At 38.3% G+C, this 144,179-nt stretch overlaps 2 protein-coding genes and 1 pseudogene across 2 annotated transcripts; 2 read left to right on the top strand and 1 right to left on the bottom strand.

Annotated features, from left to right (window-relative positions):
- The first annotated feature begins 5,902 nt into the window (after positions 1 to 5,902).
- On the top strand, positions 5,903 to 26,998 carry BIRC2 (baculoviral IAP repeat containing 2). Its single transcript, XM_036860632.1, has 9 exons — positions 5,903 to 6,760; positions 8,002 to 10,161; positions 10,257 to 10,356; positions 15,182 to 15,260; positions 15,838 to 15,886; positions 22,129 to 22,371; positions 25,163 to 25,417; positions 26,164 to 26,205; positions 26,286 to 26,998. The coding sequence occupies exons 2-9, from the start codon at positions 9,261 to 9,263 to the stop codon at positions 26,477 to 26,479; spliced, it is 1,863 nt and encodes a 620-aa protein (XP_036716527.1). The 5' UTR covers positions 5,903 to 6,760; positions 8,002 to 9,260; the 3' UTR covers positions 26,480 to 26,998.
- A 25,132-nt stretch (positions 26,999 to 52,130) lies between these two features.
- TMEM123 (transmembrane protein 123) lies at positions 52,131 to 130,006 on the bottom strand. The gene is made up of 5 exons (XM_036859863.1): positions 129,559 to 130,006; positions 125,306 to 125,362; positions 58,560 to 58,910; positions 57,249 to 57,402; positions 52,131 to 54,709 (listed from the first exon to the last, which is right to left on the bottom strand). The coding sequence occupies exons 1-5, from the start codon at positions 129,989 to 129,991 to the stop codon at positions 54,685 to 54,687; spliced, it is 1,020 nt and encodes a 339-aa protein (XP_036715758.1). The 5' UTR covers positions 129,992 to 130,006; the 3' UTR covers positions 52,131 to 54,684.
- Positions 79,696 to 80,459, top strand: LOC118898986 (annotated as a pseudogene).
- Positions 130,007 to 144,179: the final 14,173 nt, after the last annotated feature.

Below are 144,179 nucleotides of genomic sequence, written 5' to 3'. Positions count from 1 at the left end.
ACTACAGATTCACCTTCTCAGTTTCTCTCACATGATTATTTTCAGGAAAACCACAGGAAAAACTTTCCCTAGATCTGCATCAGCTTTCTGGATCTTAGAAGTCTTTTATCTTCTCCTCCCTTGACAGGAAATACGCATAGAAAGAACAAGGTCCTCTATGCCTTGTGTTTGCCAACATGACTTCTTGTGACTATTTTTTCTCCAATCGTTAAGGCTTTTCCTTTTGTTATGAGTTCGAGGATTTCGGGACTTTAATTAAAGAAAAGACCACCAGGTGGCAGTAGCACACAACAAGCTTTATTTTGGTGTGCTTGGCAGGTTCAGGCAAGGGGAAATCCCTCACAGCAGGCGACCTTCCAGAGTCAGGTGGGGGCCCACCACCAGAAGGGGAAGAGGACAAGGGAACTCCCAGGCAAGAGGGGAACCAGAGAGGAGGCTTACATAGCTAGGTGATGTTGCAGACAGCTTAGTCATGGATCTCGGAAGGGTAGCAGTGACTTGGGTTCTTAGGCTGAGGTTTGTCTTGCGGATGCTGGGCATACAAAACAGGCAGGCTCTAAATGGCTTAAAATATGGTTATTTAGGATATAGTCAAAGCAATTCGATGTGTAAAAATTTGAGTTTGGCAGAGGCAAGCTTTTGAGCTAGTGGTCCCAATCTGCTATGAAGTAAACAATATAGGGCCAATGTGCAGGGGCCATTTTTAATCCATTTATGTAAACCTTTATCATCCTAACTTTTAACTCATTGATTCTTTGCAATTAGAGCTGCTGAGATTCTACTTTATATTAAATAAAGTTCACTAATTAAGCTTTTAAATATTTCTGATATTTAAAAATTTTGACTTTTGCTACAGACAACAAAATTTTAAAGCTGTCATGATTAAGACAGATATATAGTGATTTTTTTTCAACAGATAGAAAGGTAATGCTTGGGATGTTTTAAGTAACTAGACGTTGGGGAAGAAAATTGTGATGTGGCCAAAATTTCCAAGTTCTTTATGTGTTGGGTTTTGTTTATTGAATTTTTTAAATAAAATACTTCAAAAATTCAGGAAAGTATACATTTCATTCATGTACTGAGGGGTAACAGAGTATGCCACCCCAAAATGTACTTTTGGCAAATGGATTATTTTGAGCTAAAGGGTATTGAGATCTATCATGAAAAGCTCTAAAGTAAATTTTCATTTGTAGAGGTGTCTCCCTCTTCAGTATCTGGAAGAGAAGTACTATTAAAACTCTTATCAAAGGAGAAGGCAAGGACTCAAATCTGCATAACAAACCTTACTAAACAGCTCCTTTACCATGCTTTTCTTGGTCACCTTCCTATAACTTGCTTCGCTCACCCAGAAGCTCCAAACCTCTTTTCCTTTGTTGGTATTAAAACCCAAGTTCTAACCCTCTCTTTAAGGTTACTCATCACTGAGGGTTCTTATTCATACATGTGCAATGCACATGTTAATTAGCTTGTTTTTCTCTTGCTAATCTATTTTTGGCCAGTCTAGTTTACAGGACCCCAGCTGGAGAACCTAAGTTGGGCATAGGAAGAGATTTTTCCTTTCCTACGGTATATACTAATGTAGGGGAGAAAAAAATAATTTTCCTTCTACCTTTCTGAGTTCTTGGCTGACACCCCTGTAATAAAAGACTGATTAACAAGAGAAACAAACAGAAGTTTCATGTATATACCTCATGTATACATGGGAGATACCCAGGGAAAAATGAGTAACTCCCTGAGGTGGACTAAGCCACAGGCTTAAATACCATTTTCAGCTCAAGACAAAAGAGAGAAAGAAGGGTGTGAGGAAGCCAGTTATGCGGAAGTTACCAGGAAAGGCATGGTAAACCAGGGTAAAGTTTGTTATGTAGATTTAAGTCAGTGCCGTCTCCATTTGTCACCCCCCACCCCATCTTTGGCCTGTCTAGCCCAGTCTTAGCAAGAATCCTGCTAAGTCAGGTTAGTGAGAATGCTCCCACCCTTGATATCTGACTAAATTCTTTATCTTCCACTTTTGATGTATCAGCCCTTGGCCAATCTTCAGCAAGAATCCACCTGCCCTGATGTCTCCACTAAGTAATTTTTCTTCCACTGACCCCTTCATTCCATTGTTTGGCTACAAATCCTCAGCTATCTTTGCTGTATTCAGAGTTGAGCCTGATTTCTCTCCCCCATTGCAATGCTCTTATTGCAATAGTCTTGAATAAAGTCTTCCTTACTTGTAGTTCCTTACTTGTTAATGTTTTAACAAGTGTCAGAATAATTTTTCTTTAATAATACCACATAATCAATCCTAACATTCCTTTATACTTTTAAAAAGATAAACCATTACATATGCAATTGATACACTAAAAAGATTATCGATCTTATTCATAACACAGCAATGAAATTAAAACCACACTGAGATTCTATTTAACAGACTGGCAAAAATCCAAAAGTTTGACAACATATTCCCCTGATGAAGCTGTGTAGAAAAAAGGAATTTACATACATTGCTGACTGGGTTGCAAAATGCCAACAGTTCAATGGAGGGGGAGGGGTATTTGATCATACTTAGCAAAATTACGTATGAATTTGCTATTTGACCTAAGAACCCAACTTCTGGAACATATCCTAAAACAAGATATCCATAACTATTCATTACAGCATTATTTGTAATAGCAAAAGATTGGAAACCACCCAGATGTCCATCAATAGGGAAGTAGTTGAATACATTATGGTATACGAAATAAAATTACATTTTATGGCAAGACAAGAAAAATTTAAACATAAAAAAATTTTCTCTGCTCTTTTGTCCCCTCTTCCCACCTCTACTGTGCATTGTGTATCTGCATTATGCATCGACCAAACCTCTCCATAGGCAGGAATACCTGCTCAACAATAAAGAGCAACATTCTCCTAGCACCAAGCCAACTCCTTACAAGATAACAGTCCTTCTTAATCTTGTATGGGGCCACAATGACCCATGACCCACTACACGCTAGATTACATTAACTGTCAATAATACATCATTTAACATACAGCCCTCTGTCTCAAAAACATATAACTGTGCTTTGACCTGTAAAAGGCAGAACCGTTCTTGGAGCTTTCTGAGAGACTGTTCCTGGGTTATAACCCTCAATTTGGCACAAGTGGGCTTCCCTGGTGGCGCAGTGGTTAAGAGTCTGCCTGCCAATGCAGGGGACACGGGCTCGAGCCCTGGTCTGGGAAGATCCCACATTCCACGGAGCAACTAAGCCCGTGCACCGCAACTACTGAGCCTGTGCTCTAGTGTCCACGTGCCAAAACTACTGAAGCCCGCGTGCCCAGAGCCCGTGTTCCGCAACGAGAAGCCACCGCAATGAGAAGCCCGTGCACCGCAACGAAGAGTAGCCCCCCCACCACTCACCACAACCAGAGAAAGCCTGCACGCAGCAATGTAGACCCAGTGCAGCCAAAAATAAATAAATAAATTTATTAAAAAAAAATTTGGCTCAAGTAAAATTTCCATTTCTTTCTTCCATCAACTGATCTTTTCATCAACAGGGACTAGTTGAATATATTGTGCTACATCTACACTGTGCAGAGTAGCACTGTGCTACACTGGAGTACTGTGCAGAAATGAGGAATCTCTCTCTATATATACTAGTATTGAGTGATCTCCATAATTTATTAGTAAGTAAAAAAAAGATGGAAAAAAGTATGCTACCAGTTATCTAAGAAAAAGGGAGATATGGATAAATGTACATAAACTATATTTTTAGAATAAAAAAAATTAACAAAATGTTTAAATCATTGCCTACAGGGCAGGAAGGGAGTACAGGTGACAATAAGGATTTTTCAGTGTGAAGAAAGGGAGTTGTACAATCAATGAGGATAAATAAAACCTTGAATTCCTGAATTTGAATTGGAAGTTAGAGTTCATGATGCTTTTTATTAAAAAAACCAGAAGGCCGTATTTACCCAACTGTGTCCACGGAACAGGTTATAAAAACAATACAACTTAATAACAATTAGTACCACAAACATTCAGATTATGGTCTTTAAATACCATTTCCCACTAAAGGAACCAGAGCACTTTGAATAAATGGCTAATTATAGGTATTGGGTAAGAAATGTACAAAGCCAGCCTCCAAAGCAATCAAAGACTACTATGGCCACGTCAAAAGGACTCAGGAGCCAACATGAATAAGCTCCCATTGGCCTACTGACAATAACTGCAATGGATTATAATTCAAAAAATATGTTTAAAACCCTGGATTCTCAATCATAGCTGTTCACTTTTAGGGTTTTTATCCATCAGGAATTTTTTTTAACAGTTAGGTGATTATCTAATTTTATTTTTCATTAGAATAACCATTCATTCAGTATTACTTATTGACCAGTTAATCCTTTTCTCACTGATATGTAATACCAATGTCATGTATCAAATTCACATATACATATATATCTTTTCTGGGCTATTTATCTTGTTCCTTTATTTGTCCATCCTTGTGTTAATACAATACTATCTGAATTACTATGACTTTACTATATAACTCAGTATCTAGTGGACAAGCCCCTTCAGTCTTATATTCCTCCTCAAATTGTCTTGGATCCTGTAAATATTTTTCTACATAAATGTGAAAAATATTAGTATAGCAACCTCAGCAGAAAAACACAACTTATTTTTAAAAATCACCAGCAATTCTACACTGGAAATATGAAAAAGATTAACTGAATAAGTGGGTAACTGAATAAATTTAACACTCAACTACAAGGTTATATAGGATTAAAAGTTATAAAGTAGTATTTATTACACCTGAATGTTATTACGTGGGTTCTTGGGGAAAATATATAAGGACTTTGAGTTTTTTGTTTTTTGTTTTTAAATTCATTTATTTATTTTACTTATTTTTGGCTGTGTTGAGTCTTCGTTTCTGTGCGAGGGCTTTCTCTAGTTGTGGCAAGTGGGGGCCACTCTTCATCGCGGTGCGCGGGCCTCTCACTGTCCTGGCCTCTCTTGTTGCGGAGCACAGGCTCCAGACGCGCAGGCTCAGTAGTTGTGGCTCACGGGCCTAGTTGCTCCGCGGCATGTGGGATCTTCCCAGACCAGGGCTCGAACCCGTGTCCCCTGCATTGGCAGGCAGATTCTCAACCACTGCGCCACCAGGGAAGCCCCGGACTTTGGGTTTTTGAAATATGAATTTTCCCCTATACTTTTTTGGTCACACAAGAACTGAAAAAGAGAAATAATCTTGAATAATCTTGAATCCAGAATGAACAATTCTTGCTAATGTATATTTTCCCGCACATAAAAAGAAAGTCCTGTAACTTTCCCAGAAATTGTAACTTGAACTACATACTGAACTACTATCAAAATTCATGTGCATATTTGGAAGTTTTTAGTCATTGGGAGCCATGGCATTTCGTTTCTCTGTATCACAAACTGTTACAAATACTTTCTTTTTACTATTAACACTGGAACAGAAGCCCTCCTATTCTGTGACTGATTGGCAAGCAGAAATGACAGGGACAGGAAATGGGAAATGGTTCAGGGTCTTGGAATTCCCCCGGCTGCCTAATTAAGTGGCTTGTTATTTGGAAGTTTTTGAAATATTTGCCCCCTGGAGTTCCCCTGAAAGAAGAAAACATCTGATTTCATTGACAAAGAGTGTCTTCACAGAACATAAACTAAAAAAAATTCTCTCGCTGCAATGCAGCAAATATTTACTGTGTTCACCGCACTGCTAGAGAGGGGGGAGAAAAACGTCCCTGACTAGGAAAACCAAGATTTTGTATTTACAATTTTTCTATCAGTTAACTATTTAAACATGTCATTGATACAGGGCTCCTCTGTGGTTCACGTATGATTTATATATACACACGTATATGAATGTATACACTCCATCCTAGTCACATTCAGGGAAAAAAACGGGGAGCGAAGCCTGGCCTGAAGCACCGTTCCCGTTGCTAGTGATGAGCTTCTGAAATTAGGACACGTTCGTCAGTGCATTCGCCTCCAGAACAGAAAAACAAAAGTTTAAAAATAAAAGATACAGTGGTTGATTATAAAATAGATATACTCCCCAAAAGACTATAAAATCAAAGCTTCAAAATTAATCCTCTGATGCTGTTCTGCTTTCCAACACTCGTCTTTTTTCATTTACACGGCCAGCTGTTGAAGGTTGACATCACAGAGCTGCTGAGGAAAACGGTTACAACTGTACACTTAATCGAAGCCGAAACGCCGCCGGATTGACTCCACCCCCGGACGCGGTCACCCACGCCGAGGGGAGGCCCCACTAGAGGAATCCGGCTGGGGCTAGACCCCAGCCGGGTGACGCGGGGGAGACGCTCACCGCCCGCGCTGGGGCGTTTCCGCAGGGCTTCCCGCGATTCAAAATCTACGGCTCACGCTTCGCCACGTCCCCCTCAGGAGAATGTCAGGGACGGCGAGGGAAGGAAACGTCAAAAGTGCTCACGCGGCGAAATTAAAGGTTGGAACGCCGAGGGGACGCCCAGCCCCGCCGCCCCCGCGGGCTGACCGACTGCGCACGGCCTAGCGCGCGCTTCGGGCCGCTCTCCGCCTGCAGACTCCCCGGCGCCCTCGCGCGGCGTGACGTGATCCCGGCCGGCGCGCTGTCGTCACTGTGCGTCGGCGTGGGCCCTGCGCGGGCGGGGGGGCTTTGGGAGCACAGGAGCCCAGCCGCCCGGCTCCCTATTCTGTCGGCGTAGCAGCTCTCGGGGCTGTGGAGGATCCAGACTACCGCGCCGTTTCCGCGTTTGCTCCACCGGCCCAGCGGTGAGTGCAGCTCCTTCCGGGCCCCGGCCGCGCGAGGCGGGTAGGGGCGCGCGGGCCGCGGGGGCCCACTTCCCTGAGGCTGAAGCTGGGTGAGGGAAGACAGGGCCGGGGGCCGAGGCTGGGGGTCGCAGTGAGCTCTCTGCTCTCTACTCTTCACTCTCGCCGAGGCTGTTTAATTCGGAAGCTCCAGCTCCAAGACTTGCGGTCGAAAATAATTTTTTTTCAATTGATCTGTTTGCAAGTCATCTTTGGGCGCCGCCCACTTCTCCGGCCCTTGGACTCTGACCAAGATGTTGGTCAAGTTTTTGCAGGGTTTTAAACTTAACCCTCGGTGTTCCTTTGTTTAGTATGTTCAAACAGAGACAGTTGTGTGGCGGCGAGATTTCCTATATCAGATAGTTCCAACCGCGCTCTGCCACTTTAGTGGTCTGTTGTGTATTGTGAGAAATAGCTCCGGGAAATTAATGGGTAAATTCCATAGTTTCTCTTATCTTCCCTTGCAGTCTGTCTCCCGCCTTCAACCCCCAAAGCCACAGTTTGCCTAAAGAGGGCAAATCCACCGTACGGTGCTTGTAGGTAAAAATCTGTAAAGATAGGACACCAAGTTCTGGTGTAACGAAAGTATTCATGCAAGTCGTCACATTCCCAAGGCCAGTGTTTCACAAGCCATTGTACTGTATATTGTTTTAAAGTTGCTTTCTGTGGTTGTCGCTTTGGAATTGTGAGGGCATTGTAGAGTTGTAGGGTTTTTTTGGTGGGTTCCTGATGCATTTACTCTCACTGGTCAGTTTGCCTAGTCCTGGAGAGACTTGACATTAAAAAATAACGTTACAGTCTATTATGCCATCTAAATAACTGCTGCACTGTTGCTGATGGGTTCAGTCTCTTTTTCACCACTAGTCCCCCTTTGCCTCCAGCGAACTGCCAGAGATACTATCCTTAAACTATTAAAAGTTGTCACCAGAAGAGGGGAGGAGACCAAGGCCAAAATATGTTTCTATGTCCATCTGTCTTCAAAGTTGTGCATTAAAAAAAGTATTCTTAGTGCTACGGGGAGTATATTGTATTTATTTTGATTAAAAGCTTTTCTAATTAGTTTTGTTGACAAATAGCTGGAATGAAGATGTATTATCTAAAGAGTAAATCACTTTTAGAATTTACTGAATAAATTGAAAAGAATATAAATTGTATTCATCGTGAAAATACAGTTTTCTAAAATAGCGTTTGTTTTTTCTTTTCAGATTTACAGCCCTGAAGAGTCTACTTTTTCCCCCTCATTTTCCCCCCTGCAGTAATAAATCCCATTATGGAGACTCAGAAACTTTATAAAGGGATATAGTTTGAATTCTGTGGAGTGTAACTTTGTGTATGAATTATACTTTTAAGATACGAAGGGTTTTCAGAAAGAAGGCTAGTAGAGTTAATTACTGGTTTATTATGCATGAGTAGTAATTTTGTTGGTAATACAGTACCTTAGGCATTTGTGATAACACTAGAAAGGACAAGCTGTATCTTGATAAATTGATTTACCTTTAATTACAAAATGAATGATATTATAGATGCATGATTCTTAAATGAAAGACAAGTTATTTAATATTTTTGTAAGAAGTTTCAGCTGTGGAAATTTTATGGTTAACTAGTTTTTGAAGAAGATACCTTCATTTGATCAAGTATACTAAAGTAGTATACAAAGTTAGGAAGAAGGACAACATAATAATGATGCTGCAGGAAATGGAAACAAATACAGACAATATTTAACAAAGGCAGAAGAGTTAGCAGTTTGTGAGTTTTAAGCAAAATTCATTTCATTTGACATTGTACACAGTATAACAGGTTTAGGTTCAACAACGCTTGTAGGTGTTGACATCTCCAAAAGTTGTTAGCTGAAGCTAGTTTAACCTTCTTAAGTAAATACTATGATGATAAACTTTGTGAAATTGGCCTTTAGATAATGTGACCATATGAAGACTTTAATTCTTTTTGTTTACTAGAATAAAAGATTTTAAAAAAATATGTTAAAGTGCTCATAGGGAAAGAAGCCTGCATATAGTTTTTTCCTCTTGTAGCATAGTCGTTAATTGACTTGATATCCCGGCTTTGTAGCTTGTAACTGAAAGCAAATTAAAGGCATAATTTAGGTATTCTATCCTTGTTTAGAATTTTTGGAATATAAACCTCCTTGAAAAGTCAAGGAGTCTTAGCATATTTTTGGAAGTGTGTCAACTTCTTTCAGGCTATTAGGTCAGTATTACACCAAATAACGAACAAATAGCATTTGAGTTAATATAATCCCGGAGAGTATTAAATAGTATCTTGGTAATTTAGGAGAGATATTCATCCTACCTGAGTATCAACTCAGGTATAAATCCAGTAAAGAAGGTGTAGTGAATTTTACATAAGTAGGGGCCTATCATTTGATTCTTTTTTATGGCAAAAATCTAATGTGAAAGGAAGAGAAGTGCCTTGTGAAGGATTTTAGAGTCAAAAAGTAAAATGACTCATGCACAAAACTACCTCCCAAAGACTTTTCCCAGATCTCTCGTATCAAAAAATTAAGAGTACGATGGAAGATAGCACGATCTTGTCAAATTGGACAATCGTCAACAAACAAAAAATGAAATATGACTTTTCATGTGAACTCTACAGAATGTCTACATATTCAACTTTCCCCGTTGGTGTTCCTGTCTCAGAAAGGAGTCTTGCTCGTGCTGGTTTTTATTACACTGGTGTGAATGACAAGGTCAAATGCTTTTGTTGTGGCCTGATGCTGGATAACTGGAAACAAGGAGACAATCCTATTGAAAAGCATAAACAACTATATCCTAGCTGTAGCTTTATTCAGAATCTAGTTTCTGTTACTAGTCTGGAATCCACCTCTAAGAATGTTTCTTCTCCAGTGAGAAACAGTTTTACACATTCATTATTACCTACTTTGGAACATAGTAGCTCGTTCAGTGGTTCTTATTCCAACCTTTCACCAAACCCTGTTAATTCTAGAGCAGTTGAAGACTTTTCCCCAATGAGGACTAACCCCTACAGTTATGCCATGAGTACTGAAGAAGCGAGATTTCTTACTTACCAGATGTGGCCATTAACCTTTTTGTCACCATCAGAATTGGCAAGAGCTGGCTTTTATTATATAGGACCTGGAGATAGAGTAGCCTGCTTTGCCTGTGGTGGGACTCTAAGTAACTGGGAACCAAAGGATGATGCTATGTCAGAACACCGGAGACATTTCCCCAACTGTCCATTTTTGGAAAATTCTCTGGAAACGCTGAGGTTTAACATTTCAAATTTGAGCATGCAGACACATGCAGCTCGACTGAGAACATTTATGTACTGGCCTTCAACTGTACCAGTTCAGCCTGAGCAGCTTGCAAGTGCTGGTTTCTATTATGTGGGTAAGAAAATGTATAGCTATACATTTTATCTAGTTCATTTTGATTTATATATTAGGACACGTATGTATTCAGTTTTATTATTGTGTTTACTTTAGGTCGCAGTGATGATGTCAAATGCTTTTGTTGTGATGGTGGCTTAAGGTGTTGGGAATCTGGAGATGACCCATGGGTTGAACACGCCAAGTGGTTTCCAAGGTAATTGTTTTGAAAGGTATTTCTACACAAATTCTGTGGTTAAAAGAAGTAGGCATGCTTGCATGATTAAGTTTACATTTCAATATAACAAAGCTTCTTTATACCATTAGGGAATTAGCCTTTTAAAAACACCAAATTGTAACATTAATTGTTTTGGTACAAAATGTTGTAGAATGTTGTATGATTTCTTCTTTTGTAAGCCATGTGTTCAGGATGTAATTTAACTTATTCTTGATGACTCACTTACAATTATGGCCATATGTTTCATTTATGTTTTCCACTTTGCTTTAAAGAAAACTTAAGTATTATAAAAATATGTAAAATAGAACAAAAAGGAGATAAGTAAGAAAAAGATAAAAAGGAAAAAGGAAAATAAGAAGGGACGTGAAATGATCTAGGAATAGGACAAATACAAAAATGCATATAATAAAAGCTGATTGTACAATCAGTATTAAGTCTGATTATAATTGTAAATTATTTTTTCTCTGTACAATTTTATCTTGTCACGATATGTCAAATATCTCCCTTTAGTCACTGTTTCTACCACTATGTCCTGTTTTTTACTATAGCCTAGAAAGAATTTAGAGGCAGTGCTGTTGATGGAAATAGAATTAGAAATTAATTCTGTCTTTGTTACTGAGTAGCTGTGTGAACTTGGACAAGTCATGTGACACATTTGAGCCTTTCCTCATCTGTAAAATGAGGGAGTTGAAATAGATAATAAGGTCTTTTAAAAAAATTGTAAAATGTACCTAACATAAAATTTGCCATTTTAACCATTTTTAAGTATACAGTTCTGTGACATTAAGTACATTCACATTATTCCTCATTCATTACCACCATCCATTTCCAGAATTTTTTTTTAATCTTCCCAGACTGAATCTTGTACTCATTTCATTAATTCCTCATCCCTCCCTCCCCGCAGCCCCTAGCAACCACCATTCTGCTTTCTGTCTCTATGAATTCGACTATTCTAGGTACTTTATATAAAAGTGTAATCATATCATGTAGGTAATGTTTTGACTGGTGAGTGCCTTTCACAATAATGAGGAATCTCTTGAACCTCTTTAATATTCATAATGTATCAGATAAATTGTTACTTTTTAATTCTCAAAAGTGATACATATTTTGTTTACTTTAAATTATTTTTGTAGGAAAAAAGCATGTTCCATTGTCAGAATTGTATTTTATTTTATAAAATACACCACACGGCTTGCGGGATCTTAGTTCCCCGACCAGGGTTGGAACCCAGGCCACAGCAGTGAAAGGGCCGAGTCCTAACCATTGGACCACCAGGGAATTCCTGATTTTCAGAATTTTAAATGATTTGATTGTGCTTGGCTCTCTGAGAGTATGTACATATAATTTGAAATTTAATACTGTATTAAAAAGACAGAAAGTTTTCCAATTACAGTGTTTCAGTTGCTGCATTTTGTCCTTTATAAAACAAAACCAAACAAAATCTTGGTTTACTTATGTAATTTATGTTTTGTTTTCGATGGTTAAGTAAGGGAAAAGGCCAGCGGTGCTTTTTGTAAGCAACAAATTTCAATTGTGGATAATCTTTAATCTCAGAAAATGAAAAACCAAAGTGGATAATCATTATCACTGTATTTTTTTTTTTTTAGTATCACTGTATTTTAACACAGTTTATTTATTCATTTATTAAATATTTGTATGCCTACTGGATACTGTTTTATTTTATTTTTTCCCTCTTAACATTTTTAGTAATAATCATTCAAAAGAAGAGATAATAGGGTTTACATTTCTATATACAAAAGGAATTTCCTATTTTCATCAGTATTGGTATTTACATGACAGTGTGGAATCAAATAAAAAATCAAGCCAAAGCAAAAGAAAGAAGAACCAAATTAAAGTGAAAGGCAAAAATTGTGGTACCATTACGTATGAGGTTGAAAATGAAATTAATAGGCAGACAAATGCAGATTTTGCAGCACACCAGGAAGAATACTGGGATTCATTTCGATTGAGCATGATAATTCATGACAGTAACAGCATTGTCTGAAGGCAAGAGTCCTAGAAATAAGTAGTTGTAAGTAGTGATGGGAAATCAAACGTCATCATGAGGATCTTTTTTTCCCTTCTAATATCTTTTTTTTTAATTGAAATATGTGACATACAATATTATGTTAGTTTCAGGTGTACTACATGGTGATTTGATATTTGCATACATTATGAAATTGTTACCATGATAAGCCTAGTAACCATCTGTCCCCATACAGAGTTATTGCAATGTTATGACCATATTCTTTATGCTGTATATTACATCCCCATGGCTTATTTATTTTATAACTCAAGTGTGTACCTGTTAATCCCTTTCACCTATTTCCCTATATCCCCCTGATAACTATTTTATTTATCTGTCCTCATAGAATTTATTGGAGAAGGGGGAAATACGGGGCAGCCAATGTTCATTATACCTCCTGTCTTTAGTCGTTATGAATATAAGTTAGTCCCAGAATAAAAATAATTTAGAACTATATTAAGATCATGAACAATGACAAGCTGTGTTCTCTGCATGATGAACATGAGTCTTGAGCATGCTTACATGATCTCTACTAAATCTACCCATTTACCTGTTGAAGGACATTTGGGTTGTTTCCAGTTTGGAGCAATAATGAATAAAGCCACTCTAAACATTAATAAACCTTTGTGAACATATGTTTTTGTTTTGCTTAGGTAAATGTTATACTTAGGAGTGGGATTAGTGGGTTGGATGGCAAGTTTTGTTTACTATTGTGACTTCAGAAGAAGCTGCCAAATCGTTTTCTGAAGTGGCTGTACCATTTTAAATTCCCACCAGGAATGTATGATACCTCTAAGAGTTCCAGATTCTTAATGACACATGGTATTGTCAGTCTTTTTGATTTTAACCTTTCTAATAGATGTGTAGTGGTATTTCACTGTGATTTTAATTAGCATTTCCTTAATGATTAATGATGGTGAGCTTCTTATTTGCCATCTGTATACAGTTGTCCCTCAGTATCAGTGGGGGATTGGTTCTAGGACACTCCCAGGGATTCCCCTCAAGAAGCCAAAATTCGGGCTTCCCTGGTGGCACAGTGGTTGAGAATCTGCCTGCCAACGCAGGGGACACGGGTTCGAGCCCTGGTCTGGGAAGATCCCACATGCCGTGGAGCAACGAGTCCCATGAGCCGCAACTACTGAGCCTGCGCATCTGGAGCCTGTGCTCCGCAACAAGAGAGGCTGCGATAGTGAAGAGGCCCGCGCACCGTGATGAAGAGTGGCCCCCGCTTGCCACAACTGGAGAAAGCCCTCGCACAGAAACGAAGACCCAGCACAGCCAAAAATAAAATATATAAATAAATAAATAAATAAAAGATTACTATAAAAATAAGCAGAAATTAAAAAAAAAAAAAAGAAACCAAAATTCATGGATGCTCAAGTCCCTCATATGACATAGTACAGTCAGCCCTCTGTATCTGTGGGTTCTTCATCCTCGGAACTGTATTTTCTTTGATGAAGTGTCTGTTTTAAATTTTTTTTTTTTTGATTACTAAGTTCCGAGACTTCTCAATATATTCTGGATACAAGTCCTGTATTAGATGTGTTTTGCAGCATTTCAGTCTATGGCTTGTCTTTCCTTTTTTTTATTAGTGTATTTGATGAGCAGAAGTTTTTAATTTTGATGATGTCAGTTTATCAATTTTATCTTTTATTGATTGTGCTGTTGGTCTCTTAGCTAAGAAATCTTTACCTAAGCTAAGGACAAAAAGATTTTCTCCTAGGGTTTCCCTGGTGGTGCAGTGGATAAGAATCTGCCTGCCAGTGCAGGGAACATAGGTTCAACCCCTGGTCCGGGAAGATCCCACATGCACGAGCAGCTAAGCCCGTGCGCCACAGCTACTGAGCCTGTGCTCTAGAGCCCGTGAGCCACAACTACTGAAGCCCTGTGCCTAGAGCCCGTGCTCCGCAACAAGAGAAGCCACCGCAATGAGAAGCTCGTGCACCGCAATGAAGAGGAGCCCCTGCTCACTGCAACTAGAGAAAGCCCGTGTGCAGCAGCGAAGACCCAGCACAGCGAAAAATAAATAAAAATTTAAAAAATTAAAAAAAAAAGATTTTCTCCTGTGTCTCCTTCTAGAAGTTACATTGACAGGTTTTGTATTTAGGCATATGATTCATTTTTAGTTTGTTTTTGTGTATACTATGGACATAGATCAAGGCTTGTTTTTTGCATATTATATCGAGTTGTCTAGCACCGTTTGTTGAAAAAACAAAAGGGAAGAAACAGAAACGTTATATGAACTTCCTGGAACACCGTTGAGAAATTCTAGTAGTTTGAAAACAGGTATTTGGGAAACACTGTCACATTATGTATAGATGAAAATACTTGATTCTCTATTTTTTGGAGGGAGGGTTTGTGCTTTAAGTATAATGGTAGAGTGGACAATGGAGAAAGATTAGCAGATATTTTGTGAAAGGTCACATTTTAGGAATAGCAAATTACAGTTTCTGAAACTATGTTAAGTCCCCAAAGTAAATTGTCTAGAATAGCATTTTTCAAGCCTTAGCTTGTGCTCCTTTGAGGTCCAGACCTTTTTATTGTTGTGGTTATATTAATGTAATCAAACAAAATATCACAGTGCATCAGTGCATAGTAAGAATTTGTAATATTGTATGAGAATTTTTGTTCCTGTTAGATGTGTATGTGTACTAGGTTGTGATGTAAAATGTTTGTACTCTGGGGTACAATCAAAGAATTTGAAAGCCACTTTTCTAGAATAATCAGATTATATTTTTGGTATAAAAGAATTTTAAAAATTTTCCTCTTATGTTTTAGGTGTGAGTTCTTGATACGCATGAAAGGGCAGGAGTTTGTTGATGAGATTCAAGCTAGGTATCCTCATCTTCTTGAACAGGTAAATATGTTTTTATAATTGGCAACATTGAATTCTCCTAAATAATAATTACAAAGTATGATTAGAAGTGACAATTACATCTGTTTTCTCATTAATTATAGTTACATGTTTTGTGTCCATCTTAATGGACATGTTTGTTCAGGGGCTTTTAAAAAAAGAATGTTTTTTCCTTTTATTTGAAAAATCACTCAACCTGCCACTGTACAAATTTGTGGTGGAGTTGGAGAAGAGTCTTTAGTGTCTCCTCCATCTTTTTGAGAAAAACAAACAAAATAACTTGTTAGCAGTTTGGAATCTCTGAGAGTGATTCAGCTGAAATATGACTTTTTAAGTGGAATGAGAAACCATTAATACTTTTTCCTGTTTTCTTGAAACTAGAGAAATACTTGAATTCTAATTTGGAATTGGGTGATGTTTAAGGAAATGTTTTATGATGATTAAAGTAAAACATAGCAAATTGAAGTATGTTTTCAAAAGTGTGTGTACAGTGCTTAAGATAAACTTATCTTAATGTTGCTATGTTCAGGTTGTTTGAGATTTCTGATTTTACCTATTATTTTTTTCTCCTGTTTCATAGCTATTGTCAACTTCAGATACTCCTGGAGATGAAAATGCTGATCCACCAAGTATGTATGAAAATATTCCAAATATAGAATAGGATTTTTTTGTAAGAATATTAAGAATGAAAGTATGTAAACAAAGGATTTCTGACATCATAGAAAAAAGTGCTAGAAAGTTAATAAATATTATGTATCTACTAAGATTCATGACATTTTTAGAGGATTCTTGGAAGTATTCTAGTTTTTGTTCCTAAAGTGCTGACATTCTCACTGGAGAGACAAGACAAGTGCAAAAGAAAAGCAACTTCAAGGAATACCAAATGAGAAGAGCAAATAATAAGCCCTCCAAAGAGGAGATGTTTGTATAAGCTAGCATGTTTGGAAAGGCCCAGTTCACATGATTTGAAAATTGGGCTAGATATTAGGTATTTGCCAGGTACGTAGTAGTTTAGTGCAAGGATAGGAAATATATCTTCTGGTTATAATTTAATTTTAGCCACATCTGGCATTTAGCGTATACTGTTATTCAGGTCTCCTTTTTCCTTATTAACTTTATGTCTGGATGATCTAGCCAGTGTTGAAAGTGGGATATTGAAGTCCCCTACTATTATTGTATTGCTCTCTATTTCTTCCTTTAGTTATGTTAATATTTGCTTTAAATATTTAGATGCTTCAGTGTTTGTTGCATATAAATTTATAATTGTTTTATGTACGCTTAATGAGTTGACCCCTTCATCACTACATACAGTGATCTTCTTTGTCTCTTGTCACTGATTTTGACTGAAAGTCTATTTTATTTTATGTAAGTATAACCACTCCTCATTACTTTTGATTACCATTTGCAAAGAACACCTTTTATATCTTTTCATTTTCAACCTTTCTGTGTCCTTAAAGCTGAAGTGATTCTTTTGTAGGCAGCATACTGTTGGATCTTGTGGGGGTTTTTTAATCCATTCAGCCATTCTGTGTCTTTTGATTGGAGAATTTAGTCCATTTACATTTAAAATAATTATTGGTATTGTAATTATTGATATATAAGGACTTTTTATTATGATTTAATTGATTGTTTTCTGACTGTTTTTTTAGTTCCTTCATTCATTTCTTCCTCTTTTGCTCTCTTCCTTTCTGATTTATTTCCTGTAGTAGTGTGCTTTAATTTCTCTATTGTATTTTCTGTATGCACTATAGGTTTTTTCTTTGTGTTTACCATGAAGTTTATGTAAAATATCTTAGATACAGTAGTCTGTTTTAAGCTGATCACAACTTACCTTCAATCATTTACAAAAACTCTACAGTTTTACTTCTCCTCACCCCATGTTTTACACTATTGATGTCATACTTTTTATCTTTTTATATTCTGCAGCCAGTAACAAGTTATTATAGTTAATAATATTGTTTTATATTTTGTATTTTTATGTTTTCTTCTATAAATATTTCTTTTTTCTTTTAACTTTTATTGGAGTATAGTTGGTTTACAATGTTGTGTTAGTTTCAGGTGTACAGCATAGTGATTTAGTTATACATATACATATATTCATTCTTTTTCAGATTCTTTTCCCATATAGTTTATTGTAGAATATTGAGTAGAGTTCCCTCTGTAAGTCCTTGTTGGTTATCTATTTTATATATAGTAATGTGTGTATGTTAATCCCAAGTTCATAATTTACCCCTCCCCCCCCACATTTCCCTTTTGGTAATAACCATGTTTGTTTCTGAAATCTGTGAGTCTGTTTCCATTTTGTAAATAAGTTCATTAAATCATTTTTAAAAAAATTAGATTCCATATATGAGTGATACCATATGATATTTGTCTTTCTCTGACTTCTCTTAGTATGATAATCTCGAGGTCTATCCATGTTGCTGCAAATGGCATTATTTCATTCTTTTTTATGGCTAATACTTCATTGTATATATGTACCACATCTTCTTTATCCATTCCTCTATCAGTGGACGTTTGGGTTGCTTCCATGTCTTGGCTATTGTAAACAGCGCTGCAGTGAACATTGGGGTGCATGTTTCTTTTCAAATTATGCTTTTCTCCAGATATATGCCCCCGAGTGGGATTGCTGGATCATATGGTAGTTCTGTTTTCTAGTTTTTTTTTTTTTTTTTTTTCCACACACACACACTGTATTTTATTTTTACAAGAGATAAATAGACTGACACCAAGCATTGTACATGGATGACCACAACAAAAGCAACAATGATTGCAATTACCAAACATGAAACACACTCATACTATGTCATAATATTGACATTCAGTCCAGTAATCCTCCACTGTAACAGCTCCTTTACTTTGCAGTGAAAATTGATTTATATATTCTTTGCCTCTGAGTCCTTGTGGGATTTTTTTTTTTTTTAAATTCAGACAGAAAGTCACAAAAATTATACTCATCCTCATCAGTTCACTCAGTCCCATGTAATTAATTTTTTTTTCATCTTGATCTTTTGTTAGCACTTTTATGAGTTCATCAGTTTTTCATTAGAGTTCTGAAAATGCTTATTCATTCAGTTCAGCAGTACAGTCAGTTACCAGAAACCTGAACTTGTCAGAGTCTTTTTCATGAATTTCTTGAAGATGAAACCCTTTTATAGGAACATATTTGCAAAATCATCAGAGTACACCCAGAACTGTCTGTAAATGACAAAAGACTTAAAAATGACCACGGTTAAAGATCTGATGAAAGTTCATAATAGTGCAGTTGACAAGAAAATTAGTTATTGTTTTGTTTTTTGTTTTTTTTTGTTTTCTAATTTTTTAAGGAACCTCCATACTGTTCTCCATAGTGGTTATACCAATGTACATTCCCACCAACAGTGTAGGAGGGTCCCCTTTTCTCTGCACCCTCTCCAGCGTTTATTGTTTGTAGACTTTGATAATGGCCATTCTGACTGGTGTGAGGCGATACCTCACTGTAGTTTTTATTTACATTTCTCTGATAATTAGTGATGATGAGCATCTTTTTATGTGCTTTTTGGCCATCTGTATGTCGTCTTTGGAGAAATGTCTATTTAGATCTTCTGCACATTTTTTGATTGAGTTGTTTGTTTTTTTGACATAGAGCTGCATGTGCTGTTTGTATATTTTGGGGATTAAGCTCTTATCGGTCGCATCATTTGCAAATATTTTCTCCCATTCTGTGGGTTGTCTTTTCATTTAGTTTATGGTTTCTTTTGCTGTGCAAAATATATTGTTGTTTTTTAACTTATGCTAGAGATACAGTATAGGGTGTTATGAATTTGACTACATATTTACCTTTACCAGTAAGTTTTATTTCATGTTGTTACTTAGCGTCTCTTCATTTTAACTTGAAGAAATGACTTTAGCATTTCTTGTAAGGCAGGTTTAGTGTTGATGAACTCCCTCAACTTTTGTTTGTCTGGAATGTTTTTATCTCTCCTTCGTTTCTGAAGGACAGTTTTGCCAGTGTTGTTGGTTGGCATTTTTTTTTTTCTCTTAACACTTTGATATATTAAGTCATTGTCTCCTGGCCTTCAAGGTTTCTGCAGAGAAATGTGCTGATAGCCTTAGGGGGTTCCTTTGTATGTGAGGAGTCATTTTTTCCTTGCTGCTTTCAAAATGCTTTCTTTGTCTTTTCGCTTTTAATATTTTGACTGTAATGCGTCTTGGAGTAATCTTTGGGCTGATCTTGCTTGAGGTTCTTTGAGCTTACTGTTTGTGGATATCCATATCTCTCCCAAGATTTGGGAGCTGAAGTTTTCAGCTATTATTTCTTTAAGCTTTCTTCCCTTTTTTCTGTCTTCTGGGATTCCCATGATTTGACTGTTCATTCGTTTGGTGGTGTTCTATAATTCATGTAGGCTTCCTTCACTCTTTCATTCTCTTTTCTTTTTGTTCCTATAACTGGCTAATTTCAAATCATCTCCATTTGAGTTCTCTGATTCTTTCTTCTGCATGAGCAAGTCTGTTGTTGAAGTTCTCTATTGATTTTTTTCAGTTCTGTCCTTGTATTCTTCAGCTCCAGGTTTTCTGTTTGATTCTTTTTTGTGGTTTCTATTTGTTGATTAAACTTCTGATTTTGTTCATGCATTGTTATCTTCATTTCATTTAGTTGTTTATCTTTGTTCTCTTGAGTTTTGTTGAGTTTTTTTAAGGTGACTCTATTGAGTTCATTGTCAGGCAAATCATAGATCTCCATTTCTTTGGGGTCAGTTCTGGATCTTTATTGGTTTCTTGTGATGGTGTCACATGTGCCTGATTTGTGTGATATTCTTATGTAGCCTTGCCTTGGTGTCTGTGCATTTGAGGGAGCAAACACTGCTTGCAGTCTTTATTGACTGGTTTTGGCAGGTAAAGACCTTCTCCTTTCAGTCTTGATGGATACGGAGCTGTTTTTGGGTTTGTAGCTGGGACCATGGTCAGGGATTCAGGTGCCTGGTACAGGCCAGTCTTCTCAAAATGGCTCTCCTTGGTCTTGGAATACACTGGGGTTTCATAATCTTATACCTAAATCCCAAAGCCTCCCACAAAGGCACTTCTGTCCTTGGATGGATTCCAAAATGTTGTTGAGTGGGGATACAAGTTGGGGGCATCTTAACCGGCAATCTTGCTATCATTAGTTTCCTGCATCCTTCTTAAGGTATGTTCCTCACTTGGCTTCCTGGACACCACATTCTTGGTTTTCCCCTATTTCCCTGGTTGATCATGAACAATTTCCTTTGGTGGTTACTCCTTTTTCAAACCTCTAAATGATGGAGTACCTCTCAACATTCAACCCAAATGTATTTCTCCATTTCCTGAGCTGCAGACTAGCATGTTCAACTACCTGTTTAAATTTCTACTTGGTTTTACAGGGTGTTTCAGAGTTAATATAACCAAAGCAAACATTTTCTCCCCATCCTTCATCCCTCAAATTTGCTCTTTCTCTGGTCTTCCCAACTCAGTTAATGGCACTCACTTCCTAAGGTCAAAAGTTGACTTAAGTTAGACATCATCCCTGATTCCTCCTTTTACTTTGTATATTTAATCTGTTAGAAGTCATTTCATCTCTGCCTTTATAATATGTCCCAAATCTTATCACTTCTCTCCATCTCTACCACTATTAACCCGACTCAAGCTGCCATGAATGCCATAAAGTCATTTTATGACTTTTTGTCATAAAATCCTAACAGGTCTTCCTGATTCCATTTTACCTCATTAAAGTTTATCACAGAGCTGCCAGAATCATCTTTTGAAAAAACAAATCAGGTTTTATCAGTACCCTACTTAAAACCCTCCTAGAATATTGTAGCAAACTTAGAATAAAATATAAACTCCTCAAAAGGCTCTACATGATCTAGGTATCACCCTCGTCTCTGACTTTCTGTGACCTTTCTGTTTCTTGAATATGTCAAGCTTTTCTCTTGACTTGAGGCTTTTATACTTGCTGTTCTCTTTGCCTGAAAGACTTCTTTCAGATATTCCCATAGCTCCTTATCTTTCAGGTGTTTGTTCTGGCGTGTTCTCTTTTCAGACAGTGTTTCCACATATGTTCAAGCAAGGGAGCACATACACATTGTGTATTTATTTTTATTATAAAACAGTTTTCCAGCAGATGGCAGTAAAGTGTCTTGAAGAATGATGTCATTTTGTAATTTTCACTGAAGTGCCATATTGGCTAGCATTGACCCTGTTCTCAGAAAATGCTTCTCTCATCACCCTATCCTAATTGTCCTTCTGCTTCCTAGTTTGTTTTAATCACCTTATACTGCTTTATTTTTTTCAGAACATCTGTCACTATCTGAAATCATATTACTTCTTTAATCACATTTGTTACCCATTTTTAGATGTATTTTGTGTGAATTTAGTCTTCCACTTTACTGTTCTTCCCATCTTTATTTTATTCTCTGTTTCATCTGTCCACCTCTCTAGGTCTTGTCCATCCTGTAAGTTCAAACTCTAATGCCATCTTTTCCATGAAGTTTTTGTTGATTTCCCCCACTTTTCTAGCTGAGTTGAGATAATTTTTCACTTTTAAATTTGTGTAGCATCTCAGTTTCCAAAATTGACTGTACATCAGAATCATTTGAGGAATATTTAGAATATTCCTATGCCCCATCCCTGAGAGTCTCTAATTAAGTAGGTCTAGGATGTGGGAAGTGGTATTTTTTAAAAGTACAGCCTATTACTACACTCTCATTTGATGCTTATCAGGTTCAAACGTTTGTTGGAGTTATAGGTAATTGGTGCATATAGCTCATCTCCCTTACCAGGATATAATCCGCACTAAAGACTGTATCATAGTCATTATTGTTCTCTGTATTTTTATATTTATGGAATTTATACAAATACATGTCTTTTAAACTAGTTGTTCATTTTGGACCTGGAGAAAGTTCTTCAGATGATGCAGTCATGATGAATACACCTGTGGTTAAAGCTGCCTTGGAAATGGGCTTTAGTAGAAGCCTGGTAAAGCAGACAATTCAGAGTAAAATCCTAACAACTGGAGAGAATTACAGAACAGTTAATGATATTGTGTCAGCACTTCTTAATGCTGAAGATGAAAATAGAGAAGAAGAGAAGGAAAGACAAACTGAAGAAACAGCATCAGGTATTTGGGAATGTTAGTCACCTGCATTACTTCCTTTGAGGGCTCATAGGACTGTCTCACATGTTGCAGGACAGTGAGCATCCCCCCGTGTCCACTAACTGCTGGTGGCAGCCACCAGTCATTTCCAACCTCACATCCCCTTCTCCACTGTGGGCAATGTATCACCCTAGTCGAGAAGCACTGACTACAGTTTTTTTTTTGAATGTTTATTTTCCAAGAAGATTGCGATTTATGCTAATCAGAGGATTTTAGCATAATTCCTTTCTTGAGTTATATTGTATTTCTTCCTCATACATTAACAAACTCAAACTATTTTGAAAAAGCAAGATTTTATAGTTGGGTACCTGTCTTATTTCTACTTTTTTTTTTTTTTTTTATGTTCCTTCAAATCATATCCTTAACGTGGTATTTGACTGTCTAATCCTTGCTTAGTGATCCTTATACAAAAAATAGAACCCATGATGAAATCCTAGGCTTTGATGAGAAGCACCTGCCCAGTCCAAAGATAGTAGAGAACTGATTTTGGTATTCATCCAGATTATGTTAAGCCTCAGACTCCCAAAACAAATCTTTTGAGTAATCATTCCTTTAATAAATGTTAATTGAGGATGAGCACCTGTGCCAAATACTGTGCCATTCATGGTGCTTACTTTCAAGGAGCTTATAGACTAGCTGTGGAAACTAGTTTGCAGAAGATAGGGTTAAAGGGCCAGCAGACGTGAAGGTTGCATTTATAGTGTAAATTAGGGCATTTGGGTTGGAAGACACTTTCTCGGTTTAAGCTTTTAAGTAATGATAGGAATAGTTTGAGAACCTCATTGTTTGGTCATGTAGCAGTGTTTGAAGTCTGATTTCTAGTTGAGACACGTTTGTGTTTAAACCCTGGCTCTGTCAGTTACCAGGTTGGCAATTAATTTAACCAGACCTCAGTTTTTCTCCTCTGTAAAATGGGGATGATAACAGTACAAATTGCATGGGGCAGCTGTAGGAATTAAATGAGATGTTACAAGTAAAACAGTTTAGCACAATGCCTAGGACATCAAAAAAAATTTTTAAGTAGATTTATTTGGGAAATGGGAAGGGCTTCGTGAAAGAAAGGGCCTGAGGAGAGTGAAAAGATTTAAACATTGTTAACCAGTAATAAAACACGGGTTAAATGAAATCACTCTAATAAAACTGGTCACCATAGTTTTGTGACTTTCTTGTTCTTTGTAAGGTTCAATGAATAGTCTTGAATTATGGATTTTTTGTCGTTGTTTGCTTTGTTTTGTTTTTGGCCGAGTGGCATGTGGGATCTTAGTTTCCTGACCAGGGATCGAACCACTCACCCTGCAGTGGAACTGCAGAATCTTAACCACTGGACTGCCAGCGAAGTCCCTTGAATTACGGATTTGAAATTGTTTCTTAATAAGCAAACAAGTCAGAAAAGGAATAGGGAGGAAGAATTTAGGATGCTAATAAGAGAAGATCATTGAGACACCTGACTACATCTAGACTAGAATGGGAAGTAAGCAAAGCCAGGAGACAACTCTTGTGTTAGTAGTTGGGAATGACATGGAGATTGAAGAACAAATGTTAGTAGTGAGGTGAATTATTAAGGTAGAAGGATCTAAGTTGTGGTCAGAGAAGGGAATTTCATAATTTTGAGACGAATAGAGCATTTGACTTCTAGAAAGAAGTAAAAGGGGAAGGAAATGGTCTTTTTTTCCCCCCACAACTCAACAATAGACTTCTTTTTTATTTCTCATTAAACTTGTAAATATAGAAATGTACTTTTTTTTTTTTAAGGTTGAAAGCAGGCAATTAAATATTATGGTGATTGCGGGCATTGGAAGAGGAACTTTTTGAAAAATACTTTAGGAATTTTTGCCCATATTCCATAAATGTAGGAAATTTAACAATGGATTTTGTGCTTTTTAAAAAAGATTAGGCTTGATTCATATGCAGTCTTTTTAAATTGCTATAAACCTAGACCTTTGTAAGACAATATTGGTAGCTAATTATGTGCCAGATATTGTGATAAATACTTCACATGTATCTCATTTAATCCTTACAACTCTTTGATCTACATTTTACAGATGAGGAAACTGAGGTGTATGGAGGTAAGGGCACATAGCTAGTAAGTGGCTAAGCCAGTGTGGGGCTCTAGGTCTGTCCTAACTCTACAGCTCAAACTCTTCAACACTGCTTTTACTGCTTCTTAAGCATGGAGTTGAAGACACTAATCTAGGAGACCTGATTCTATAACTGATTCTTTCTGTGACCTTGGATAGGTCACAGTTAATGATATTGTGAGTCTTTCTCTCCCTATCTGAAAATGAGAAGCAGTCATACCTGCCTTGTTTAATTGATAGGATCTTTTTATCAAAGGAGACAATTCATATGAAAATGCTTATAAAAGTAAAGTGATATAATGCAAAGAGAAGTCAGTATTAATTCCATGGGGGCAAAGTACAGAGGTGGCAAATTTATACTGCCCTCTAAAATTCTCTGCTTACTTTCATCAGGATAAAGCAGGGTTCTAAGACAGGTAAACATATAGACTTTAATAAGTTACAAAAAACAGAGACCACGTGTGTACTTATATATAATATGCCTTAGCTAAATCTTCTGAAAGTTTTCCAAGTGACAGACATTAAACTGCAGAGCAGTAATTTTGTTCTTCTTTTTCCAGCTCCTATTTATTTAGTGTCTGAATTGTTCATAGGGTTGGTTGTTAGTATATGAGTGTAGTTGGAACAGTTTATAATCTAATGGATTTCTTTCTTTCTTTCTTTTTTTTAACATGAAGATGATTTGTCCTTGATTCGGAGGAATAGAATGGCTCTCTTTCAACAGTTGACGTGTGTGCTTCCTATCCTGGATAATCTTTTAAAGGCCAATGTAATTAATAAACAAGAACATGATATTATTAAACAAAAAACACAGATACCTTTGCAAGCAAGAGAACTGATTGATACCGTTTTAGTTAAAGGAAATGGTGCTGCCAACATCTTCAAGAACTGTCTTAAAGAAATTGACTCTACATTATATAAGAACTTATTTGGTGAGTTTGTTGGTAAAGTTATTTTAGAAATTCTTGGGATTATGTTCATCTTTGTGTTTGATAAACAAAACGAATCCAATTAGCAAACTATATACATTTAGCTTGTTCTAAAAAAGTGAAGTCTTTTATTACCCAAGTAGCATGGCTAAATAATTTCTGATGATATATAGCTAGAATCTCTGTTGTTCAGGATATAGTACATGAAAAATAATAGGTAGTAGACGAAGCAGTCTTGTATTTGGTAGAGTGATGCCTTAAAAAAATTTTTTTTTAATTGAGGTGTAGTTGATTTACAATATTATATTAGTTCCAGGTGTACAGCACAGTGATTCAAAATTTTTGTAGATTTTACTCTGTTTGTAGTCATTATAAAATATTGGCTATATTCCCTGTGCTGTACCATAAATCCTTGTAGCTTGTTTATTTTATACATAGTAGTTTGTACTCCTTAGTCCCCCTATCCTTGTCTTCCCCTCAACTTCCCTCTCCCCACTTGTAACCACTAGTTTGTTCTTTATATCTTTGTCTTTATCTTTTTTGTTATATTCACTAGTTTTATTTTTTAGATTCCACATACAAGTGATAAAATAGAGTATGTGTCTTTCTCTGACTTATTTCACTAAACACAATACACTCCAGGTCCATCCGTGTTGTTGCACATGACAAAATTTCATTTTTTTATGAAAAAAAATTTTTTTTTAATGAGTTATTAGAGTGATGTTTTTTGTATGTTTTTCTTTCCTCAGTGGAAAAGAATATGAAGTATATTCCAACAGAAGATGTTTCAGGTAAAACAAAATTAAGACTTAGGACCAACATGAAATATTACCCTTTCATTTTTTTTAATGGAAGTTTCTGTTGTTACTAGGTCTGTCACTGGAAGAACAACTGAGAAGGTTGCAAGAAGAAAGAACTTGTAAAGTGTGTATGGACAAAGAAGTTTCTATTGTATTCATTCCTTGTGGTCACCTGGTAGTATGCCAGGAATGTGCCCCTTCTTTAAGAAAATGCCCTATTTGCAGGGGTATAATTAAGGGTACTGTTCGTACATTTCTCTCATAAAAGAAAAATAGTCTATATGTTGCCTATATATAAAAATTTTAAAATATTATTTGAACATTTGAAGCTATCTGAAGTAAAAAAGGAATTATTGATTCTTTAATTAGTAACATTTTTGTTCTACTCTGCTTTCTTTGGTACTAGTAATCTTGTTTCCAAAAGAATATCATTTATAATATTTAATCTTAACCTCTGTTTATATGAAAGGTAAGATTTATGTTTGAGCTATATTAGTGTACATGTATGAACACAGGAGGAATTAAAGGAGCAATGTTAATGCTATTATGTATCATTTTAGGAGTAACTAGGTTTGGTATTCTTTCTGAAAGCTTTGAGTACTACTTTAGAGTGTAGTTGAAAGAAATGGAAACCAGGAGCTCTGGAGTTTATCATAGTTATATTGCCAAATTCTCATTGGTGTTTTTTCAGTTGTGTTGTAAAATAAGGATTTTTCTCTTACAGGTAAAAAAGCTTTTCCCTAATTTGTGAGAAACATCTTAATAAAGGTCTTTGAAAAGACTACATCATCGATTTTTTTCTTCTGATTTAAAAAGTAATTTCCGTAAGCCTTCACAGGGTTATATAAGGATGAGATAATGTACGTAAGCATAGTATCTGTCATATTGTAAGCACTTCAGATGCTAGTTATTAAATTAAAAAATTGAATTCATGAAACAAATTACCAAGAAGTGTTTTTTTTAATAGTAATGGGATTTATGAGAATTTCCTTTAGATGGTAATATCTGTCTAGTTGCTTTGTATATTATAGATATTATTTGAATTAAAAATCCATATCAAAAATTATTAACAAATAGAATTATGTAAATCTCCATTGGAATTTTAAAAAATAGTTGAATCATTTTGTTGTTGAATAGGTGTTGGTGGGATGAGGAGGTAGAATATAGGCAAAGGTAAGTATCTTTTTTTGGGTCCAGTCATATTTGACCTTTCCCAGGTCTGGGTCTATGGCAGACTTCTGAGGCCAGGTGGAAAGGAGGTCTAATATTAAAAACTCTTCTTATCCCAAAACTCCTTTAGATCCCTTTAAATAGAGAATATAGTAGGAAGAAGGAAAATTTCTCTATCCTTTTTTTTTTTTTTTTGCCACAGAGCGTAGGTGCTCTTTAATGATGGTTAAATAAAAATAGGCAGGAGTTCTGTAGAAAACAGTGTCCACAAGGCCCTGGCGTGCATCCCGAGGGCCATGGGGGTGGGTCCTGTGCCACCCTGGCCGCAGCATGGCCCCTTTCTTCGGTGACTTGTGGGACGCTCACCACTTTTGGCCTGGGCCTGGGTCCCCAGAAAGCCTGAGTCCTCTGCTGGGCAGAGAGCTGCCCTGCAGGCTCCACGAAACTTCCATGGGCCCAGGCCTGGCCCTATAAGAAGTTTGAGGCTCTGTGTCTGTCAGGGAGCTGCAGCAGGTTTTTCATGATGCAGGAGAGGTCCTGACTGATGGTGTGTGTGTGGCAAAGCCAGGAGCAGGTGTGCTTGTGAGAGTCTGGGGCCCACCCGCCGGGCTCTTGCCTTTGTTTCCATCCTGATGTGTTGATGCATTTATTTAAGTCCAAATGCATATGTCTCAGTGCAAGACCTTATGTCAGTGAGAGAAAGTTTCTCCCTGCCGTTATAGAGGGAATTAAATCATTTTTGACACTGGTCTTTAATAAAACTTATATATTGAGGATTCACCATGTACCAGGCACAGGGCTACTAGATTCTTTTAATAATTAAGATGTGTTGTGAGCTGAATTGTGTCCCCCAAATTTGTATGTTAAAGTCCTAATCCCAAGTATCCCAAAATGTGACTGTATTTCAAGATTGGGCATTTAAAGAGGTTAATTAAGGTAAAATGAGACCATGTGAGCCCTAATCCAGTACTTTATGACTGGTATCCTTATAAGAAGAGATTAGGGCACAGACACACCCAGGCAGTGGACCATGTGAAGATACCTGAGGAAGACCGTCATCAGCAAGCCAAGGTAAGGACTTCCCTGGTGGCGCAGTGGTTAAGAATCCGCCTGCCAATGCAGGGGATATGGGTTCGATCCCTGGTCTGGGAAGATCCCACATGCTGCAGAGCAGGCAAGCCTGTGCACCACAACTACTGAGCCTGCAAGCCAGAACTACTGAAGCCCGCGCACCTGGAGCCGTCTGTGCTCTGCAACGAGAAGCCACCACAATGAGAAGCCCACGCACTGCATTGAAGAGTAGCCCCCGTTCACGGCAACTAGAGAAAGCCTGCATGCAGCAACGAAGACCCAACATAGCCAAAAATAAAAATAAATAATTGATTAATTTTTAAAAAAATCCTGGGAAAAAAAAAAAGCCAAGGTAAAAAAGCTTCAAAAGAAACCACATCTTCCAACATCTTGATTTCGGACTTACAGCCACCAGAACTGTGAAAAAATGAATTTCTGTCGTTTAAGCTACCCAGACTTGGTACTTTGTATGGCAGCCCTAGCAAACTAATACAAGGTGCTAAATAATTCAAAGCACGTTAGCTGTAATCCTTTTGTTTGGCTGTACCCTGCAGGCCTGCAAGCCCTGTAGTTGCCCCACCTGGAGACCAAGACTGAAGAAAGAGCCCAAAGTCAGTGACAGAGACATCAACGGTTTAATGCAGGGGTCCCCAACCCCCAGGTCACAGACTGGTACTGCTCTGTGGTCCGTTAGGAACTGGGCCACACAGCAGGAGGTGAGCGGTGGGCAAGTGACTGAAGCTTCATCTGTATTTACAGCCACTCCCCATCACTCACATTACCGCCTGAGCTCCACCTCCTGTCAGACCAGTGGCAGCACTAGATTCTCAGGAGCACGAACCCTACTGTGAACTGCGCATGCGAGGGATCTAGGTTGTGCGCTCCACATGAGAATCTAATGCCTGATGATCTGAGATGGAGCTGAGGCGGTGATGCTAGCGCTGGGGAGTGGCTGCAGATACAGATTATCATAAGCAGAGGGGTTTGCACACAGACCATAATAAATCAGTTGCTTGCAGACTCATATCAAAACCTTATCAGTGAGTGGCAAGTGAGAACAAGCTCAGGGATCCCACTGATTCTGCATTATGGTGAGTTGTATAATTATTTCATTATATATTACAATATAATAATAATAGAAATAAAGTACACAATGTAATGTGCTTGAATCATCCTGAAACTGTCCCTCCCCCCACCCCCTGGTCCATGGAAAAATTGTCTTCCATGAAACGGGTCCCTGGTGCCAAAAAGTTTGGGGATCGCTGGTTTAATGGATAGGGGGATTTTACATGTCTGAAGTAAGGTCCCCCTGGAGTGACATTTCACTGTCTGGTAGAAGGGGGCAGGACATGGCATCAGGTACCAGTTTTAAGGGGAATTGATGTCAGATTGGCTCTTCAGTTACCAGGGAAACCAGCAGAGGGCCATGCCCCTCACTGCCCCTTTGATAAACTATCTTAGTGGAGATGTTCTGATCTAAAGTTAGAACAATCATTAGCTGGGGCATAGTGCAAAGAGGTAAGGTCAGTAAGGTGAGTAGGGTGTAGGTGAAGCAGGCACTGTTTGAGCAGGGGATGTACAGAGAGCAAGAGAACAGCCACCTTGAGGGCCGGACCATACACCTTTCAACAACTGCAAAGTAAAGTTTGATCACAGGTCTACTTGACTCCTTAGCTTGTGTTTTTTAGGCAAATTGTCCAACTAAGCTGTATTAATATTTTTGAAAATTTCATGTGCTACCATCCAGCATAAAAATTAACTTTCTATTTGAGTTGTGTTTGAGAGTTTATCTCGTTTGGCTTTATTCAGCTAGTCAGTTTTAATGTATAAAAACATATTTTCGCATTCAGTAAAAATACTGCATAAAGTATAAGTAAATGGTAATGTAATTAATATGTTATCCACTTGCCGAATCCTCATATGTACCTAGATCAGAGAGTAGGATTTAACCTCTTGCTGGATAAGTCCCTTTTTGACCTTCTAATGATAATAATCAGTGTCATAATAGGATTCATTATGTTGAACAAATAGATGAAATGTCAGATCTTTGTTAGGTTTATTTATTGCCTTATTTAATCCTTAATACCTTAAGAGACTCGTTATCCCTTTTTTTATAAATGTGGAAATTTAGGCTCAGTGAAATGATGCAGGTTGCCAGAGATATGTGTCTCAGCATGTTCCTCCTTGGGTTTATCTGTCTGGGACTCTCTATGCTTCCTGGACTTGGGTAGCTATTTTCTTTCCCATGTTAGGGAAATTTTCGACTACAGTCTCTTCAAATATTTTTCTCAGGCCCTTTCTCTTTCTCTTCTTCTTCGGGGACCTCTATAATATGAATGTTGGTGTGTTTAATGCTGTCCTAGAGGTCTCTGAGACTGTCCTCATTTCATTCTTTTTTCTTTATTCTGTTCTGTGGCAGTGATTTCCACCACCCTGTTTTCCAGCTCACTTATTCATTCTTCTGCCTCAGTTATTCTGCTATTGATTCCTTCTAGTGTATTTTGTTTCAGTTATTGTGTTGTTCATCTCTGTTTGTTCTTTAAATCTTCTATCCCTTTGTTAAACATTTCTCATATCTTCTTGGTCCATGCCTCCATTTTTTCCCCAAGATTTTGAATCATCTTTACTATCATTACTCTGAATTCTTTTTCAGGTAGGTTGCTTATCTCCTCTTCATTTAGTTGTTCTTGTAAGTTTTTATCTTGCTCCTTCTCTGTTGTCTCATTTTGTCTAACTTACTGTGTTTGTGGTCTCCTTTCTGCAGGCTGCAGGATTGTAGTTCCTCTTGCTTCTGATGTCTGTCCCCTGGTGGGTGGGATTGGTCCAGGGGCATGTGCAGGCTTCCTGGTGGGAGGGACTGGTGCCTGCCCTCTGGTGGGTGGAGCTGGATCTTGTCCCTCTGGTGGACAGGGCTGTGTCAAGGAGTGTGTTTTGGGGTGGCTGTGAGCTTAGTACAACTTTAGGCAGCCTGTCTGCTGATGGGTGGGGCTGTGTTTCTGTCTTGCTGGTTGTTTGGCTTGAGGTGTTCCAGCACTGGAGCTTGTAGGCTGTTGGGTGGGGCTGGGTCTTGGTGCTGAAATGGGGACCTCTGGGAGAGCTCATGCCAATTAATATTCCCTGGGGCCTCTGCTACCAGTGTTCTTGACCCCACAGTGAGCTACAACCAACCCCCACCTCCCCAGGAGACCCTCCAAGACCTGTTGGTAGGTCTAGCCCAGGTTCCTATGGAGGACTGCTTTGTGCTGGGTCCCAGCGCATGTGAGACCTCGTGTGTGCCCTCCAAGAGTGGAGTCTCTGTTTCTCGCAGCCCTGTGGGGTTCCTGCACTCAAGTCCTACTGGCCTTCAAGGCTAGATGCTCTGGGGGTTCTTCCTCCCAATGCCAGACCCTCAGACTGTCTTGGAGGGCTATTTTTATGTGGAAATGCCCCTGTGTAGCCTGTGTGGGCGTTTTTTTTTTTTTAATTTAATTTAATTTAATTTTACTTTACTTTTTACTTCACTTCACTTCACTTTTTTACCCTCCTTCCTCAGTGTATGCTGGCCATTACCCCTTTGATAGGGGGTGTAAGTGATGTTGTGGTGACCAGAGCCTGCACTGGTTGTTGAGTGAGGCCTTCCCTTTGCTCTGTGGTTGTCACTGCCCTGTTTGGGGCGGGGCCTGCTCCCTAGTTGTTGGAGTAGAAGTCCCCAGATCTGTTCCTTAGCTGAGCTGTGCAGGCAGCTCAGACTCTGGACTGGCCCAACCCCTGCATGTACATGCCCACAAAGCCCACAGCTGCTAAAGCCACACCCATCTCAGCTACGGGAGCACTTGTTGTCTGGGTGTTCTGCAGGCACTGAATTTATGAAGCCGTCAGCGGAGGTGTAACTCCTCAGTTTGCTCATCTGCGAGGAGAGATTTCAGCTCTTCTTCCTTAGTCACACAGACCCTGGGACTCAGCTGTGGTTTCAACCCCACCTCTGCAGCTGCTCCCAAGGCTGCCAGAGCATGCAAGTCCATCAGGTGGGAGGGTGCTGGGACAGCAATCGGAGGACGTGGGCAGCCCAGGTGGGGAGGGGGTAGAGGAGGTGATGGCCAGTGGTGTGTGAGCCTACTCCAGCAGGAGCCCTCCCTAGTGCCTGTGGAGGCAGGGGCTGGTGCATGGGGAGAAAGGCTGCAATGGCGGCCTCACCCTTTGCGCGTCACTCAACAATGGCACTTTGTTTCTGTGGTGCTCTGGGCTTCCTTCCATGAGCATTCCTGGTTGCGGAGCTCCTCACTCCCATTGTTACTGGGCCCAAGCTCGTTCTGCTCGCCACACGGCAGGCCAATAAATCAGGAGACAAGTTGTTGGAACAAGGAATAACGATTTTGATCGGAAAGCTAGCAGACTGAGAAGATGGCAGACTAGCATCTTCAAAAAACCATCTTACCTCAGGCTGAATTAGGGCTCCTTTAATACAGAAGAGGGGGAAGGGGAGAGCCCACTGTGGCATTGACCAATGGCTGAGCAGGACCACTAGCGGTTGCTCGTTGACAGTTGCTTGCTTGGGGGAGGGGCCCACTGTGGTGCCTATCAATGGCTGAGTGGGACCACTACCGGTGGCTCATTGATGGTCGCTCACTTTGGGGAGAGGCCCACCATGGCACTAACCAATGGCTGAACAGGGCTGCTACAGCTCATGCCTGCCCCGCCAGTATTACTATTACCCACTGTCAATGTCCATTCCACAATCTTGTGGGAAAGGAGGCAATGAACTTTCTGGCTACTTCCTGCTGAACAGGGGCAATGAGGGAGTGATCGTGAAATGGCATTGATCAGCTTTGGGTCGGGAATACTCCTTAAAATTTTTAGTAACCAATATAATTCTCTTTATCTACAACTATTTGAATCTGATGAAATTACTTCTACAATGAAATTTTCACCTCAATACTTATTCTTTTTGAAGAACAACCTTAACCCTTCTAAGGGTTCACAAACCCATTGCTCTCTAGGCCTCTCAGGAGTTATGTCATTTTCTGATGACAGTGGTGCTGCTTTAACCCAAGTGTGATGAATCCGTGGCTTTACTCCAGCTAACTTGACAGATGAGTGTGTGGTAAGTAATGTCACATGTGGTCCTGTCCACCTTGCAGTCAGCTGGTGTTCAGGCCCTTGCTCTCTCCAGGTTTTAAGGAGAACTCAGTCTCTAGGCCAGAAAGGATATAAGGCTACCTTAGTTGGATAGCCAGACCTGCTGGAAGCAAACTCACGAACAAAGGTTAGTATAGTGCCCAGAGTTTTAACATAATTGGCAACTGCTAGATCTTTCAGAGCATTTATATCAATAGATTCTCCCACCTGGGCAGACACCTGGAATGGCCCACCATACAATATTTCACAGGGGCTAAATTTAAGCCTCTTCTGGGAGCCACTCTGATCCATAGCAGGGCAACTGGCAAGGCCTTATCCCAAGTTAAATTAGACTCGACTTATTTTAGCAATGCTCCTTTTTAATGTATAATTCATTTTCTCAGCTTTTCCCATGGATTGTGGTCTCCAGGATGAATGTAGCTTCCAATTAATTTGCAGTGCTTTAGACACTTGTTAGGTTATGCTAGAGACAAAAGCAGGCCCATTATCACTTTGAAGGGAGTTAGGCAGTCCAAATCGGGGGATAATTTCCTTAAGGAGGACTCAACTACTTCAGATGCTTTTTCTATCCTGGTGGGATATGCCTCTACCCATCCTGAAAGTGTCCACAAATACTAGCAGGTGTCTGAAATTTCCTGTGGCTCGAGGCATTTGAGTAAAGTCTATTTGCCAGTCCTGAGTGAGGTAGGATCCTCTGTGTTGAGTCCCCATCTGGGGAAGTCTGATAGCAGTCTTTGGGTTATTTTTAGCACAGAGCATGCAATTTTGAGTGACTCACTGGATGGCCCTTTGTAAGTTAGGACCTATTATATATTTTTGAATCCATTATAAGGTGGCATCTCTCCCGTAATGGATACTATTATGAATGTGCTGCAGCACAGTGTCCAAGGGTGCCTCAGGAATCAAAACAACTCCTTGTGCACTACATTTCCAGCCAGATGAGTTGTGATCAAGAGGGAATCCCTACTCTTTGGCCCTCTCCATGTCCTTTCCTGAAAACACTGGCTGGTATTTTGACAAGTCAATCTGCGGGAGAAGTGACCCTATCCTGACTTGATAATCCCTTTCCTTTGCTGCTTTCTTTGCAGCTTCGTTAGCTAACCAGTTGCCCTTTATTATATGAGTTTAGCCCTTTTGGTGGCCTGGGCAGTGCATTACGTCCACTTGTGAGGGCTTATAGACTGCTTCTAATAGTGATAGGTTTTCAGAAGCATGTTTTATGTCTTTATGGTTTGAAGTGAGGAGTCCCCTTTCTTTCCAGATTGCCCTGTGAGCATGCACCATGGAGAATACATAGTGAGAGTCTGTGTATATGTTTACTCACTTGCCTTCAGTGAGTAGTAAGGCTCTTGTCAGAGCAATGATTTCTGCCTTCTGAGCTGAACTCCCTGGGGGCAGAGCTTTTGCTTCAACAATCTTTCTAAGGGTTACCACCACATACCCAGCACGTCACCTACCTTGGTCCATGAAGCTGCTTTCATCAGTAAACAGTTCCATATCTGGCTCAGCCAAGGGTTGGTCCATTAAATCCGGTCTGCTAGAGTACACTAGCTCGATGACATGTAGGCAGTTGTGCTCTGGGGATTGTGCAGCATCAATTGGAAGCAATGTGGCTGGATTTAGGGTTGAAGAGACCTGGAGTCTTGCATTGGGATTGTCTAAGAGAATGGCTTGGTACTTTCCCATTCTCCCAGAAGTTAGCCAAATAACCCCCTTTTTATTCCAGTAAAGAAAGGACATGGTGAGGGACATACACCGTGGTGGGTTGCCCCAAGGTAAACTTACCAGCTTCCAGAAGTATGTCACAATTAGCTGCTACAGCTCGAAGGCAAGTTGGCCATCCCTAGCAGTCTGTTCTAGTTATTTTTGAGAAGTAGGCAAAGGGTCAAGGGATATTTCCCAGAGTTTGAAATTACACCCCAAGACTTATGCCTTGTCTCTCATAGACATACAGTTTGAAAGGTTTTTGTAAGTCTGGTAGTCCTAAAGCCAGGGCTGAGACTAACTTTGTTTTTATTGTTTCAAAGGCTGCTGTGCATTCCATAGTCCAAGTAAGGGGCTCAAAATCATGTCCCTTTAAAGCCTCATAGAGGGGCTTTACTATGAGCCCATAGTTTGGGATCCAGATCCGACAGAACCCTGCCATTCCCAGAAACCCCCTCAGTTGTCTGCAAGCCTTGGGTGTTCCAAAGCCTGCAATTGCCTGTTTTCTATCAGACAAAAGACCTCACTCTCCTTGGGAAATGACAAAACCCAGATACGTGACTTGTTGCTTACATACTTGGGCCTTTTTCTGGGAGACCTTATATCCACAATTGACCAAATAGTTCAGGGTTCTTATGGTATTTTGTAGACACTTATCATATGTAGGGCTTGCGATGAGCAAATTGTCCACATATTGGAGTAAGACTCTTTCATCCAATATTAAGTTTCTAAGGTCCCTAGCCAACATTTCCCCAAACAAGGTAGGGGAATTCTTAAATCCTTGAGGTAGGACTGTCCAATAATAACTGTTGGATTACCTGTGTTTCTGGGTCCTGCCATTCAAAAGCAAACAGCTGCTGTGATTCTTCTGCAATAGGAATGCAGAAAAAGCATCCTTCAAGTCCAAAACTGAGAGCCAGCTGTATTCTACTGGAATAGTTGTAAGCAGAGTGTATGGATTAGGTACCACAGGGTGCAAATCTTGGATTATTTCATTAATGGCCCTCAAGTCTTGGACAAAACGATACTCTGTTGAGTTTGGCTTTTTGACCAGGAGGATAGGGGTGTTATATGGGAACCTGCAAGGTTTAATCAGTCCTGTTTTCAAAAACTTTTCAAGAATTGGCTGAATTCCTTTTGGGCCTCTTGCCTCAGAGGGTATTGTTCTAGATTAGGTGTCCCAGCGTCCCCTTTTTAATGGGATTAGTATTGGCTTTCCCTGGGGTGCCATCAGCCCAACACTTCTGTCTTACCTTTTCATAGACCTCGGAGGGGAAAGGGCGGTGTCTCCTTTTCTGGGGTGTCCATGAGTGCCATCTGTAGGCTTACAGCATGCTCTGGCGGGACCCTGATGTCAAGCTGTCCTGGCTTAAAAGTTACTTGAGCATTTAATATACAAAGGAGATCTCAACCCAAAAGAGGGATTGGACACGCTGGAACATATAAGAAACTGTGTTTCAGGGTGAGGTCCCCTAATTGGCATTTTAGAGATTGTAAGAAAGAACGATTTTGTACTTCTCCAGAAACTCCCGTGACCGGGTTGGATTGAGATGTTTTCTGTGCCACCTTGGTGTTTACCACAGAATATGTTGCACCTGTATCTATCAGAAAGTCAATCAACTTGTTCCCCACTGTCAGAGTTACCTGGGGCTCCTGGGGAAATTGGAATTGGACGCCTCAAGTCGAAGGGAGCACCGGGCCTCTTCATCATCAGAGTGTTCCTCTCTTTCTACCATATGAGAGGCTCCCGTCTCTTTTATTGTCTTCTTTCTTATTCTTTAGCCCAGGGCAATCTTTTTTCCAATGCCCTTCCTCTTTACAGTAAGCACATTGTTCTCTCCCCAATGGTGGCTTACCTCGTTTCGGGTTACTTGTCTTCCGAGACTCCATTGCTGCTCTCAGAAAAGCTGTGTTCCGTCTTGCATTCTCTTCTGTCTCTGTTTCCTGTTGTTGAACGCTTTAAAAGCAACATCTACCAATTGAGAGGTGTTCATTCCAAATGCACTGTCTAACTTTTGTAATTTTCTTCTATTTGGGGTAATTTGCCCAGTGAAGGTCATGTTTACCATTCTCATATTTTTGGGGACCTCAGGGTCTGCATCAGTTTACCACCTATAAGTTTGATAAATTCTTTCTAGAAACTCTGATGGGTTTTTGGTGTATCTCCTGAATTTTGGTTAAGCTCTTTTGCCTGGGTACTCCCTTTCGAAGACCCGCTAAGATAAACTTCCTATAATGTTTCCTATCATACACTTCCTATACTGGAGCAGCATACCTCCATTATTATGATCCCAGTCAGGCTCAGCCATAGGAACTGCCCTAAAATCTCTGTGCTCCATCTATTCATCCCTCCCTCTGCGCTAACCCTGGCAACCACTAATCTTTTTAATGTTCAGTAGTCTTTTTGTTTTCTCTTATATAAGATCCATTGGTGACTCTTGCATTTTGAATGGATCTTTTTCCATCATGTACCATCTTGTATTCATCATTTGGAAAATATTTGTTTACTGAATTATGTAGATCCCCAAATGTTGACACATTTCATTATTCAGTATTCAAATCACGTTTGAATTAGTCTCACCAGTACCACCAATATCAGGGCAAATCTAAGTATTGGGAAGCTCTCAAGCTCACAGAGGTAGATACAAATTTTCTAAAATTTTAATTTTTGCTTAAAAGCTTGATTTTTATCATTTAGCTACAACACTATCAGCTGTTTTCTCAGATTCACTTCAAGAGAATGACTGTCAAATACTTAAGACTGTCAGTATTTTTTCAGTCATTCTTTTAAGTAAAAATGCTATTCCATGAAAAAAGCAACTAGTTCAGCTTGCAATTCAACCACACAAGTGCTTTTCCTTGAGACAATTGTACTTTTGTATGTAGCATGAGGACTTTGTGTTTTTCCATTTTGTCAGTATTGAAATGATGTCTGCTCGAGTCATACTTAACAAAAATAATTTTACTGCTTCATCGAAAATATTCTTACATGCAAGTTGGCAATTTTTTATACTGTGAATATGTGGCAGTAATAGACATGGCTGCTACTACCTCGATTCATGCCAAGGTCAACAGTTTTACCACCATTGTATTTGTACCATCAGTGAAAATGGGAAATAACATCTTAGTATTGTTTTTGATTTTCCAGAGCCGCAAAGAGTTTCAGGAACCCTCAGGGATCCATGAACCACCCTTTAAGAACCAGTGGTGTGTGGTAACCATAAAGTCTTATTCTCTACAAAAATTAATCCAGAAAGAACTGTATTAACTGTATTAAGGGAGAGCATTTAGTCTTCTTCTTTGAGGTTTCCTTTGGCATAGAAGGAGCTCTCTCTGCCCCTGCAATTACCTTCTTGGTGCCTTTTGGAGGGAAACTTGGGTATGCCTGGTGGCTCAATCTCATCTTCCCTCTTTTTTCTCTTTGGGAGCCAGCCAGACTGCCTGCAGATTTTGTGATTTTTGGCATCACAGCGGCCTGCTTTGGTTTTTCGGTATTTCCAGTAACTGAGCAGTAAAATTTCATTTGGGGATTCAGTATTAGGAAATCTAAACCTAAGTGTTGTCCTCAAAGTCTTTGTCAGTAATAAAGATGCCATTTTAATCTATGTGTGATCATTTCTTTTTTCTAAATATTTATTTACTTATTTTTGGTTGCATTGGGTCTTCATTGCTGCGTGCGGGCTTTCTCTAGTTGCGTCAAGCGGGGGCTACTCTTCGTTGTGGTGCACGGGCTTCTCATTGTGGTGGCTTCTCTTGTTGTGGAGTACGGGCTTTAGGCATGTGGGCTTCAGTAGATGTGGCACTAGGCTCAGTAGTTGTGGCTCGTGGGCTCTGGAGCGCAGGCTCAGTGGTTTTGGCACACGGGCTTAGTTGCTCCATGGCACGTGGGATCTTCCCAGACCAGGGATCAAACCCACATCCCCTTTTGTTGTGGTCATCCATTTACAATGCTTGGTGTCAGTCTATTTATCTCTTGTAAAAATAAAATACAGTGTGTGTGTGTGTGTGTGTGTGTGAAAAAAAGAAAAAAAAAAGGAGAACGTTAGAATAGTAGTGAAAATTACCTGTGTTTTGTCAAATCTTGTTCTATTTGCATATTTAAAATAAATGTAAACTAGTAAATATTTGTACTTAAAAAAAAAAACAGAACAAAAAACCCGCGTCCCCTGCAATGGCAGTTGGATTCTTAACCACTGAGCCACCAGGGAAGTACCATGTGTGTGATCATTTCTTTTACCCTTTATTGGTTCTGCACTCAGGTAAAAGAGGGGTGTATTATTTATTGGGCCCCACAAGCCCAAAACAGATTGTATTGCCTGGTTGATCTGTTGGGATATACGTGATTAGCTTAGTGGAAGCAGAAAAACCATGATAATATTTGATAATTATGCGAGTTCCTGTTACATTTCTGGTATAATTGTGTCCAGACAGGTTTTAACCAGTGAATTCTTGGCACTTTTTATCCCTTGCAGCTCTGGCAATAAAAGGTAGTGGATAATTATCTTGTAAGCCAAGTGACTGTGTATTGTGGTATTGTGAAAAGAGTCCAGAATTTCAAATCCAAAGACTTTGTCTCTAAGCTCAGTTCTACCATTTAATAAGGCTTTTAGCAAGCCCTTTATAAACCTCTTTGATCCTCGGCTTTTCTTTGCGGATCAATTTCTGCCTTACTTATTCCTCATAAGGTTATAGTGGGGTCTAATGTGGGACTGCACATAAGAATTTCTGTGTTCTCTGTTAGCGGGCAGTGCTGATGACAGTGTCATTGGTCTCATCCCCAAGTAGCAAGCATCTTCTTCGATGTCAGAACTGGATAAACTGAGTCACAGCATTGTGTTCCACTCAGTGTCTTTTTAGTTGTGCTTTGTTTTTTAAAGGCCAGGTAAAACTTGAATAGATACTTGTTGTAAACGATTCGAAGTATTGATATATAAAGTAAACTGTTTAAGTCCTCCTTAATTTCTCCCCACTGCTACTTTCAGTCTCCTTCCCAGGGCTTAATCACCCAGGGCTAATCATTAAATTTGCTATGTATTTAATGTGTGTGATTGTGTATACATACATGTGCATAGAAAATATGAATGTTCTTGGGACTTCCCTGGTGGTGCAGTGATTAAGACTCCGCACCCAATGCAGGGGGCCCGGGTTCAATCCCTGGTCAGAGAACTAGATCCCACATGCATGCCACAACTAAGAGTTCGCATGCCACAACTAAGGAGTTGGCAAGCTGCAACTAAGCAGCCCGCCTGCCAAAACTAAGACCCAGTGCAACCAAATAAATAAATAAATATTAAAAGAAAATATGAATGTTCTTTAGGTTGCTTTTTCACTCAACAGTATGCCTTGAAGAACTTTACTTTTCCATGTCAGTAGGTAAATACCCCATGATTTTTCTATGAAAATAGAAATCATAATCTTGGTTTCAAAGTTACAAGGAAACTAAAAATTTTTCTCTGTCCTTATCTGGTATATATAATCTCTATAGCATTTCAGATGATTACATTTCAGATGATTACATTTCAGATGATTGCATGTACAGTCTCCGTTTCCACCAGAATTCACTGTCTTTTGAGGAAGCGTATCCATTTTGAAGCTATTGTCATTGCTAAAGTAATTCATAGAACAATGTAATTTGGAATAATGAGGATATGCTTTACACATATCAAAGGTGAAAAAGCATGGGGGCAGGTATAGAGACTGGTGATAGGTTTGGCATGTGTAAAGGCACAGAGGTGCAAAAGAATAAGATAGGTGTACTGAGGCTCTGAGAGACATATTTTAATTCAAAGTAGAAAATAATTGCTGTAAGAGAGGTCCAGATAAAGTCCTATGGGGATTTTTAAAAAGAATTTTAACTAAGGTAGTAATCAACTGGTTATTGAGGATTAAATAGGATTAGAGTATACAAAGTTGGAGAACAGAAGTATTGGGAAGTATTTTCCAGGCAGAGGGGAAAATATGGAGAAAGAGAAAAATGCATGAAGTACTTTTTGGAAAAAGTGAGTAGTTGTAGGGTCAATGAAAGTATTTAGGGAAACAAGGTTAGAAAGTTAGGATGGGAACCAGATTTAAAAGGACTACAGATTATGGGCTTTGCTGTCTAGACATCATTCTAAAGGTAAAGAAGAACTATTGGTTTTTTCAGTAGATGAGTTATATGATTGTGGCTGTTATACAGAATAATGTAGTGGCAGAATTGAATTTCTATATAAAAGGAGTTTGGGAAGGCTAGTTGGTTGGACTTGAAGTTCAATTCATAAACAAACACCATAAATAATACTGAAAAACATCATTTGTGCCAAAAAATGGAGAAAGGGATGTAGATTATGTGGATGACTAAAGCCAAAAGAGAATCCTGTACCCTTTAAGCAGTCAGTCCCCATGCCCTCTTCCCCATTGCCCCTGGCAAACAATTTGCTTTTTGTCTGTGGGTTTGTTTAATTTGGATATTTTATATAAATGGAGTCAAACAATATGTGGCTTTTTGTGTCTGGCTTTTTTCACTTAGCATAATGTTTCTGAGGTTCATCACATTGTAGCATGTATAAGTACTTCATTCCTTTTTATGGATGAGTAATATTCCATTGAATGTGTATACCATTTTATTTATCCATTCATCCATTGGTGGACTTGTGTAGTTTCCACCTTTTGGCTACTGTGATTAGTGCTGCTATGAATGGTCTTCTACAAGTATTTGTTTGGGTACCTATTTTCAGTTCTTTTGGTTATATACCTGGAATGGGGTTATTTAGGAACTGCCAGACTGTTTTCAACAACAGCTGCACCATTCATTTTACATTCCCACCAGCAATCCACAAGGGATCCCATTTCTCCACATTCCCTGCAATACTTTGTATTTTCTTTTTTCTTGCTCTCTCTTTTTTATAGATGTCCTAGTGGATATGAAATTGTTTCTCATTATCATTTTCATTTGCATTTCCCTAATGGCTAATGATGTTGAGCATCTTTTCATGTGCTTTTTGACCATTTGCTTATTTTTGGAGAAATGTCTATTCCAGCTCTTTGTCCACTTTTCAATTGGGTTGCTTGTCTTTTTGTTGTTGAGTTGTAGTAGTTCTTTATATATGCTGTATACTAGAACCTTTTTAGAAATATGATTGCAAATATTTTCTTGCATTCTATAGGTTATCTTTTTACTTTCTTGATAATGTCCTTGATGCAAAAGTTTGGTTTTTAATTTTGATGAAGTTTGATTTATCTAGTTTTTTTTGGTTGCTCATGATTTTGGTGTTATATTTAAGAATCCACTGCCAAATTCAGGGTCATGAAGATTTACCCCTGTTTTAAGAGTTTTATAGTTTGGCTTTTATATTTAAATTGTTGATCCATTTTGAATTAATTTTTCTACATAGTGTGAGGTGAGGGTCCAATTCCATTCTTTTGCATTTTTGAACAGGGACAACAGGATATTTGTTGAAGAGACTATTCTTTCCCCATTGAATGGCCTTGGAACCCTTGTCAAAAATCAATTGAACATTGAAGGAAAAACTTAAAGAAAAAAATAAATGAAAATATACCTTGTATACATGAATTGGAAGAATTAATATTGTTAAAATGTCCATACCACCAAAAACAATATATAGATTCAATGCATCCCTATCAAAATTCCAGTGGCATTTTTCACAGAAATAGAAAAAAATTCTAAAATTTGTATGGAACTACATACACACACACAAAACCCCCAAACCTCTGACTTGCTAGAGCCATCTTGAGAAAGAAGAATAGAGTTGGGGGCATCACATTTCCTGATTTCAAATTATATTTCAAAGCTATAGTAATCAAAAGAGTATGATACTGGCATTAAAACAGACACATAGACAAATGGAACAGAATAGAGGGCCTAGAAATAAACCCAAGCATATATGGTCAGCTAATTTTTGACAAGGGTGTGATGAATACACAATGGGAAAAGGATAGTCTCTTCAATAAAAGGTATAGGGAAAACGATATCCACATGCAAAAGAATAAAATTGGACCCATATCATACACCATACACAAAAATAACTCAAAATGGATCAAAGACTTAAACATAATACCTGAAACTACAAAACTTCTGAAGGAAAGAAAATAGGGGAAAAGCTCCTTGACATTAGTCTTGGCTATAATTTTTTGTATATGACATCTAAAATTGAGACAACAAAAGCAAAAATAAACAAGTGGGACTGCATCAAACTAAAATGCTTCTGCACAGCAAAGGAAACAATCAACAAAATTAAAAGGGAAAAATATTTGCAAACCATATATCTGATAATGTCCAAAATATGTAAGCAACTTGTACAACTCAATAGCAGAAAAACAACTCAATTTAAAAAGTGGACAGAGGAACTGAATAGACATTTTTCCAAAGAAGACATACAAGTGGCCAATAGGTAAATGAAAAGGTTCTAATGTGACTAATCATCAGGGAAATGCAAATCAAAGCCACAATAAGATAGCAACAAACACCTGTTAGGATGGCTACTATCAAAAAGATGAGATAAGTGCTTGTGAGAAAGTGGAGAAAAGGGAACCTTGTACACACTTGGCGGGATTGTAAATTGTATACTCACTATGGAGTTTCCTCAAAAAACTACAAATAAAACTATCATGACCCTGCAATACCTCTTCTGGGCATATAAACAAAGAAAATGAAATCAGTACCTTGAAGAGATATCTGCTCTCTCATGTTTATTGCGGCATTATTCACAACAGGCAAGATGTGGAAACAACCTAAGTGTCCATTCAACAAAGAATGGATTAAAAAATTGAGAGATTTTTATATACATAATATATATATTTCAGCCTTGAAAAAGAAAGAGATCCTGCCATTTGCAACAACATGAATTAACCTGGGTGACATTAGACTAAGTGAAATAAGCCAGACACAGAAAGAAATAAATGCATGATCTCACTTGTACGTGGAATCTAAAAAAGTCAAATTTAGAAGTAGAGAGTAGAACTGTGGATGCTGGGAAGAAGGAAGTGGGGGAAATGGGGAGATATTGGTCAAAGAGCACAAAATTGCAGTTATGTTGGATGAATAAATATAGAGATCTAATGTACAGCATAATGACTATAGTTATTATAGTTAATAATATTGTGCTGAATAATGTAAATTTGTTATGAGAATAGAATAATGTGTTCTCATCACAAAAAAATCACATGGTAAATATATTTCTTATTTAAAATATAAAATTTAAAAAAATGGGCACTTGCTCTCAAGTGTACAGCACACACACACATCTTAATTGGCCATAGATTATGGGTTTATTCCTGATGTTCAATTCAATTCCATTGGTCTATATGTCTATCCTGTGCTAGTACCACACTGTTTTAATTACTGTAGACTTGTAGTAAGTTTTTAAATTGGGAAGTGTGATCCTCCAACATAGTTCTTATTTTTCAAGATTATTTCGGCTATTTGGGGGCCCCTTGTAATTCCATAAAAATCTGAGGAAAAAGCTGATGGAATTTCAATAGGGACTGCATTGAATCTGTGGATTGTCTTGGGTAGTAGTGCCATCTTTACAATATTAAATCTTCCCATCCATGAACATGGGGATTTTTTCCATTATTTAAGTCTTTAATATCAGCAATGTTTTGTAGTTTTCAGTGTACAACACTTGCACTTTCTTGGTTAAATTTCCTCCTAGGTGTTTTATTCTTTTGAATGTTGTTTTCTTAATGTCCTTTTGGACTGTTCATTGCTAGTGTATAGAGACACAACTGATTTTTGTGTGTTGATCTTGTACCCTGAAACTTTGTGAATTTATTAGCTCTATATTCCTTGCTGTTTTATTGGGAATTTTTATGTCTAGAATCATGCCATCTACAAATAGAGATAGTTTTACTTCTTTTCCAGTTTTGAAGATTTTTCTCTCACCTAATTGCTTTGGCTAGAATTTTCAGCACAATATTGAACATCAGTGATGTAAGTGGGCTTCCTTAGTGGGAAAGTTTTTAGTCTTTTACCATTGAGTACGTTAGCTGTTTTTGTTTTGTTTTTTAATAAATGCCATTTGTCAGGTTGATGAAGTCACTTCCATTTCTAGTTTTCTGAGCGTTATCATGAAAAATGTTGGCTATTGTCAAATACTTTTTCTCCATTGAAATGATCACATGATTCCCCTCCACGATTGTTTATTAATGTGGTATATTGCATTGATTGATTTTGTTGTGTTGAAACACCCTGCATTCCTGGGATAAATCTCATTTGATCAGGGTGTATAATCTTTTTAATATGTTGTTGGATTCAGTTTGCTAATATTTTGTTGAGGATTTTTGCATTTATATTCATAAGGGATATTGGTTTGTAGTTATCTTGTGGTGTGTTTGTCTGGCTTTGGTATCAGGGTAATGCTAGCTAGCTTCACAGAATGAGTTAGGAAGTGTTCCATCTCAGCTGATTTTTTTTTTTTTTTTTTTAATATCCTTTGGTGCAGAGCATTTGAAGTTCCTAGAAACTTCCTTCCTGATCCCACAGCAAAAGCAGCAGGACAGGACATGTTTTGAGAATCCTTTTGCTACATGCCCTCCTGTCAACACTTTGAAGCAGCAGCAATAGCAGAAAACACAGAACAGAAGAAAAAGAGCAGGCTTGGGGGCATGGGAAAAGTTATACATAAAAGAGGTGGCACTTTAACTGGTTCTTAAGAAATTATTAAATAATGATTATAGTATTTTATTAATAAAACTAAGCAAGGCTTTTGAGTAGTCGGGAGGTGGTAAAACTAGATATTTTGGGGCAGAAATCTATCTCTTCCTGAAATGGAATGGAAGAGGGTTAGGATGGATGGATGTGTGTAGGGGGAAGGTAGGTGTAGTGGTGCTGCTGCAGGAAAAGGGCAGGAAGCTGAGTACTATCCACAGTAGAAATTTTCTAGGACTTAATTACAGATCTCCAACTAGTTTTCTTCTTAGTTATCAGCTATTTATATCCAGAGATATGTATTAAATTGTGTTCTCCCCTTTACTACAAACTCACTAATGAATCTGTGAATCTGCAATCACACAACAGCAGAGTAGATATAAAATGTTCATACTTATCAAATGTTTCTTTTTATTATGCATTACTTCTTAGGAAATTGTCAGTCACTGCACTCTTACACAGAATACTTGCAGGGATAATAACAAACATTTCTTTTGCCAGAAACATATTTAATGAAAATATACCATATGCTATATAAATTACACTCTTAGTTCCTTGCATAGAACAAAAATTTAATTTTCCTATATTTATTAAATGTAAGCTATGGATTTGGAGAGATATATTTGTACACATATTACTGATGAAAACTTACATCAAGGATATATGGAAAATTACAAATCAACAAAAAGACAGAAAACCTATCAGAAAAATGGGCAAGAGATTCAAACAGGCACTTCCCAAGAGTATAGCCAAATGGCCAACAAACAAATGAAAAAGTGTGTAACCTTGTATCAAGAGTTATCAGAGAAATGCAAAGTACACCCACAGTGGGATACCACCACACATCTGCCAGAATGACTAAAATTCAGGACAGATAAATCAAGTGCAGATTAGGATATGAGACAACTAGAACTCTCAGGCTACCATGGGGGTGCAAACTGATTGAATCACTTTGAAAAACTGTTTAGCTTTTTTTTTTATGTTCTTTTTAAAAAATTTTTTAATTTAATTTTATTTTTTATACAGCAGGTTCTTATTGTTCAGCATTATCTCTGCAGCTATACTCACAAATTCTCTGACCCAGCAATTCCTGTGCTAGGTATATACCCAAAAGAAATGCTTACAGATTTGCATCAATGGCCATGTACAATTAGTTCATATGCATGTTATTTGTGTAAACCAAATTCTGGAGACCCAAATGTGCAGGAGATGAACAAATCGATATGCTCACAGTGGAATACTAAACAGCAATGAATATAAATTAGTGACTGCTTACAATAATGTGAATGAATCTCCAGACGTTGACTGAAAAAACCTAGATGCAAAAGTAGCATGATTCCATCACATGAAATTCTAAAACAGGCAATACTAATCTATGACCTTAAAAGTCAAGCAGTTGTTAACCTCAGAGGAGAAGGAGAGAAGTGTGGTTGGGAGGGGTCATGAGAGGGACTTCTAATGTGTTGGTTAGTCTTTGACCTGGGTGGGGGTTAAAGAGGTTTGTTCACTTTGTGATAATTCATTGTGCTGTATATTTATGATTTATGCATTTTTAATTTTATTGACATATAATTGACATTTGACACTGTATAAGTTTAAGGTTTACAGCACAATGATTTGACTTACATACACTGTGAAATGATTACCACAATAACTTAACATCCATCATCTCATATAGATACAAAAGAAAAAATTTTTTTCCTTATAATGAGAATTCTTAGGATTTACTCTCTTAACTTTCTTACATATCATACAGCAGTGTTAACTGTTAGTCATCATGTTGTACGTTATATCCCCAGTATATATTTATCTTATAACTGGAGGTTTGTACATTTTGACCCCCTTTATCCAATTGCCCCCTCCCCCTACACCCCACTTCTGGGAAACAAATCTGCTCTCTATGAGTTTAGATTTTTGTTTGTTTTTTAGATTCTACATATAAGTGAGATATTCACTATTTGTCTTTCTCTGTCCACTTATTTCACTTAGCATAATGTCCTCAAAGTCCAGCTATGCTGTTAAAAATGGCAGGATTTCCTTTTTATGGCTGAATAATATTCCATTGTATATATATGCACCACAACTTTTTTATCCATTCACCCACTAGTGGTCACTTAGGTTATTTCCATGTCTTGGCTACTGTAAGTAATGCTGCTAATGAACATGGGGGTGCAGATATCTCTTCAACATAGTGTTTTTGTTTCCTTTCGTTACATTCCCAGAAGTGAAATTCCTCGGTCATATGATAGTTCTATTTTTAATTTTTTGAGGAACCTCTATACTGTTTTCCATAGTGGTTGTACCAGTCTACAATCCCACCAACAGTGCACAAGTGTTCCTTTTTCTCTACATCCTCACCAGCATCTGTTATATCTTGTTTTTTTTGATGATAGCCATTCTAACAGATGTGAGCTAATATTTCATTGTGGTTTTGATTTGCATTTCCTAATAATGAGTGATGTTGAGCATCTTTTCATATGCCTGTTTGCCATTTGTATATCTTCTTTGGAAAAATGTCTAAATGTCTATTCAGTTCCTTTCCCCCTTAATTTTTTTTTTTTTTTTTTTGCTACTGTTGCATGAGTTCATTATACACTTTGGATATTAACCCCTTATTAGATATATGGTTTGCAAATATTTTTACTCTTTCCATAGGTTGTCTTTTCATTTTGTTGATCATTTCTTTTGCTATGCAGAAGATTTTTAGTTTGATGTAGTCCCACTTGTTTATTTTTGATTTTGTTGCTTTTGCTTTGTGCCATATCCAAAAAACCATTGCCAAGACCCATGTCAAGGAGCCTTGTTCCTATGTTTTCTTCTAGGAGTTTTATGGTTGTTACATGTAAGTCTTTAATCCATTTGAGTTAATTTTTGTGAGGAGTGTAAGATAGGGGTCTAATTTCACTCTTTTACATGTGAATATCCAAATTTCCTAGCACCACTTATCAAAAAGACTTTTTCTCCATTGAGAATTTTTGGCTCCCTTGTCAAATATTACTTGACCATATATGCAGGGGTTTATTTTTGGGACCTGGATTCTGCTCCATTGTTCTATGTGTCTGTTTTTATGTGCCAGTAGCATACTGCCCTGATTACTATAGCTTTATAATATAGCTTGAAATCAGGAAGTATGATGCCTCCTGCTTTGTTCTTCTCTCTCAGGATTGCTTTGGCTCTTTGGGGTCTTTGTGGTTCCATATAAATTTTTGGATTTTTTTTCTACTTCTGTAAAAAAATGCCATTTGAATCTTGGTAGGGATTACATTGAATCTCTAGATGGCTTTCGGTAGTGTTGATATTTTAACAATATTAACTCTTCCAATCCAGGAATACAGGATACATTTCCATTTATTTGTGTCTTCTTCAATTTCTTTCATCAGTGTTTTATAATTTCAGAGTAGAGATCTTTCATCTCCTTGGTTAAGTAAGTTTATTCCTAAGTATTTTATTGTTTTTGATGCTATTGTAAATGGGACCATTTTCTTTATTTCTTTTTCAGATAATTCATTGTTAGTGTATAGAAATGCTACTGTTTTTGAATGTTAATTTTGTATACTGCAACCTTACTGAATTTGTTGAATAGATCTAAAGTTTTTTGGTGGTGTCTTTAGGATTTCTTTATATATAAAATCATGTCATCTGAAAATAGGGACGATTTTACTTCTTCCTTTCCAATTCTGATGCCTTTTCTTTTTCTTGCCTGATTGCTCTGGCTAGGACTTCCAGGACTATGTTGAATAGGAGTGTTGACTAGGAGTGGTGAGAGTGAACTCTTGTCTTGTTCTTGATCTTGCAGGATAAACTTTCAACCCTTTCACTAATGACTATGTTAGCTGTGGGCTTGTCATATATGACTTTTATTATGTTGAGGTACATTCCTTAATACCTAAAATGTTGTTTTTATCATGAATGGATGTTGAATTTTTCAAATGCTTTTTGTGTCATTGAGATGATATTTCTTTCATTCATGCTATTAATGTGATGTATCACACTGACTTATTTGCATATGTTAAATCATCCTTGCATCACCGAGATAAAAATCCCAGTTGATCACGGCGAATGATCCTTTTTGTGTGCTGCTAAATTCAGTTTGCTAATGTTCTATTGAGAATTTTTGCCTCTATATTCATCAGGGATATTGGCCTCTGGTTTTCTTTTCTGGTAGTGTCCTTTTCTGGCTTTGGTATTAGGGTAATGCTGGCCTCATAAAATGAGTTTGGGAGTGTTCCTTCCTCTTTGATTTTTTGGAAGCGTTTGAGAAGGATTGCCATTAATTCTTCTTTCAATGTTTTGTATAATTCTCCAGTGATGCTATCTGGTTCTGGTCTTTTTGTGTTCGAAAATTTTTGATTACTGATTCAGTCTCCTTATTAATAATTGGTCTGTGCAGATTTCTATTTCTTCTGAATTCAGTTAGGCAGTTTGTATGTTTCTATTTTTTCCATTTCAGCAGTGGACCAGGGTATGACTCAGCTTTCTGGGATGGGGGTAGACCAGGTTCCAGGGCTGCTAAGTCTCTTTGTTTGAGGACCCAAATCAGGCAGACCTGCACCCCACTGAGTTCCCTGGTTAGACTGTGCCACCAACTTGATTCTGCAGGTGAGCCAAGCTGCTGGCTGGGACTACACCTGCATGCTGCAGGTTGGAACTCAGTCTGCCACATTCTGAGTGTTGGTTATTGCAAGCCCTTCCCCTCTTCTCTGTCACAGATTCCTGGTGGTCAAGCCCCACAGACTTCCCTGCAATTCCCATGGGGTGAGACTGGAGTGGGGGCTCCCAAGAAGTGACCCACAATGCTGGGGGAGCTAGATGTCCACTCTGGGCTCTTTTCCAAATGGGGTAAGCAGAGGCTCAAGGGAGACCTCTTGGCATGGTGTTGTGCCAGCCTGGGGGAAGTGGCAGTGCAGTCACCATGTAGCCACTCCTCTTACCTTTTTAATGTGGTCTCTCTTGGTTTCTGTGGTGCAAGGGGGTGTGCTTCACCCTCACTCCTGCATTCCAGGATTCTCTCAGTGCATGAATAGTTATTAGCTGTGCTTCTGTTGCCATCTTGGTGAAGACAATCTGCATTTTTTTTGGTATGTATAACATACTTCAATAATTAGCTGAAACTTAAAAAGGTATTTTTTTCTGGACAGATGTGATGTTTATTATAGCTACACTCATACCATTGTTGACCCAAACAAGACACACATCCAAGCCTGAAGTTGCTGGGGGAGTAACTTTGCCCAGAGTAAAGCCAAAGTAATGATGGGGAGGGAGGAAGAATTGTGTACAAATATTGCTGTAGGAGTTACTTTTTATTATATAAATTTTCTGAAGACTGCACCTTTTCCCCTTGGTTATCTTATAATAACATATAAGTCATCCTTAGATATAGTTAAATTATTTCCAGTTGTAAAGGAAAAGAAGTGTTGAAAATACCATACTATACGTTAATGCATTTGCAGCTGATTTACATAAGGAATGGTAATTTTTAAATTTCTACCACGAATATACCTGGTTTTTTAAAAAATAAATTTATTTATTTTATTTTATTTTTGGCTGCATTGGGTCTTCGTTGCTGTGCGCAGGCTTTCTCTAGTTGTGGCAAACAAGGGCTACTCTTCATTGTGGTGCGTGGGCTTCTCATTGCTGTGGCTTCTCTTGTTGCAGAGCACGGGCTCTAGGCACACAGGCTTCAGTAGTTGTGGCATGCGGGCTCAGTAGTTGTGGCTTGCGGGTTCTAGAGTGCAGGCTCAGTAGTTGTGACACACAGGCTTAGTTGTTCCACCAGCGTGTGGGATCTTCCCGGACCAGGGCATGAACATGTGTCCCCTGCATTGGCAAGCGGATTCTTAACCACTGTGCCACCAGGGAAGTCCTGAATATACCTGTGTTAAAAGTTCTACCCAGAAGAACAAATAAATGGCTTTAAATGAAAATCCTTTGAGTAGTGCCTCTCACACTCTGGTGTTCATCAGGATAACCTGATAGGATTGTTAAAACACTGCTGGGCTCCACCCCAGAGTTTGTGATTCAGTAGGTTTGGGATGGGACTCAAGAATTTGCACTTTTAACAAGTTTCCAGGTGATGTTCCCGCTGCTGCTGAACCAGGCAACCACACTTACAGTGTCAGTTTAGCCCCCACAGTCTGCCTTTTTACTCTGGGCATTTTCTATTTGTTAATTTCTCTTGAGTTTGATAAAATGAAGCAAAACCACATACTACTCTTAAAGAACAAAATTTTATTCTAAAAATAGATCTCAGTAACAACAAAATGCCAAAAGTTGGTCATTGTAATAAAAAGAAAAAAAAGTAACAGAAATTTGCTTTACATTTTTTTTCCTGAAAAATACAAAATTATCACTGTAATATACTGCCAGCTCTCATTATCTGTATTTGAATTATTCATTCTATGGATTATCCAAGGAAATTTTAAAATCACAGGTTGAATTCTACCTAATATTTATACATACATCTGAATTGCTTTTATCTTCAAGTAAATACATTCTCAAAGAATGCAAATAAAACTGAACATTTGCTGAAGTAAACATAATGAGGAAGATAAATTTACGCTTAGGAAATGTGCTCCAAAGGGAAATACTGGTTTATATAGCTGTTTCCCTCAATTTCTGCAGATAACCAAAAAACAAAATCAAAACAAAAAACCAAAAACCCCCAACACCTGATTGCATTGAAGTACTGATATTTGAAAGTAACAAATTATACAACTTATATACAGAAAAAAGACATAACTAAAATATTTCGAACCTAAAGCACAGGAAACTTTAAAGGCAAATAATGACATTTAGTACTTAAAAAGTGGTTTTATATTTTTCAAAGTGCTAAGAAACAAGTATTCAAGAAAAGTTCAGTCCTGTCTACAAAGTTCTGACTGACTTAAAGTACTGAAATATCAAGAATGCAGGAGACAAATTAAGTTTAGAAAGCCCCCATTACTATAAAACGTATCTTTAGTATATTTTGCAAAGAAATGAAGCAGTGTTTAAAAGACCAGTTATGGCTAAGTTAGTAACATACAACTTATCAGCCCACATCTTTTTTCAAACTAATGCAAACACATGTGTTTCCTAATATTTCTTCCACATTCCACGTGTCACATCCATCCATCCTGTCATATCCATATTCTGGATAATTTTTATTATTCATTTTCATCACATCAATTGGCCATAATGCACAGTGAGTAGAAATGATCCTTTTATATCAGAATTCTTGATTCTCTGCAAACCAAAAGCTGATCACAAAAGTTACATTTAATTCCTATTAAATGTAGGGACATATTTTTTAGGACTTCTTAGCTCATTTTTGGACTGTCAGACATTGGTGTGATTTACTGTGACCATCTAAGATAGAAGAAGCAATATTTTAGTACACAGTATGACTAAATACCTCTTTTGTCAAAACTTGACCCTGAGTTTTGAGTGCTGGAATATAAACTGTAAAGCTGAAAACACTCCAAAATATGCTGGCTGATAATGGTGTCCCTCAGTATTGCCTGCTTCCTCTCCATTAACATGGTACATCTGACGTGCCTCCCCTCATCAGCACGGGAGGAAGAGGACCCAAATAAGGAAGCAGGAACTTTTCTGTCTTAAAAACTCCGCACGAATTTATTCCAAAGTACATTGGTGTCTTAGTATAAAAATGCTGTTTCCCCAAATCTTTGAGTAACATTGACAGTGCAAGAAAATGTGGCAATCTCATCCTATAGGTTTAGTAGCCTGAGGGGAGCCCCACAATCCCTGGCCTGATAAACAGCATTCATCTATCGTTTGGACTAAAGAGAGTTCTAAATGTTGCTTTGGAAATCATATGAGTCTTTTTTTTTTAAGGCTAGGTGTGTTTACATTACGTTAACCATTTCTAGACATTGAAAGCAGTTCTACATCTGTTAAAAATATTCACTAAATATAAGATTAACAGCTGAACATGAAGTAAAGCAATTTCCAGTGGTGACAGTATTCTCACAGTAGCAAATAATCTAACATCATTTAACACTAATAACTAAGTCTTTAAAACATTATTATGTTAAACATTGCAATTTACTGAAATTACAGAGGGAAAAAAAGGCAATTACATCAACTGCCGTTGAAAGCGCAAAAGAAGTTATTAAAAATACAGGCTCTCCAATGGCTCTCTAACAGTGATAAGCCCACGTATTGTTTCTAGTTTTATTTGACTTTTTTTTTTTTTGGTGGGGGAGGGCACGCGTTTTGTTTCTAAATCAAATAAGTGTCTGAAGAGACACTTTAACTAAAATTATGCTTAAGACTTGGCTTATTCATATAATTTCTGCTATGTGGCAGTGGTAATTAGGATATATCCAGCTCTTAATAGCACTGAGGTTCTTTGTGTGACCAACAAAGACATCAAAATCCTGAGTGCCGAGACAAGCTCCTTATTTGTATGACCACATGGCATCATACCCTTCACTGATGATACTTTCCAATTACTGGCCCTATGCGACCAATGCCACAAAAAAATGGGACAAGACTTGTGTTACTATATATTTTCTAAAAGTGAATATTATAACCATTGCATTAACTGTATGCTACGTATGTTCATTAAAAAACCCAAATCAAACCCTTTTTACCTTTAGCAATCATGAGGAATCTTTACATATTTATATAATACATTGTATATTATATTCATGGCCTGTTTATGCTATTTTCAAGAAAATACTGTTCTAAAGTAATAATAAATCAAAATTAATTGATAGGGTTGTATCAATCTTCTTTCCATTGATCCTTGGAGTCCCTTAAATGATGGCATCATGTTCATCGCTGTAATATATCAAAAGTTAAAATTACTTTATGTTTTGTATTTGTATCAAACTACTTATAGTTCATATTTTTAAGTAATAAATTTCAAGCTTCAGAATCAAAACTGTCATTGCTTTGTGTAAAGTTTCTTAAGAAAAAATACCTGGTATACTGTATTGGTTAAGGATTCAAGCAGTGTATTCAGGTTGCGAAATGGACTTACGCTCAAATCTCTGCAGTGGTTGTGTGACTTTTCATCAATTAGCTATTATAACCCTCTTTAAAAAAGAAAACAACCAAAACAACGATCATTTCTTGAGCATCTTCTATGTGCCAGGTGTTATGCTACAGACTTTACATCCATATCTCATTTAATCATCACGGTAGCCCTAAGCAGAGAGAGGGCACTTAAAATATATATATAAAATGTTATTTATTTAATCAATCAATTCCATTTCACAGAAGATCAGAAGCTAAGCAAGCATGTGACCTCTCGTCTTGACCACTGTACACTGTGCTACATCATTTATATAAACATGGGTAGGCACCCTGCTAGTCAACAGTAGAACCAGAATCAAAATTAAGTCTGTCTGCCCCAAACCCCATCTCTTACCACTTCACTCCACTGTCTCTCCATGCAACTCTAAGAAACACAGGAGCTAACACTATAATCAGTGTTATTATCCAATAAATGAAAACTAGAAATGCTAATAATTACTAGATATAGAAGGTCTCAGGTTCCTTAATGGGACAAATATTAAGTCCTTACTTATGGAATGTCATTATTTATAACTTCAAAGGAACTACTGGCTTTAAAAGGCACTCTCTAAAAAATGTAGCACTAAGAAAAACATGGCCTATTAAACTACAACACAATGCTTTCTCATCCCATAGACTGTAAGATACATCCATTTCAGAGGTGTTAAAATGTGGAAATACACAAAAACAAAAATGTGTACTTAGACTCAACTAAATATGGTGTTTTCACCATCTACTGGTTCTGATATGAATAAGACTCCTGTTAGAGTCACACTGCCTTCCTTACATGCCACACAGATCTGTCCTTACACTTATGGGGATTCTGGACTCTGATGTCCTCCACAGGGCATGCAGCATTATGTGGTCATGTACACGTGAGGAAAAAGTCCATAAAGCTAAAATTATATACTTCGTAGTTAAGGCACTTTAAAATGAAAACAGCACATTTAAATTTAATTCCTTCAATATTTTATAGCCTCAAGTATATCAATAAATATTGATATTATAAAAAAGGAGTTACATTAAATTTACTATAATCAAAATGTGCCTTCTGTTTAACTGGTGAAATTTACCAAGAAAACAGATGAAAGTATTTCTAGAAACACAGTGGTTTTAAAAAATATTTCAAATTTTAAAGCATTTTTAGAGTCAACTCTGTTTAGTCAGTTTCCTTCATGTATTTTTTTCTTTTACGGGTTGATCTAAAAGAGAAAAGAATGAATGTTTCTGAATGTGCTTGTAATCTGACAAAACACCACCTGGATGTGCTTTTAAAGTAAGTTCGATATGATGGATACTGTATGTGGAAGGTAACTTCCAATTCAAATATACTTTTTTAATGTCTGGTTTTCTTAGTTCAATGAAAAATTTGAGACATATTTTCATACTATATTCTCCTCCTAAAAATTCATAATGTACATCAACATATCAAAGGCTTACAGTATTCTTATAGTAAAGTAACCTATTCTATTTTATTTTGCTCAATTAGTATTTCCCAAGTGTTTCTGACATGGAAACTCTGTGTGGGACACATATGCATACGACAACTTAAACAAATTTTGGAAAATGGTCGTCTATTCTATGGTATTTATTTTATATATACATTAACAATCAAAAGAATGGATTCACTCTTGTACATATAAGGCTCAAAAGAAAAAACCAAAAGGACTTTGTTGGAATAACAAAAATTGGGAGATGATACCTCCAAAAACCATCAGACCTATAGAATGACATAGTTTGTTGTTGGGGACTTGTTGATAAAGCTCACCTGAAAAGACAGTTTTACTACAGATTAACTGATAATGTATATTATACTAACAACTCAGTATCAGGGAAAATGAGGCTGTCAGAATAATTTCTTTATTTTCTTTGTCACAGAAAGCAAAAATCACGTTTTTATCGAGGATGTTATTTTAGTGTGTCTTGTGTTTGTCAGTAACACTAGGTCAACAGCCTCAGGAGAACTGATAATGGTATTTCTTGCAATTAGAGGTATAAGCAAATGAAAAGGACTGACTAAACTTGGGTCTCTGGTAAAAAAAAAAAAAAAAGTATGACACTAATAAAATACAATCATGTTTATAGGTATATCCATTTGCATTTGCAAATAATTATAATCACAAGCTCGTACATAAACAATTTGCTTTGGGCATAGAGGATTAATGGAAATATAACTCATAAATCTATAAATTATTAATCCCTGAGATGAACATTGGCTCTACTCTGATATTTTGTCATGATATTTAAATACAGAAATACAGAATTAATAATAATAAAAAAGTCCTGGCCAATCAAAACTTACATGGTTCTATACCGAATGCCTCGTCTCGAATAATACATTTTGCATCCAATATAAAGAAAAGATAAAACTCCCAGTGTTAATACAATACCACCAACAAAGCTGCCAGTATCAAATTTTGATCCTTTATTTTCCTTAGAAATAATAGTTGCTGTGACTAGAAGAAAACAAAAAAATAAGGCTTTAGTGCTTTTTAAACATATTGTAATAAGCTAAAACATTCTGAATTTCTATGTAAGAATGCTGATCTGGGGACAAGGGGGAATCTTAAGCACATCAAGGTGCTCTCCAGCTGATTTTGTGTCTAGTGTCCGCCTGATTCTAGTTTTCTTCACTTGATCCAACACATCCCTTAAACCCCCAGTGCCTATAACCCCAAGATCTTAAGGTGAGACTGGGCTTGGATAGTCTACCAAAACCTCAGAGGCAGCAAGATTTGGTTAATTCTTTTATGAATTTTCTTAAGAGTTCATGCCTTAAACAAAACAGGTCTGGGTAACAGCTGAAATCTTGAAACTGGATCCAATTTGAGTAAATGTTTCTAATTGAAATTTCTCCTTTTGAATAAATTGGGAATTTTAACTACTTTAATTTTATGGAGTCAAGAGCCCCTGAGACATTAAAGTTGATTTCAATACATACATTATAGTAATAAAGAAAATAAACTATTTGGAATAGAAGTATATAAAAACACACAAAAGAAACCATGAAGTCTGCTATTTGTTCTGACAAATGTAATCACTAGCTTTTAAACAGAACTTCAACTTTGGATAACTTAAAATAGAATCTTAAGGTTTTTGAATTCATGGTTTCACAGGCACTATATTTTAAACAAATGCAAAAAAATAAAGAGTGCTGAGACTAATACTACATATGTGACTATATCTAATACCATTAAAAAATATCTTTATGGCACAAGTAAATTAAAACCAAAGTTCTACATGATTTAGGTTTAGAAATCATGGAGACTGAGCCTGCCTAATTCCTTTCTAGAATGAGGTTCAAAGAGTTAAAGGTATGACAAGTTTTCAAACCATGCAAAATAAAATCCCATGTTAGGATAAATTATTTATTTACAGATGGATCTCATACAGTCATTATTTGGCATGGTTAAGTTGGAAGCTAATTTTTTTAAAGGGACAAGATAGTTACTAAGTCAACTGACTCTTTTCCTGATCTCTACAACTAATTTATTTAGGAAATGAGAAATAATTGTCTAAATTTCTACATTTTTGCAGAATGGAATGATATAAATGTGGCATTTTAACAACTATTTTTTCAGCATAGGAAAAATAGGTCCATTTTTATACATACTTGTTACTGATGAAGAAACAGACGTCACTGAACTATTGTGGGTTGTGGTCATTGTGGATGTTGATATCTGGGATGTATTTTGTGAAACACTTGTTATTTTGGGTGTAGACCTTAAGGTGGTGGAAGTCATATTTGTTGAGACCTCTGGTGTTATCATTTTAGACGTTGCTATGGATTTTGAGGTGGCGGCTGTCCCACTATTTGAGACTGAGGCAACTGCAGTTGTTGATGGTTCTGCTATGGGTTTCGAGGTGGTAGCTGTCATCTTTGAGACTGGGGAAACTGGAGTTTTTGATGATTTCACACTGAAGTTGGAAGATTCACTTGTCTGGTTGAAAAGCACCTGTGAGGCTGCAAGAATATGAAGAAACATTAAAGCCAGAGCTATGACTTAGATAATTAAGCTGCCACTTCACTGACTTTCGTGGTCATACACAAAGAAAAAGGTCTAACAAACACAGCATCATGAAAGATACTTAGTTTATTAATGCTTTGCACTACAGAGCAAGAAGCCATAAAATGTCTCAAAATAGTAAAATATTCAACAGGAACCAAGCCTGGATTTACGTAAAGTAAGAAATTTTTGTGAACGTATGGGAAAAAAAGAAACTCAACCCAGAAGACTGAGCTCTTTTGATACAGGGACAGTGTCTTAACCATCTCTGTGTCTGAATATTCCATGCTTCATGTCACAAATATTAGCTGAATGGATTATTAAACCAATGGATATAAAAAGGGTTTTTAAAGTTTAAGGTTTCTCTGCCACATTCTTCCAAAAAGCTTTGAGGACAAACAGTAGCTGCATGCTTCTAACCCCCGAGTAGGATGTGAGCATGAGTGAGATACTCTTCATAAGAGTAAAACCAGCTTCCCGTGGTGCATTAGGAAGTGAAACAGCATCACAGAACGTGGCTAGTTGGAAATCTCATACTGGTGATAATTTTCTGTCATTGGGAAGGTATTTCTAAAATTATTTCTGAAAGTTTTAAAAATGCAAAAGCCAATTTTGTAAAGGAGAATCACTGGTATTAATTTAAAACAAATAATTGGAAATAAATAAATAAATAAGTGCTATGACCCAAGATAAATACTAAATATCTATATATGTACAAAATGCCCTATGACCAAAAGCAAACCTTTCTGTCTTAACAATATTCTTTCATACTCTATCTTCATTGTAACACCACAACCCAACTGATGTTTACAACTAAAGATACTTTAGTTATTATAATTTAGTATATACTATCTAAGGAATGAAAAATCTCTCTTTGCCCTATTAATAGGATGTAATTTATTTCTGTGTTTGTTTCCTAGTCTCAAAGTTTACATGCAGGTTTAGTGGTTTGTTATGTTGCCTATATACTCCCATTTTACTCTTTATGGCCAAGAACTAAAGTGGAAAGAATTACCCACCGGGCTTGTCTTCTCCTTTCCCCCAGTGACAGCAGCACAAGGCCTTCAGGTTCTCTGTCCCACTGCTGCTGTCACACACCAAAAGTGATTACTTCATGTATTATCACCCTTTCACAATTATTCTGGACTTTTTATTCAAAGAATTCAAATATTTATTTTCAATTTTACAGGCTGGTTTTAATAGTGCTTATCTGTCCGTCTGCTTTTACTCTTTAAATTCCTATCACATTTTGTGAACTTTGGGTCTTTATTGTGTGATCTCTTCCACTGAGTATTACCTAATTTTTTAAAAAGACCAAAGGAATCAGTACTTTTGTATTATATAGGTGAATAAATCATAATTATTCAAGTAGAATGCTATGAACTTGAACTAATCTTTTATTATTCAATTCTGAATGCTCTATAGACATATAATATACTTTAGCATTGAAATAATCACCTATTATTTTAATGTAGAGAATGAATTCTATTATAATGAAATTAAATACAGCAAAGAACCATCATTTATATCATATCTTTAGAACAGAATGATCTTTGCAGAGTAAAACAATGAACACAATGCTGCTTTTGGATTCCACACACACACACAGCCTACTCTCTTCTCCCTGCCATAAATAAGATATTCTTCAGAGATACTGTATGAAGTCACATGGGCAAAAACAGGGAGCTGTGACAGGTTGGTTCTTCACTAAGAAAATCCAAATGTGTTACAGAAACCCCTAAGCAGCTAAAGTTTTCTATAAATTGACAAAACAGGCCAATAAGTTTTATGTTAAGGTGTGTTTCATGATGTTTAATTGTGATAACTGCAATGCAAGGATGCTCTCTTCAAGGTCAGAACTCACATTCCGTGACTCAAACCCCTTGTCTGTATATAAGTATATATATAAGTAAACGGTCATTTGTGCTCCTCTGCAAATGAGACCATCCCACCATGGACGTCTGGGTGTCTTCCTTCTCCCTTAACTGTTCAGCTACTGACCAGTGCCCTCCAGGGCGTGGCTCAGTGAATGCCTGCAGAGATGTCAGAAGAACAGAGCCTCCATGCAGGGTTTGGAAAGGGTTTAGACCTATCTGACTTTGCTGTTTTAGCCAGTCAGTCTCCCCCTGCCTCTGAGAAGCAGAAGTTCTAAAGGCGTGGAGGGTAGGTGACATGAGTGAAGGTGGTCAAAAGGTACAAACTTCTAGTTATAAAATAAATAAGTCATGGGGAGGTAATGTACAGCACATGGTGACTACAGTTAATAACACTGTATTGTATATTTGAAAGTTTTTCAGAGAATAGAGCTTGAAAGTTCTCATCATAAGAAATAAAATTTTGTAACTAAATATGACAAAATAGATGTTCTATGTTATATACATTATTATATATTATGATAGATGTTACTTATTGTGGTGATCATTTTGCAATATATAAATCATTATGTTGTACACCTAAAACTAATATAATGTTATATGTCAATTATATCTCAATCAAAAACAGTACAAAAACATCAAATCAAAACAAAACAAGTTATAAAGGCCCAAAGAGGGTATGTTGCTGGAGAGTGTCAAGTGTGCTCTGTGTCCCCCGCCACCTCTGCCCACAGAGGAAAAGAGGAGAACGCAACCCCTCACCTCAAACTAAGTGGAGAGAATCACCTGAAGAAGCAGGCCCAGAATCTCCTGGACTTGAAGCGACAAAGACCAAGATTTGACTCAAGCCTGAAAAGTAACTTTAAAGGCGACAGGCTATGGCTGAGCTGTCTCTACCTGTCAGCAGAGTTTAAAAGGCTGCGCTGGGGGCTTCCCTGGTGGCGCAGTGGTTGAGAATCTGCCTGCCAATGCAGGGCACACAGGTTCGAGCCCTGGTCTGGGAAGATCCCACATGCCGCGGAGCAACGAGTCCCGTGAGCCACAACTACTGAGCCTGCACGTCTGGAGCCTGTGCTCCGCAACAAGAGAGGCCGCGACAGTGAGAGGCCAGCGCACCACGATGAAGAGTGGCCCACGCTCGCCGCAACTGGAGAAAGCCCTCGCACAGAAACGAAGACCCAACACAGCCAAAAATAAATAAATTAATAAATAAATTAATTAATTAAAAAAAAAAAAAAGGCTGCGCTGGGAGTAGACTCTTATTTCCACTGACAGCAAAGGTGCGTGTTTCCCAAGGACCAAACCAGGCCCCATGGAACATAGCCAGCATGGAGCTGGCTGCCTTAAAAGATAGCCTCCCCAGAGGGTTCTGCGCAGAGGGATGAAGATAACCAGCAGAGAAGTGGAACACCAAAAGCTAGGGGCCAAGGGTGTGTAGTGAGAGGGTCAGCTGGAGGGGAGGCCCTACTGCATCAGGGGAGCTGAAGGGGGAAGCCCCAGCTGTAGGGTCTCCCTGGAATCTACCAAAGAGAACCACATCCGCCACCCAGGGGGCGCCTTCGCCAGATGCAAACATCCCAGCTGGCTTTTCCCCTTAAGCCCCTTCAGGCCTGATCCTGGAAGGGTAAAAACCAGGAGAAGCGAGGGGGAGAAAGGCAGTGCAAGGAAGGAAGCCGACAGTGTCAAATTCCCCACTGTCGGTTCCAAACCCAAAGCAGTCCCAGGCTGGCAGAGGGAGAAATTCCAATCATTGTAGAGTTTTATTTATTTTGGTATTATTCTGAAAAGGAGAGACACCTTACTAACTACAACTCACTCAATAAACTGGACCTACGTACTATCGATAACACCTCAGCTAATGCAAGTGGAGCTGCGGGAAGGGGTGTATGTGGCACACAGTTGTTAACACTTATTTAGTGTTATGTGTCCCCCTAAAATTCATATGTTGAAGCCCTAACCCCCAGTAGTTTAGGCTGTGACCTTATTTGGAGACAGGATCTTTACAGAGGATTATAATGAAGTTAAAATGAGGTTATGAAGATGAGCCTTAAATACCTGGTGTCCTTATAAAATGGGAAATTTGGAGGCAGACAGACATATGGGAGGAGCACCATGTGAAGATGAAGGCAGAGATCACGGTGAGGCTTCCAACAGGCCAAGGAAAGCCAAAGATTGCCAGCAAAACAGCAGAAACGAGGCAAGAGGCACGGGACAGATCCTCTCTCAGGGGGCAGTAACCCTGTCGACAATCTGACGATACATCTCTGCTGTTTACACTACCTAGTTAGTGGTCCTTTGTGTGGCAGCCCTAGCAAACTAATGCACTCAGGACCACAGGTCTTTCACTGCTAACAAAACGTGTCTTCAGGCAGCTGTGCCACGGCACTCGCCAGTGGCTGTGCTGAGCTTGTTCCTTTCACAGATCCTTGAAACTAATCACTGTGAGATGCATTAAATCATTCGGTAATTGTCAAACCACTCTCAAAACTTCTTAAATGAAACCTAAGATCACCTACAGATTTCAGAGCTATAAAAATTTCTTGACCCTAACTCTTGGTTTCAACTAACATAATCACAGGAAGACAAAGTGAAGGGCTGTAGTAAGAGTACCCGTGCACCCTCCGTCCCAGCAACTGCCATGTTCAGGCACAAAAGGGACAAGACAGAGAAAGTACAAATGGGGATGAATTGATGTTTTGTCACTGCTGCAAAAATACTCAAGACAGTCCAATCAGCACTCCGTTCCTGTTCTGTAATAAGAGAACTATCCCTGGAGCACAATTTTTCTATGACAGAATTCGCACTTCCATGTACTGAGCTCTTCTCTTTACCAAGTGCTGGTGATATTTTTCAGGCATGGTGGGAACGAGCTCAAGCTCTGGATCAGCTCAGCCATTTACTTGCTGGGTTACCTTAGACAAGTTACTTAACCTCTCTGAGATTCAGTCTCCTTCCTCATCTATAAAAAGGGATATCACAAGGGTTTGGGAGAAATAACTGACATAATTTGTATTGAGCACTTAGCACAGTGCCTCCTATGGAGGACCTGCTCAATGAATGGTTACTCTGTATCTCAGCATTTGTTTTACAGAATATACCTCTCCTACGGAGCTGCACTACACAGTTCCCTTATAGGAGGCTGAGGAGTAGTCAGTCAGATCTACTTCCATGATTATCACCACTGCCATCTGAATAACAGCACATCGAAGAGGATGCTCTTAAAGGTATTTTCAGTTCATTGATATAAATATCCAAGAAGAAAAAAGTGATGTTCCAGGCCTTTTTCTATTAACACCAGCCGGCCACCTTCTTATTACAGCAAGACCAAGGACACTATGAAGCAGCCTGTTTTTTCCTAGTACCAAGTAAAAGTACTCATCCTCTTCAAAGTCTGGATTTATTCCAAGTATCTTTGTATAACTATGTTGTGTTGACATAACTTTCTTTACTCCTGTAACCTTGAGCCCCAAACTAAGTGCCATTTTTGTCCTTTAACCTAAATATTTCAAAGTTAAGGGTGACGATTTGTTTTCTTTGGGGTATCAGATACACACTTAAACCAGAGTTGAAAATTCACATTCATTTAAAAAAAAATCTCAGTTATTTAAAAATGGGATAGTAGTAGCTTTTCATTTCCTATTATAGTTGTCAAAAATACAGAGCTATTTAAGATCATGGATCATAAATTTCTGGTGCCACAGACTCATTTTGAGGGTTCTATGATTCTAAGTACAGTCTGCAGCTAGTACTAGTCTTGTGTGTGTCTCTTGGAATATTTTTAAACACTGAGAACCTTGAGAACCTCTTTCCCATAGAGCAGTGATCCCCAACCTTTTTGACACCAGGGACCGGTTTCATGGAAGACAACTTTTCCACGGATGGGGGTGGGGATGGTTTCGGGATGATTCAAGCACATTTTATTTATTGTGCACTTTATTTCTATTATTACGTTATAATATATAATGAAATAATTATACAACTCACCATAACGCAGAATCTGTGGGAGCCCTGAGCTTGTTTTCACTTGCCACTCACTGATAGGGCTTTTAAAAATTTTATTTATTTATTTATTTATTTATTTATTGGCTGCATTGGGTCTTCATTGCTGTGCGTGGGCTTTCTCTAGCTGCGGCAAGCGGGGGCTACTTTTCGTTGTGGTACGTGGGCTTCTCATTGTGGTAGCTTCTCTTTGTTGCGGAGCACGGGCTCTACGTGCGCGGGCTTCAGTAGTTGTGGTGCATGGGCTTAGTTGCTCCACGGCATGTGGGAACTTCCCGGACCAGGGATCAAACTCATGTCCCCTGCATTGGCAGGCAGATTCTTAACCACTGCGCCACCAGGGAAGTCTGCTGATAGGGTTTTGATATGAGTCTGCAAGCAAATGATTTATTATGATCTCTGTGCAGTCAAACCTCTCTGCTAATGATAATCTGTATCTGCAGCCACTCTCCAGTGCTAGCAACACCGCCTCAGCTCCATCTCAGATCATCAGGCATTAGATTCTCATAAGGAGCGCACAACCTAGATCTCTTGCATGCGCAGTTCACAGCAGGGTTCAAGCTCCTATGAGAATCTAATGCCGCTGCTGACCTGACAGGAGGCGGAGCTCAGGTGGTAATGCTAGCAATGGGGAGCGGTTGTAAATACAGATGAAGCTTTGGTCACTCGCGCGCTGCTCACCTCCTGCTGTGCGGCCCAGTTCCTAACAGGCCACGGACTGGTACTGGTCTGTGGCCTGGGGGTTGGGGACCCCTGCTATAGAGAATCTAAGTATCAGTGTAATCCCAGAAGTACTCATTATTTAGAAAGCAAAGGGGCCTTTCCTCATTGTACAAAGTCAGTAGATTCATTATGAAAATTCTCCTTGAATTCAAATTACCTGAGGACCAAAAATCCACAGAATTGAAAAATATAGATTAGAAAAAAAATCTTAAAAAGTTATCTTTTAAAAAAATCAAGAAAAATCTAGATTTAAAACAACCTAAGAGAAAATTGGGCTTTAAAAAAATGTATCATCATAAAGAGCTGTCCATTTTCTGAAAATCAAATACACTTTCCTAAACTTCTAAATTCAAAAATTAAAATTCCAAAAAAGGAAAATAAACTCTCTCTCTCTCTCTCTATATATATGAACACAGAAAAATAACAACTGGGGTGTTTTAAATAAGTTATAGTATATCTGTAATAAATTCTGTTTCCACATTTTGTTACACTATCATCACTCTACCTAAATCTTTTAATATAAACTCTGGCAGGAGCTAAAAGAGGCATTTTCAGTCAAGGCAATTATCTGTCTTAAGGACAGTGAGAACTAAAAATTGAGACACAGTCCAGGCTTGTCTAAGGAAATTCATTCTGAAGGGCGATCCCATGCATTCCCAGAGCTGTACGGAAAGCAGCTGAGCAAGAGGGGGTCAGAAAAGAAGCATGGCTTTTCAAGGCAGTCAGAACCCAACTCAGCCAAGGCTGAGCTGGCCGGGGCTGTGTAGACAATATCCAGGCTTTGTTATGGTATTGCCATAGGTCTTGCCCATTCTATTCCATTACCACAGACCCAGCCCACAATTCGTAACCCTGGCTAATTAAAAAAAATAAATAAATAAGGCAAGAATCACATTCACAAGGGCATCAGGCAAGCTGACATTATTTTCCCTCTGTTCCTGCTCCAAACCTTCCCAGCCTCTCATCCTGGCAATCTTCACTCTCCACAGAACAGAATTCACTCTATTTGCTATTCTTCCCCAACACATTCCAGTCAGCCTGGCTTCTCACTCCTCCTAGCACTTAGTATTGGGCTGGCCAAAAAGTTCATTCAGGTTTTCCCCTAAGATGTCACAGAAAAACTGGAACGAACTTTTTGGCCAACCCAATACCTTCTCAGTGCCAAGAACAATGCTAGGAGGCTCTGCAGACACAAGAAAGATGCAATCCTTCCCAGGTATCTCCTTTATTTTTAACTTTATTTTCTTATTTATCTCCTTATTTTGCCTTTTTCTGGTCTCTTAATTGTGTTATCTTACCTTTTTAATGGAATTAGTTGGTTATTAATTGCAAGGACTACATCTTGTATTTTCATTTTACTCTACAGAAGTGCCAGGCACAGTTTTGGAAGAACTCGATCACTTCTAGCATGTGCTCCACACTACGCAAGGAGGGAAGGCCAAAAGCTATCTCTTCACCATGATGACAAGGCCACGGTCTCCTCTGCTGCCTAATCTTCTGCTACTCTTTTCTGCCCCAGCAGATTTACTCAGCTTTCCCTATGCAGTTTACTTCTTTATCTCTGTTGCTTTGTTATATTACTTCCTCTGCCTGGGATGCTTCCCACCCATTCTTTACTTGGTGAAATCCTATTAGTGTTCCTGGCCCAGCCCAGAAATTACATTGAAGTTATATTAAATGTACAAAACAGGCCACGTAAAAGACAAAGATTATCAACTGGATAGAAAAACTATGAACTGTTCATAAGCGATATATCTTAAAATTAAGATTCCAAAAAGCTGAAAAGTATTGAAAGTGAAGGTATAAGAAAGAAACATAGTATACAATTACTAACCAGCAAAAAGGGGACGAGTGGTTCTGGTTCACGACGGTGACACCAGAAGATCCTAAACTCACCTCTTCCCATAGACACACTGAATCTACAGCCAATTACACAACAATTTCCTCTGGGAAAAAAAGACACCCCAAAACTGGCTGAGTGACTCCTACACATCGGGCAAATGAGAAAAAACCAACATTGAGGCAGGTAGGAGAGGCTGACACAATCTCGCCATAAACTCTGCAACCCGCTCCTGCCCCCAACCTGGTGCAGGGACACACAATCAGAAGGGAACTCAAAACCTGTGGCTTCTCCCTGAGGAGTGACAGGTTTGAACCCCACATCAGGCACCCGACTTTTAAGACTTGCACCTGAGAGGTGAGCCCTCTAAACACCTAGCTTTGAAAACCAATGGGGCCATGTCCATGAGACCCCCCAAGGCCATAGCCAACTGAGAAATGGCTCTTAAAGGGCACTCATCTTCAGACTCACCAACCCCAAGGACCAGCTCAGAGGCAGTCAACTGAGAGGCACCCAGACTTTATGTGAAAGAGGCTCATTTGCTAATCTTGAAGTTTGGTATGAGCAGAAGGAATCTAATCTAACACATGTCTAAGGGCCTACTGGAGTACCCTCTAGGGACAGAGGCTGGCGGGCACCACCTTTGTGCTCTCCCTCACTCCAGCTCACGGAGCCTATGCCCACCTCTGGTGCCCCAATTTATGTGGCTGCTGCCAGGGGATACCTTTAGAATGACTGGTTCTGGTGGCCAGCAGGGTATACGCTCGCAAGTTCCATAGGCCTGTAACCAACAGAGAAAGAGCTCTCAACCAGCTACCACCCCCCAGGACACAGCAAGAGGCAACAGACCCAGGAGCTCAGCCTTTCTGTGAAAGAGGCCTATTATCTTATCGTCTAGGCCTGAGGGGCAGGCTTCTAATTAAACACACATCTAAGGGCTGACCACAATCCTTTCCAGAGACCTGGGGGGTGGGTGCTATCTTCATGTTCTCCCTCTGCCACACTCCAGAGCACCAGTGTATCCTGGAGTGGACTTGTACATGTGTCTGGTGCCCTGTTTTCTGTGGCTGCGCCCCCACGCCCCCCACTGCCAGGGGATGCACTTGATTGCCTGGCTCTGGAGGCCAGGGGGGCTTGTGTTCCTAGGTCCCACGGGACTGTAACAAATGCAAAGGTAGTTCTTGGCTGGCTGCCATCCCCACAGAACTGTGCAGATAGCAGATCTTTCTGAGAGAGAGGCCTATTTGCTTGTCCAGGAGCTTTGGCCTGAGGGGCAGGCTTTGGGTTTGGCACACTTTTAGAGGCCTACAAAGGCGCTCTCAGGGAATGGAGGCCAGGGGACACCATCTTTGCACTCTCCCTTTGCCTCATTCCAGGTCTCTGGGATCTTCAGGAAAGGAGGCTGTACATTTATTTAAGGCACCAATTTTGTGATGCTGACCAGGGGACACCTCCAGATCACCTGGCTCTAGCTGCCAGTGGGACTTATGTTTGTGGTCCCAGAGAACTGTATATATTTACATACTTTGAAAGCTGTTACCTGAGGGTTTAGCTTCCAATCAGGCTTAGTCTAGGTGCTGACTGAGATCCTCTCCTACACTGACAGGTCTTGGCAAACCCTCAGCTACTAGCATCCATTAAAAACAAAATAGACTACTTAACAATCAAAAAAGTTTGAGAGACAACCAAGAGCTAGGATTGAACAATAAGGTTCACCTCCTACATGGACTCACTCCTTCAAGTCTGGGCAAGGTGGCTGTTTTATCTAATGCATAAAAACCAACATAGAGAATCAAGGAAAATGAAGAAACAGAGAAATATGTTCCACAGGAAAGAACAAGATAAAACGTCAGAAAAAGACTTTAATGAAACAAAAATAAGTAATTTACCTGATAAAGAGTTCAAAATAACTGTCATAAAGATTCTCACCATATTTGGGAGAAGAATGAATGAATACAGTCAGAATTCAATAAAGGGAAAATATAAGAAAGTATCAAAAGAAGTCACAGAGCTGAAGAATACAATAACTGAAAAATACACTAAAGGGGCTCAACAGTAGACTAGATAAAGCAGGAGAAAGGATCAGTGAACTCAAGGACAGGACAGTGGAACTCTCCCAATCAAAGCAGCAAAAAGGAAACAGAGTGGAAAAAAAATTGAAGATACTTTGAGGGACTTATAGGACAACATCAAGCAGACCAACATTCACATTATAAGGGTCCCAGGAAAATAAGAGAGAAAGGGGCAGAAAATTTATTGAAAGAAAATAATGGCTGAAAACTTCCCCAACCTGGGGAGGGACTGATATCCAGATCCAGGAAACCCAGAGAGTTCCAAATAAGATGAACCCAGAGAGACCCACACCAAGACACATTATAATTAATGTGTCAAAAGATAAAGACAAGGAGAAAATCTTAAAAGCAGCAAGAAAAAAACCCAACCTATTCCATATAAGGGAATCCTCATAAAACTAACAGATTTTTCAGCAGAAACTTTGCAGGCCAGAAGGGAGTGGCACAATATATTCAAAGTGCTTAGAGGAAAAACTGTCAACCAAGAATACTCAATCTGGCAAAGTTAGCATTCAGAATTGAAGGAGAGATAAAGAGTTTTTCCAGAAAAGCAAAAGCTAAAGGAGTTCACCACTAAACTGGCATTATAAGAAATGTTAAAGGGACTTCTTTAAGCTGAAACAAGAAAGTGCTAATCAGTAACAGAGAACATATTAAAGAATAAATATCACTAGTAAAGGTAAAATTCAGAATAATCTAACGTAAAGGTGGTAGATTAATCACTTATAGAGCTAGTATGGAGATTAAAACACAAAACTAATAAAAATAACTATAATTATAATAATTAGTTGAAGAATAACAAGATAAAAAGATGTAAATGTGACATCAAAAACATAAAACGTGGGGGTGGGGAGAGAAAAACTGTAGTGCTTTAGAATCTATTTAAATTTAAATTGTTACCAGCTTAACACAGACTGTTATAAATAATTTCTTATATGTAAGCTTCATGGTAACCACAAAGAAAAACACCTATAGTAGATACACAAAACATAAAGGAATCTAAGCATACCACTAAAGTATGTCATCAAACCACAAAAGAAGAGAACAAGAGAAGAAGAAAGGAATACAGGACCTGCAAAACAGCCAGAAAACAATTAACAAAATGGAAGTAAGTCCATACCTATCAACAATTACTTTAAATGTCAATGGGCTAAATTTTCCCATTGAAAGATACAGAGTGGATTAAAAAAACCCACCCATCTATATGTTGCCTACAGGAGACTCACTTCAGATACAAGGACACAGAGACCGAAAGAGAGGGGATAGAGAAATATATTCCCTGCAAACGGAAACAAAGAAAGCTGGGGTAGCTATACTTACATCAGACAAAATAAACTTTAAAATAAAGGAATTAATAAGAGACAAAGAAGGGCATCACATAAAGGTGTCGAACAAATAAGAAAATATTTGTAAATATTTATGCACCCAACATAGGAGCACCTAAATATATAAAGCAAAGATTAACAGACCTACAGGGAGAAAAAGACAGCAATACAATAACAATGAGGGACTTTAATACCCCACTTACATCAATGGATAGATCATCCAGACAGAAAATCAATAAGGAAACATTGGCCTTAAATGACATGTTAGAACATAGAGACTTAACAGATATATACAGAACATTTCAACCAAGAAGCAACAGAATGCACAATCTTCTCAAGTGCACATGGAATATTCTCCAGGATAGATCACATATTAGGCCAGAAAACAAGTCTTAACAAAGTTAAGAAGACTAAAATAATATCAAGCATCTTTTCCAGCCACAATGGTAGGAAACTAGAATTCAATTACAAGAAGAAAACTGGAAAATGCACAAATATGTGGAAATTAAACAACATGTTACTGAACAACCAATGGGTCAAAGAAGAAATCAAAGAGGAAACAAAAAATACCTTAAGACTAATGAAAATGTAAATACAGCATACCAAAACTTATGAGATGCAGCAAAAGTAATTCTAACAGGGAAGTGCACAGCTATAAATGCCGACGTCAGGAAACAAGAAAAATCTCACATAAACAATCTAACCTTACACTAAAGAAACTAGAAAAAAAAAAAAACAAACGAAACTCAAAGTTAGTAGAAGAATTAAAATAACAAAGATCAGAGTAGAAAAATGAAATAGAGACTAAAACGACAATAGAAAAGATCAATGAAATCAAGAGCCACCTCGTTGAGAAGATAAACAAAAAATGGACAAACTTTCAGCTAAAGTCAGAATTGAAAGAGGTGACATCACAATAGATACCACAGAAATGCAAAGAATTTTCAGAGACTACTAGGAACAATTATATGCAAACAAATTGGACAACCTAGGGGAAACAGATAAATTCTTAGAAACATAAAACCTTCCAAGACTGAATCATGAAGAAATAGAAAATCTGAACAGACCAATAAGGAGGTTCAATCAGTAATCAAAACCTCCTACAGATAGCCTCATCCACCAGAGGGCAGACAGCAGAAGCAAGAAGAACTACAATCCTGCAGCCTGTGGAACAAAAACCACATTCACAGAAAGACAGACAAGATGAAAAAGCAGAGTGTTATGTACCAGATGAAGAAACAAGATAAAACCCAAGAAAAACAACTAAATGAAGTGGAGATAGGCAACCTTCCAGAAAAAGAATTCAGAATAATGATAGTGAAGATGATCCAGGACCTCGGAAAAAGAATGGAGGCAAAGATCAAGAAGATGCAAGAAATGTTTAACCAATACTGAGAAGAATAAAGAACAAACAAACAGAGATAAACAGTACAATACCTGAAAAGAAAACTACATTAGAAGGAATCAATAGCAGAATAACTGAGGCAGAAGAATGGATAAGTGACCTGGAAGAAAGAATGGTGGAATTCACTGCTGCAGAACAGAATAAAGAAAAAAGAATGAAAAGAAATGAAGACAGCCTAAGGGACCTCTGGGACAACAGTAAACGCAAGAACATTCGCATTATAGGGGTCTCAGAAGGAGAAGAGAGAGAGAAAGGACCAGAGAAAATATTTGAAGAGATTATAGTCGAAAACTTCCCTAACATGGGAAAGGAAATAGCCACCCAAGTCAAGGAAGTGCAGCAAGTCCCATACAGGATAAATCCAAGGAGAAACACAACGAGACACATAGTAATCAAATTGGCAAAAATTAAAGACAAAGAAAAATTATTGAAAGCAGCAAGGGAAAAATGACAAATAACATACAAGGGAACTCCCATAAGGTTAACAGCTGATTTCTCAGCAGAAACGCTACAAGCCAGAAGGGAGTGGCATGATATACTTAAAGTGATGAAAGGGAAGAACCTACAACCAAGATTACTCTACCCGGCAAGGATCTCATTCAGATTCGAAGGAGAAATCAAAAGCTTTACAGACAAGCAAAAGCAAAAAGAATTCAGCACCACCAAACCAGCTCTAAACAAATGCTAAAGTAACTTCTCTAAGTGGGAAACACAAGAGAAGAAAAGAACCTACAAAAACAAACCCAAAACAATTAAGAAAATGGTCATAGGAACATACATATCGATAATTACCTTAAACGTGAATGGATTAAATGCTCCAACCAAAAGACACAGGCTTGCTGAATGGATGCAAAAATAAGACCCATATATATGCTGTCTACAAGAGACCCACTTCAGACCTAGGGACACATACAGACTGAAAGTGAGGGGATGGAAAAAGATATTCCATGTAAATGGAAATCAAAAGAGAGCTGGAGTAGCAATACTCATATCAGATAAAATAGACTTTAAAATAAAGAAGGTTACAAGAGACAAGGAAGGACACTACATAATGATCAAGGGATCAATCCAAGAAGAAGATATAAAAATTATAAATATATATGCACCCAACATAGGAGCACCTCAATACATAAGGCAAATGCTAACAGCTATAAAAGAGGAAATCGACAGTAACACAATAATAGTGGGGGACTTTAACACCTCACTTACACCAATGGACAGATCATCCAAAATGAAAATAAATAAGGAAACACAAGCTTTAAATGACACAACAGACCAGATAGATTTAATTGATATTTATAGGACATTCCATCCAAAAAGAGCAGATTACACTTTCTTCTCAAGTGCACACGGAACATTCTCCAGGAGAGATCACATCTTGGGTCACAAATCAAGCCTCAGTAAATTTAAGAAAATTGAAATCATATCAAGCATCTTTTCTGACCACAATGCTGTGAGATTAGAAATGAATTACAGGGAAAAAAACATAGAAAACACAAACATATGGAGGCTAAACAATACGTTACTAAATAACCAAGAGATCACTGAAGAAATCAAAGAAGAAATCAAAAAATACCTAGAGACAAACGACAATGAAAACACGATGATGCAAAACCTATGGGATGCAGGAAAAGCAGTTCTAAGAGAGAAGTTTATAGCTGTATAAGCCTACCTCAAGAAACAAGAAAAATCTCAAATAAACAATCTAACCTTAAAGGAACCAGAGAAAGAAGAACAAAACCCAAAGTTAGCAGAAGGAAAGAAATCATAAAGATCAGAGCAGAAATAAATGAAATAGAAACAAAGAAAACAATAGCAAAGATCAATAAAACTAAAAGCTGGTTCTTTGAGAAGATAAACAAAATTGATAAACCATTAGCCAGACTCATTAAGAAAAAGAGGGAGAGGACTCAAATCAATGAAATTAGATATGAAAAAGGAGAAGTTACAACAGACACTGCAGAAATACAAAGCATCCTAAGAGACTACTACAAGTAACTCTAGGCCAATAAAATGGACAACCTGGAAGAAATGGACAAATTCTTAGAAAGGTATAACCTTCCAAGACTGAACCACGAAGAAATAGAAAATATGAAAAGACTAATCACAAGTAATGAAATTGAAACTGTAATTAAAAATCTTCCAACAAACAAAAGTCCAGGACCAGATGGCTTTACAGGTGAATTCTATCAAACATTTAGAAAGGAGTTAACACCCATCTTTCTCAAATTCTTCCAAAAAACTGCAGAGGAAGAAACACTCCTAAACTCATTCTACAAGGTCATCATCACCCTGATATGAAAACCATACAAAGATCCTACAAAAAAATAAAATTAGCAACCAATATCACCAATGAATATAAATGCAAAAATCCTCAACAAAATACTAGCAAACAGAATCCAACAACACATTAAAAGGATCATACACCATGGTCAAGCGGGATTTATCCCAGGGATGCAAGGATTCTTCAATATACGCAAATCAATCAATGTGATACAACATATTAACAAACTGAAGAATAAAAACCATATGATCATCTCAATAGATGTAGAAAAAGGTTTTGACAAAATTCAATATCTATTTATGATAAAAACTCTCCAGAAAGTGGGCATAGAGGGAAGCTACCTCAACATAATAAAGGCCATATATGACAAACCCACAGCAAACATCATTCTCAATGGTGAAAAACTGAAAGCATTTCCTCTAAGATCAGGAACGAGACAAGGATGTCCACTCTCACCACTATTATTAAACATAGTTTTGGAAGTTCTAGCCACAGCAATCAGAGAAGAAAAAGAAATAAAAGGAATCCAAATTGGAAAAGAAGAAGTAAAACTGTCACTGTTTGCAGATGACATGATACTATACATAGAGAATCCTGAAAATGCCACCAGAAAACTACTAGAGCTAATCTATGAATTTGGTAAAGCTGCAGGATATAAAATTAATGCCAAGAAATCTCTTGCATTCCCATACACTAATGATGAAAAATCTGAAAGAGAAATTAAGGAAACACTCCCATTTACCATTGCAACAAAAAGAATAAAATACCTAGGAATAAACCTACCTAGGGAGAGAAAAGACCTGTATGCAGAAAACTATAAAACATTGATGAAAGAAATTAAAGATGATACCAACAGATAGAGAGATATATACCATGTTCTTGGAATGGAAGAATCAATATTGTGAAAATGACTATACTACCCAAAGCAATCTACAGATTCAATGCAATCCCTATCAAATTACCAATGGCATTTTTTACGGAACTAGAAGAAAAATTCTTAAAATTTGTATGGAGACACAAAAGACCCCGAATAGCCAAAGCAGTCTTGAGGGAAAAAAACCGAGCTGGAGGAATCAGACTCCCTGACTTCAGACTATACTACAAAGCTACAGTAATCAAGACAACAGGGTACTGGCACAAAAACAGAAACATAGATCAGTGGAACAAGATAGAAAGCCCAGAGATAAACCCACACACCTATGGTCAAATAATCTATGACAAAGGAGGCAAGGATATACAATGGAGAAAAGACAGTCTCTTCAGTAAGTGGTGCTGGGAAAACTGGACAGCTACATGGTAAAAGAATGAAATTAGAACACTCCCTAACACCATACACAAAAATAAACTCAAAATGGATTCGAGACCTAAATGTATGACCGGACACTATAAAACTCTTAGAGGAAAACATAGGAAGAACACTCTTTGACATAAATCACAGTAAGATCTTTTTTGATCCACCTCCTAGAGTAATGGAAATAAAGACAAAAATAAACAAATGGGACCTAATGAAACTTCAAAGCTTTTGCACAGCAAAGGAAACCATAAACAAGACGAAAAGACAACCCTCAGAATGGGAGAAAAGATTTGCAAACTAATCAACGGAGAAAGGATTAATCTCCAAAATATATAAACAGCTCATGCAGCTCAATATTAAAGAAACAAACAACCCAATCCAAAAATGGGCAGAAGACGTAAATAGACATTTCTCCAAAGAAGACATACAGACGGCCATGAAGCACATGAAAAGATGCTCAACATCACTAATTATTAGAGAAATGCAAATCAAAACTACAATTAGGTATCACCTCACACCAGGTAGAATGGGCATCATCAGAAAATCTACAAACAACAAATGCTGGAGAGGGTGTGGAGAAAAGGGAACCCTCTTGCACTGCTGGTGGGAATGTAAATTGATACAGCCACTATGGAGAGCAATATGGAGGTTCCTTAAAAAAACTAAAAATAGAATTACCATATGATCCAGCAATTCCACTACTGGGCATATACCCAGAGAAAACCATAATTGAAAAAGACACATGCAACCCCAACGTTCATTGCAGCACTATTTACAATAGCCAGGACATGAAAGCAACCTAAATGCCCATCAACAGACGAATGGATAAAGAAGATGTGGTACATATATACAATGGAATATTACTCAGCCATAGAAAGGGACGAAATTGAGTCCTTTGTTGAGAAGTGGATGGATCTAGAGACTGTCATACAGAGTGAAGAAAGTCAGAAAGAGAAAAACAAATATCGTATGTTAACGCATGTATGTGAAACCTAGAAAAATGGTACAGATGAACCGGTTTGCAGGGCAGAAGTTGAGACACAGATGTAGAGAATAAATGTATGGACACCAAGGGGGGAAAGCCACGGGGGGCTGGGGATGGTGGTGTGCTGAATTGGGCGATTGGGATTGACATGTATACACTGATGCGTATAAAACTGATGAGTAATAAGAACCTGCTGTATAAAAAAATAAATAAAACAAAATACAAAATTAAAAAAAAAAGTAACTAAAAAAACAAAAAACAAAACAAAACAAAAACCTCCTAGCAAACAAAAGTCCAGGACAGGACAGCTTCACTGGTGAATTCTGCCAAATATTCAAGAATTAATACCAATCCTTCTAAAACTCTTCCAAAAAAGCAGAAGAGATAAGACTTCAAAACTAATTTTAAGTGGTCAGCATTACCTTGATACCAAAATCAGACAAGGATGCCACAACAAAAGAAAATTACAGGCCAATACCCCTGATGAATACGGATGCAAAAATCCTTAACAAAATATTAGCAAACTAGATTCATCAATACATGAAAAGAATCATACACCATAATTCAGTGGGATTTATTCCAGTGAGGCAAGGATGGTTCAACATCTGCAAATCAATGTTATATACCATGTTAACAAAATGAAGGATAAAAACCATGATTATCTCATTAGATGCAGAAGAAGCATTTAAGAAAATTCAACATTTATGATAAAAATTCTCTGCAAAGTGGGTATAGAAGGAATGTACCTCAACATAATAGAGGCCATATATGACAAGCCCACAGGTAACATCATACTCAACAGTGAAAAGCTGAAAGCTTTTCCTGTAAAATCAGGAACAAGACAAGGATGCCCATTCTCACCACTTTTATTCAACACAGTACTGGAAGTCCTAGCCAGAGCAATTAGGCAAGAAAAAGAAATAAAAGGCATCCAAATTAGAAAAAAAGAAGTAAAATTGTCAGTATTTGCAAATAACATGGTGTTATAAATAGAAAACCCTAAAGACTCCACAAAGAAACTGTTAGAACTAATAAACAAATTCAATAAAGTTTCAGGATACAAAATCAACATACAAAAATCTACTGCATTTCTATACACTAATAACAAACTATCACAAAGAGAAATTAAGAAACCAATCCCATTTACAATTGCATGAAAGAGAATAAAATACCTAGGAAAAAATTTAACCGAGTAGGTAATGGACCTGTACACTGAAAACTATAAGACATTGATGTAAGGAATTAAAGAAGACACAAATAAATGGAAAAATATTCTTTGATCATGAATTAGAAGAACATTGTTAAAATATCCACACCATCCAAAGCAATCTACCGAGTCCATGCAATCTCTATAAAAATTCCAATGGTATTTTTCACAGAAATTGAACAAATGATCCTAAAATTTGTATGGAATCACAAAAGTCCCTAAGTAGCCAAAGCAATCTTGAGAAATAAAAACAAAGCTGGAGGCATCACACTTTCTAAATTTAAACTATAATTACAAAGCTATAGTAATCAAAACAGTATGGTATTGGCATAAAAACAGACATATATATCAACAGAACAGAACACAGAGCCCAGAAACCACACATGTATGGTCAATTAATTTATGACAAAGAAGCCAAGAACATACAATGGGGGAAAGAACAATATCTTCAATAAATGGAGATGGGAAAACTGGACAGCCATATACAACAGAATAAAACTGAACTGCTATCTTACACCACACACAAAGCATTAATTCAAAATGGGGTAAAGACTTAATAGTACCTAATGTAAGGCCTGAAACCATAAAACATCTAAAAAAAATAGGTGGTAAAGTCCTTGATATAAGTCTTGGCTATGATTTTTGGGATTGACACCAAAAGCAGAGACAACAAAAGCAAAAATAAACAAGTGGGACTACATCAAACAAAGATGCTTCTGCACAGCAAACGAAACCATCAACAAAATGAAAAGGCAACCTATTGAATGGGAGAAAATATCTGCAAATCATATATCTGTTAAGCAGTTAGTATCCAAATTATATAAAGAAGTCATATAACTCAATAGCAGGAAAACCAGTAATTTCATTTAAAAAATAGGCACAGAATCTGAATAGACATTTTCCCAAAGAAGACATACAACAGATATATGAAAAGTGTTCAACATCACTGATCATCAGGAAAATGCAAATCAGAGACACAATGAGATAACACCTCCTGTTAGAATGGCTATTATCAAAAAGACAAAAAATAACAAGTCTTGGGAAAGATATGAACAGAAGGGAACCCTTGTGCTCTCTGGGTGAGAATGTAAATTGGTGCAGCCACTATGGAAAACAGTATGGAGGTTCCTCAAGATAGACCTACTGTATGATACAGCAATTCCACCCCCCCCCAAATGAAAACACTAAGTTGAAAAGATATATATATATGCACTGCCATGTTCAGTCCAGCATTATGTACAATAGCCAAGATATGGAACCTAAGTGGCCTTTGATGAGTGAATGGATAAAGAAGATGTGACACTGAGACACACAGACACACACACACACACAGTGGAATACTGCTCAGTCATTAAAAAAAAATCTTGCCATTTGTGACAACAGGAATGGACCTTGAGTGCATTATGCTAAGTGAAATAAGTCAGAGGAAGAAAAATACTGTATGATGTCACTTTTATGTGGAATCAAAAGAAAAAACTGAGCTCACAGATACAGAGAACAGATTGGCGATTGCCAAATGTGGAGAAGCTGGGGCAGGGCAGGGCGGGGCGGGGGTGGTGGGTGAAAAGGATGAAGAGGACAAAAGGTACAAACTTTCAGTTATACAATAAATAAGTCAGGGGATGTAATGTACAGATTGGCAACTATAGTTAATACTGTACTACATATTTAAAAGTTACTTTATACAATAAATAAGTCAGGGGATGTAATGTACAGACTGGTGACTATAGTTAATACTGTACTGCATACTTAAAAGTTACTAAGAGACCGGCCAACCCATCAGCAGCTGGCGGCGGTCTCGAGGGGCGGCGCCGTGCTGCTCCCTGCGAGCTGGGCCCGCGGCCAGGCGGGTAGCTGGCCCGAGGGCATGGCGCCATGAAGCTGTACAGCCTAAGGGTCCCGTACAAAGGCGATGCCAAGGCGGTGCTGCTCAAAGCCGCGTACGACGTGTCCTCCTTCAGCTTCTTCCAGAGGTCCAGCGTTCAGGAATTCATGACCTTCACAAGTCAACTGATTGTGGAGCACTCCTCAAAAGGCAGCAGAGCTTCTGTCAAAGAACAAGAATATCTGTGCCATGTCTAAGTGAGAAACGACAGTCTGGTGGGAGTGGTCATTGCTGACAGTGAATACCCATCCCGGGTAGCGTTTACCTTGCTGGAAAAGGTACTAGACGAATTCTCCAAGCAGGTCGAAAGGACAGACTGGCCAGTTGGATCCCCCGATACCATCCAGTACGCAGGCCTGGACGGTCACCTCAGTAGATACCAGAACCCCCGAGAAGCTGACCCGATGACTAAAGTGCAGGTTGAACTAGATGAGACCAAAATCATCCTGCACAATATCGTGGAGTCTTTGTTAGAGCGAGGCGAGAAGCTAGATGACCTGGTGTCCAAATCCGAAGTGCTGGGAATACAGTCTAAAGCCTTGTATAAAACGGCCTGGAAACAAAACTCGTGCCGTGCAATCATGTGACAGCAGGTGGCAGAGGCCCCTGAGCTGGAACATCACTGTCATTCATATCGCAACAGCAGCCCCCAGGAAGCAGAGCCGCTGTGGAAAGACCCGAGTGGGACAGACTCAACTTTCGCTTTGGAGCTCCTGGGAGGAACTGAAGGGTGGACGGGACCTGGCAGTGGGGAATGTTCAAATTCACATGTCTAGTAATTTGAGGCCCCCTAAAAGTGTATTTTTGGGGCCAAATGAAACCATAAAGCTCAGTGACTCCCGTTTAAAAAAAAGAAAAGTTACTAACAGAATAAATCTTAAAAGTTCTCATCACAAGAAAGAAAAATTTTGTAACTATGTGTAGTGTTGGATGTTAACTAGGCTTATCATTTTGCCAGTATACACAATTATCAAATCATTATGCTGTATACCTGAAACTAATATAAAGTTTCACATCAATTATACGTCAATAAATAAAAGGAATGACCTTTGCCTCTTTTAAAATTAAGTTTTTTTTTAAAGCTATTTTTTTTTTAATAGTAATCTTTATTTATTTATTTTTATATTTATTTTTGGCTGTGTTGGGTCTTCGTTTCTGTGTGAGGGCTTTCTCTAGTTGCGGCGAGCGGGGGCCACTCTTCATTGCGGTGCGCGGGCCTCTCACTATCGCGGCCTCTCTTGTTGCAGAGCACAGGCTCCAGACGCACAGGCTCAGTAGTTATGGCTCACGGGCCCAGCTGCTCCGCGGCATGTGGGATCTTCCCAGACCAGGGCTCGAACCCATGTCCCCTGCATTGGCAGGCAGATTCTCAACCACTGCACCACCAGGGAAGCCCTAAAATTAAGTTTTATACACTATGCTTATGTAATAAAACAGATTCCATAGTCCTTCTCCCACCAATTTGTCACTTAAAAACATGCTCAAGATTATAAGATAATTCAGTTAAGAGATTTTTTTTTGATGGGGGAGGTTTCTTGTAAATTCAAGTCAGGAAAAGCTACAAATGAGTGCAGAAATCAGTTGTGATAAATTAGAGGAATAACTAGAACCTACCTGCCATGAGTAAAAAGAAAAAAAACCCCAGAGATAAGACACTGATAACACAAGCTAAATTATGACCATAAATAAAGTTTTCCTGGCACACAGCTACACTCATTCACTCAAATATTGTGTGTGTCTGCTGTGGTGCCAGGACAGAATTGATTATAGTTGCGATGGAGACCATATGGCCTCCAAAGCCACAAATATTTACCATGTGGCCCTTCACAGAAAAAGTTCACTGATTTCTGTCACAGGTTGTGGGTTTGTTTAATAAATGTTAATGGTTTGTAAAGGCTCCTGTAAGAATCAAACACATAAAAATTACATACCAGCAGCAGACTCTTCCCTAACAGAAAAATGTGTGGTTTTTCACACCATTACTGAAATAACTGTATCCTAAGCAAACACTCACCTTGGCCATCAACTTTTTTCTCAGGAAAGTACCTACAGCACTTACAGCTTAGAGCAGTATAACTCCCCGGTATTTCTTTCAAGATAAACTAGTCGCAAAATATACTTCTAGGCCACACATGTAGTCACTTAAAACACCATTTATAAGCTTCCAGTTGTGGAGGTCATAAGCACAAATGGACAGCTCAGCTGGGTCTCTGCTCAGGGTCTCATGAAGGCTGAAATCAAGGTGTGGCTACGCTTGGCTCTTATCTGGAGGCTCTGGGAAAAAACCTGCTTCCAAGCTCATTTAGGCTTCTGATAGTATCCAGGTCCTTGCATGACGTTCCCATTTTCTTACTGTCTATCAGCTGGGGCCACTCCATGCTCTTAAAGGCCACCTGTATTCATGTGGCCCCTCTGTCTTCAAAGCCAACAGCAGCATGTCCTTCTCACGCTTCAAATCTCTCCGACTTCCACTTCTGCCACCAGCCAGAGAAAACGCTTTGCTTTTAAAGGGCTCATATGATTATGCTAGGCCCACTCAATAGTTTATCTTAAGGTCAACTGATTACTAACCTTAAGTACATCTGCAAAAACCCCTTTGCCAGGTAAGATAACATAATCACAGGAATGATGTCTCATATTCACAGGTGAGGGAATTAGACAAAGGGTCACTGGGGGGTCATCTTAGAATTCCACCTCCCACACAGTGTTTTGGGTGAAGTTGATCCTGATTTGCAAATCTGGGAAAACTAAATTCCTACCTGTTGAATGGGAGAAAGTGTCAGCAACCCCTCATTAAATTCAAAGGTTCAAAAATCAGGCAAACAAAATTGGCTCCCAACCATAGGCAGGCTGAAGTTCTCCTATGTGAATTGAATATATTTTTTTTGGAGCGGGGAAGGTTACAAAAATGTGTTTCCTCATGTCCTGAATAATTACTTATTAGCTACCAACAACTAATTGTCAAACCAGGGTTAATCAGGTCTCTTGTGTACCTGAACACAGAATTAACCCAATGCTGTGAGGCAAGTGAGCTTCCTTCTCAAGGCTCCAGGGAAGAAATTTAAAATGGTCCTCTAGCAACAAATCACCAAGAGAATTAAAGCCTGCTCATTCATCATCTCTCAGCTACCTCAACTCCCCAGGACAATGTGTGTCCAGTCTGTTAGACAATGGTTTCTTTTGAAGTGTTCTTTTAACCACTTTTCTTATTCAGAATATTCCATATCAGCTTTACCTCCCATTGAAGACATGAACACCAGAGTGAGCTCAATGGTGCTCTAGTAGAAGAAAAATGAAATAACTGATTTAGGCATAGATTTATTACTCTAAAAAGAGAATTCAATATATCTATTTATGAACAGAAATTATTGGTGCAGATTAGAAGCATATGGCATAAAGACTGGGGGATAGTTTTGCCAGCATTTCTACCTCGGAGGTAGTAGTATCAATTCTATCTATCAGCTCTTGAACATTTCCTACCATGCTTGGAATGGCTTTTCTGAATTAAGTGGAAAATGAACTGTGTTCCTCCTTTGTTTAAGCCAGGAAGTAGTAATGCTGGAAATACACTTTAAGTGACTGTGAGACTTTTTCATTCCAGTTACATGCCGAGATCACATTTCTTTCTGTAGAAACTTAGAAAATATATTGGAAGATAATGGAAAATTTATATAGAGATATGCACATATCTACATATCATATGTGCACTATATATAAATATGCACTTTGTCTTAGAAACTGTGATGGATATTTTCTGTTTGTCCCTCTAGATCCCTCCCTACCCTTGTCCCACCAGCCCTCTGCCCTAAAAAATGACATAGGCTCCCTTAACCCTTAGGCTTCTGGTTTGGTTAAGCCAAAGGGAAGGCATCATTTGTTGATGCTTTATACTCCTCCTTATCCTTATTAGCTTGTATAACTAATCTGACTGAAAGGACAGCGTCTTTTACTGTTTGGGGACAGATCCAATCTGGGATGAGCCCACAGAGCTAAGCCCAATCCTGTGTGCTCTATGCTCTACAGCTCTGTCTGCTATATTTATTTAATGTGTTTATTTAATGAATCTTTAAACAGTCCTCATTCTGAGCCAGACACTGCTCTAATATTTTGTAAATATTAGCAATTTTCATAATTACCCCGAGAGGCAGATGTTATGGTCATCCCCATTTTATAGATGAAACTGAAGTACAGAGAGGTTCAGTGACTTGAGAACAAACTAGTAAGGGGAGGAGCCAGGACGTGAACTGAGCCTCTGCTCTCAAGCACTGTGTTCGGTTGCCAGTCACGAAAAGTAGTGCCACCAAAACAAAAAGCTTTGGTTGGGATGGGTGAGTGACTGTGTCATTGCCCCAATGTTGACCTTCAACATGTTGTTAGATAAGAATAAGCTAGAAAATAGATTTTAGGGAGAAAAAACGATAACATAAACATACTCAGAGTTACTCTAAGTATTTAACAAACCTCAGCTGGGTATGTACCGCATACTCTTGCTGTTCCATGTTCTACAATCCTACATATAGCAAATACTACCAGTCGGTCTCCATTGTAAAATACACAAAAAACAATAACTTCTCATATCCTGAAATATCATTTCATTGTCCCAGTAGCGCTAAAATGTATGAGAAAACAGGTCTGAAATATTTTGAAATAACATTATTAGAGCTATATCTGCAACATCAAAAGACTATGCAGGTGGTGTTGTCACTCAGTCACAGAAGATTTATGGTCTGAACATGGAGAATAAGCATGTGTAATGTGCAGCTGCCACATAAGAATTTGGTCGTTAACGAGCTCAAAGCAACACAACAAAGAGATATTCAGTCAGCAAAAAAACTGTCTGCTCAAATGTCAGCAAAAAGAAATCCCTAGAGATGACAACTGTACAGTTTAGAATCCACTATTAAATAATTTTAATTCATTGTATAAAGGCATTAGAAAACTTAATATTTAATACTGAACATTTTTTCTTACATTACAAAAGAAAAATGCAAACTTTACATAATTACCACAAATACATACTTGCTTAAATGCTAGACATGGTACCAGAATCATGATGGCAGTAATCTGTGGGAGTAGGAAGAAAATAATGAACATCTGCTGTGCCAGTAACTGGACTAGGTGCTTTTCATATTTTTAATTTTTAAAAAATTTCATGTGAGCTGTATAATAGCACCGAGAAGTGGGTTTGCTCCCTGCAATTTACAGATGAGAAAACTGTGACTCAGGTTAACTAAATGCTCCAAATTGCTGTGAGACATGGTGGTGAACAGACCATAACACAGGTCATTGGATTCCTCCAAGCCTGGTAATCTTTTCACTGATTTGCTCATTGTCTCCTGATGAAAATCCACCTGAATTCCAGAGCCTACTGTATTTACTTTAGGTATTAACTTTACCTAAAAATTAATTAATTTTTGACTATCTTCACTGCACTAAAATCACCATCAATAAACAAATGTATATACTTAATACCAAAAGTTGAAGCTAAAATAAGACCTCAGAATTTAAAAATCAAGAGCCTCTCATAATTTTCATTGTGATAACTGTAGATGTACCAAAAAAGTACAAAGAATAATACCAACATCTGTGTCCTCATTATTCTGATAAAGAAATAAAACTGCCAATTAAGAAACCCCCTAAAAGTGTGCACCTCCTCAACTGCAGTCCATTCCAAGTAACCACTACCCTGAATTTATCACAGATTTCTTTATATTTTTACTGTACACTATTTCTAAGCAACAAAATACTGTTTTCCACATTTAAATTTTATATAACTAGCATCATGCTATATATTTTTCTGTTCTTGTTTTTTGTACTCAACATTACATTAATAAATTTCACTCATGTTGACATCTATACCCCTAATTCACGCATTTCTCATAGTATTAAATTTTGTTTTAATACTGAGAATATTTTGAGATGTTTTCTGTTTGTATGAGTCTGATTACATGAAATGACTAACTCCAATATCTTTCTGAACCATCTAGCCAGAACACAGCTGAAAGGCAAAACATGTCTGTATACATTCCAGCTCTTTAGTTTTAAGGGATCCATCCCCTTTGGCCTGCCTTCAGAACCCAACAACTACTTTTAGGTATCTGGCTAAATTCTAGCTCAAGTTGGTAAAGGCATATGTGTGTATTCACTGAAGCACTGTTTAGAAGAGTAACAGTATCTACTAATGGGGGCATGGTTAAGGAAATTATGGTACCTCCATACTATGGAACATAACACAAACATGAAAATGAATGAGAGAGCTATACATACTCTGGTGGTTTAAAACATATCCACAAATTCTTTGATATGCCTCCCTTCAAAAGGTGAAGTCTAATTTCACTTCCCTTGTATGTGGACCTAACTTAGAAACTTGCTTCCAGCAAAGAATATGGCAAAATGATGTAACTTCGGAGGCTAGGTCAGAAAAAGGATTGCTTCTACTTGGCTCTCTCTAGGATCTAGTGAATCTCTAAGATGGCTCATTCTTGGGGAAGCCTGTTACCATGTTGTGAAGATCCTCAAGCAACCCTGTAGAGAGAGGAACTGAGGCCTCCTGCCAACAGCCTGTCTGTGAGTTTGTTCACCTTAGAAGTAAAGCCTTCAGCCCCACTCAAGCCTCCAGTACTGCAACCTCAAATCTACCTCCAGCTAAGTGCCCAGCTAAGCCGCTACTGAACTCCTGACTCACAGACACTGAGGTAATAAATATAGTCAAACCACTAAGTTCTGGGGTTCTGTTATGTAGCAATAACCAATAATGTACTGACACAAAAAGCTCAACGGTTTGGTCAAAAAAGCAAGTTGCAGACCATTATGTGCCTATCTCATATATTCTTACCAGTAAATAGTGATTATTTCTAGGGAGTTGTTGAGAAGGAAAGGGAGGGTGGGATCAGATCTTTTTAATTTTATACGCTTTTGCATTGTTTGAAAGATTAAGTGCATGCATTAGTAATTTCTAAAAATGCTTAAAAACTTATAAGATTTAAAAAATTAATATGAAATTTTAAGCCAATTGAAATTAAAAAAAAATTTCCTCTCACCCCTTGTTAAAGAGAAGAACAAAATTATTTTAATTTTAGACGTACTGCCAGCAAGTTCTATTATGTGGTTTCCTAGTTGACTGCTGATTAAAAGCAAATTGAGAGAGGAGTGGGCTATTGGAGGGAAGCATAATGACAATACAAAGACATGACAGTTGAGTCTGTTACAAAAAAGGAGAAGCTAAAATAAGCCATCTGAAGCCACTCAAGTGTAGGAACAAAGACCCCTATGTATCCTCTGAGAAAGTAACTGTTTCACAAGACTATGATTACAAAAACAATATTTATAAGGCAGTGAATAGTTTATGAAGTATTCCATGTACCAAATTTTATCTTATCCCACAATAAACCTTGAGGCATATAAAAGTATTTTTACTGCCATTTTATAGATCTGGAAACAAAGCCAGGAAGTGAATGGAGCCAAGGCACAGAGCCCCTGAATTCCATTCTGAGTTCGAACTTGATTACACAGATAATGCTATTTATCTGATACTGAGAAGGGAGAGGGTCAAGCTTGTAGATGTGGGACCCCAAGTCACTACAGCCAGAACGGGTGCTCCCTCCTGACCATCCAACTCTGCACGGACTGCATGCTCACCAGCAACCTTTTCAGAAACAGTCTTGGGGAAAGACAAACCTTATCAGGGGTTTCTGGGAAACGCTGGAGGCAGAAAATCTGTTTGCTGAAACTGTAGAAGTGGTAATGAAGAAAATTCTAATTTGTATCAATTAGTATTCTCAAGATGGTAGAATATGTGTTTAATTATCTGTCAATCAATCGCTTGAGATTTTGAAGAGGCAGCCAGGTATGTTAGAAAGAAACCCAGGCTTTTGCCATCAACCACTCCTGTGCTTAAATGGTTGTGCAGTTACTTTCTTTTTTTTTTTTTTTTTTAATTTATTTACTTATTTATTTATTTTTGGCTGTGTTGGGTCTTCATTTCTGTGCGAGGGCTTTCTCCAGCTGCGGCAATTGGGGGCCACTCCTCATCGCGGTGCGCGGGCCTCTCACCATTGCGGCCTCTCTTGTTGCGGAGCACAGGCTCCAGACGCGCAGGCTCAGCAACTGTGGCCCACGGATCCAGTTGCTCCGCGGCATGTGGGATCCTCCCAGACCAGGGCTCGAACCCGTGTCCCCTGCATTGGCAGGCGGACTCCCAACCACTGCGCCACCAGGGAAGCCCCAGTTACTTTCTAAGTATACAACTTTTCCTCACCTCTAAAATAGGGAAAATAATACTTAGCTCATCTGGTTATCGTGTGGAATTCAGTAACAAGCGTGAAATACCTGCAAAATGCTTGGCAGCAGCATTATGTTCAAACAGTATCTACCATTTTTAGCACCACCACCCTCATTTTACAACAGGGAAGGTACAACTAAAGACAGCCTGGACCACCTTTCCAGCACAGACCCATTCCTTTCCCCACTCCTTTCCTCACATCGTGTCCTCCAATGACAAATCTCTTTCTTCCTCACTCCATCTCTGAATGTCACATCCACTCAGACCTAGTTCAAGTGCTATTTCCTTCAAGGTTTTCCTAACTGAAAGTAAATCTCTCCCTCTTCTGAGTGCACGTTTCTACTATGCTTAGCATATTTTTTTATTATAGCTATTTTTGTTCTTATTTAAGTATCATGAGGGCAGTGTCTATATCCAGTTGGGCTCTATAGCTCTCACAAAACCTGGCACACTGCCCGACACATTAGGTTCAGAATGAACATTTGCTGAGTGGATATAACAAAAGAATACCAGAGGCTTATGTAGCAGAATTAACATTGAACTTTGATAGGAAGGTCAGCTAAATTTTTATAGCTTTGAGTCTAAGTTACTATAGCAACCTATTAGAATTCTGACTTCTCCACTCTTGAGCACTGTATTTGGATCGTTCTTAACAATAATAATAGTTAACATATACATAGTGTTTATTATGTGCCAGGCACTGTTCTAAGAGCCTTACATGTATTAACTCACTTAATCCTCACAACAACCCTATAAAGAAGTACTAGAAGAAAACTGAGGCACAGAGATTTTAAGGTCATATCATAATTCCTTTCCCTCTAACTGTGTAAGAAAAACAAAGGCCAATGAAAACTCAGATTGGTAAAAATAAGAGCCAACAATTTTAAAAAGCTATAATGGCCAAAGAGAATTTATTATGTATTGTAACACTCCTCAGTTTACCTCAGTCAATCTTCATAAAACCCCTGTGGGTTGGAATTAGTTCTATGCCTTATTTTCCATTCTTCCCCTATTCATATTTTAATGGATATTATTGATAATATTTAGGTTCTCCTCAAGGTAAAATAAGTTTCTACTATCTAACATCCATAATCAATTTCCACTGATCTACCTAAACACTTATAGTTACTTCTAATTAAATAGTGTCAATGTCAAGCAAAATTGTCTCCCAATCTCTAGGCACTGGACTTCCCAAGGGACTTAACTTTGCCTGAGGTCAACTGCTTTGCAGCTAACTAGTAGATGGACAAAGCATGTATATGAGATTTTAAAACAGAACAAAAATGTATTTAACCAAAACCCTGTCCTGAGCAGAAAATAATGCAGGATCAATTTCTTTATAATAATTTATCCCTACTTAAAGAGGTTGCTGTGTAAGTTTTAGCTATCTCAAGGAAGTTATAAATCTGTCTTTGACTTCATAATAATGTAAAACCCCAGAAAAGTTTACACCCAAAGGTATACAAGGATATTGGTATGCCTTTTGTTGCTGTTGTTTAACACTGAGCAAATTTACTTACTAGGATATGACGATAAAGACTGAATGAGCATGTGGCTTAATGTTTACAAAGGCTGTTTCATTTCCCACTTATTGATCAAAATACATGGCTGGCTAATACATTCACAATTAGAAAACTTCTATTTGGTTTAGGGATAGCCCAACTACCATAGAATAGCAAATAACTGAGGTATATGCCCATTCACAAAACTTTTTATTAACTGAACAGCAAGCTGTGGATAAAAAGTTTTGTGTCTGGGCATATGCATCGGTTACTTGCTATTCTATAGTAGTCAGGATGTCACCAAGCCAAACAGAAGTTTTCTAATTGTGAATGTATTACTGTCTACTGTGGGACAATTTAAGTTGCAGAATTAAGTTGCAGGGTTTTGGTTTCTTGCAAGTTCTCTTTTCACAACCTTTAGTCTGTGGTTGGAACACACTACACGTATCTTATCCACCCTCTATATCTAGCTAGTGTGCTGAAAAACACTAGTATTCAGTTGGCTTAATGTCCCAAACAGTATATGCTTTTTCCCTGTAAAGGTTGGATTATGTACCTCAGGGAAGGAGGCTCAGTCCTTCTTGGCAGCTGTTTTCCTTAAGGCTGCTCAACTCCTCCCTCTTCCTCTAGGCACGAATGTGTGTCCCCACCCTTTTCCTCATGAACTTGAGGGCCCACTTTTCCTTGGAAACCTTGACAGTCCCATGTGTACACTACTCACACAGAGCGAAACCATATACCTCTGGGATTAGTCCAGCACAAACTGAGTGTGCTTGGCCACCTTGTGGTCCTTGCTGAGGTCCGTGGCCATGGGGTAGCACAGAGTAATGACCACTGCTCTTCAATGGCTGCTGCAGCAGAAGGTTGAATTAAATTAACACATTTAAATTAATTCTTGTTCCCTGGGCTTTTTGATTGTATTTAGTTTCACGAAAGCCACCCCAGGTCCCTGCTGAAGTAGTACATGCCCAAGAACTATGAGGAACAAGCGGAAGGGTAGAAGTGGTAGAGAAGGAATAGGGTGGGTATAAGTTCTAAGGAAACAGACTTTAAATGTAAGCAATCTGTCAGTCCATTCAGGAAGACAAAGAATATTTTCTCTACGTTGAGATGTACAAAAGAAGAATATACATATACCTTTTGAGAATTATCATGATAACTTTCTGGCAAGACATACTTCTAGTGTAAGAACTTGCTGGAAAAAAAAAAAGAAAAGCAAGCAAGAAAAGTGGTTCTAGAATCTTTTTACTCCATATCAGAAATTCCTGGTCATCTGGACAATTTACAAAGCTAAATGAAAATGATACTCTGAAATTCATGGGAAATGGTCCCGCTCCACCAAAGTGGCATAATTTTTTTCCCACAGCTCACATATGAATACAAAGCTGACAAGAGATGTCTCTGTAGAGAAATACCAATAACTATTGGCCACTTACTCTGGTCGGGCAAAATCATTACTACTGATTGTGGCTATGTGATGTAGTGAACATCTACTGTTTATTCCCTGTCCAGCTCCTGATCCTCATTTTTTGTAACAGTTTCCACTCTTCCTTAGAGACGCATCCCTCACATTCCATGTAGTTTGGAGGGACTGTCAATGGGTGGGCAAGTGATTCAAATTAGGCCAATCAGACTCTCCCAGGAATCTGAAACTCGAGCAGCATACACTAGGATGGAAAACAGTTGACAGTCATTTTAATGGCAACTCCCTAAAGATATTTTCTGTTCACTCCTGCTCTTGAAATCCCTAGGACTAGCTCTAGTTGTTCAATTCTTTCTCTTTGATTTTGTGAGTGACCCCATTTGTGTCCAACAATTTCTTATTTGCCTAAGTTAGCTAGAGTTGGTTTCTGTTGCTTGCAACCAAATACTTTTAACAACATGAAAACTAAATCTGTGGCGATGTCTACTTTATTCTTCCTGTTCTTTCTCTTCATAAACAAGTTTATCATTTCTCTTCAGTTTTTTTCTTTTTCCTTTCCAACAGAATGTACTTTTCAACTTGTGCCAGCAGGAAGATTACACAAGCTATTTATTGAAAGGCAAGCTCTGGTGTGTAAACTGCAAGCTTCTAAAATTAGACTTTTCTGTTTGAAATGGACTTTGACACCCCTCTATGAACCTTTGACTCTAAGCTAACAAACATGAAAACATGAATGCCTGTGTCTGTGTGCTATAATGCTACTATACTTATGCCAAGCCAACTAGACTATAAGTCTTGACTGTAAACTGTTATAATCATAGCATTCAACTAAGCAGAAGTTTTACATCTCATACATAGCACCTTTTACTGGTAAGCTAGTATGGATTTCAGATGCAGCTAGACTCACCGAATTTACAGGGACTTAGCATCATATAAAGCACTTAGTCTAAAGATTTTATTCTGGGTCAGTGTGATCTAGAGCCTAGTTATAAACAGAATCATTCTCAATCAAACCTAACATGAAGAGAGATTAACCTCTTTACAGAGATGGCAACACATACATTGTACATGTGATGCCAAGTCTCATCAATACAACTATGCAATACAACTAAGCATGTATTATCCTTGGTGTGTCAGAATTACTACGGATTGCTGAATCTCAAGGCTACTTTGTGAAACGGAAGCTTTGTGAATAAAAAGAAAGAAGTCATGGCAAAACTTGGATTATACAACAACTCTTACAAGAAAATTTAATACCTAGGACAATTAAACTCAATTGAAAAAATTAGAAACTGAACACTTTCTCCTCTCTGGTAAGTTTAGGCGTTCACTGAAGAACTATATAGTACTTTTTGGTTTATAATTTTCACATATAATTAAGCATTAGCATAGCTGCCAGAACAAATAGGTTAAATAAGCAAAAGAAAAAAAATCATACAACTAAGGGAAAGACAAGTGATGTTTCCTGCTGACATCTTCTAAATCCTATGGTTTCTCCATGATAAACCCCCGAGAAGTTGGATAGTTGACTTTCCTTCGGAGGGAGACTCCACAGAGACTTTCATTTTTCACCTCTGCCCTTGGACTTTCTGTTGCCTCAATCTGGAGTGTCCTGTTCTTCTCCTGGTGAGCTCCTATGGGTCTGGCAAAGCTGGTGACTTGTTCTTGTTTCCTCACTGGGTCTTGAGAACACACATCACATGGTGCTGGTCACTCTCGTTCATGACCACAGAGCATGATCTTGGCAAGAGCAAGGATTCCCTTCTTTCACTGTTGTATCCTGAGTCTAGCAGTGTTCCTGGGACTTGGGAGCCACACATTAATTGTTTACTAGATGTAAAAAGACAGCTTCTTATCTATGAGAGGAAGTGGATCAATAAGATCCACATTTTGAAAATTTTAAAATTCACCCCTCCCTTTACTTAGAAGTATTTATATTCTTCCTTTTCCTGAAATTCTAAAAGTAGTACATGTTGATAAAAAACAATTCAAACAGCAGTGACTGCATATTTGCATATACTAAGAAACTATTCAGAGTGACATCACCAAGATGGCAACATAGAACATTCCTGACTTCACTCCCCTTCACGAGAAGAACTAACAATGACTATTCACTGACAAGACACCACTGAGAATCCAAGAATACGAGGGTGAGGCTAAAGCACCCCCCCGCACCACAGAGACCAAGACAGACCGCATTAGAAGGGTACTGCCCCTCCCCTGGACAGCACAGCACCATGCCAGGAGGTTCCCATGCGTCTACAGTTCCTTTAAGGGTAAAGAGAGCCCAGGGTGGACATCCAGCTCCCACATTTTGTGGGTAGCTTCTTGGGAGCCCCCACCCCAGTCTTGTCCCCTGGGGACTGCAGGAGAATCTGTGGGGCTTGACCACTGAGCACCTGATTGTGATGAAGAAGGGGGAAGGGGCTTGCAATAAGCGGCACTAGGATCTTGGTAGACCAAGTCCCTGCCTGCGCACCCAACTAGTAATCCCAACTAGCGGCTCTGCTCATCTGCAGAACCAAGTAGGGGCAGTCTGACTAGGGAACTCAGTGGAGTGCAGGTCTGCACGCCTCAGATGAAGAGATTTGCTGGCCCCGGAGCCTGGTCTCCATCCGCTCCCAGGCAGTGGGGCTGAATCATACTGGGTCTACAGCTGAGTGTAGCTCCTGGTCCCTCCAGACCAGAAAGCCTGACAGGGAAAACCTGCAGGTGCTTGCCCTCCCACCATACCCAGGCAAGAGAGCTGAGTCATAGTCCTGCCCACTGAAGCGTGAAGCTCCCAGCCCTACCCAGGAGCCTCTGACAAGAGCGCCTGGAAATAGCTGAGCAGTCAGAGCTGGCAGTCAGAGCTGGTAGTCTGCAGAGCAAAGCAAGTGGCCCCGTTTGGCCAGGGAGCTTGGGAAACAGGTGGCTTGAGTCAAGACCACAAACAGCCTTACCAGCCTTGGAGCTGGTTCTCCCACACTGTGCCTGGGTAGGAAAACTAATTTGTAGCCCTGACTATTGCTGAATACAGCCTTCAGCCCATCTCACCAGAGCACATGGGAAGCTGTGTGGCCCATCCAACAGCCTTGCTTACTGTTACTTGTCATTTGCTTACAGTGACACCTGAATAAAGAGCACAGCCAGTTGCTCTATCTGGCCAGAGGATTCAGTGTACAGTCTTGCCTGATTCAGGTTCCTAAACAACAAGCTGTGTAGGCCCTGGGACCCATTTTGCTACCACATCAGGGGAGAGAAGCTAACTCATAGCCCCATCTACTTCTGAATGTAGTACCCAGTCTGGACTGTCTACTAGGACTGCCAGAGAATCCAGGCAATCGTGGAGCAGGGGACAAAGTCAGCAATCCTATCTACCTGTTCTTGGTTAGTGGTACCACCCCCTTACCCCTGACCTTAAAGCCCAGGCAGTGGCCTCACTCAAAATAGACCCTGATAGCAAGTCCCACCTGCCCAAGGATGTTACCAGCAGACATATGCACAAACCCAAACTGAGCTGACTGGTAAAGAACTGTCTCTGACAAACCAGACCTGTAAAGACTGGAAGCGGAGGCCACTTACTCAAATGTGCAGATACCGATATAAGGAATGAAGGATCACGAAAAATTTGTTGAGCGTGACACAACCAAAGGAAACTAATAAAGCTCCAAAAACTGAACCTAAAGAAATGGAGATCTATGAATTGTCAAAGAATTCAGAATAATTAAAGAATTTTAGTGAACTGCAGAAACACACAGACAACTACATGAAATTAGGAAAACAATGCATGATCAAAACAGAAAGTTCAACAAAGAAATATAAACAATACCCCCCCCCCCCACAAATCCTAGAGCTAAAAAATACGATGACTGCACTGAAGAATTCAACAGACAACTTCAAAAGCAGACTTGACCATTCAGAAGAATCAGTGACCTATAAGACAGAACATTTGAAATTATCCAGTCGGAGGAGCAAACAGAAGGAAGAAAAAAGAGTGAAGAAAGAAAGACTATGGGACTTATAGGACATAATCAAAACAAACAATATCTGCATTATGGGAATTCCAGAAGAAAACAGAAAGTATATTTAAGGCAATAATGCAATGTTCACAGCAGCATTATTTACAAGACATAGAAACAACCTAAATGTCTGTCGATAGATGAACAGATAAAGATGTGTGTATGTATACACAATGGAATATTACTTGGCCATGAAAAAGAATGAAATTATGCCGTTTGCAGCAACATGGATGGACCTAGAGGTTATTATACTAAGTGAAGTCAGACAGAGAAAGACAAATATATGATATCACTTATATGTGCAATCTAAAAAAATGATACAATGAACTTATTTACAAAACAGAAATAGATTCACAGACATAGAAAACAAACTTATGGTTACCAAAGGGGAGAGCATGGTGAGGCGGGGAGAGATAAATCAGGAGTTTGGGATTAGCACATACATACTACTATATATTAAACACGTAAACAACAAGGACCTACTGTATAGCACAGGGAACTATACTCAGTATCTTTTAATAACCTATAAGGGAAAAGAATCTGAAAAAGAAAAAAAAATATGTATAACTGAATCACTTTGCTGTACACTTGAAACTAACACAACATTGTAAATTAACTATACTTTAATAAAAGAAAAACAAAAGCAATAATGGCTGAAAACATGTGAAACTTGGGGAAAGAAATGGATTTCCAGATCCACAAGGACCAAAGGACCCCAAATAGGTTGAACCCAAATAGAATTACACTGAGATACACTATAATTAAATTGTCTAAAGTCAAAGACAAAGATTTTTTTGAAAATAACAAGAGAAAAGAGTACTTACATACAGTGAAACCCCATAAGACTACTGGTGGATTTCTATATAGAAACATTCCAGGTCAGGAGAGAATGGAATTATATATTCAAAATCTTGAAAGAAAAAAGCTGTCAATCAAGAATTCTATACCTGGCAAAGGTGTCCTTCAGAAATAAAGAAGAGATAAAAATTTCCTGAAAAAACAAAAGCTGTGGGAGTTCAGCACTACTGGACCTGCCTTATAAGAAATGTTAAAGGGGGTTCCTTGAGTGGAATTAAAAGGACACTAATTAACATCATAAAAATATAAGAAGTTACTGTAAAACTCGATAATGTAAATATACAGTCAAAGTAAGATTCTGTAATATGGTAATGGGGTTGCATAATTCACACAGAACTCTAAAAATTAAAAAACAAATGTAGTAAAAATAATCATAGCTAAAAACTTCTGTTATTAGTTATACAGTATGAAACATATGTAAACTGTAACAGCAATAACCTAACATGTGAAGGGGAGGAGAAATAAAAGTGCAAAGTTTAGGAAATCTACTGAAGTTGTTATAATTTTAAGATATTTTATGTTAGCCTCATGGTAACCACAAGAAAAAAACCTGCAGTAATGACACACACACAAAAAAACATGATAAAGAAGTCAAAACATACTGATACCAAAAAACATCATAGCACAAAAAAGAAATCAGGATATAAAACAAAGAACAATGGATCTACGAAACATCCAGGAAACAGTGAACAAAAAAGGCAAAAGTAAGTCTTTACCTATCAATAATTACTGTAAACATAAATGGATTAAATAGTCCATTCAAAAGACACAAACTGGCTGAATGGATTACAAAAACAAGATCCATGATATCCTGCCTATGAAAGACTCACTTTAGCCTTAAAAACACACATAGACTGAGAGTGAAAGGGTAGAAAAAAATATTTTAAGCAAATGGTATACAAAAAAAGCAGGGATAGCTATACTTTACCAGACAAAACAGACTTTAATTAAAAATGGTAAAAGGAGGCAAAGAATGCCATTATTACGGAGCCAGTCCATCCAGATGATATAACATTGTAAATATTTATGCACCAAACATCAAAGCACCTAAATATATAAAGCAAAAACTAACAGGACCAAAATAAGAAATGAACAGCAACATAATTATAGGTGGGGACTTTAATATGTCACTCAAATAATGGATAATTCATCCAGACAGAATCAATAAGGAAACAGCATATTTGAACAACACTATATACCAACAGATCTAATAGACATATATAAAACATTCAATCCAACAACAGCAGAAAATGAATTCTCAAATGCACATGGAACATTTTCTAGGACAGACCCTATGTTAGGCCATAAAACAAGTCTTAGCAAATTCAAGAAGACTAAAATCATACCAAGTATCTTCTCTGATCACAATGCTATGAAACTAGAAATGAATAACAAGAGTAAAAATGGCAAACTCATGAACACATGGAAATGAAACAATATTCTGAACAACCAATGGATCAAAGAAATTAAAGAGGAAATAAAAAAAGTATCTTGAGACAAATGAAAATGGAAACACAATATACCAAAACTTACGAGATTCAACAAAAACAGAGGGAAGTTCATAGCAACCAACGCCTATGTTAAGAAACAAGAAAGAACTCAAATAAGCCACCTAACACTACACCTTAAGAAATTAGTAAAAGAAGAACAAAATAAACCCACAGCTAGCAAAAGCAAGGAAAAAAATAAAGATTAGAGCAGAAATAAATGTCATAGAGAACAGGAAAACAATAGAAAAGACTAAAAAAACTAAAAGTTGGTTCTTTCAAAAGATAAAAAAAATTTGACAAAACTTTAGCTAGACTAACCGAAGAAAAAATAAGAGAGAACTCAAATCAACAATATTATACAAGAAAAAGGAGATATTACAACAGATATCACAGAAATACAAAGGATCATCAGAGGTTGCTATGAATAATTATACACCAACAAACTGGACAACCTAGAAGAAATGGAAACATCTTAGAAACATACAGCCTACCAAGACTGAATCTAAAAGAAATAGTAAATATGAACAGATCAATTACTAGTAAGCAGGTTGAATTAGTAATCAAAACTCTCCAAACACAGAACAGACCAGGACCAGATGGCTTTACTGGTGAATTTTACAAAACATTTAAAGAAGAATTAATACCAATCCTTTTCAAACTCTTCCAGAAAAACCAAAGAGGAAGCAACACTCCCAAACTCATTTTATGTGGACAGTATTATCCTAATACCAAAGCCAGAAAAGGACACTATGAGAAAAGAAAACTACAGGCCAATATCCCTGATAAATGTAGATGCAAAAATTCTTAATAAAATAGTAGCAAACCAAATTCAGCACAATATTGAAATGATCATTCAGTATGAACAAGCAGGATTTATTCCAGGGAAGCAAGGATGGATCAATATCCACAAATCAATGAATGTGATACACCCCATGAACAAAATGAAAGCTAAAAATAATATGATCATCTCAATAGATGCACAAAAAGCATTTGACAAAATTCAACAATCATTTATAATAAAAATGCTCAACAAACTGGGTAGAGTGAACATACTTCAATGTAATTAAGGCCTTATATGACAAGCCCACAACTAACATCATACTCGATGGTGAAAGGCTGGAAGCTTTTCTGCTAAAATGAGGAACAACAAATGAGTACCCACTCTCACTATTCCTATTCAACACAGTACTAGAAGTCATAGCCAGAGCAACCAGGCAAGAAAAGGAAATAAAAGGCATCAGAATTAGAAAAGAATTAGTAAAACTATCTCTATTTGTAGATGATATGATTTTATATATACAAAATCCTAAAGACTCACCAAAAAAACCTGTTAGATCTAATCAATGAATTCTGTAAAGCTGCAGGATATAAAATTAATATACAAAAAGCAGTAGCATTTCTATACACTAAAAATGAATTATCTGAAAAAAAAGAAAATGGTCCCATTTACAAAAGCATCAAAAACAATAAAATATTTAGGACTAAATTTAAGCAAAGAAGTGAAAGATCTCACAATGAAAACTGTAAGATATTGATGAAAGAAATCGGATGACAAATAATTGGAAGGTATCCTGTGTTCACGGATCGGAAGAATTACTGTTAAAATATCCATACTACCCAAAGCCATCTATAGATTCAATGCAATCTCTATCAAGATTCCAATTTTTTACAGTAGTAGAAAAGCAATACTAAAATTTACATAGAACCACAAAGAAGAGTCAGAGCAATCCTGAGAAAGAAGAACAAAGCAGAAAGCATGATACTTCCTAATTTTAAGCTATATTATAAAGCTGTAGTAATCAAAGCAGAATGGTTCTAGCATAAAAACAGACACAAAGACAAATGGAGCAGAACTGAGAGCCCAGAAATAAACCCAGGCATATGTGGTCAAGTAATATTTGACAAGGAAGCCAAAAATACTCAATGGAGAAAAGACAGTCTCTTCACTAAAAGGTGCAGGGAAAAATGGATATTCACATGTAAAAGACTGAAATTAGACCCTTATCTTACACCATTCACATAAATTAACTCAAATGGATTAAAGACTTAAATGTAAGACCTGAGACCATAAAACTCTTAGAAGAAAACATATGGGTCTTGGAAATGATTTCTTTGGATATGACACTTAAAGCACAAGCAACAAAACCAAAAATAAACAAATGGAACCACATCAAACTAAAAAAGCTTCTGCACAGCGAAAGAAATGATCAACAAAATGAAGACCACCTATAAAATGGGAAAAAATATTTGCACACCATACCTGTGATAGGTGGTTAACATCCAAAATATATAAAGAACGCATACAACAATAGAAAAAGCAAATTAAGCCAATTAAAAAATAAGCAAAGGATCTGAATACACATTTTTCCGAAGAAGACATAAAAATGGCAAACAGGTATATGAAAAGATACTCAATATCATCCATTATCAGGGAAATGCAAATCAAAACCTTGATGAGCATGACCTCATACCTATAAGAATGGATAGGATCAAAAGGACAAGAGATAAATGCTGGTGATGACATGGAGAAAAGGGACTTGGTGGTGGAATTGTAAATTGGTACAGCCACTTTGGAAAACAGCATGGAGGTTCCTCAAAAAATTAAAAACACTGTCACCATGATCAAGCAATTCCACTTCTGGGTATTTATCCAAAGAAAAAGAAAACATTATGTGTAAGAGATATGTGCACTCCCATGTTCATAGCAGCATTATTTACAATAGCCAAGACATGGAAAAACCTGAGTGTCCATGGACAGATGAATGGATAAAGAAGTGATATAATTTTATACACACACACACACGGAATATTATTCAGCCATAAAAAGGAGGAAATCCTGCCATTTGCTACAACATGGGTGGACTTTGAAGGCATTACGCTAAGTGAAACAAGTCAGACAGAGAAAGACAAACACTTTATGATCTCACTTATTGTGGAATCTATCAATAAAATGAACAAGAAGTAAACACCAAACTCATAGAGAAAGAGATCAGACTTGTGGTTATGGGGGTGGGATGGAAAGAGGAGGGGGAATTGGACGAAGGTGGTCAAAGGTACGAATTTCCAGTTATAAGATAAATAAGTACTAGGCATGTACTACATAACACAATAACTACAGTTAACACTGCTATATGGTACATATGAAAATTGTTAAGAGAATAAATCTTAAGATCTGATCACAAGGGGAAAAATACATTTTTTCCTTTTCTGTTTTGTATCTATATGAGATGACGGATGTTAATTAAACTTACTGTGGTAATCATTTCACAATAGATGTACGTCAAATCACTATGCTTACACCTTAAATTTATACAGTGCTGCATGTCAATTATACCTCATTAAAACTGTAAAAAATGATTAATTTTATACGTAATATTGGTATTATGACTTGTAAAAAACAATTATGACTGTTTTTTATATGTGAAATACACAATCTCAATATGCACAGCTTTATGACAGAAGCTACTGAAGGACTCAAGACAATTTTTTAACCCAATTTTCTCTGGATAAAGGCATAAATGATTCACATTTCATTAGTTGTAAAATTACTGCTATTTGCTTTTTTCCTCTTTCTTTTTTGTCACATTGTGATGTAAAAAGAGTTAACAGGGATGAGTGAACTTGGTATGAGAGTTTTCTTCAATGTCTTAGGAAGCTTTAACAAATAATCCAAGAACTTAGAATACATGTATTAAGATGATGTAAGCAGAACAAAAAGTCTTATGAATGTACTTCTCAACTATTCTCTATAGATTTTCATGTAAATAAATCTTTCAGGTCTGACACTTGTCTCCAGGAAATTGTATATTTTTGGAGAGTGAGTCCCCAATCTTTCGTGACAGCTAATGGGCTTTTACTAAATTTAACAATGTTAATCACAATAACAAAGTTACGGTACTACTAACATAACTGCTACTAGTCTGTTCCTTTCTGTGTCCCACCAGCTCCCCCCAACAACAAAAAATCAGTCCACTGTATTACTGCAATGTCTTGTTTTGGGAGGCCTTTGTGGGATGTGGGATGAGGGGTGGGAAATACCCTAATATTTCTGCATATCCCCACCAATTAAGATTTTGTAATTCTTTATGGAAAAAAATTTTATTTTTAGAAAGCTGACCCTCATTGCAAAAGCAGCCGTGCATTCCACAGACCCACCAAAGGCTACTTGGGGAGAGTGGCCCCCTTCAGCCACTCTCTAAGTCAGTGATCCTCAACCTTAGTTATACATTAGAACCACCTGGGCATGTTTTTATGCTATCTTCCTCCCCACTCAGAATTAACTGGTTTTAAGTGGGACTCAGACAAGTAATTTTTAATGTTCCAAGTGATTCTAATGAGCTACTAAATTTGAGAAACACTGCTCTAAGGTTTCTTCCAGTTCTAAGGTTTGATAATTTAAAAAAATAAAACGGGACAATATAACTACTAAATGACAGTTTCTAAGATTTATCCTGCAAGAAACCCCTAATAACTGGCTCATGCAGGAAGTTAAAACTGCCTAATTTTCACATTGTAACCCCTACCTCCCATCTTTCTCAAAGGCAAGGAAGCATAATAAAGTGGGATTCTCTTCACTCTTCACTTTATGTAACCCCCAATTCTTTGTCCTTACTCTTTTCCTCTGTCTTTCATCATGAGGCTTTCCCTCTTTGGATACTGCCCACTCTTCCCCTCCAGCCTGCCATGATCCCTCAGCTGTTCTCATTCTTAACTTCTCCCCTGTAATAACCGCCCAGATACATGGTGGCCAGGTGTCTGGGTTTGACTGGGCCGATAAAACATTTGCGCTCAAACTCAAATACCCAGCCACCAGCCATCCCTTCCTCTTACCTGCCACACCCAATCCATCAGCAGAATCTATCTTCATCTCCACCACTAGCAACCCGGCCCATCATCCATTTGAACTAATTTGTTTAAAATCCTGCAATGGCTTCCCACTGCATTATTATCAAATCCATACTCCCTAAGGAACTTCAACAACCCCTTCCCCTCCCTCAACATCAGTAAAGCCTCCCAACACCTCTTCCCTGAATCACCTTTATGACCCTCTTATGTCGTGCAGAGCACAGATGTCTTGCCAGAAGGTCACCAGGGCTGAACAACCTGGGCATCTCCTACTCAGCAGGAAGACTGACCACAGCACAGCCCTGGTGAGCCTGGCAAGGTCCTCTCTGTCCTCTTGGATCTGAATGGCCCTGTCCCTCCCCTTCCCCACACCCCTCATTGCATCAGGGCCTGGTTGGAGGGGCTTTATGGGAACAAAAAGAAAGAAAAGAGTTGTCCAGGGACACAGTAATAGAATTTTGACAACTCTCCCATTAACATGCAAGCCTGTTCTTCTTAACTGTAAAGTGAAAAGCCTGGGTCTGGTTAAACGTCAGGCAGAGAGCAGGTGGTGATTTATTTTGACCAAGGAGCTCCCAAATAACCTTGCAGGTAAGCCTGGGGCAGCAAGCGCAAAAACGGGTTTCCTCCTCCCAGAGCATTCATTTATCCTTTGTTTCAACAAAAACGTGTCAGGTCTGAGCTGAGCACTGGCGATGTGGTGCTGAGTGAAATCAGCATTGCCCCTGAAGATGACTTTCTGGTCGGGAAGGCAGTCTTAGCTAAGGCGTCACACAAACACATATGGTCCTCTGAAGGCCTGTAACCACAGGTCTATTCCCTGAGGACTGAAGCTGGAGCAGAGATCTGAAGGCTGAATGGGTGTTAACCAGGCAAAGGCAAAGATGGGAGGGAAGAGTTCTTTATGGAACCAGAACAGCATATGCAAAGGCTCTGTGGCAAAGAGAGCACAGATGGGAGGCATCAAAAAAAGGGCTCATTCTCACAGGTACAGAGAATAAACGGGTGGTTGCCAAAGGGAAAGGGGTGGAGGAACAAGCGAAATAGGGTGATTAAGAGGTACAGACTTCTAGTTATTTATAAGTCTAAGTCATGAAAAGATAATGTACAGTATAGGGAATATGATCAATAATATTATAGAGACTTTGTATAGTGACAGATGGTAACTAGACTTATTGTGGCAAACATTTCTTAATGTTTAAGAATACCACATTACTGTGCTATACACCTGAAACTATACACTATTTTAAGTTAATTATATTTCAATTAAAAAAAAAAGGACCACTGTGGCTGGAGAGCAAAGAGGAACACATTTATTTAGTTTTTAGTTTGTGCCAGGTGCTATTTTAAAGCCAGGTGCTTTACTTGTTATTTATCTCATGAGATAGCTATATTACCAGTTCTAGTTTTTACAAAAGGAACTGAGGCACAGAGGGGTTAAGCAACTTGCCCAAGTTCACTTAACAGCAAAGCAAATATTTTTCTCTTTGTATCTTCCCCAAAATACAACAGAGCACACAACACACTGGGTGAAAAACACTAAAACTAGTGAATCAAATTCATTGCAGAGTGAAAAAAGTTGTCAAACCAGTTCTCACTGAACAGTCAGGTAGTAGAATAAAATTGTCACTTTTCAACTAGTTGTTTTCATGTCGTAATTTGTAACCATAATAAAATGTTTTGTAGAAGAGAATTAGTTTCCGTTTTAAGAAACTGTGCCTATATATTCAGTTTAAAAAAAACCTAAAACCACTTGGTGGGAATAATTTGATTAAAAAATACTTGCTTTAGTTTCCAAAATTTCGACAGGAACTATATACTATATTATAATCAGAAAAAAATTAATAAAAAGACACAAACCACTCCCTCTTGTGAGAGCACCGGAATCACAACTAACTGCTGAACAATCATTGACAGGAAGACACTGGAACTCACCAAAAAAAGATACCCCGCATCCAAAGACAAAGGAGAAGCCACAGTGAGATGGTAGGAGGGGCGCAACTGCAATAAAATCAATTCCCATAACTGTTGGGTGGGTGACTCACAAATGGGAGAACACTTATACCACAGAAGTCCACCCACTGGAGTGAACGTCCTGAGCCACATGTCAGGCTTCCCAACCTGAGGGTCTAGCAATGGGAGGAGGAATTCTTAGAGAATCAAACTTTGAAGCCTGGTGAGATTTGATTGCAGGACTTTGACAGGACTGGGGGAAATAGAGACTCCACTCTTGGAGGGCACACACAAAGTAGTGTGTGCATCAGAACCCAGGGGAAGGAGCAGTGACCCCACAGGAGACTGAACCAGACCTACCTGCTAGTGTTGGAGGGTGATCTGCAGAGGCTGTGGGTGGCTGTGGCTCACTGTGAGGACAAGGACACTGGCAGCAGAACTTCTGGGAAGTACTCCTTGGTGTGAGCCCTCCTAGAATCCACCATTAGCCCCACAAAAAGCCTGGGTAGGCTCCAGTGTTGGGTCGCTTCAGGCCAAACAACCAACAGGGATGGAACCCAGCCCCACCGATCAGCAGACAATCTGATTAAAGTTTTACTGAGCTCTGCCCACCAGAGCAACAGCCAGCTCTACCCACCACCAGTCCCTTCCAACAGGAAACTGGCAGAAGCCTCTTAGATAGCCTCATCCACCAGAGGGCAGATAGCAGAAGCAAGAACAACTACAGTCCTGCAGCCTGTGAAACAAAAACCACATTCACAGAAAGATAGACAAGATGAAAAGGCAGAGAGCTATGTACCAGATGAAGGAACAAGATAAAAACCCAGAAAAACAACTAAATGAAGTGGAGATAGGCAACCTTCCAGCAAAAGAATTCAGAATAATGATAGTGAAGATGATCCAGGACCTCAGAAAAAGAATGGAGGCAAAGATTGAGAAGATGCAAGAGACGTTTAACAAACACCTAGAAGAATTAAAGAACAAACAAACAGAGATGAACAACACAATAACTGAAATGAAAAATACACTAGAAGGAATCAATAGCAGAATAACTGAGGCAGAAGAACAGATAAGTGACCTGGAAGACAGAATAGTGGAATTCACTACCGCAGAACAGAATAAGCAAAAAAGAATGAAAAGAAATGAAGATAGCCTAAGAGACCTCTGGGACAACATTAAACATACCACCATTCGCATCATTGGGGTCCGAGAAGGAGAAGAGAGAGAGAAAGGACTCGAGAAAATATTTGAAGAGATTATAGTCGAAAACTTCCCTAAAATGGGAAAGGAAATGGCCACCCAAGTCCAGGAAGTGCAGAGAGTCCCATACAGGATAAACGCAAGGAGAAACAAGCCGAGACACATAGTAATCAAAGTGGCAAAAATTAAAGACACAGAAAAATAACTGAAAGGAACAAGGGAAAAATGACAACATACAAGGGAACTCCTATAAGATTAATAGGTGATTTCTCAGCAGAAACTCTACAAGCCAGAAGGGAGTGGCATGATATACTTAAACTGATGAAAGGGAAGAACCTACAACCAAGATTACTCTACCCAGCAAGGTTCTCATTCAGATTTGATAGAGAAATCAAAAGCTTTACAGACAAGCAAAAGCTAAGAGAATTCAGCACCACCAAACCAGCTCTACAACAAATGCTAAAGGAACTTCTCTAAGTGGGAAACACAAGAGAAGAAAAGGACCTACAAAAACAAACCCAAAACAATTAAGAAAATGGTCATAGGAACATACATATAATTACCTTAAACGTGAATGGATTAAATGCTCCAACCAAAAGACAGAGGCTCACTGAATGGATACAAAAACAGGACCCGTATATATGCTGTCTACAAGAGACCCACTTTAGACCTAGGGACACATACAGACTGAAAGTGAGGGGATGGAAAAAGATATTCCATGCAAATGGAAATTAAAAGAAAGCTGGAGTAGCAATACTTATACCAGAAAAAATAGACTTTAAAATAAAGAAGGTTACAAGAGACAAGAACACTACATAATGATCAAGGGATCAATCCAAGAAGAAGACATAACAATTATAAATATATATGCACCCAACACAGGAGCACCTCAATACATAAGGCAAATGCTAATAGCTATAAAAGAGGAAAACGACAGTAACACAATAATAGTGGGGGACTTTAACACCTCACTTACACCAATGGACAGATCATCCAAACAGAAAATTAATAAGGAAACAGAAGCTTTAAATGACACAATAGACCAGATAGATTTAATTGATATTTATAGGACATTCCATCCAAAAACAGCAGATTACACTTTCTTCTCAAGTGCGCATGGAACATTCTCCAGGATAGATCATATCTTGGGTCACAAATCAAGCCTCAGTAAATTTAAGAACATTGAAATCATATCAAGCATCTTTTCTGACCACAACAACTATGACACTAGATATGAATTACAGGAAAAAATCTGTAACAAATACAAACACATGGAGGCTAAACAGTACGTTACTAACTAACCAAGAGATCACTGAAGAAATCAAAGGGAAAATCAAAAAATACCTAGAGGCAAATGACAATGAAAACATGATGATCCAAAACCTGTGGGATGCAGCAAAAGCAGTTCTAAGAGGGAAGTTTATAGCAATATAAGCCTACCTCAAGAAAAAAAAAATTCAAATAAACAATCTAACCTTACACCTAAAGGAACTAGAGAAAGAAGAACAAACAAAACCTAAAGTTAGTAGAAGGAAAGAAATCTAAAGATCAGAGCAGAAATAAATGAAATAGAAACAAAGAAAACAATAGCAAAGATCAATAAAACTAAAAGCTGGTTCTTTGAGAAGATAAACAAAACAGATAAACCATTAGCCAGATTCATCAAGAAAAAGAGGGAGAGGACTCAAAGCAATAAAATTAGAAATGAAAAAGGAGAAGTTATAACAGACATTGCAGAAATACAAAGCATCCTAAGAGACTACTACAAGCAACTCTATGACAATAAAATGGACAACCTGGAAGAAACGGACAAATTCTTAGAAAGGTATAACCTTCCAAGACTAAACCAGGAAGAAACAGAAAATATATACAGACCAATCACAAGTAATGAAATAGAAACTGTGATTAAAAATCTTCCAACAAACCAAAGTTCAGGACCAGATGGCTTCACAGGTGAATTCTATCAAACATTTAGAGAAGAGCTAACACCCACTCTTCACAAACTCTTCCAAAAAATTGCAGAGGAAGGAACACTTCCAAACTCATTCTATGAGGGCACCATCACCCTGATACCAAAACCAGACAAAGATACTACAAAAAAAGAAAATTACAGACCAATATCACTGATGAATATAGATGCAAAAATCCTCAACAAAATACTAGCAATTAGAAACCAACAACACATTAAAAGGATCATACACCATGATTAAGTGGGATTTATCCCAGGGATGCAAGGATTCTTCAATACATGCAAATCAATCAATGTGATACATCATATTAACAAACTGAAGAATAAAAACCATATAGTCATCTCAATACATACAGAAAAGCTTTCGACAAAATTCAACACCCACTTATGATAAATCCTCTCCAGAAAGTTGGCATAGAGGGATCCTACCTCAACATAATAAAGGACATATACGACAAACCCACAGCAAACATCATTCTCAATGGTGAAAAACTGAAAGCATTTCCTCTAAGATCAGGAACAGGACAAGGATGTCTACTCTCATCACTATTATTCAACATAGTTTTGGAAGTCCCAGCCATGGCAATCAGAGAATAAAAAGAAATAAAAGGAATAGAAATTGGAAAAGAAGAAGTAAAACTGTCACTGTTTGTAGATGACATGATACTATACACAGAGAATCCTAAAGATGTCACCAGAAAACTACTAGAGCTAATCAATGAATTTGGTAAAATTGCAGGATACAAAATTAATGTACAGAAATCTCTTGCATTCTTATACACTAATGATGAAAAATCTGAAAGAGAAATTAAGGAAATACTCCCATTTACCATTGCAACAAAAAGAATAAAATACCTAGGAATAAACCTACCTAGCGAGACAAAAGACCTGTATGCAGAAAACTATAAGACACTGATGAAAGAAATTAAAGATGATACAAAAAGATGGAGAGATATACCATGTTCTTGGACTGGAAGAATCAATATTGTGAAAATGACTATACTACCCAAAGCAATCTACAGATTCAATGCAATCCCTATCAAATCACCAATGGCATTTTTCATGGAACTAGAACAAAAAATCTTAAAATTTGTTTGGAGACACAAAAGACCCCGAATAGCCCAAGCAGTCTTGAGGGAAAAAAAGGGAGCTGGAGGAATCAGACTCCCTGACTTCAGACTATACTACAAAGCTACAGTAATCAAGACAATATGGTACTGGCACAAAAACAGAAATATAGCTCAATGGAACAGGACAGAAGGCCCAGAGATAAACCCACACACCTATGGTCAACTAGTCTATGACAAAGGAGGCAAGGATATACAATGGAGAAAAGACAGTCTCTTCAATAAGTGCTGCTGGAAAACTGGACAGCTACATGTAAAAGAATGAAATTAGAACACTCCCTAACATCATATACAAAAATAAACTCAAAATGGATTAGAGACCTAAATGTAAGGCCAGACACTATAAAACTCTTAGAGGAAAACATAGGAAGAACACTCTTTGACATAAATCACAGCAAGATCTTTTTTGATCCATCTCCTAGAGAAAATAAAAACAAAAATAAACAAACGGGATGTAATGAAACTTAAAAGCTTTTGCACAGCAAAGGAAACCATAAACAGGACGAAAAGACAACCCTCAGAATGGGAGAAAATATTTGCAAACGAATCAACGGACAAAGGATTAATCTCCAAAATGTATAAACAGTTCATGTAGCTCAATATTTTAAAAAAACCAATGAAAAAATGGGCAGAAGACCTAAATAGACAGTTCTCCAAAGAAGACATACAGATGGCCAAGAAGCACATGAAAAACTTCTCAACATCACTAATTATTAGAGAAATGCAAATCAAAACTACAATGAGATATCACCTCACACCAGTTAGAATGGGTATCATCAGAAAATCTACAAACAACAAATGCTGGAAAGGGTGTGGAGAAAAGGGAACCCTTTTGCACTGTTGGTGGGAATGTAAATTGATACAGCCACTATGGAGAACAGTATGGAGGTTCCTTAAAAAACTAAAAATAGAATTACCATATGACCCAGCGATCCCACTACTGGGCATATACCCAGAGAAAACCATAATTCAAAAAGACACATGCACCCCTATGTTCATTGCGCACTATTTACAATAGCCAGGACATGGAAGCAACCTAAATGTCCATCAGCAGATGAATGGATAAAGAAGATATGGTATATATATACAATAGAATATTACTCAGCTATAAAAAGGAACGAAATTGGGTCATTTGTAGAGACGTGGATGCATCTAGAGAGTGTCATTCTGAGTGAGGTAAGTCAGAAAGAGAAAAACAAATATCGTATATTAATGCATATATGTGGAACCTAGAAAAATAGTACAGATGAACCGGTTTGCAGGGCAGAAACAGAGACACAGATGTAGAGAACAAATGTATGGACACCAAGGGGGGAAAGTGGTGGGGGTGGTGGTGGGATGAATTGGGAGATTGGGATTGACATACATACATTAATATGTATAAAATGGATAACTAATAAGAAAAAAAAAAGACACAAAAAAACAAATAACCTGATTTAAACATGGGCAAAATACTTAAATATTTTGGAGTGGGAGGTTGGGGTTAGCAGATGTAAGCTTTTTATATACAGAACAGATAAACAACAAGGTCCTACTCTATAGCACAGAGAACTGTATTCATTATCCTATGATAAACCATAATGGAAAAGAATATAAAAAAATAATATATATATGTATAACTGAATCACTTTGCTGTACAGTAAACTAACAAACAGTAGTTAACATATTGTAAATCAGCTATACTTCAATTAAAAAATACTTAAATAGCTATTTCTCAAAGCAAGATATGCAAATAACCAATAAATACATGAAAGATGCTCAACATCATTAGTCAACAAAGAAGTGCAAATCAATGAGATACTATCTCATACCCACTAGGATGGCTAGAATCAAAAGTTTAAAAGTGCTGGAAAGGATGTGGAGAAATCAGAATCAGGATACACTGCTAGTGGGAATGTAAAATGGTACAGCCATTTTGGTAAACAACCTGGCAGTTCATTGTGCATGGTGTTACCACATGACCCAGCAATTATGCTCCTAAGAACATATATCCACACAAAAATGTGTACACAACTGTTTACAGCAGCATTATTCATAGTAGTCCAAAGGTGGAAACAACCTAAATGTCCATCAATGGATGAATGTAGAAACATTATATGGTATATCCATACAGTGGAATATTATTCAGCCATAAAAGGGCTACAACTTGGATGTATCTCGAACACATTATGTTAAGTGAAAGAAGCCAATCACAAAAGACCACATACTACAATGATTCCATTCATATGAAAGTCCAGAATAAGGAAATCTATAGAGGAAGTAGATTAGTGATTGCTTGGGGCTGGGGGTCGGGGTGAGATGGGGGATAAGGAGATGATGGCTAGAGGGCACAGAATTTCTTTTCAGAGGTGATGAAAAATATTCTCAAATTAACTGTGGTGATGGCTGCACTTATCTGAATATACTAAAAACCACTGAATTATATACCTGAAATGGCTGAATTATATCTCAGTAAAGCTGTTTTTAAAAAAAGAACCAAAAAACCCCCCAAAACCAATATGAAAATATTCTAAACTTAAAGGATTGTAACTCCAAACGATAAGACTTTTTATTAATCACATATCAGACTGGCAAATATTAAAATGTTTGCTATTACCCAGTGCTGTCGAGGCGTGGAAAGCAGGCACCTTTTACTGTCAGTGGGAGTAAACTAGTGCAATTTTCTTGGAAGAAAATTTAGCAATATATCACCAATTAAAATACATGCATGATTTGACTCAGCAATCCCACCACTAGAAAAGAACACCACAGGTGCCCTAGCAGAGGTATATCAGCATGCAATAGGAAGGATGCTCACTGTAGCACTGCTTAAGTTAGCAGAGACTGCAAACAACCTAAATATCCATCAGTGGGGGCCTGGGTGAATGACTTATGCTGCATCTGTACCGTGGAGTCCACGTAGCCATTAGGAAGGATGAGGATAAGTGAGACCAGCTGAGTAGAGAACAGTGTGCTTAGCAGTATCCATTTCTGTTCGTAAAAAACACATATGCTACATTTGCATTATGCTTAAATTGTTTTTTGGAATGATACATGTAAAACTGGTAACCATTTGTCGCTTTAGATATGAATGGTTGGTCCCTCAAGTGAGATACGGAATACAAGAGCAGATCTTTGGGTGGATAATGAATCTGGCTTTTGACTGTTGAAGTACGTTTGGGAAAAGGACTGAGTGGGACTCCATAGAGAAAAGAAGACTGGTATTATGTATTTCATATTTTCAAGTACTGTTTGAACTTTTAAATTATGTACATGCATTACTCCTATTGTATAATAAGTTGTAAACAAAATTAAAACATGGAGGAAAAAAAGAAGATACTGCAAGCAAAAAGATGAATGCCTGATACCAACTACTGCTTAACTCTATAATCAGTACATCAAAGTCTCTTCCTTGGAACATTATGCATCTGGGGAAGTTATTCTTGAGAAATCTCTATGTATTACTGCACATAATTGGGTAGGTAAGTCATTAATCTTAGTCTGAAAGAAGTCACGAGAGTCCAGAGCAAGCCTACTAGATATCCATGAAAAAGAAAGATAAAAAAGAAGTGCTGTGTATTCAATCCCAGTTGAGTCCATTTTCCTATTCAAACTAGAATTCACATTCAACAAGGACCCATGGGGCACTCAATGTGTGGCAGCCCCGTCATGGGCATACTGAAAGACAACAGGAAACGAGGGTCTGATGGTTGGCTTTTCTGCCCTAGGCCTACTTTTGCGGGGAGAGAGGACCTATGTTTATCTTCTACACCATCTTTTGTTTTTCTGGATTTTCAAAAGGAACAAAAGTATAAAAAATTGCTCAAACTTTTCTCAGTGCATGTGCATCCCGCACTGTTTATCTCTCCTAACCTCTGTTCATCATGACCTTCCCCCCTCCCGCTGCCCCCACGAACTGAAGCTAACATTCACAATTTCCTGGGTTTTCCCAGAACTCGTACAGCAGGCTGGATACTCAGCCCCATTATCTCTAACCCTTAAAATGATTTAAACGTTAGATATTCCCTTAGATGTTCACATCACAATAAAGTGCAAGCAGCAGTTCTTGATCTGAATTGGAAGCATTTCATTTGGCTCCTAATTATAACTTCAGGATAGAGGCACGCTTCAGGAAAGAAAACACTAGAACAATTCCAATTTATTATTACACCTGCTGTCTTGAGATTGCAGAGTATGAAGATGCATAGTGGTTTAGAATCACTGTAGCATTTTAATGTTTGAAGAAATAACACCCCCCTCCCACCAAAAAAAAAAAAAAAAGACCCAGAAAAATTAATGAAGTTGGCAGAATCCACATCCCTCGGCCTCCTCTTCTGGAGCCTGCTCTGTTTTTGACATTTCAAAATACAACTCTTACATCTTAAATACTGTATTTCCACTTCATAATTTCCTATATGTGATAACATAACTGCAGTGTACACCCACGGCTGCATGCCAGCCACATGACCTGCCTGGGCTCCTTGGACACAAGAGGCTCACTCCTGTTTCACACCTGCACTATTTATTCTTTCTGCCTGCAGCGCTCTCTCCCTGGTATACGCAGGGCTGGCTCCTCCCTGTGAGTCAGGGCTCAGCTCAGATGACCCCACCTCAGAGAGGTCCTCCCTGACCACCCAGTCTGAAGCAGCCCTTCCTCAGTCATTCTCTACCACATTACCCTGTTTATGTATCTACATATTTATATTACCTTGTTTATTTCTAAAAATCACAATCTGAAATCATCTTCTTTAGTTGTTTATCTCCTTATAGTCTGTCTCTCCCCATCTGATTATAAACTTTTTGAGAGCAGGGACTAATCTGTCTTATTTACCACTGTATGCCTTGTGCCTAAAACAGTGAATAGTAAAGTGGGCAATCAAAACAAACATCTGTTCACTCTATAACTGAACATAATATTGCATGATTTCCCACTCTACATTCCTTGAGACAAAACCTGATGATGTTAAAAATTACCAGCAATTTTCAAATGCAATCTCAAAAACATGAGTTGAACACAATAAACAGTCTTTGAGGAGTTGAAGCAGTTCCTTAAGTACAAATTAATCCTTCAGAGTTGTCAGGGAAATTCTTTCCTACATCAACTCTCTAGTTAGAAACAAGTATCAATATCTATACCTTCATGTCTGTCTGTCTGTCTATCTAACACCATTTGCATCTGAAGCAACCTGTCAGGCCAACTGGTTCCTGTCTTATAGCAGCTTACAATCTAACAGGAAGTTTCCATCTAATGTTTCTTTCACACATAAAACATTTTACCCAAAGTGAATAAAAGAAGGTAGTAAGGAATATGGGATTATATACCTGAAGTAAAATTCTTTCTACTTCAGTAAGACTTTTAGTGTTTCCACTGGGGGTAAAAATTGGAATAATTACTTGAGTAAGCTGTTCCCAAATTTCCGCTGCCCTCTTCTGCAGAAATCTAACCTCCAAATCAGGTCCATCTGTTCAAAATTGCTATGGTCCTGCCAGGTCTGTGGATAAAGCCAACCCTACTAGAGTAGCCCAAGTGACTGTACCAAGGATGGGTTACCAAGCCAAAGGTAATTGTGTATGGATAGAATGTTAGGGAAGATCAACTGCTTTGAATCTGGTTTTGTAAAATTATGCCCAAGAACAGAGCTTCAGACTGGATGGTGGTACCCTTAACCTCTGAGATTCCCCTTTTGGGGAAAGCATTGATGCTAACTGACTGAGGAGAAGGCAGTATCCTGAATGATACTGAGCTGTTGTTCTGAGACCTACTGTCCATTCTAGACCATGTTACATCTCCTTGTATCCTTGCCCAAACCCCTTTTATGAAAAATAATCTGGGCATGTGCCTTCCTTGCACCATGAAGAATAAACCCATCCATCCACAGACCCTAAATTATAAGCCCCTGACTGTACATGAAATGGAGGAAATTATTTTCTCTATAAGCTTATAAATCATCAAACAAGTCCCTGCACAAAAGAATGTCAAAAGTATGTCTGTTTTCAAATAATGATTAGAGCATATTAAAAAAATAGAACTGTTACATATAATTCGGTGGTACAGTTAGAAAGTAACCTTAATTCCTGTTTCTTTGACCTCAAGTATCTATCTTACTCTATAAACAAACAACAAAAAAATCCAGCTATGATAATGGGTAAGATTGGAGCATGGACCAGTCTTGTCTGAAAAACATATATAATGGTTCTTTGATAAGTTAAATCAGCAACTACAAAATATGTACTTGGTTCCACAATTCAGTTCAACCAACATGTGTGCATACCTACTATACGTACCAGGCATAGTGTTAGGTGCCAGGATGAATAAATCATAGATACCACTCATGGAACTTAGACAGAGACCAGAAAAACAAACAAAATAGAGAAAAACTGGATTTGTTGAATCCAATGTGGTGAGTCCTATAAAAGCAATAGGCACTGATGCTGTAGTATTGCTGGCTGTCTCCACTTTTCCCAACAGCACATTCCTGGAATACACATCATACAGGATTCCCCAAAGACGCTGTTTTCCTTTCGGGATTGGTGCCAAATAAACTGTGCTAAATTGCATCCAATAAATTGGCAAACGGTATGTCCAAAAGACAACCTTTCAACGATTACAACTGTGTTACTACAAAAGAGAAAATAGAGGATATAAAAGGAATAAAACAGTTATGGAAAATGTTACACAATGAACAAAATATTTTTATAATAGCTGTATTATCTGGTCTCTTCAGAAAAATATTTTGAGGCAATGCTTTTTCTCCCCTCAGAATAAATTTCCCTGTGCTAGAAGGGGTATTTGAAATCATCTCACTGACTCTGAAGCTGTTCTCAAAGTACTGAATTGATCTTTAACGATCATTCAGAAAATTATTCAAGAAAAATATTATTCAAGAAAAATAACTTAGTATGATCAGATTGTCATAATTAACCTAAATATGATTGTTACAAACAAGTAAATTAAATAGATGTACACAGAATAAAAAGTTTTTGGGTAAACTTTTAAAATAGTTTCCCTAAATCTTTTGGTAATCTGGAACCTTAAAGTTTCACTAAGTTCAGTTAAATAATGAGTTAAGTTAAATTCATTGAATACCTGAATCATTTCCAAATAAGATAAAACACTGAAACACTAAATACTGAACCCAGGTTTATCCACTTTGGGCTTTCTTTTATAGAGTTACTAAAGATATTTAGTTCTCTTAGTAAATACTCTTTGTACCATGCTAAAAAACTGTACTATGAGAAAGCATATGTTTCTAGAAATTATGAAATGTATTCATAAACTGACCAATCTAAAGAATGCTGGTCTAACAGTTCAGTTCTTTTTCTTACTTTCACTAGAAATTAAGGTTACTTAGTGTTAAAAATTTTAATGCTTCAACATGATTAAAGCTACTAGAAATAATAAGGGAAACATCTCCATATGCAAGAAAACTAGGATGTGTGTTTTTGGTAAAAGAAGGTATGAGAGATGTGTTTTTGTTGAGAGAAAAGAAAGTAATTTGTCCTAAAGTGAGGCTTGTTATTTCAGAAAGGGAAAGAGGAAAAAACACAGAACAAAATCTGAAGGGATATTAAGAAAGTTGTAGGAGGTTTGTGGAAAGAGAATCTTGGAAAAGAAGTTTTATATGTGATCAAGCTGGATAAGATTGAACAAATTTGTCCTAAGGGTTTAAAAAAATAACCTTTAATATCAATAGTGTACTTATGTAAAACTGGAACTTAATTTTCTTTCATCTACTAAAAGAACAAAGTTTGCTTGGACTATTGATCTGCTCCTGATAAGATTCTGTGAAAGGTTTATTCTTATCTTTTAAGTAACCTGCTTAGAAAGCAAAGATTTTGTGTTTTATCAAAATTATTTCCTGTGCTTCATGTTATCTTAATCAGGTCTTTGATTACTTGGGAAAACAGAGTCTTCTCAATTTTAAAAGAACTAAGTTTTGCTCAGAACTATGTAAACTTTTTAGATAATAAAGTATTGCTTTATAATAATCTGTGATTTCATTTAGTCAAGTGTCAAAAACCTTTTGATAATTTTGACAAACTTTCCAAAAATCAAATTCTAAATAATGTCTTTTTGACCTGAAAGTAACCCTGGGCATTTCCAGAGCTCCTACAACATCTCAAAAGATTTGTTCTCTCTCTTTACAAAGAGATATTAAACTAATTAGGCTTATTTGGTATGTTAAATTACATGGGAAGCATTGTCAAATAAACTATAATAAACCTTTTTAAGTTATATTGCATGGGTGAATGTTATTAACATAAATGTTCTAGAAATTGTATAAAATTCTGATATGTCCTGGTATGATGTTATCAGTCATAATTCTAGTTAGTATCCTAAAATGTGTGTCACAAAAATAACCATACTTTAGTAGAGCAATCTTTTCATAGTGCACTCTTGGGAGATGAAGGCCTCAAACACCACACACTGCAGCCTGGAGATTTCATCTATTGGAAAAGACATCTCTAGAAAGACTCCTTTCAACCCCACTAGAAAGGCCTCTATCAGGCACTGTTAACCAACCCTTGTGTCGCCAAACTTCAAAAAAATAGACTAGGATTTAACACATCACATCTCAAGAAAGCATCAAACACTGACTGGACCGGTACACCAACTGGTGACCTGAAAATAAAGATTTACAGGAATTGAAGCAGATGACACCTGAAGGAGACAGCTCTTCCAAGATGACTGAACCAGGCCTGTACAGGTATACACCTTTTTCTCCCCTTCTTTCTTGAAAAGACAATTCTCTTACCTGCATTTCCCAATCTATTGCAAAAGGGGAAACCTCTCTGACTGCTGGATCTGTCACTAGATACTCCAAACTGTTCATGATGTTGGAAATCCATCGTTTTTACCTGTAACTAATTTCTCATTAGTCCCAAATGCCACTGTCAATTATACCTACAAGCCTACAGGTGTTACCTATTTGGTTAGGCTGTTACATGCAGGTGTTCCCATGCCTTGTTTCAATCTTTCTCCAACCATAATTGTACGACCAATTGTACGACCTTAACTCTCCCACACCCTTTTCCTTATTAAAATACCATCTGTTTTCCTACACCCAAGGGAAATACAAGTGGGCAAACTTCTCTTTGCAAGGTTTTTAGAAAAGACAACTTTAGGCTTGGATAGTACCTTACAGAATGTCATCCCAATTCCTCTGACCCTTGGCTTGAAAAGGTCAATCAGGAAATTCTAGCTAATGAAGAACCAGACCTTAGATGGAGTTCTCTGCTCCACCTGGTTTTATCTTTTTCTCTAGTGGATGACATTTCTCACGGGTATATGAATGTTTAGATAGATGGTGAACTGGAGGCCAATGCTTATTCGGACATTTAACTGTCAACATTTGTAACAAATCAGAAGCCTCCCATTGGTTCTCCCCATTAAACTTCCATGGCTGCCTTAAACAGGAACTTCCAGGAAGCACACATGACTCTGGGTTTGCCTCCATAGGGAGAGCCCTTCTCCCATGGGTTGGGGTAAGAACCAGGGAATGCATAATCAAAAATCTCTCCCTTACATTAGGAGAGCTAGCCAACTCCACGGCCAAGGCAGTAGCTGCCTAACAATAATCACATGACTCGTTGGCTAAGGTAGTTTTGGACAATCATATAGCCTTTGTTTGTCTACTTGCTGAACAAGGAGGCATTTGTGTAATAGCAAATACCCCCTGTCACATATGGATTAATGCCTCTGGGAAGACAGAAATTCAACTGCAGAAGATCAGGGAGCAAGTGTACTGGTTACAAGGAATTTCACCTGACTCTCTCCATGGTCCTTTGATTTGTTCAGTTGGCTACCTTCGGGTCTAGGGTTATGGTTTAGAATCATCAAACAACTTGGATTTGTCCTGTTACTTTTTATTGTTTTGCATAATTATTTTTCAACTTTGTACTGGTTGCCTGTCAAATCTCTGCAGAGGTTTTGCATCAAATAGAGAAAATTCTAACTCAATACTCTGAGATGATCTCCAAATGCTATGACCTTGATAAGATATAAACTTTACATGAGAAGTGTCTGAGAGTTCTCCCTCCTACCTTTCCCTGTTACTCAAATGTAGCTTCAACAGTTTCCAACTTGTGCATTTTCCCTCCAACGTGGGATATGACAACCAGGAAAGGACCTTCCTCAAACCAAGGAACAGAATCACCAAAACCTGACTCTTGATCAGTGATGCTTCTGAGGAAAGATCTTGATCAACAGGGGGAAATGTGAAAATAAATAAACTCTCATTTAAAAATGAAGTTGAGAAGCCCTGAAGGGAGAGCTCTCATACACTACCTCTCACTGCCAGTTGCAGACCCAGCAGGAAGAAGCTTACTTTACATGCCGCAGAAGAAGGAAGAAAGATTTTCTCCTTGCCCAGCAACAGCCCAGCCCATGAGAAACCACCACATCCAGCCAATGAGAAGCTGCTATCACCCTGCACTCCTGCTCTCCTCCAACGAACTTCTGTTTGAAGCAGGCCCTCCCAACTTCCTGCCTTCCTCTATGAAAGCATGCTTCTCTCCTTTGTTCTCCAGACTTGCCTATGATTCACCATATTTTGCTTGTCCTGAATTACAATTAGTCTGCTGTTCCCAAATGAACTCATTTTGCTGGTAAAATAACTGGCTATTTAGTTTTTAAGGTTGACACACCATACACAAAAATAAATTCAAAACGGTAAAGACTTGAACAAAAGACCTGAAAACATAAAACTCCTAGAACAAAACATAGGTGGTAAGCTCCTTGACAGTGATGTTGGCATGGTAATGACTTTTTTGAATCTGACACCAAAAGCAAAAGCAACAAAAGCAAAAATAAAGAAGTGGGACTGCATCAAACTAAAAAGCTTCTGCATAGCAAAGGAAACCATCAGCAAAATGAAAAGGCAATCTATTGAATGGGAGGAAATATTTGCAAATGTTATATCCAATAAGGGGTTAATGTCCAAAATATATAAAGAGCCCATACAACTCAACATCAAAAAACAATCAAATTAAAAATGGGCAGAAGATCTAAATAAACATTTTCTCAAGGAAGACATAAAGGTGGCCTACAGGTACATGGAAAGATACTCTACTTCATTAATCATCAGGGAAATGCAAATCAAAACCATATGAGATATCACATCATACCTGTTAGAACGCCTATTATCAAAAAGACGAGAAATAACTACTGTTGTGAAGGATATGGACAAAAGGGAACCCTTATGCACTGTTGGTGGCAACATAAATTGATGCAACCACTATGGAAAACAGTATGGAGATTCCTCAAAAAATTAAAAATAGAACTATCGTATGTTCAGTTACCACTTCTCAGTATTTATCTGATGTAAACAGAAACACTAACTCAAAAAGATATGCAAACCCCCATGTTCATTTCACATTACTTACAATAGCCAAGATATGAAACAATCTAAGTGTCTACTGATAGGTGAATGGATAAAGAAATTGTGGTATATATACACAATGGTCTATTATTCAGCCATATAAAAGAAGGAAATCTTGCCATTTGTGACAAATATGGATGGACTGTGAGGGCATAATGCTAAGTGAAATAAGTCAGACAGAGAAAGACAAATACTGTATAATATCGCTTATATGTGGAATTCAAAAAATAAACAAAACAAGCTCATAGATAGAGAACAAATCAGTGGCTGCCAGAGGTTGAGGATGGGGGCATGAGAGTAAAGGGTGAACTGTGCTTTATTTTTAGTCTGTTTAAATAAATTGAAATTTTAAAAATGAAAAAAAAAGGCCAATAGGAAAAGACACCGAACAACTGAATAAAGTATTTAAAAACAAAAAACCACTCCCACAACTGCCCAATAATAATCACAAGTACATTTAGGGTAATCTATCTAGTCATTTTTTTCCAATTGAAAATTTTTCTGTAGAATTACTGTAACTAGAACAAAAGTATATTCTGACTATGTACAGCAGAAATAATAAAAAGCAAGCCTAGAGGAAACTGAGAGTATGAACTACATGGAGCATTAGGAAACCCACAACAATAAAAATCCATGACAAATACAAGAAGAGGATTTTTACACTTGTCAACATATATGTACCTAAAATAGGAGCACCCAAATACATGAAACAAATACTAACAGACATAAAGGGAGAAAGAGATGGAAATACAATAATAGTAGGAGATTTTAACACCCTACTCACATAAATGGACAGATCTTCTAGACAGAAAATCAATGGCAACAAAGATCCAAAGGATACAATAGAACGGTTAGACTTAATTGATATTTTCAGGACATTACATCCAAAAAACCCAGAATACACATTGTTTTCAAGTGCACATGGAACATTCTCTAGGACTGACCACATACTAGGGCACAAAACAAACCCCAACAAATTTAAGAGTATAGAAATTATTTCAAGCATCTTCTCTGACCACGACATGAAACTAGAAATCAACCACAAGAAAAGATATATGAAAAAAACCTGATTATATGGAAACTAAACAAAATGCTACTAAGAAACCAATGGGTCAACATCAAAAAGGAAATTTAAAAATACCTTAAGAAAAGTGACAATGAAAACACAACCATACAGAATCTATCGGATGCAGCAAAAGCCGTTCTTAAGAGGAAGTTCATAGTGATACAGGCCTTCAAGAAACAAGAAAAAAATCTCAAAAAATAACCTAACCTATCACCTAAAAGAATCAAAAAAAGGAAGAACAAACAAAACCTAAAGTCAGCAGAAGGAAGGAAATAATAAAGCTCAGAGAGGAAATAAATAAAATTGAGATAAAAAACAATAGAAAAAATCAATAAAACCAAGACCTAGAAAAAAAGACAGAACCCAAATAAAATAAGAAATGAAAAAGGATAAATATCAACTGATACCACAGACATGCAAAAAACCATAAGAGAATACTATGAACAATTATATGACAACAAATTTGACAAACTAGAAGAAACGGACAACTTTCTAGAAGCATACAGCCCACCACAAATGAATCAAAAAGAAATAGATAATTTGAACAGAGTGACCACTAGAAGTGAAATAGAACCTGTAATAAAAAAAGAACTCCCTACAAACAAAAGTCCAGGACCAGATGGTTTCACAGGTGAATTCTACCAAACATACATAGAAGAAATTTTACTGATACTTCTCGAACTCTTCCAAAAGACTGTTGAGGCAACACCCCCAAAGACATTCTATGAAGCCAGCATCACGCTGATACTAAAACCAGACAAAGATACCACCAAAAAAGAAAAGTACAGGCCAATATCTTTGACGAACGTAGATGCAAAAGTTCTCAACAAAATACTAGCAAACTGAATCCAACAACACATAAAAAAGATCATATACTATGACCAAGTGGGATTCATCCTAGGTTCACAAGGAAGGTTCAACACATGCAAATTTATCAATGTGATACACCATATCAACAAAAGAAAAGACAAAAACCACATGATAACCTCAATAGACACAGAAAAAGCATTTGACAAAATTCAATATTCATTCATGATAAAAACTCTACCAAAATGGGTATAGAGGGAACATATCTCCATATAATAAAAGCCATTTATGACAAACCCACAGCCAATATAATACTTAATGGTGAAAAGCTGAAAGCCCTGCTAAATTCTGGAACAAGACAAGGATGCCCACTCTCACCACTTCTATTCAAAATAGTACTAAAAGTTCTAGCCACAGCAATCAGACAAGAAAAAGAAATAAAAGATATCCAAATTGGAAGGGAAGAGGTAAAATTGTCACTATATACAGTTGACATGATACTATATATAGAAAACCCTGATGACGCCACACAAAAACTATTGGAACTGATAAATAAATTCAGCAAGGTAGCAGGATACAAGATTAACATACAGAAATCACTTGCATGTCTTTACACTAACAATGAAATAGCAGAAAGGGAATGTAAAAAAAATTACTTTTTAAAATCACACCAAAAAAAAAAAAAAACTTAGGAATAAACCTGACCAAGGAGCTGAAAGACTTATATGCTGAGAACTATAAAACATTAATAAAGGAAATTAAAGATGATTCAAAGAAATGGAAAGATATCCCATGCTCTACTACCCAAAGCAATCTACAGATTTAATGCAATCCCTATCAAATTACCCATGACATTTTTCACAGAACTAGAATAAATAATCCTAAAATTTATACAGAACATAAAAGACCCAGAATTGCCAAAGCAATCCTGAGGAAAAAGAACAAAGCAGGAGGCACAACCCTCCCAGACAATACTACAAGGCTACAGTAATCAAAACAGCATGGTATTGGCACAAAAACAGACATAGGGATCAATGGAACAAAATAGAGAGCCCAGAAATAAATCCACACCCCTACAGTCAATTAATCTTCAACAAAGGAGGCAAGAATATAAAATGGGAAAAAGTCTTTTCAGCAAGTGTTGCTGGGAAAGTTGGACAGCTGCATGTAAATCAATGAAGTTAAAACACACCCTCACGCCATGCACAAAAGTAAACTCAAAATGGCTTAAAGACTTAGATATAAGACATGACACCATAAAACTCCTAGAAGAGATCATAGGCAAAACATTTCTGATATAAATCATACCAATGTTTTCTTAGGTCAGTCTCCCAAGGCAACAGAAATAAAAACAAAAACAAACAAATGGGACCAAATCAAATTTATAAGCTTTTTCACTGCAAAGGAAACCATAAAAAAATGAAAAAACAATATACAGAATGGGAGAAAATATTTGCAAAAGATGTGACCGACAAGGGCTTAATTTCCAAAATATACAAACAGCTCATAAAACCCAACAACCAAAAAGCAGACACCCCAATCGAAGACCTAAAGAGGCGTTTCTCCAAAGAAGACATACAGATGGCCAACAGCACATGAAAAGATGCTCAGCATCTCTAATTATTAGAAAAATGCAAATCAAAACTACAATGAGGTACCACCTCACACCAGTCAGAATGGCCATCATTAAACAGTCTACAAATAACAAATGCTGGAGAGGGTGTGGAGAAAAGGGAACCCTCCTACACTGTTGGTAGGAATGTAAGTTGGTGCAGCCACTATGGAAAACAGTATGGAGGTTCCTCAGAAAACTAAAAATAGAATTACCATGTGATCCAGCAATCCCACTCCTGGGCATATATCTGGACAAAAGTATAATTCAAAAAGACACATGCATCCCTATGTTCATAGCAGCACTATTCACAATAGCCAAGACATGGAAACAACCTAAATGTCATCGACAGATGAATGGATAAAGAAGATGTGGTATATATATACAATAAAACACTACTCAGCCATAAAAAAGATTGAAATAATGCCATTTGCAGCAACATGGATGCAACTAGAGACTATCACACTAAGTTTAGTAAGTCAGAAAGTCATTTGATGTCACTTATATGTGGAATCTAAAATATGGCACAAATAAACCTATCTATGAAACAGAAGCAGACTCACAGACATACAGAACAGACTTGTGGTTGCCAAGGGGGTGGGGGCTGTGGGGAAGGGATGGACTGGGAATTTGGGGTTAGTAGATGTAAACTATTACATACAGAATGGATAAGCAACAAGGCCCTACTACATAGCACAGGGAACTATATTCAATATTCTGGAATAAACCATAATGGAAAAGAATATAAAAAAGAATGTGTATATATGTATAACTGAATCACTTTGCTGTATAGCAGGAATTCACAGAACATTGTAAATCAACTATATTTCACCAAAAAAATTAATTAAAAAAAAACTCTATGACATTGCACAACAATATGAATGTACTTAATGCCACTGGGCTGTACACTTAAAAATGGTTAACATTGTGAATTTTATGTTACGTGTATTTTTCTACAATGACATAAAACAAAAAACAAACAAAAACTCCAAGAAGTAAGGGCTTGGTCCATTTTGTAATGTGTCCTTACATTAGGGCACTCAACAAATATTTGTTGAATAAAAGTAGAGAAAATGGGTCCAGTGATAGGATTTGCATGCCTTTTTCTAGTTTCTACCTCTGTCAACTCTTAATAACAAGGACAGTAAGAAGAAAAACTAAATACTGCTTACAAGAAACATGCCTTGATGGTTTACTATTTATAACATCAGCCTGGTTCCTATCTTTCCATGCTAATGAACTCAGAAAATCAAGAAAGAAATCCATTTGTCCCAAACTAAAAGCACAAGAAAAGTGCTTGAGCATCTTTTTGGGACTTTCCCGGTGGTTAAGAATCCACCTTCCAATGCAGGGAATGCGGGTTCGATCCCTGGCTGGGGAGCTAAGATCCCACATGCCATGGGGCAACCCACGTGCTGCAACTAGAGAGGAGCCTGCAAGGTGCAAAGAAGACCCAGTGCAGCCAAAAAATTAAAAAAGGGCCTCATCTATTGTTTCAATAGGGAAGCAAGAGGGTGGGTTGAAATCTAACTGATGGGTGAAATATAAGTAGGGTCTCCCTGGAGTCCACCAAGGCAAATTAAGGCTGCTGTGGCTGACCAGCTTAGCGTGACTTGTTCTACCGGCAAGATCAGCAGACTTACATATTCATAGTACATATCGATAGGCAGAGTGCAAAATGTCATACCTAAAAACGTGCTTCAGAACTCAGTAATAAATTCCAGTATGCTTTTAGTTTTAGAATTTATTCACATCTTTGCTAAACTGAGAAAGACTATTAATCCAGTGAACTATCATTTACTGATGCCCACTAAGGGCAGCCCTTGATGGTAGGCTTTAGGGATTCATGAATGAACAAATCATGGTTAAGACAGGTCAGTGTACCAGCTTACATGTACTTGACTAGCTGATATTACTTTATGTATCCTAGACAGATAATCCGTTTCCTAACCTTTTTAAACTCACCTATTGGGTTATCATTGGAGTCTTCCACAGACATAGGATTCTTCTTACCTGGAGATCCTATAAAAACAAAGAAATATCCTGTGATGAAAGGACATTTAATATTTAACTAAGAACACTGGCAATATGTTTCTTTCTGTCTCTGGGGTGGTGGTGGTGTGGGGGAAGGGTAGATTATTCCACAGGAAGTTCTACTTTTGCCACTGTTGCTATGAAATATACCTTGAAACTGTCAGTAAATCTGGGACTGTATTACTGGATTTTTCAAGACAGAAAACATATGGCTAATGTAACACTTACATAGTACTTACTATGTGCCAGTCGATGATACAATAGTTTGCCAAAGTTCATTCACCCACATGAGGACACAGTGGTTGGTGAGGAATTTTTGCTACTGACAACTCTGCTCTTCTGAGTAGAATGGACCATCCTGGGAGGGGCCCTTACTATTAATGGGTGCCCCTAGGTCTTGTACCACCAACATGCCTAACTTCATACAATGGAGAGAAGATGAAGTGGGTTAGGATTTTCATTTAAAATTGCAAGTCTTCTCAGTATAATTCTTTGAATTTTTAACTAGTACCTTAAATTTTGGAAAAAGTTTGGAAGAATTCTATGCCCCAGTTAAGCAACTTTTCAGAGTGGGTTATTCATCTTTGGTCTTTGTATAATGGAAGATTAACACATATACTACATGGGAGGCAAGTAAGTTTATTATTGTGTACTTTTCACAAAGATAGGTTTCCCCTACCCAAAAAACCTTCACAGTACAAAGAAAGTAAGCAATAACAACTTTGAAGGAGCTATCTTTACTGTGCGTTTCTTCCTCTTGCTGGAACCATAATCCATTTATCACAAAAGGATATAGTGTGAAGATTAAACTTGAAAAAGATCAAGGTAAGTAGACTATACACATGTATTTAGCAGCAGGTAGCAAATAATTGCCAACATTATTAAGGGCTTACTACATGCCAGGCCTCATGGGGAGCATGTAACTTGCATTAGCTCATCTAACCCTCACAACAATTCTGTGACAGGAACACTGTCGTGCAGTGACAGAACTGAGACCCAAAGGAGGCCACCCAGCTAGTAAGTGGCAGAGTCTGGATTTGGACCAGGCTGTTTGATTCCAAAGCCTGTACTTGTGAGTGCCAAAATGGAACCATTGATTTTCTGCTATAAACCTGCTTCTGCCCCAGTGTCCCCAGTTGTTGCATTACCAGTTGTTCAACCCTAAAACCAAGAGGTCATCTTTTGATTCTTCCTTCTTCCTCACTCCACCATGCAATCTATTAGCAAATGATTTCAGTTCTACCCCCCAAAAAGATCTAGACTCTATCTACTTATCTCCATTACCACGTGCCTTCGTCTTTTGCCTAGACTGCTACGAGAGCCTCCTGTTTTTGTCTCCCTGCTGTTGTCACTCTTATGAGGGATGATTTCCTGACAACCCATTTTTTTTTTTTTTTTTGCTTGAGGAAGAAGGCAGAAGCAGTGTTCTTTCTAAGCTCTTTCTAGCTTTAGGACCTTTTCTCCTCTTTTCAAAAAATACTTACGAAGTACCTACTATGGGCAGGCACTGTTTCTGTGTCCTAAGAGATAAAGAATGTCATGGACAATCTAAGTACAAGGAGGCTGACGATTTACCTGACAAAATGACCAAGTATTAAAATAGAATATTGCACTAAATAGAAAAAAAGAAAGTTAAGTTCATGAAGTGGCATAGGCATATTAAAGATTAATTTCATATCCTACCTGGCTACCCATTATGATGGCTTTTGAAGCCTGGGAATCACTTTAGAAAGTCCCTGTTATTTGGATTCCCCCTGCAGGCTAAGAACACTTTAACTAGGGCTTGCCTATGGTTTGATAGATGTAATCTAGAGAGTCGGAAATGGCCATCTCTTAGGAACCTATTTGAACTCTTGAATGCAGCATTTCTGAAGCCACCTTAATCCTTGGACTTTTCCATTTAAGGGTCAATAAAGTCCTTCCTTTCCCCTAAGGCTGTTTAAGGTAGGTTTCTGTCACTTGCCACCAAGAGTCCTGATTAATAGCCTCCCCCACCCTTATGTCTTTCATTGCACTACCACAATCTATCCTGTTTGCTGGCTTGCTAACTTGTTCATAGTATCCCTCCTCCTTCAACTGAAGATATTTATGAAACTATGCAGCAGACTGTGAAGGATATTTTAAAAGAAGAATTTCAATAATGTTTTTATCTTCTCCCACAATATTCTGGGCAATGACAGCATTGTGGATAAAAGTATTATCTACTTGAAGAGCCAACATCACCTACTGTAGCTTAGTGGCAAAATGGTTAATTGAGAGTTTGGATTCTGGCCTCTGAAATCAAACATGTATTAGTTGTTTCACTTTGAATAAATTAGGTAACTTCTAAGCCTCAGTTTCCTCATTTATAAAATGGGGATAATACTGTGAGGATCCAATGGGATGAAGTATGGACCTCAATCAGCATAGTGTGAGGAGCACAGGAAAAGTGTCTAGTAAAAATTAGCTATATAAGCTCTAGTATGACAAAAATCACTGTACTTCATAATGACACTTTATACAGATTACACACTGCATATAAAGACTAGGACAACGTTTACTTGCTCTTTTGAGACATCCTCTATAGAACCTTCCTTTACTCTAGTTTCAAGGTGACCTTATAGTCTGCAGAAATGGATTCCAGCTCACATTGGTTATACTAGTTCATGAAATCAAGACTTTCATATAGTAGAACATTCCAAGTTTTCCAAATAGCATTAATGTCTAGTGAGACATCAAGTAACAAACAGAACAGTCAAACAGTGAGTATTAAAACAGGACAAAAAAAATCTGTTATGTGGGCAAGAAAAGCAAGCACACTCAGTTTCTCTACTCAGTAATTCTTTAGACAAACAATAAGCAGGTATACTTTCACAAAGTAACAAATAAAAAAATGGAGACCAACTCACATAAATATTGGCATAAAATTAGCAGCAAAATATACTGTTTAATTCCAGATAGTTCACTTTTACAATAAAATACCTCATAATATTGAAAATATGACAGACATGATTTTACTGATCATTCTTTCCTGAAACGATCTCAAAATTAGCTCTACAAAGTCAGTCTGTCACATGTGCAATTCGGCAAACAAAAAAATTCAGCAAAACAAACGAAAACTGTTATTGTCTAAGTCACCCAGATTATTCTAGCAAAAGCAGGTGTTGTGCCTGAACCGTCTGGTTTTGCAAACTGCTGGATAAAACTAATGTAATATACAGTGGATAGAACTTAAAACCAGGAAAAACTTGGGTCATTTAAACTAACTTATTCTAGTTTACGGACCATTAATCAGTGACCTGACTTCTATAAGAGTTGACAAAGAGAAAACAGAATTTACACAGCAAATCAGTTTTCACGACTTTACCCAAAAAGTTCCCAAAGGGCCAAGGGCCTAAAGGGACACCTCCACCTCCCCCAGAAGAGAAATGTCAAAATCATTTTGTTATGATTATACTGACGACGTCGTGGACTCCTAACAATAGTGCAGCTGTGATCTTAAGGCTGCACAGCTGATATGCGCCTCGGCCCGCCTCGGCCGGTGTTTACGGTACACAAGGGGCTGGTAGCGCCCATCCACAGAAGCACGAGCATCACCTGCGCCTGGGAGAGCTGTCCGCACTCCCCAGAAGCTCCCAACCAGCTACACTAGCCCCAAAGCGTCTGGGGTCCTTAAGACTATAAATAATTGGTTTGATAATACACAATTAGGCGATGAAACACCGGAAAACGCCTAAAAGGTTCCGCAACTAACTGGTAGACATGTTTGCTCAGGAATCGGTAGACATATTTTTCAATCCATCTAATCGTTTACAAAAGCAAGGCTTAGATAATCTCTAACCTCCCAGGAAAACATTAACTTCGGGGAAAGACTGTAACAGCTAAGTTGAACCCCTGCTGAAGGCCCATCCTTCGGTAACTCAACAGGTTATACGCACTCCTCCAGGCCTGCGTCCGCTGCTTGCAGAAAAACTGAGGGGAAGGACCGGACCATTTCTTAAGCAGGCGGCCTTGGGGCAGCTGGGGGACTGGCCCAAGTCTCAGTTTTCCCCCTGATGGGGCCATCAGGTCACCTCCAGGTCTGCCCCGTGCGTTTGGCCTAAGAGTTGCAGAACTTTCTGCACAACCAGATCCAACTTGGAAACTCCCGATGGGCAGCGCAACTCCTCCCGGGGCCGGGGCTGGCGATCCCCGCAGCCACTTACCCTCCGGGTCTGTGCTGTCGGCGATGATCTTCAGCAGCGCTACCCCCACCACGACCCCCAGGGCCAGCACAGCCAAGATACCTCGCGAGCCGAGTCCCATTGTTCCGAGGCAGGACGCGGAGGCCTCGTGGGTTCCCGAGGAGGTGGCGGCTGCGCTGGTTAGAGCTGTGCCTTGGCGCACCCGAGCCCGCCCTGCGTCCCCTTCCGCCGCGCACGCTTCGCCTCCCACCGCCTGCCCCCCAAAGACCAAATAGGGCGCGAGAGCCTGGCCTGGAGAGGGCGTCGCGTGCCTGCCCCGGCGGCGGGACGGGGCGGGGCTGAGGCGGCGGGGCGGGGCGGGGTCGACACGCGGGGGCGGGGTTTGCGATTCGAAGCACCCGGACCCTCCTAGCTGCTGGACCCTCCTAGCTGCTTCCCCCTCTGACGCGCGCATGCGAGTCCCGGAACGGTCGAGCAGTTTTGTTTTTTTTCGGAAAGGGCAGTTTTGTTTTTTTGGATAGAAGTGAGCACCTCTGCCTCTCCCGATACCGAGTACGCCGGGCTTTGCTGGGCCCGGAAGGAAGTCTTTGAAGAGTAGTTTTCAGGTGAGGCACGGAGGCTGCGTGCGGCTCGGAGTGAGAGGGAGAAGTCGCAGGCGAGGACAGCATAAAGGGAGGTACAGGAAAGAGGGTTTTTTTCCTCCGAGTGACCCAGCCTAAGATGGGGCGGGGGTGAGGGGCTCGACAAATGATTAAGTGCATACGTAAAACATCCATGATCTCTATACCCCAAATAACCTCATCCTCTTCCACAGGTTCCCTGCTTCTCTGGCTAGCTAACGTGCCTAAAGAGATTATCCGAGTGGACGCGGGGGGATGGTGGCGGGGGGACTTGGAAGAATTGGTAGCTATTCATAGGCAAGAATAGCCAACAAGGCCGAGGTTGCACACGTCTAACCTAGTCCCTTCTCTCCTTGGGGTCTGCTATCCCAGTTCAGATGGATTAACCTGTTTTGAATAGTTTTTGGCTAAGTTCCTCTTCAGCCCTTGGAGCCAATTCTACTCACCTGTCTTGACTTGCAGTGCTCCTACAGATTGCATTTTGTTTTTGCTCAGAAACTCCGAAGTGACCTGTAGCAACCCGTGGCTGATGCAAGAGAACGACAAAGATTGAGTCCTGATTTGGGTGGGAAACCTTCGGTTGAAAAGGATCCAAGGCACTTAAAATCCTGGTGAATCCACCCCACTTCCCAACACTCTAAATATGGCAGATCTAAATGTTGTTGATTCTCTTGGTACCTGACCCAGATTTCATGACATAAGGGCCACGATATCATAGTTGTATTCCCAAAAATATGTTATGAGAGATAGTACTTTCTGATCTCAGGTAAGGCTATCCATATAGACATGACTAATCATAGGGATTAAGTGGGGCAGTCTGTCCTAAATTTGCAGACTCCCCATCTGTTGTTTCAACCAAACTTGCAAATACTCATTGACATCCACCATGGGCAAAAAGCAAGCACTGCACATTTAGCTTTTGGTTACTCCATTTGATTGGGGAATCTGGTTTAGGAATAAATTGTTCTGGTGACTGCCTATGCCTTTGTTCAAGCATTTCACAATCCAGGCTCAACCTGTCTTTCCAACCTTGGTTCAGCTGCCAATGAACAAGGGTGCTCTCTGGTTCTTTGACATTTGATAGGAGTAGCAGCAGAGGTGGCTGACTTTGTTGGCAGCACTGACGGCAACAGCAGTTTCTCAGTGGTTGCAAGACTGAGTTTCCGATGCAGAAGTGGCATGGGTGGGGAACTGCAATGGAGACAGTTTCCTCACCGGACTAGTTCTGTAGTGATTTTGTGCATTATTCCTGGAGGCCTAGCATCTGCCATGATTCTCTTTACCCTCCAGTAATTCTGAGAGCCACCCAGTATCTTCAACATGCTCCTTTTCTGCTATATCAGCAAGAGTTAGCTCTTCTTTCTCAAAACTAAGAATCCTGACTTTATACGGTTCATTATGTCTTTTCCCCCTAGTAGGCTACAATTTCCATTGGTAAATTGGTAACAGCTGGTAAGGCATCTTTAAGCAGATACTTTACCAGCTATTTACTGAGTGCTTACTGTGTGATAGGCAATGTCCTAATAGAGCTTACAATATAGTGGCAAGACAGATACATTGACAGTTACAGTCTAGTAACTGAAACAGTGTGATTAGAGGCTATGATGTAGTCATGGAAAAGCACACATTGGATCCAGGGTCTGTATCTTTATATTTGTACTTGAGGGTATAACACACTTCCTGTCACATAGAAGGCATAGAAGGCATTCAGTTTCTATTCGTGGAATGAATTTTAGGTAGAGATAAACAAAGCAGCAAAACTCTGGTAATCTTCTCCCTCAATTATGTCCTTTTTAAAAATCCATCCTGTATTTCCCGTATGTCTGTATCTTTGGCTTAAGGTCACCTAAGGGTGCACCAGAGATTGGAACCATCATTTATTCATTAATCCAATCAGTCAATATCCAAAAATTTATTGCACACATGACATGTACCAGGCACTATGCTAGGTGCTAGGAAATAGCAGTGAATAACACTGATCTACCTGATAGACCAAGTGAGTGGTTTCAAAGTGAGTTAGTTTCTGGATAGGAATAGCAGAAACCGCTTCTGTTATGACTGTTCAAGAGATATTGAGATTTCATGTTATTCCACTGAAACTTACGTATATCCCACAGTAAGTTTTTATTTGTAAAAAGAAAGAGGTGATAGAGGAAGCCTCATCCGGTTTGATGTCCACAGATGATTATTACTTTCTAGCTATGTATAAATCAGTCTGTTGATAAATCCATATTTGCATGAGGAACAAATCAGAATCTACCTGGCTTTGAGACCGTGAGGTAGCTGCAAATAAGGCAAGGCAGTGGAAAGATTTAACACAAGAGTATAAGTTGGCCTGTGGCCATTTCCCTGTTTCTGCCAATTTCCTGTCAACTTCCATTTTAGCAGATTGACAACATGTTATAAACTGTGATTAAGTCTTCACAATGAAAGCTGATTTTTTGGGTCCTTTCCCTCTTCTGCACCCCTGCTTCCTTTCCCTATATATTAGAGTCCCTGTTTTTCTCACACCTTCTTCTTCCCTCTCCTTTTAGTTTTTCCTTCTTTTTTTTGTCCCTGAGGGTACAAACTGCAGCCAGAGTGTGAATCTGTTCAATTAATCCAAAAAAAAAAAACCCCCAAAAAACCTTACTGGGTATCTTGTGTTCAATGCTACATAGGATTCTAAGATTAAGACAAGAGCAAAAATAAAAATAAAACAAGCCAAAAAAAAAAAAAAAACACCAAGTAATGGTAAAGATAAACAAACAAAGAAAGACCAATGAGCTCCACAATTGGATTTTACTTTTGAAACAAGGAGATCAGAGAAGAGAGTTCTGGTGGACTAAAGTTTTAAGGAATGACTTCTCAAAAAGGAATTGGAGAGTTGTTTCTGAATTTGGTTGGGAGAGAGGTGGTGATGGTGAGTTTTCAGTATGGATCTGGCAGGATTATGTTGTGCTATGAGGACAGTAGGAAGGTGAGATCTGAGTTCAGAGATTTCAGTGGCGGGCACTAGGAAGTCCCATGGGCCTTTCCGTTCTTAGTCCCAGGTTATTTATCAGCTCCTACTTCGACTCTTTTTGTTTCTTCTCTGTAGGAGGCTATAGGGATTCAGCATACTTCCCTTTCCTGTTTGAAGTCACTGCCACCTACCCCATTCTTTGGTGTTCTTATTTCTTCAAGACTTCATATGGAGTTAGTTGCCAGTCCCCATGCCATTCTATAGTAAGAGCTAATCACGATGGAGAAAACTGACAGTAGATAAAATAGCTATTGTGAGGAAGTTAAAGAAAAATCTGAAATAAAGTTCTTAGACTTTTGATCCCTGCTCAGTATTTCCTATCTCCCATCTAGGAAATGGAAGAGTAAGGCTTACCATCCATTCAACAAAAGTTTGAGCAATTGAAAACATACATACACACAAGAAACAACTAGAAATGTGTCATGCTGATAAAACACAGCAATGTGATGGAGAACAACTGGGCGGTTACCTTACAATATATAGGTAAGTCCTCTCTAAGTAGGTAGACGTTAAACTGAGTCCTTAAAAGGAGCCATGTGAAAACCAGGGGAAAGTACATTTTAACCAAGCTTGGTGTGTTGGGGAAACAGAAAGAAAGCAAGTGTGGCTGAAGCAAAGAAGTATAAAATGAGGTTTGGGGCTTTTCAGGTGAGTTGGGTATTAATTTAAGTATGATGAAAAGCCGTTAAAGACTAGGCAGTGGCATTTTATGATTTATATTTTTATAAAAGATTACACCAGCTGCTATAGAGAGGAACAAGAGTAGAAACAGGAAGTGCAGTTAGAGGCTGATGCATGATGGGCTTGAACTAGGGTAGAAGTAGTGAAAATGGAAGAACTGAATGGATTTGGGATGTGGATTGAGTATGGAGTCAATTGGATGTGGTGTTTGAGGGAAAGAGAAATTAAGGCAAAATCCTAAGTTTGTGGCTTGAGAACTGGATGAGTGGTAGCTCTACATCCCTTATCCTGGAATATTCAGTCACACTTTCTGAACTCCGTCCTACTGTCCTTCTGTCCTTCTGAGTCTCTGCATACAGGGATAGCCAGGGAGAATAAAAAGTTTCAGTGATTATCTGTTGGTACCTACTCGACGCATGTCAAGTAGTATTAAGTATTACTTAAGTCTGCTGTCACCTAGGAGTAGTGCACTTTGGGTATTACTGGACTGAGGGAAGAGATGAAATAAGAAATATAGTTAAACAGATGTAACTGTTGTTTGGAGGACCATATCATAGTGTTGGGGAAAGAAAACAAAGACTCCAACAAAAGACCCCTCTGTACCAATATAGAAGAGAGAGAGAATGTAATTTTACTATTAGGTAAGCATTATCAGTGATAACATGCATATAAGATATCACAAAAGTGAATACAAAATTTGGAGAAATTTCCACCCAGATTTATGCAGAAAGTAGAAGAGAGAAAAATGAAAACTTATCTCTGTGAGAGACAAGATGATGTACCTTGTAATTGTCTCATTATACCCATGAGAGACCTCTGAGCTAATTCCAGAGTAAATGTTTACAGTTTCAAGGGTCAGAAGGCCTGTGACTCTGCTTTGTAAGATCAAAAGATCAGACCATTTTTATCAGGCCTATTATATGCCCTCAAGGTAACACCCCAAAGAGGAGAGGGTGGGTAGGCCGTGACCTCCGTCCTCAAAGAAAATTTCATCATTTTACCTTTACGACTTGTCACATTTTTTTCCAAAGAACTTTCATGTAGCCCACCCCAAATAAAAAATATATGAGAATTTCATTGCGTGATGAGAATAAAAGAAAGGACAGTACATTATAAGCATTTGTGATTTCTCCCACCTCCTCCCCCTTCTTCTCCCCCAGTCCTAACTCCTGGGTCTCCTTCCAAGAGAGGGGCTGAGTGTGCCCGCTCTATTCCTGAACTTTCCTGAAAATGAATCAGAGACTGAGGAGAGAGGGGCTGAGCTGAAGAAGTAAGAATGAATGCCAAGGTGATACAAATGGCTGTAATTTTTTGGCTGAAAGGAAGAAGAAATAGAAGATAAAGGGGATGAAAAGCAAAACCAAGAACCACAAAGGATGAAGTTGAGAGAGAATTATTGGTGAAGATTTTGAGACTGGGCCTTAAAGTCAGCTGTGGACTTGAAATGTACTGAAGTGAAAAGAATGGGGCCAAGGAGGTTTTAAGAAGTGCTACTGTGGGTTACAAGTTGAATTACCTATAGTATTCAAGTAATGGAAGTAAAGATTAAAATGATTTTTAAATGATCTTTGATTATGGAACCAAATTCTGTGGAGTGTGAAGCCCTGCCAAGACTGGGTCCTGCAGGGCCTGCATTGGGTTACCCCTTATGGAGACTCTAAGGGGTGTTAACCTTGAAGATGGTACAAAATCAATAATAATCATTCAGAAGTTCTTTACTGAGTACCAACTGTATTTGTAGCACTCTATGAGGCACAGAGGGAGAAACAAAATAGTGCATCGTGTGGCCATGTCCTCGGAGCTTTTACATTTAGATAAATAACACATTTCCATGTGGACAGGTAAGTAAGAACATACCACCAAAAGGGATGTCATAAGACTGTGAGGGCTGAGACTTGGTAGGAAGGAGTGCTAACTCTATGTTGGGTGCTTTCCTAGACTTTAATATCTACTTTTCCTTATTCTGTTTTTTAAGCTTGCTCCCCAAATTGTAATAATTTTCTTAAGCCTTAAGATTCTATAATTTCGACCATTTATAGCAAACAAAAACACCATGTTTAGGACAACAAGCCTGGAAGAAAGTACTAAAAAGTGAATATTTTTCAGGTTGAGAGTTCTCTAGGTGACCCTTTCTTTTTCCTTTCCACTTTTCTGAATTTTCCAACTCCTCTAAAATAAGTTTTTATTGCATTTCAAGGAATTTTTTTAAAAAGCCCTTAGTTCAGAATGTTAAGACTAATAATGATACAATAATGTTTCTATGATTATTCTACAATTAGGTACTAGGCTAAAGACAAGTATGACTTAATCTTCTCTTAGAGAAGAGCTTAGACCTGAAGAAGAAAAACAAAATTCTCTCCATTATGGAGAGCAAAATCCAGAACTTAATTCAAATTCTTTCCTCCAATATATCAATTGATCTATTTCCAAAGACCCACTCTTTGTGTAGACAATACTGCCATTTGCCTAGTCATCTGAGTTAAATCCTAGTGGAGTTAACCTTTGAAAGGGGACTGTATTGGGAGTCAAGATACTTGGTTTCTGATGTCAGCTCTGCAGTTGACTTTCTGTGTATATGGTCAAGCTATCTAACAAGTTTCACCCTTGCTTTCTTCATCTTAAAAATGAGGGATTTACATGCATTGTTGGTAGGAATGTAAAATGGTGTGGCTGATGTATAAAACAGGTTGTCAGTTCCTCAAAAAGTTAAATACAGAATTACCATATTACCCAGAAGTTCTACTCTTAGGTATATACCCAAAAGAATAAAAAATGGACTCAAACAGATATTTTTATACAAATGTTCATAGCAGCATTATTCACAATATCCAAAAGGTAGAAACAACCCACGTGTCCTTTAACAGAGGAATGGGTAAACAAAATGTGCTATATACATACAAATCATTCTGAAGACAGTTCCATAGTGGCAGCAGAGGGGCGTTTCCCAACAAACAATGCTTTCACACCAGTTAGGTATCCTGCAATTTAACTCAATTTTGATATTTCCTACCAGGAGACAGCATCAGATTCCACAGGTCAGGGGCTCAGTTCTACAAGGCTACCCTGTGCTTCAGATGCCAATCAGAAGTCCAGGTTGTTACCTGTGCTTCTGACCAACTGGCTGTAAATCAGAGGTCCCCATGACCCCCTCTTTGGGTTCAATTTGCTAGAGTGGCTCACAGAACTCAGGAAACCCCTTTATGTACTAGATTATGGGTTTATTATAAAAGGATATAACCCAGGAACAACTAGACAGAAGAGCTGCATAGGGCAAGGTATGGGGAAAAGGTGCTGAGCTTTCATGCCCTCTCCAGGTGCACCACTCTCTCTCAAATCACATGTTCACCAAGCTGGAAACTCTTCAAACCGTGTCCTTTTGGGTTTTTACAGAGGCTTCCTTAAATACTCACAGTTGATTAAATCAATAGACATTGGTGATGATTCAGTGTCTAGCCCCTCTCCCCTCTCTGGAGGTCAGGGGGATGGAGCTGAAAGTTCCAAACCTCCAATCACAGGGTTGGTTCCCCTGGCAACCAGCATCCATTCTTAGGTGACCTAGGGGCATTCCAAAAATCACCTCATTGACATAACAAAAGAAGCCTTTATTTCTCATACCACTTAGAAAATTCCAAGTGTTTTAGAAACTCTTGTGCTAGTAATGGGAACAAAGACCAAATACATATTTCCTAATATGAATCACAATATACAATGAAATATTACTCAGTTGTAAAAAGGAATGAAGTTCTGATACATGCTGTGCCATGGATGAACCTTAAAAGTATTTAGCTAAGTGAAATAAGGCAGACACAAAAGGACAAATATTATATGATTCCATTTATGTGAGGTACCCTGAATAGGTAAATTCATAGAGATAGAAAATAGATTAGCGGTTACCAGGGACTCGGGGAGGGTGGAGTGGGGAGTTATTGTTTAATGGGTACAGAGTTACTGTTTGGGATGATGAAAGAATTTTGGAAAGAGCTGGTGGTGATGGTAATGAAACTGTGCAACTCAGACTGGGACTTGAACCCATGTCCCAGGACTCGAACCCAGCCAAAACCCAGATTGAGACTTGAACCCACGTCTTTTAATTGAGATCACACACCTGGTCTCAGGACTTAATGAAGCTCAGGTTCTTGATGTCTCATTGCAAAAAGAATTCAGTGAGAGACAAAGTGATAGGTAAGAAGTGGATTTATTTAGAGAGAAAAATACTCCACAGACAGAGTGTGGGACATCTCAGAAGGCAGCAGGCCCCAAAATATGGCGTGGTTAGTTTTTATGGACTGGGTAATTTCATAGGCTAATGAATGGGAGGATTATTCCAATTATTTCAGGGAAGGGGCAGGAATTTCCAGGAATTGGGCCACCACTCACTTTTCTTATTTTTTTTGAAATTTTGGATTTTATTAATTTTTTTATACAGCAGGTTCTTATTAGCTATCTATTTTATACATATTAGTGTATATATATCAATGCCAATCTCCCACTGCTCACTTTTTGACCTTTTATGGTTGGCCTCAGAATTGTCATGGCACTGGTAGGTGTGTCATTTATCTTGTTAATGTATTACAATGAGCATATAATGAGGCTCAAGGTCTACTGGAAGTCGAATCTTCTGCCATCTTGGACCTAGTTGGTTCTAACCAGTTCTTGTCATGTCCTATGGCTATGTCATTCTTTTAAAGCTTGTGCCCTGCCCCCTTCCCTCCTGCTTCATTTGCACAGCATTGTGAATGTAATTAAGGTCACCAAACTGTACACATAAAAATGGCTAAAATGGCAAATTTTATGTTATATGTATTTTGCTACCATAAAAAATTGAGATTTTAATGAGATTTTTAAAAATATGTTTGAACTCTAATGTTCTATAATACCATGGCCAAAGTGCTAATGGAAGAAGAGGGAACTGATCTGGGTGATGAAGGATGTGTCTGTCAGAATTAGTCCACTAGATCTCTATGGAGACAGTGAAACCCAAAAATGGCAAATGGGAGGCTGCAGGCCACATCCAGCTAGGAGATGTGTTTTGTTGGGCTTGTGCAATCTTTACCAACATAGCATTTATTTATTTATTTTAAAAAATATTTATTTATTTGGTTGCACCAGGTCTTAGTTGCGGCATGTGGGCTCCTTAGTTTCGGCATGTGGGCTCCCTAGTTGCGGCAGGTGGTCTCCTTAGTTGCGGCTCACCAGCTCCTTAGTTGCAGCGTGTGAACTCTTAGTTGCAGCATGCACATGGGATCTAGTTTCCTGACCAGGGATCGAACCCAGGCCCCCTGCCTTGGGAGTGCAGGGTCTTATCCACTGTGCCACCAGGGAAGTCCTCCAACATGGCATTTAAGATTTTAAGAAATCGGTTGTTAAAATGTAAAACCTGGGTGTATTGCTATTAAAAATTCTGGTTTCTGATTTCCTTTGAAATATTAAAAGATCTGATAACACCAGATCCATCTTCTCACTTAGCTGGAGTTTTGAAGTAGCTGCTCCCTTTAAGCAGTACACACTCTCCAAATAGTCCCTCTGGTCCTTGCTGCCTTATTCCCAGCTGGCCTCATTAATCTGTTACTTGCCAGTCTCCTGTGGCATTTGAATTTGTGGCCCCTAGCATAAATCAATGATCAGGTGAATTAGTTCTGAGAGCCCTCTGCTTGGTTTGTCAATTTCTTTAAAAAAAAGTGTTGTCAACTAAAAAAAAAAAAAATACACAACCTAAAAGTTGAAAATTATGTTTTATTCAGTGGACTTACTGAGGACTTAAGCCTGGGAAACACAGTCTCAGGTAGCTCTGAGGAGCTGTTCCAAAGAGGTACAGGAGTAGCCAGGATATATGAGTTTTTGCAAAATCCAGGTAGTTGGAACATCAAAAGATTACTGTTGATTAAAGAAAACCAGACATCTCAAGTTAATGAATTTAGCCCTTCTTTATATATGGGAAGGTGCAAGAGCCTGGGCTCATTAAAATCATTCCTTTGATATGCACCTTAACTGTTTAGAGCCAGTATCCTGTTCTTTCCCATCTTGAGTTCCCTCAGGGTGTACACTTGGAGGTGTCTGCAGTTGTTGGCTTGATGGCTGCAGCATCCTTTGTTTACTGATAACAGGTGACATTCTTCATACACAGTGTTAAAGAAATTTCTTTTTTCCGTTCTTACCTCTTCTAAAACATGGAATGACTGTTTTATGCTACCACATAAGGTTTCAGGTTTTGGTAACTGACACAAATACATGTGAATAATTTTGTGAGCATAGAGTTCTAAAGAATACTTAAAGAGATAATTCATGCGTGCAGTTCCTGAAAGTTTGATCACTGCTTTTGTGAATCTTCACATATTTTATAGCTACTTTAATTGGGTTTATTTTTTATTTCAGAAAAGTCAAAAGTATTACATTGATGTTGCAAGAAAATTTAAACAATGCATAGACATACACAAAAAGAAAAGCCCTTCCTGCTTTACCTCCCCAGGGGTAACCGCAGTTAGCATTTGGGTGTTTTTCTTTCCAGACCTTTGTTTTTGTTTGTATGTTTGTTTTTATTTTTGTTTTTGCACGTAGAGTTATGTAGAAATTTATGTATTTATATGAACACAGAAACATGGAACATGTCTTTTTTCCCCACAAAAAAGAAATTATACTACATTTACTGCTTTGCAACTTGCTTTTTTTTGACAATGTATTGTGATCATTATCCCATATCTACACATATAGATATGGTTCATTCTTTGTGATGGCTATGTTGCATCAGAGTACGAATATAATTTACTTAAACATCTCACTTTTGACATATTTACGTTATCTCTGATTTCTACTAATATAAATTTAATGGCACTGTGAACTTTCTTCAGCCAATATCCTGGCAATATGGAAAAAGTTATTCTGAAGAGTAGATTCTTAGAAGTGGGCTTATTTAGTAAGGAATGTATGTTTTAAAAATTTTGATCAGGGGCTTCCCTGGTGGCGCAGTGATTGAGAGCCCGCCTGCCAATGCGGGGGACGTGGGTTCGAGCCCTGGTCCGGGAGGATCCCACATGCCGCGGAGCGGCTGGGCCCGTGCGCCACAGCTGCTGAGCCTGCGCTCTGGAGCCTGTGGGCCACAGCTGCTGAGCCCACGTGCCGCAACTGCGGGGGCCCGCATGCCTAGAGCCCGTGCTCCGCAACAAGAGAAGCCACCGCAATGAGAAGCCCGTGCACCACAACGAAGAGTAGCCCCTGCTTGCTGCAACTAGAGAAAACCCGCAAGCAGCAGTGAAGACCCAGTGCAGCCAAAAATAAATAAATAAAATAAATTAAAAAAAAAAATTTTGATCAGTATTGTAAAGTACCCTTTAAAATTTACATTCCCACCATTGCTGACACTGAATATTATCTATCTCTTTGCCTTTTGCCAGTATGGTAGGCAAATGATGGTGTCTCATTTTGTTCCATTTGCATTTCTCTCTTTATTAACTAAGATGGCACATCATTGTCTATTTCATTAGCCATTTGTATTTCCTTTTCTGTGAACTGTTTTCATCCTTAGTTGCTTAACTCTTGTTTGATCTATGTACATGAAAGTATGTAATCGGGAAATAGATCTGTATGTCTGCATACTAAGAGAGGTTTCAAACCCTGGCTTGCAGTGTATGTATGCTCTTGTTCCTTGCTAGTGTGTTAGCTTCCTCTTGTTGTGGCTTGTAGTTATACCTGAGTCAACCATCAGACAAGCAACATTTGTTTTTTGCCCAGAACAACTAGCTAGGTACAGTGTGTAACTTAAAGAGAAATAAAATAAAATAAATGGGTCTCTTACTGGCCTTTAGAAGATCATAATCAATGGATGTGAAATGTACATGGAGGCAAGTACAACCATAAAAATGAAAATTCCTTGCCTTTGATCAGTGCTTTACAGTTTAGATTCTTTTGAGAAAGAAGACAAGAACATAAATAGTGAAAATATTAGATTAAAAAAGATAAGTACCATACATTGTAATAGCGGTTTGGGGGATATAGAGGTAGGTTGGGAGCATGGGGCTTGGGATTGTGGAACAGCAGAGTATTCCAAGAAGGACAACGGACAAATGAAAGATGAGATGGAAAGGATTTTTATGGGTGGAAGAAAACCATGTGAAGAAACAGGACAAAAGGGTGAGAGTCTATCTTGGAAAGAAAGATCAGTTTCCTTTGGATTTGAGCATGGCATCTGGGATGCTTGGGAAGTGACCGTAGGAGTGAAGAATCCCCTACTAACTTTTTTCTTTGGGTATCATACTCTTGTTAACTCAATATCAAGGTTATATCATAATTTTTTTTTATCAGCCACATCTCACTGCTGGTTTATGTTGAGTGTGAGAGGAACTTAAATCGTCTGCTGTTTTCACGCAGACCTTGTCTGTGACCACAGAAGGAAGATGCCATAACTGAACCATCCCGTCCCTGACCTTCAGTCTCACTCACATCCGTTAACTCATTGACTCCTTCATTTGTCTAACCTTTACAACATTCCAAAGACAGGTATGGCCCACCTGCTAAGCATTAGGACCATGCTAGGTGCTGGGGAGACAAAGATGAACATGGCAAATTCCCTTCCCTGTGGAAGTTTCAGGCTGGAATAAGTGAAGCCCTTAAACACTTAGCTAGCTAGAACACCATGAGCATCCCAATCTCAGAGATAGCATGTCCAGACCTGAATCAATTTGAGGATCTCCTGATCCTCAATGATCCTGATCATTCACTCTTGTAAATGAGGACTAACTTCGCTGGGAGGGGCTGCCAACTGGCCTGGTGGTACCTGAGACTCAAGGGACTAGTGAGATGAGCTGAGTCTGGGAGGTGGTCATTCCCATTCTCATTCAGGACAGCCTTAGTTTTATTTCTATTGTATTTTGCTATATCTGTTCACAGAAGATGAGTATGCTTCAGTGGAAGGAGGAAGTTTTACTGAGGCTTGAAACATTTTTTTCTTGCTAACCAGGTGGTTCACATGACCCTCTAGCATATTAGAAAGATGGTGTGACTCTAATGATGGCGGCATTATAATCCAATCTAGTTAAACCTATTTCTCCTTTGAAGATACTTTTGTTCAAATTGCTTGGTTTTGTATTATTTGTTTTATTGTTTGTTTTATTAATATAGAAATCCAGCAAGTTCAAAACGTGTTCACCTAAATAAGTTTCTTATTGTTATATTTATAATTTACATATCAAATAACTCAGATGGTGTGAATTCAGATGGTGTGAATAAATAATACTTTGGCTTCAGGATTAAGGAAGTAAATGAATAAGTGTTAGAGTGTTGTGTTAGAAGGCCTCATTTCTGCCACTTCTAATTGTGAAGCCCAAGTCACAAACTTATAGCCCCAATTTCCTGCTAGGTAAAATGGAGAGGAGTCATTTGACAAAGGAGTCTTTAATGTCCTATCCAGCTGCCAGAACAACAGCAACATGGAACCAAACCCATGAATTCAAAGGATGAAAGCGTGAGCTGACCCCAGAGATGTGCTGCCCACCTTCTTGGTTAAACATACTTACTGTGAGGTCTGACAGCCTGACTTTGAATCTGGGCCTCCCTCCATCACAAGCCTAAGTATGCTTATGCTGGGCTGCACCCCGCAGGCCTGCAAGCACTGTACTTGCCCAGCCTCAAGACCGAAGGAAGAGACCAGAGTCAGCAACAGAGACATCAGTGGTTTAATGGATGAGGGATCTTACATGTCTGAAATAAGGTCCTGGAGTGACACCCCACTGTGTGCAGCCGATGGTGGGCAGGACATGGCAGCAGTCTTCGCTTCAGAGGGGAGAAGGAGGTTACTGGTCAAAGGGGGAATTGACTTCAGGTGGGCTCACTGGTTACCAGGGAAACCAGCAGAGGAGCCCTCTCCTCATTGCTCCTTTGATAAGCTATCATAGTGGAGATGTTTTGATCTAAAGTTTTGAACTATCACTAGCTGGGACCAGGTGCAAGTATGTAGGCATTTACTGATTAGGATCTGTAATTAAGAGGGAAAGTCAGTTAGGTGGGTAGGGTGTAGGTGAAGCAGGAACTGGTTGACCAGGGGGTGTACAGAAAGCAAGATACAGCCATCTTGGGTGGCCCAATCATATACTTTAGCTTCTCAGAACTTCCATTCCTTCAACTGTAATACGAGAATAATAATACTACCTATGTCACAGTGACATTAGAAAAAAATGAGATAATTCATAGAAAGTCCTTACTGTTATGCCTGGCACAGTAAGTGTTCAGTGTTAATTCTTTTATATAAAACACTTAGGTCTGGTTTCTCTAAGGTTCGTATGGGTATGGCTTTTATATGGTTTCTGCAGCCAATGAAGCACAGGCCTCTAGGATTATGTGAAAAAAAG

The sequence above is a fragment of the Balaenoptera musculus genome, chromosome 8 (assembly GCF_009873245.2).
Source record: "Balaenoptera musculus isolate JJ_BM4_2016_0621 chromosome 8, mBalMus1.pri.v3, whole genome shotgun sequence".
NCBI lineage: Eukaryota > Metazoa > Chordata > Mammalia > Artiodactyla > Balaenopteridae > Balaenoptera > Balaenoptera musculus.
This window is presented reverse-complemented; position numbering and strand designations above follow the sequence as displayed.

Excerpts from the sequence above, each read along its gene's own strand:
- BIRC2 (XM_036860632.1), top strand. The coding sequence starts at position 9,261 with ATGCACAAAACTACCTCCCAAAGACTTTTCCCAGATCTCTCGTATCAA. Across the intron at positions 10,162-10,256 it reads TGCTGGTTTCTATTATGTGG|GTCGCAGTGATGATGTCAAA; the intron begins GTAAGAAAATGT and ends TGTTTACTTTAG. Across the intron at positions 25,418-26,163 it reads ATTATATAAGAACTTATTTG|TGGAAAAGAATATGAAGTAT; the intron begins GTGAGTTTGTTG and ends TTCTTTCCTCAG.
- TMEM123 (XM_036859863.1), bottom strand. The coding sequence starts at position 129,991 with ATGCGCGCGTCAGAGGGGGAAGCAGCTAGGAGGGTCCAGCAGCTAGGA. Across the intron at positions 125,363-129,558 it reads CGACAGCACAGACCCGGAGG|GATCTCCAGGTAAGAAGAAT; the intron begins GTAAGTGGCTGC and ends TTGTTTTTATAG. Across the intron at positions 58,911-125,305 it reads CTCCAATGATAACCCAATAG|CCTCACAGGTGCTTTTCAAC; the intron begins GTGAGTTTAAAA and ends ATATTCTTGCAG.